Source organism: Nuphar pumila, chromosome 2 (genome assembly GCF_984573655.1).
Source record: "Nuphar pumila chromosome 2, dmNupPumi1.hap1.1, whole genome shotgun sequence".
NCBI lineage: Eukaryota > Viridiplantae > Streptophyta > Magnoliopsida > Nymphaeales > Nymphaeaceae > Nuphar > Nuphar pumila.
The window spans coordinates 135547715-135662489 of record NC_143250.1 but is presented as its reverse complement, the minus strand read 5'-3'; the positions used below and the strand labels follow the sequence as shown (position 1 = coordinate 135662489).

Sequence of the window (114775 nt, the reverse complement as noted above, 5' to 3'; positions counted from 1 at the left end):
GCTAATTCTGTCGCTAATTAGCATTTTTTGTAGTGTTTTGGCGACGAAAAAATATTGTCGCTAATCCATCGCTAATTAGCGACGGATTTAGCGAAGGAGATATTTCCATCGCTAATTTTGCAAATATTTAGAATGTTAGCGACAAATAGTTATCTCTCGCTAATATGTCACTAATTTGCGACAGAAAAAATCTGTCGTAAATTTTCGTCGCTAAGTAGTATTTTTCTTGTAGTGGGAGTTCACACACTTTTAAGACCTTTGCAGCTCATGGTTGTGAATGTTGTATTGTATTTGTGAATGTCAAGACATATCAGGAAAAGAGTTTCATGCCTCATATTTATAAAAGTGTCGCTAAAGGTAAAAAAGCTTTTAGCAATACTTATAAAGTATCCCTAATGCTTTTAGCTAAAGCCTTTAGGAGAAAATTCACATATTTAGGAAGAAACTCATATATTTAAGAGGAAATTTGCATATTTGGGAGAAAATTAACATTTTCTCATATTTGAGAAAAAAATCACATATGTGGAAGGAAATTCACATATTTGAATATTTGAGAGGAAGTTCACATATAAAGGGTAAAATAGTTATTTTACTGCAAAAAAAATGTGAATTTGGATATAGACAAATTTCGAAGATTGTAAGGCATTTTAAAAAATATGTCATTTTTTGGATATCAGATTGATTTAAAAAATTATGACAAATTTTGGAAATTTTATCATTTTTGGTGTATAGTATAGTCATTTTTCGATGACCGAAGCCCTTGTGGGTTCTTGCCTTAACAAAAAATAATAAAAGAATGCCTTAAAGACTTGACCAACTGAATCCATTACTTTTTTGTCTCTTTCCATTGGATGGCAAGCATTGAGACAAGAGAACCATGCCCCGGAGACAAGGATCCAAAGATGTACAAGCAGTTGTATATAAAAAAAAAGGCTCTAACATTTACCAATTTGACTTTTTCCCTTCTTTTTCTCATGGAGAATAATGATGTTTCACCGGCTATTAGAATATATATATATATATATATATAGGTACTAATGAAGGCAAAGAACTAATGAGTAGAAATCATTTTTTTAAAATTTTTTGTAGATCAAATATTAAAGATGTGAACTACATAGTTTTTTTAGTAGGAAACTTGTTTTGAATCATGTGATTATGACAAACAATTAGGTTTTTGAATGGGTTCAAAAATCTACAGCCCACAATGTAAAGGCCACATTTTTACATGTGAAAGGCACGATCCAAGGCTTGATCCTTGGCGAACAAACCATGTTGAACACATTTATGTGGTTAGATTGAGTCGGTATAACTTGCACTTATGATTTTTAGTTCATTAGTTCTTTACCTTCATTAGTAGCAAATATTTTCCTATATATATAGTGCATACCAAAGTTAAAAGCCTATGGTGAGTAAATGGGTTTTTTTGTAAATCTAACCTCACAAATGAGTTCAACATGGTCGATTTACTAGAAAATGACACTTGGATCATGTTTGTTTATTAAAAAAATGTGAATTTCTTAGCTTAAATATTTATGAAAATTGTAAACCAACAATTTTCAAACTTTTTAAAACTCAGTTACATGTTCGGATGATCCAAGAGTCCATTCATATAAAATCAAATATGTAGAACACATCCATATGGTCGGATTTGATATAAACATGAGAAAATCTTTTAGAATCCTAATAAGCTGGTTGTAGGCATGTGTGCTTATATATAATCACTAGAATATGAGAGCCAAAATATGAGCATTTTAAACTTTTTTTTTTTTGCAAAATCCAACTGTGTGGATATGCTTGGCATGATGGATTTATTAGGAATCAACCATTGGATCATGTTTTGATGAAAAAATATGATTTTTGAATGCTTGAATATTTACAAAGAATACAACTCATTGATTTTAAAACCTTAAAAATAATTATTTATGCATCAAAATCGGATGACTCAAGAGCATACGCTTATAAAACCAAGCATGGAGATTACATCCGTACCGATAAATTCAAGAAAAAAAATTAAAAATTTCATGAAAATTGTGCTCACTCATTAGTTCTCATATTCTAGTGACTTATATATATATATATATATATATATAGAGAGAGAGAGAGAGATGGGGGTTTGGGAGAAACCAGGATCAGGTGCACACTCAAAGTGTGCCTCTACACCTGGCTGCCTTCCATCTTTGGCTTGTACGGGCGGGTGGGGTTGGTATATATCCTTTTTGTTAGCCGGTCAAGTAGTAGATAGGGACAAAGAATTGTAGCAGTTCATTAAAGAAAGTGAAATGAATAGTCTAAGGTTTTTAGGTACAGGGATGCCTCAATAAAGTCCCATATGTTGGAGGGATTTATTGCTAATCCATCTCAAAATCCGTCGCTAACGTATTTAGCGATGGATTAGTGACGGTTTAGCGACAGATAACATCTGTCGTATAACCCTAATCGCTAAACTGCGGCAGAATTTATCTATCGTCAATCTGTCGCTACTTAGCCATGGATCATGTTTGTCGCTAAATAGAGACTAATTTGGTTATGTGACGAAATTTAATCCGTCGTTAAGTTGTAACGAGGGATACGTATCCGTCGCAAGCCATCGACTAATTTAAATTGGTGACGAAGTAGCGACGGATAATATCCGTCGCTAATTTTTTTAAAAAAAATTTAATTTTGAAATATGAAACACAAGAAAAAAAATTTGTTATACAATTCATATAACCTACTTATAAAAAACAATGTACACATAAAAAATACATATACAGGTAAAACAAATTTAACACAAGTTCTAAGTTAAACAACTTTAACAACCAAATACAATCTTTGCCAAGTTATAATTAGCTACAAATACGTCAAACAAATTAAACACATGAATCTAATCCTCGCCAAGATTCTAGGCATCATCCTCTTCATTTTCTCAATCTGCTCCTCCCTCAATGCCTCCATCAGCTCCTCTACGGTGATCATCTCCAACATCCTACAAGAGAACCAAAATGTTAGTATTTATAAACAAAATATAATGAAATAAATTATATGCAATGCACCTAATCTAATGCAACAAAGTAAATGGCTGAATGACACATAGACTAGCAATAAACTGAAGGCCATTAACATAATTCAGATATGTGTTCTAAGACTGGAAAAAAAAATTATAGTGATTCAATCATGCAGATATGTGTTCTAAGGTTGTCAAAGAATGTCATAGTGATTCACGCATGCATATATGGTTTATAAGGTTGTCAAATAAATGTGTTATGTATCACAATCATGCATATATGTGTTACAAGGCAGTCAAAAAACTTCGATAGTGATAAAATCATGCTGACATGTGTTCTAAGGTTGTCAAAAAACTTTCATAGTGATTCAATCATGCTCATATGTGTTCTAAGATAGTCAAAAAACTTTTATATTGATTCAATCATGCACATATGTGTTCTAAGGAAAATTTTATAGTAATTCAATCATGCATATGTGTGTTCTAAGGCAGTAAAATAATTTCATAGTGATGAAAGCATGCTTGTATGTGTTCTAAGATTGTAAAAAAACTTTCATAGTTATTCAATCATGCATTTATGTGTTCTAAGGTTGTCAAAAAACCTTCATATTGATTCAATCATGCATATATGTGTTCTAAGCATGGGTGGAGCTGGGGGGGCAGCCCAGTCCTGCCTCCCAAAACAGTTATTTTTTTTAAAGCCCAGTCCTAGCCCAGCCCTGATTCCATATGAAATAGATTTTTAGCCATTTTTGTAGCCCAGTTCTAGCCCAACCCAGTCCTAGCCCAGCCCTGACTGCAACAAATAGTTTGATTTGTCTATATGAAATAGATTTTTATTAATAATTGTAGTCATTTTTTTATCTCAAATTTTTTTTTTTGGGGCACTGCCCCAAACCCCCGACTATCAAACCAGGTTTTTTTTCCTACACCCCTGTTTGCCCCCCCCCCCCCCCCTCTTCACATGAATCCTAGCTATGCCACTGGTTCTAAAATTGTCAAAAAACTTTTATATTGATTTAATCATGCATATATGTGTTATAAGGCAGGCAAAAAACTTTCATAGTGATTCAATCATGCATATATGTGTTATAAGGCACTAAAAAAATTTATAGTGATGAAATCATGCATATATGTGTTGTAAGGTTGTAAAAAAACTTTCATAGTGATTCAATCATGCGTATATGTGTTATAAGGGTATCATAAAAATTGTATAGTAAATTAATCATGCATATATGTGTTCTAAAGGTGTCAAAAAAATTCATTGTGAGGCAATCATGCATATATGTATTCAATCATGCATATACTAGCTTGAAATCTAACGACATGAAACAAATGACATGAATCTTTATACATGACGGGCACTAGAGCTCATGTTGAATGCAGGTGAAGTTTCTCTGTCCCCAAAAAAGTTGCACAACTCATTATGGACAATGTTGGGAATGACTTTATTTAAAAAGTACCATATTTTGTCCTCAAGACGATGACAGACATCATCCCAAGACATAGCAGGGTCAATCGAACGTTGGGAGTTGATGCTGGCCGGAGAACTCTGTGAGCCATGGCTGCAGGAGGTAACGACTGTTGTGGTGTTCATGTTACTCCCAAACCCGAACACACGACCCTTTTTGGGTTCACCAGTTGCAGTCACTCATGCTGTAGGATCAAAAGACAGATGCTGAGTGGAGTCATCGCCATATCGCTCTACCATTTGTTGCTCGTATGACTCCTACAAAGTAATGATTATAATATGAATTAATAATTAAGAATTATAATATTTATGATAATGTAATTCATAGCAACTTGTATATTATAATGTTTATTAATACAATAAATACATATCAATGTCGTTCTCGCCTTCTCTGATACAAAATCTCCCATGCTTTTACGTTTATGTGTTTCAACAAACACATCATTTTAAGGCACAATGTCTCCTTTTTCTACTTCCTGCAATGTTAAATGATAAAAAAATTAATTAATAAGTATGCAGAAATACTTACAAATTTGATAATATATATATACACACCTGTGTGTAGATGAGCATCAGGCATCTTTGCTCGGTTTTGTGCAGTCTTTGCTGAGCGGTTTTGAAATTCATTGTTCGCCCACTTGTCGCACATGCCCTCCCAATAATCTCTCCTGATAGTAGAAAGCTCATGGCCCTTTCACTGCGGTGGATCATTTATCTCACCAACTGCTTTTTTTGTTGCAGTCTTCATATTGTGCAACATGTCGGCAAATTGATTGATAGCCACCTTCTGCCATACTACCCTCGCGTCTTTCTCCTCGTTCACAGTCGCGAAGCGATGAAAAGCCTACAAATACTTTAGAAAGTTAGCACACATGAGTACAAAAAAAATATATAAAACACATTAGTTATGATAAACGATTGTGTACCATAAATGAGGACATTAATTTGTCCAACACTTCCATCGGATACTCTTTCCATTGCGCGATCGATCCTGGAAGATGCTGTAGTAGTGACTTCCTAATTTCTTGTATTACTTTTTGCTGCTCGAACCTCGCACTGCACATGAATTGATACACATTAACAATGGGCTGTCGATATACATTATTTATAGGATAAGTATTAAATAAGTAGAGAAATACTTACGATCAACTATCGATATATACTATTTCAATGAGTCATCGTGTGTTACACTGAGAAGACCCTACATCTGGCGTTGTCTCGTGATGTGTATGAGTAGCTGGTGTAGGTGGGTCATGTGTAGGCAAAACATCACCTACAAAATAATGAGTTAGAAATTCACACAATGCGCATTTAAACTAATCAAGTATACAATTATTTAAATGATATACCTATCAAAGCATTGCGTGAAGACGAAGGCTGAGTCTGCCTATCACTGAGCTGAGATCTTATAAAGACGATTAACAAGTAACAATGTTTATATCAACATATAAGCAAAAACATAATGAATGTCTATATTTAAATATAACACAAAGACATTTACCTAATGATGTCACACGGCCTCCACTTGGTCCTCGATCACTGTAACCCTCACGAACCATATTCTAAAAAATACAAATGTTATTTGGATCAGTTACATGATATACACTTTCATGGATATATATTCAAATTGAAAATAACTTCATGCAAGCATGGATACAGTCACATTAAACGTGGTAATACATTTAAATCATTCATAGCATATCAATGTCAAACATGTACCTGCAGCAAACACACTCCAATATTCTACTAACTACTATCTAATAACTACTACCTCATCAAACATGACAATACATTCAAATCATTTATAGCACTCAAACATGTATTTCACTAGATCGAGTATGCTTCCTCATCACTTGTTTCACTTTCATATTCTTCTTCTTCCTCCTCCTCTTCCTCCTCTTTGTCTTATTCTACATTAGGCGTCCATCCACTTGGTATATCATTTATATCACATTCTTCCATACATGTGTCATCGGACAATGGAGATGTGACATGCAGATCGTGTGTGACATCGTGACCATAAAAGAAGTCATACATATCATATGATTGATAGTAATCACTCTCTTTAGTTAACTTGTCTTCCTGTAACTAATCATACTCGGGGTATAGTTTAGACTTCACCTTGCAAACTGCCCACCATTCAGTTCTATCTGACTTCCTCGTACTCGGATATGAAGTATAGTAGACTTGTTGGGCTTGTGTGGCTAATATGAATGGTTCATATGTTCCAAACCTTGATTTATGATTTACCTCCACAATGCCTGAGGCTTTGTCGACTCTTGTTGCTGTGAGATCAAACCAAGGACACTTGAATAAAGTTAGCCTGTTATTTATGCCTAAGTAAGTGAACTCCATTATTTCTTTGTATAACACCGTAGTAGTCAAGTGCATTTTTACAGTAACTGCTACCCTAGACACACACACCACTATTCATCGTTGACTTGTTTGCACCATAGTCTTTTGTATGGACACACGTCATTATTCATCGTTAAAAGATAATCATAATAATGCTATGATGAAAAGATATCTAATTAATCTATTAATTCTTGTTTGGTGATTGTTTGTGAGCAATTTTTTTATTTTAGTTAATGCATAAATTTTCTTCCCCTTTATACTGCAAACATGCTTAACATAAAATGTAATTTCATGAACTATTATGCATGCATTGATAATTCAATATTTTCGTGTATAACACCATCAAATCATATTTATACACATCACGAGTATATTTAGAAATATGAAATCACATTCCATAAAATGATACATTCATTTGAAGCATGTTTTCATGATACAATTTCACATGAAAGGCATAATCAAATGGAAAATAACTTCATACAAGCATGGATACAGACACATCAAACATTGTAATACATTTAAATCAAAATAATGTCAAACATGTACCTGCAGCAAACATACTCCAATATCTCACTAACTACCATGCCTAGCATGAAATCCAAACTTCAAAAAGAAGAACACTTCTATTTTCATACATTAAAACCATGCTCAACATGATCTCCAAACTCCATCAAAGCAGTCATAGATATTCACAACAAATTGAGTGTGTGAATAGAAAAGTATTGCATGCAAGAAATTAATTAACATGTGATGTGTTTGCATCACTTACTCACCACGGGTATTTACCCGATTTGCATTGCTTTTGCCTTTGCATTTTTTTCTTATTTCTTTTTGCATTGCATTTTTAGCCGCATGCGATGCTTAGCACTAAGCATCGCGCAATTAACTCAGCAACGTACCTGCGAAGCACAAATATATAAAACAATACAAGGAGGAGGCTCGACCCCTCCTTCACGAAAAAAATAGGGAGGGAGCTCGACCCCTCTTTGACGAAAAAAAATAGGGGAGGGAGCCGAGCCCCTCCCGCGTAAGACAGGGAGGGGGCTTGGCCCCTCCCTGTTGAAAAAAAAAATGTAGGGGAGGGGATCGATCCCCTCCAGCGCATCCTGTAAGACAGGGAGACAGGGAGGGGGCTCGGCCCCTCTCCGGTGAAAAAAACACAGGGAGGGGGGTTGAGCCCCTCCCTCGCATCTCGTAAGGCAGGGAGGCTCGGCCCCTCCCTGGCAAAAAAGAAAACGGTCGGCGAAAAAGGAAAGAGAGGGGAGTTGGGGGTTACCTGAGCCGAAGGGGAAGGTCGGTGGGCGTCGGGCGACAAGCGGCGAAGATGAAACAGAAAGGGAAAGAAAGAGATTCGAATTAGGGATTTACGAGAAAATTAGCGATGAAAAAATTCTGTCGTTACGTCGTCGCTACTTGGCGACGGGGTAGTCACATGAAATTTTTGCCGCTGATCCATTGCTAAGTTGTGACGGATCATGAAAGAGAATAAATTATATTGCTAATCAGTCGTTAATTAATGATGAATTATTGACAAAATATTTTTCGTCTCTAATTTTATAAATAAGTGAAATTTTAGCAACAAATAGCGTTCTCTTGCTATGAAAAAAATTCATCACAAATTTTTATAACTAATTAATATTTTTGCTCAATAGATAGGGACAAAAAACCGTAGCAGTTTTATTAAAGAGAGTGAGATGAACAGATGCCTCAATAAAGTCCCGTATGTGCGAGGGAGGAGTCAACTTTAACAGTACCGCTGGTTAAAGCAAAATGAGCAACAAGATCACGATCAAGTTGGTGAGAGCGCTCCCATCAACATCAACCACTCCTTAAAATAATATATTTTTAAACGTCAACAAAATTTAAAATGTTGATGTGAATACTTTGCCCATTGGAAGTATGAGGAACAGTTAAGCCCCGACTTTCTCTGACACACAAGCCGTAGGTCATTACTCATGGCAAAAAAAAAATGCTGCAGGGCAATTAGAACATGAACAAAACGTGAAAAATGAATACGTGGTGGGACGTTGGAGGGATATTTTTCACATTCTAGGTTCTGACAATAAGTACCAACGGGAGCTCAGCGTGGTTGGTAGTGCACGTCTCCTCGTAGTGGGACGTTGCATGTTCAAATCCCAGTGGTATGTTGAATAATGACTAGTGGGGTCTGCCTAACCCCCACTTCCCTTTCAACAAAAAAAAATACCAACTACCACTTTGTCTACCAACTCAGACCATTCCCGTAAACGAGTAGAGGTGGGCAATGGGTCGGCTTGAAGTCAGCCTATATATATATATATATATATATATATATATATATATATATATATATATATATATATATATATATATATATATAGGGATAGGGATAGGGATAATGTTAGCTACCCTCGAATAAGGACCCCTCTAGTAAAAATATATAATATTTTTATTTATTTCAGTTTTTTACACATCTAACCTGCAAGATGCGATCTACATATTAACTTTAGCATAAACTGATAATATAGACCTTTTGGTTTTAAATTTGGAGTACGAAAATGTAGATATAACTTCATTTGTGTGTAGAGAGAGAGAGAGAGAGTGAGAGAGAGATTCTATTAGCTGGTACTCAAGCTTGGAAGAAAAGAAATGCTTTTTGCCATAACTAACCTATGCCATAAGATTCATGGATTAGAGGACACTTGCAAGTTTGATTTTTTTTTCAGAAAATAGGACATGAGGACACATTTTTTTAATTTTGTAATCAATAAAAATATTTTCTTGTAATTATCAGAATATATTTTTTATAAAAAACATTTACAATATTATTAAAAATATTAAAATAATAACTGTACATGCTGGAGTCCATGTCACTATGTTCGCGCTCGTATTACAAGAGCCACTCACCCAAAAATGGTGTGTCTTTATGACATAGGGATTGCCTAATGTTTTATCGACCCGTTGGTGACTAACAATTACTTTTTTTTTTCTATGAAGGATGAGGAAACCACCCTCAAGATCAGAGACCTAGTCGCATTGGCTAAGTCTGCCATACTTATGGTTGCTCTCCTGATGGTGTGAACCCGTGTGGTGCATCTCTTGATCTAGTTAATGCAAGGAGTTTGACACTTATGAGAATGAAACCATGGTCAATTATTTATCTTTAAATTATTCAAGTTAGAGAAACGTCCTTTCATGGCCTTTGAGAAATGGGGTTGTAAATCACTTATAGGGGTGGACCTCAATCAGACGTGGCTTTATTGACAATTAGACATCGTATTTATGTGGGATTAAATTTGGTGATTACATCATGGCCCCTTTGAAACCTATGGTTATATTTGCAGTTGCAGGTTTGGGTAGACTCAATCGTATCCACATATAAATATGTTGAGCATGGACAAAATGTTAATAGGCTTTTTTACATTATATTTTTTCAATAAAAAATATGATTTTGTAAGTTGCAAAAATACGATACCATGTCGGGAGTGTTGAATTTTGAAGCCTTTAAAAAACTTGCATACTTATCGTAATTGGATAATTCAAGAGTCCCTTGCGCTAAACAAACCATGTAGATTATATTTGCAAGGTTAAATTGTTTTTTTTTAAAGGCAAGCTAGGGTTAGTCAGACACCTACCAGTTATACAATTATACCATTGGGTTTTGAACCTGCAACGTCCCAACACAAGGTGACATGCACTAGCTGCTCCTACCAGAAGAGCGGAGCCCCCCGGTGGTTAGATTTAAGTGTGAAAGCAATGCTTATCTGTCCAAGCGACAAGCAAAGTCATGCACCTAAATTGCTCAATTTGATCTTATCACGTGTTTAAAGTGAAGGGTCTCATAATGAATTCTAAAATGGTCAATGTATTCCCACGAAAGCTGTCCGGTTAGCTTGGAAGCTCTGCTTGTCTGGTAGGAGCAGTTAGTGTGTTGGGACGTTGCAACTTCGAATCCCAATGGTATGGTTGTATAACTACGGTAAGGGTTCTTCGTCATACAAAGGGAAAAAAAAAGCACAGACAAGGGCTGTGAATGGATTGGATTTGTACCTGGTATCTAAACCCACCGGTAAGTGAAAAGATCAGGTGCAATATGATTGCACAAATATTTGTGCATTAAGCACCTGATCACCCTCCATCTTAGGCCCAAGGCCTGATTGAGGGCCATCAGGTGCTTAATGCATAAAATTTGTGTCATGTGATTGCACCCGATCCGGACTTCACCGGTACTTGAATACCCAGGTATGGTCACGAAAAAAGCCAACTTGAATATTATCCAGATCAACTAAACCCGACCTGAGTAATATGCAGAGGGAGTTTGGGATATGATTTTTATTATATATCTTATCCGACCAGGCTTGACCCAAATAATTTGTGAATATAAGCTCTTTAAATTCTATGAATCTAGGCTTGAGATTTTCTTAAATTATGTGATAAAACTCGAACCCATACCCAAATAAGGCAACTAGTTACTTGGCTAGGTTCAAGTATACCTTGATGGGTAAGATATCCGATCCACTGACCTCAAAAGATTCTGTTTTGACAACTCCATAAGATATCTCTACATACCAGATATTGATCTCAAAGCAAGATGACCATCTAGAAAGGTATATAGGGAATAAGAGGAAAATTAATTTGTCAAATTGCTAGTTGAACTCATTAGCTCCATTAATGTACTCTCAAAAAGCCTAGAAACATTCCCAAAACACACATTTTCACCAATGGTCAACATGAACAAAAATCTGTCTAGGTCAACCTAGTTAGTTAAGGTCATTATGTTTTCTATTATTAAAAGGGAAAAAGCTCAAATTCAGAGACAGAGTCCCAACCATAGTTACTGAAAGAGCCTCCCTAGAAAACCCTAAACCCTTTTTCTCAAAGAGAGAAAAGCATGGGGAAACTCGCCACCCACTTGAGGGAAGCGTGCTTTCCACCACTACTGAAAACATTTCCTTCTTGCTTCCCTTTGGCTTCTCACTTGATTTCTATCATTTTTTACTCATATTTTCTTATTTTTTTCCCTTCTTTTTTATATTTTTTATCAGTATTTTATTATTTTTCGCTTCTCACTCGCTTTTCCCCTTGTTTCTCACTCGCTTCCCATACGTTCTTGACAGGTCAAGACTTTCGCATCACACTAGCCAGGGGGACAGAGCCCTCATGGCTTTAAATTCATTGTGGTTGGCAAAAAAAGATTTGTGGGTGCTTCAGTGTGCCTCACATATAGGCATACACACCAAGTGCAACGCATTCCAAGAGGGATGAATGCAACCAACCGAACCTAAATTTGCCAAGGTCATGCTCAAAATGATGATAGTTGTGTAAAAAACTAGGCATCTACACATTATAATAACCGGCATAAGAAACTCGTAAAGAAATAAAATTCTATTTAGGCCTCATTTGGATGACACCCAAAACCAGGTTTAGGTTTAAGACATGGTTTTGGGTGTAAACCTGGTTTTCAGATGAAAACCCGGTTTGGTGTCTGTTTGGATGATACCAAACCTGGTTTTCGTTAAAACTAGGTTTGGCAAAACCTGGTTTAAACCAGGCTTTGGAAAAACTGGGTGTCCCCAGTTTTTTCCTTGAAAAACCTGGTTTATCAGGTATTCTTTATGCCCCCTTTCCACTCCACCATCCGTTTCTCATACTCGTCTTCTTGACAAAACTCAGTCTGACGATTTTCCGGTCGGTGAACAGCCAGAAAATGGCTAGACATTTGATGTTTTTTTTAAAAGTTTTTCATATATATGCGCCCATTTTCGGTCCAATCCGACTGAAAAATAACCCGGTGATTTTTTCTTTTTTTCTCAATATTTTCAGCATTTTTAACCTTTTTTTTAATTTTGAGATATACAATTATTTTCTTGCTATCCATTGGCACCAACCCGACCAGTTCCCGACTAATGACTAGTAGGAAAAATGTCCCAGCTATTTTTTTTAATCATTTTTAACTTTTTTTTAAATTTTAGAATACCTAGCCATTTTCGAGCCAACCATTGCCCGAAAAATGGTTGTGCTGTTGCATGCAGGTGCTGGTAGAGTCCTTATCAGACTTACCTCTCAATTAAGACTTTTATATTAGCATCTGCGGTTTATGTGAGATATTATCAAGATATTATCCTTATCTCGTATGATGGATTCCCTCTCCATCTGGGTTAGTTTGTTTTTCCCTATATATAGGGTGGCTTTTGTAACCATATGAGCATAGAATAATATTCAGGCTTTAAGCCTCTCTTCACCCGTGGATGTAGGCACACATTGTCGAACCATGTTAAAACGTTGTTTCTCTTCATGTGTGTGGTTTGCATTTTATAACATGGTATCAAAGCGGGTTCGTCGATTGTTGGCGTCCATGGCAAAAGATGGAAGAACTATTGTTGATAACACCATGGGAAGCTCGGCGGCTGATAATGGCGGAGCATCATCTATCAATGGTGCAGATGCTAAGGTTGGTTACCATGATCAAAATCATTTACTTAAAATCACCAATACTCTATTCTCAGGAACAAATTACCTAAGTTGGGCAAAGGCTGTTAAACTATTTCTAAGTGGTAAATCCAAAGTTGGATACATCACTAGAAAAAACGTAAACCAAATCTCTCAGATCCCACCTATGAAAAATGGGAATCTGAAAATGATATGGTCATGAGTTGAATATTAAAACTGTATGAAACCGGCAATTGCTAGAAGTTTTTTGTTTATGATTTTTGCAAAAGAAATCTGAGATGTTGTTAAAGAAATCTATGGAGAACAGTTCAATCTTGCAAGAGTATACAAACTGCAGTTGGAAATTGCTAAATACACCAGTGAAGACAAGCTCTTTAGTGTTTACATTAGTACTCTTAGGGGGGCGTGGGATGAATTACTCCAAAATCATCATCCAATTGGAGATATTCTTGAAAATAAGAAATGTCTTGAGGAAGATAAGGTTTTTTAAGTGCTTGCTGGTCTCAGCCCCGATTATGAGAATTTGCGAAGCCAAATTTTAATGTATATGCCTTGCCATCTTACAACACCGTTTGTGTCATGATCCAACAGAAAGAAACTCGCAGAAAAGTTATGAATCCAGGTCCTAAAATTAAGGAAGAGCAATCAAAACAGATAGCATTTCAGGTAGGTTTCAAAAAATATCAATCATTGGTTGAGCCGTCTAACAATACCGCCCAAGACCGATCTAAGATGAAGCCTAAAATCAAATGCACATACTGTACAAAAATGGGTCACTCTAAAGATCGGTGCTGGGACCTCATTGGTCAACCTAACTGAGACAAGGAAACATGTATAAAAAAGGATTCGACCAACTTTGTCACCAAAGAAGATCTGACCCGATTTTTTGAGCAGATGGCTAAGACTAACATAGCCACCACATCGTCGGTTAGTGACATCCCTGCAAATTCGCAAGGTAAGATTCATGCCTTTTTTTCATGTCTTTCAAACAATGAATGGATTGTAGATTCTGGGGCCTCAGGCCACATGACAAATTGCTACAATAGTTTGACGAGTACAAAAAAACCTGTATACACTGTTGATGGATCCATCATGATGGTCATCGGGAAAAAAGATATTAGGTTTATCAATCAAAATCATGATTATAAAGTGCTTATTGTTCCTAAACTTGTTGCTAATCTTATATTTGTGAGTAAGATTACAAAAACTCATGATTGTTTGGTTGTTTTCTCTTTAAAGGATGTGGTTTTTCAGGACAGGAAAACGAAGAAGGTGATTGGTAGAGGCATAGAATGTGATGGACTATACGTTTTCAGTCAACCAACAAAACTTTTTTAAGTTGTGATCAATCGAGTAATCTTTATAGTATTTGGCACTCCCGTCTTGGACATGCTTCTGCTAGAGTCTTAAAATTTTACTTCCCAAACTTCATCATGATAATTTAGTGTGTGATGCTTGCGAGTTTGCCAAAGCAACTCGGCTTCCATTTCAGAACTCCTCTATTAAAAGCAATGTATTGTTTGAAGTCATTCATTCTGATGTGTGGGGCCCAGCCCCAGTTGACTTTGTGCTTGGTTTTAAATATTATGTTACATTCATTGAAGATAAATCTCGTGTTACTTGAGTGTATTTTCTGAAGCATAAACATGAGGTAGCCAAAGTTTTTAAAAGTTTTTATAATCTTGTGCTTACTCAATATGAGCGCAAGATAAAACATCTGAGATCTGATAATGGAGGAGAATACATTAATGAAATCCTTAGTGATTTTTTGACCCAGCAAGGTATATTGCCTCAAACCACATGAGTTGGGACTCCGCAACAAAATGGAGTTGCCGAAAGAAAAAACTGACATTTACTCAATGTTGCCCGGTCTCTCATGTTTCATATGAACATGCCTCAATAATATTGGGCGGACACTATAGCTATAGCGTGTTACATTATAAATAGTGTCTTAAGTTTCAGTTTGAGAAATGAAATTCCTATGTAAAGTTTGAGAAATCATAAAATTTCTATCTAACATTTGAAAGTTTTTGGGTGCAAGTGATTTGTTTATCTTCAAGACAAATTTTGGAACAAGCTTGAAAAAAGAGTCGTTAAATGTGTCTTTGTTGGCTATTTATCCTTAAAAAAGGGTTTTAAGTGTTTTGATCCCATCACAAGAAAACTGTATATTTCAAGAGATGTAAATTTTTTTGAAAACGAAGGTTACTATACCCGTGTCCTAATAAGGAGGAGAATAAGAGATATGACAAGTCCCATACCTAGACCTTTTTTGCCTATCCCTGAGCCATTTACTAAACCTATTCCTAATGGCCCAGTTGACTCTTTAATTCAAGAAACCGACAGTCATTCTATGTCGAATCCCAATGCCGATTTTTCTAATCCTAATCTTGTTTTTTAGTCCAACCCAAGTCAGGCTATACCCAACTCTAATCAAGAGCCCAGTAATGATCTTCTCGACCCACACACCCCCTTGTTAGACTCAGAGATTATTACTCTTATTGTGCCTCTAAAACATCTAAATCTCATTCTACAGAGCTTCAATTTGATCTTTCAAAACTATCCAAGTCATATCAAGCCTACCTATCAAAGATTTATGCTCATAATGAACCATCAAGTTATAAAGAAGCATTTAAAGATTCTCGATGGAAAACAGCAATGGATGATGAGTTGGGAGCCTTGTTAAAAAAAATACTTGAACGTTGGTCAAGTTACCTCAAGAAAAAAGAACTGTGGGATGTCGATGGATATATAAAATCAAGTACAATAGTGACAGCTCTATAGAAAAGTACAAAGCAAGGCTTGTAGCAAAGGGGTATACACATAAAGAAGGTATATATTGACTTTTCTGAAACCTTCGCTCCCGTTGCAAAAATGAGTCCTATTCGTATTCTTCTTTCAGTTGCTATAATTAAACAATGGGGTGTTTATCAATTGGATGTAAAAAATTGCATTTCTTCATGGTGATTTAGAAGAAGAAGTGTATATGGACCCTCCACCTGGATTTAAGTGTGAGGTTGGGAAAGTTTGCAAGCTTCAAAAATTTATTTATGGCCTCAAACAATCTCCTTAAGCCTGGTTTTGCCAAACTTAGCCAAGTTCTTGTTAAAATTGGATACAAACGAAGTACTCTGAATTATACCATGTTTGTGCATATTTCATAGCAGGGCACTGTGATTTTGCTGGTCTATGTTGATGACATAATTATAACCAGAGACAATCCAGCCATGATGCAGAAAACCAAAGAGGTCATGCATGACAAATTCGAGATCAAAGACCTTGGCAAACTAAGGTACTTTCTTGGCATCAAAATGGCATACTCAAGAAAAGGGATTTTCTTTGGGGCAAAAGTTGTATAAACTCCCCTTGAAACTAACTGCAAATTAAAGAAAAGTGATGGAGAGGTTGTTTCAAACATTGAGAGTTTTCAAACGCTCATGGGAAAATTAATTTATCTGACGATTACACGCCCTGATATTACATATGTGGTCAGCGTAATTAGTTAGTTCATGCATCAACCACGATCCACTCATATCAAAGCTGCTCACAGAATTCTCTGATATCTCAAGGGAAGCCCAGGTAAGGGGATTCTTATAAAGAAAAATGAAAACTTTGATATTGTTGAATTTACTGACGTCGACTGGGCAAGTGACCCTAATGATAGAAGATCGACTACAAGCTTCTATTCATTTGTTGGTGGTAATCTTGTTACTTGAAAGAGCAAGAAACAGTCAGTTGTTGCTAGATCCAATGTTGAAGCCGAGTATCTTGCCATGGTTGCGTGTACGTGTGAACTCATTTGGATTAAAGCCCTCATTCTTGACATGGGCATAAAAATTATCCAACCAATGGAACTCAAGTGTGACAACATGACCGCTATATACATCGGAGTCAATCCCATTTTTCATGAGAGAACCAAACATATTGAAGTTGACTATCATTTTGTGAGAGAAAAGATTCAAACTAAAGAAGTTCACACTTTCTTTGTTGGAAGTCATGACAAATTGGTTGATATCTTCACCAAGTCCCAAAGTCGTGAGAAGCATCACAAATTGAGCTGCAAGTTGGGTCAGATATACATATGCACACCAACTTGAGGGGGAGATTGTTGCATGCAGGTGTTAGTAGAGTCCTTATCGGACTTACCTCTCAATTAAGACTTTTAGATTAGCATATATGGCTTCTGTGAGATATTATCAAGATATTATCCTTATCTCATATGAGGGATTCCCTCTCCATCTAGGTTAGTTCGTTTTTCCCTATATATAGGGTCGCTTTTGTAACTGTATCGGCATTGAATAATATCCAGGCTTTAAGCCTCTCTTCACCCATGGATGTAGGCACACATTGTCGAACCATGTTAAAATGTTGTTTCTCTTCGTGTGTGTGGTTTGCATTCTATAACATGTGCTGGTGCCACCCTTACCGGAAGGCAACAACTTGACCATTTTCGGACCAGTAGCTAGCCAAAAAATGCTTGGTTAAATTTTTTTTGTTAATTTTCTCTTTTTTATTACAATCGATCTGGAAATGAGCAGGCTAGTGCCACCCTTGCTGGGAGGCACCAGCCTAGCCATTCTCCGACTAGTGGCTGGTTTTTTGTTTTTTATTTCACTTTTTTGGCCATTTTTCAGCTAGCTGCAGACTGAAATAATGGTTAGGCTAGTGCCACCCTTGCTGAGAGGCACCAGCCAGGCCATTTTCTAGTCAGCTGTAAGCTGGAAAATGGTTGGCTATTTTTATTATTATTGTTTTCTTGTATTTTAAAATTCCAAAACCTAGTTTTTCACATTTGGGTCATTCAAACACCAATAACACTTGGTTTTTAGTAAACCAAGTTTTAAAGAGCACCAGATTTCCATGAAACCTAGTTTTCTTTCTTGTTATCTGGGGCCTTAAGTTGCTAAAAGTTTGTCTCATCTCATAATGTAGAAGAAATGGGTTTTCTTTTGAGTTCTTGAAGGGAAACTACCAAAAATATACTATCCAAGATTCTAACGTAGTCAATCCATCCATCACACTCATGTAACAAACCCAAATCCAAAGACTTTATTTTGATATCAAATTTCACACAATTTGTATAAGAATTTGAAGAAAGAAAACAATATCGTTTTCTACCAATCTAGGAATGCAAGAAAGGATTCCAATCAATCAAAATTGAGTTAGATATCTTCAAAGATTTGAGCTAGAAGGATGTGGTTTGTGGTTTCCACAAGCTATATACTATAAGACGTGAAATTTTGCAAAATAATTAACAAATAAATAGTCCAAGGCTGGTCTTATATTATAAGACGTGAAATTGGATTTTGCTTAGAAACAATGCATTATGAGATCAGAGTGTCTACAACTGATGTCATCGGTCAGGGCTGACGCCAAATGGAGCAATACGACCCTATGAAGCGGTACCACCACAGGGTTCCCTGCATGGCCAGCAGGATGATTGTGAAGGTGTTGAGTTGAAGACATCAGATCAACCCTTCTGGCCACAGGTGTGTAAGGCAGGGTCATCACGAGGCCCTACCTAGGGTTTTCCTGGCTTCGGCAAGGGTTCCTCATCATAAAAAAAAGACTGAGGCAGTTGCCCCAAAGATATTAGAGGTTCTCTTTCATGTAAAAGGGATCTTTTACATGAAAGTAGCACGCTTTCCCGCCTGGGATGAAACAAATGCTAAGCTGGAAAGAGCGAGTGAGGCTCACACCTTTTCCTCCCAAATAAAAGGTTTCTTGGGAAACCTGCCCCCCCCCCACCACACACACAGGGCTGGAGCAAAGCCATGTTATGGGTAAGGTGGGCACGTCCCAAAAAATTGTTCAGGCAGTGCCCACTCTGACCCGAAGTGCAGGTGGGCACCACTCATGCCTGACTCAAAGGATTCCCAATAGCCCCATGGCCCACCCTGACACAAAGTAATCATGAGTCCCACCTCTCTCTCTCTCTCTCTCTCTCTCCCTCCTTTCTCTGACCTCGTTGGGCACAGGCCCATCGGCCACCAACCACCTCACTCAAAGGGCTTCGGCCATCGATGTCTGAAGGTGTAGGCACCTCAATTTTGACCAAATAGTTTTCTGAAAAAATTTCTCTTTGAAAACAAGGTGTTTTAGGTAATTTTCAAGTTAAAATTAGGTTTAAGTGAAATTTTGACCTTCAAAATGACATCTTCAAGGGTTTTAACCAAAAGATAAATTGAGTTAGAGAATCTTGGATTTTAAATGAGGCAAAAATCAGGTGGATCCAACATTTGAGTAAAGAGTTTTAACAAAACCAAGGTAACTTGTTTGACCAAAATTCTATTTTTAGGTAAACCTCAATTTGAGTACATTTTTTACCATAAAACTATGGAATTTGGTTTTAAACTTGGAATATGAATGAAAGAAGATGATGTTAGCTTTCCAATGCATGAAACCGTGTCGTAAAATATGCTCAGATATAAAGTTATGGTAAAAAAATTAACTTAGCATAATGGATATGAAGTATGACCCAATTTGAAATGTGAAGATCCAAAATTCCTATGTCCAATCCACAAAAATCCCTTATGGCCTCTAGAAGCCTCATCCATACTCCTAGATTATTATCTTCTTATAAAACCTTAAAATCCACCTAGAAGCTCTCATTTTCTCTTAGAGATAAGCCTTCTTAATCTTTTAAGAATTGTTCTCACCTTAGATTCATTGAACTTTATTAGTTTGAGGTTTCTTAGCCCTTAAGTTAGGTAACTTCAACCTAGTAACAAGAGCTAATAAGAAAGATACTTCAAAACTTCAAACCAATAGGATTGTGTCACATCTTCAAAAGCCAAATTTGAATCTTTGGACTAAAAATCTATAGGATCGAGACTCAAATCCATTTTCAAATCTATAAATAGGGATCCACTCCTCTAGTCCAACCATCTAGAACTAAAGTAAGGAAGTCTTGTCACAGTGAGAACCTAACCCAACCTAAGCACCCCCACTCTGTCGAACCTACTTGCCAATTTTTGGTCTAGATCACCTATCATAGAATCTATTCCGCTGGATCAGAACCTCCTTGATCTCATGCCCGTGGAAGGTGGTGTCGAATTCGTCGCTCGTTGGTGTTAATGTCTTAGGAGGGCTATATAAGCTAGTGGTGAGTTCTTTTTATTCTTATTTTTATTTTATTTTATTTAGAATGTTTTGCCTTTAATTTTGTATATTTATCTTTGTTTCATGCGCTTTTGAGCATTGGTGGTCTCTTGCACCATCAACCTCACATTTTTTATAGGACCCATGTATGAGATATTAGTCACCTTTCAAGCCACAACCTAATTATCAAGGATTTTGAGTCTTTGGTACAATTGTTCCCTACTCAGCGGAGGAGGACATGCATGAAACTTGAAGAGAGAACTCCATATCTCATATTTCTAATATTCTGATTTGGTTTTTTTAATTCAGTTTTTTTTTTATAAAACTCCCTTTTTGGTTTTTAAAATATGAGATTTATAGAATGGCAATCATAATGAGACTGCTCGTCTAGACGTCTAAATGAGAGATCTCTGGGATTTTGGCACTACAAGGTTAGTTTTGGTATTTCTTTTAGTGTTTTTGGATATTGGATCTAGCTCGAATTCAAGATCCATATCTGCATTGTTTTATGTTTTGACATTTCCCTCTTGGCAAGGTCCTTTCTCTTTGTTTTTAAGTCTTATTACCATGTTCTAGGAGTCATTGAAAAATAGACGACTAGTTCTACATTTTTTATCTTCAATGCAGATTCAAAATGCACAAAAAATAAGAAAATAGTCATTTTTTTATTATTTTCTACTGACCTGTTTTTGTTCCTTAGATCATATCTCAGTGCTTTAACTTCAAAAATCAATGTTGTTATAGCTGTTGTTATAGCTGTTGCAAAGCTAGTATCTAGGTTTGAAACTCCAAAGTTTTGAGTTGGAGCCGAAAACCCCTCTAAAGTTGTCATTTCTGGGTTCCAAAATTGAAGCAAAATTATGGTCTGTAGTAGGTAGTTGTTGGATATTGTGTCTTTTAGAAACCATATCTCATCAATCATGCTTCGGATTAGGGTGATTTTGGTGGCACTAGAAAGTTGACTTCCTGCTTACTATTTTTCTTGATTTTTGATGATGATGGCCAAAAAATAGTCTAGATTAGTCATAATAGGTGTCCTTGTGCCTATTTCTCTTATGCTTTAGATGTGTTTGGGGGGTTGTATCTCACCACCTGCTTATTGTTTTTCAGTGTATAAGATGTCATTGGAAAGGTCTATGAGTCCTTTTTTTCTGTTCTTTTGGGAGTTTTTCTGAATTCTATTGTTTTCTATGTCCAAAATCAGTGTCAAAATATGGTATTGATCTTGGATTTCAAAACTCCCTGACTTTGGATCGAACTTTGTCTTTGGGTACCGAAATCATGTGATTTCACCACCTCGAGTCTTTTATCATTATAATATTTTTATTTAGGTGTTATTGTACTACATTTGGACCCAGGAAATCCTTAGGTAAATGTTTCTTTCAAATCTTGTTTTCAATCCCACGATTCAGATTCTGTGAAAAAAATTGTTTCGTATAAAAATATTTTTATTTTTATTTTTAAACTCTTTATTTTGAAAAAAAATATTTTTGAGTGTCCCTTTACCTGCTTTTTTAGGTAGAAATCCTATCTAGATTGTTTACTTTCATACTTTTAGCTAGAAATTTTAACTAGAAACCCTTGTTAAAGCTTATCTTGTCATGTAGAATTCCTAGAAAAATATCAAAATCTCTAACAAGCTAATCATTCAACCTACTTGAGACATTGTTTGCATTATCTTTGCTTCTCTCTTTGATTTATCCTTCTTCTCAAGATTTTTATTGAAAGCCCTTTGTTTTGTTATTTGAATTTTAAAAACCTTTATTTTTTCTCATATTTTGGATATTCGGATCTCCCCACCCGCACCAGAAGCCATCAAATTTGGTATATTGGTGGTGATTTAAGGAAGCCAAGAACCCACTCGCATGTACCAAGAACCATAACTTGGGTATATAGTGAAAGATCTGGCAAGGAATAAGTTCTACCTAGTAGAACCCTATGAAGTAGCCTCACGTATTCGTGGAGCTTTCAAGAGGATCTAAGAAACCCAATTTTTTCAAAAATTGGATTTGTGTGCAAGGTGCTTTCATGTGGACTCTTGTGTGAATGGAAACCTATGTCTATGAGTAAGAGAGATTCAAAAGAGAATCCATGTACCGACTCTCATGAGCACTCAGTGCCCCCAAACCAAGAGCAAGATCCAAAGGGATATTATCTAAGATCTAAAGTAGTACCTAGTACCATTGATAAGGGCAAGAGGAACACTAGATCCTTTAAGTCTAACTAGGATCTCAAGAATCAAGACATGGGGAAGACTTGAATGACCAAGAGATGTTAGAAATACTAAAGACTACAAGTCAAAAAGAACACAAATATAATCATGAGATTGAGTGGGAAGGAACTAATAATAAAGAAGAAGTGGTCCAGTCAATCAGGAAAGGAAAATGAACAAGCTTTAGCCAATTTATGCCATTACAAAATAGAAGAAGCAGACCAAGCAAATTGTACATGAATATGTGGACAAATAGTCTCATCTTAACTTAGAGAATGAAAATATTGCCTAGATCCAACAAAAATTTGCAAATATTGAGCTTCAACTCAAAGCTCTTCAGTATCAATAACAAAGAGAATCTAGGGATGCAATTTCTACTCGATCTGTTCGGATCGGTGAACCCTGAATGGAGACACTTCCTTAGGCTCATAACTGAGATGTTAAAAGTGATGAATATGAAGATCATGTACGGATTTTGAAAAATGAGCTTTGTGATGTGCATCATTAGATCTTACAAGTCAAAGGAGAAAGGAGGCCTTGTATAGTCCAAGATTTTGCACTCGATGGAGATGGCATTCTAAAAGAATCTCTCTGAAATTTTATCAAGTATAATGGATTTGGGGAACCTGAAACCCATCTTACCTTGTTCCCCAATTACTGTCAATTACCAAAACAATTATCAAGCTCTCATCAATTAGTTTCTCAGGAGCTTATAAGGAGAAGCACTAGCCTAAATTTCCACCTTAAACATTCAACCCATTAAGATATCGTGATTGATTTATTTGTAAAAATATTCAAATACAATATGGATGCACTACCAATAATTAGTCAGTTGTATCATCTTACATGAAAAAAGGATGAAAATGCTTAAGTATTCATCAATAGATGAGAGTTGTGTATCATTGAATGAATGAGCAAAGCAATTTCAACCAGCCGTTAAAGGGTCTTCTTGCCACCTAGAAGTGTGAGACTTTTGTGGAGTTGATAAGTACAACCACATGTATGGAATCCAATTTGAAAGAGGGTTGTATAAAGGGATGGTTCTTAAAACTGTGGGAAGCAAGGACTCAAGCTTCAAAAAATTTGACCCCAAGAACCAAGTCAACACTATGAGTTCAATAGGGTCAAACCGAGGTCAAAGGTTGTAAGACACATCTCAAAATTAAGAACAACAAAGGCCAGTTATGCAAAGGCCTCATAATCAATAGAGGCTAGAATCCCAAAAGCAAGGGCATCCCAATTCTAACTAGAAGTAAAATTGGACTCAAGATCAAAATTTTGCCAAGTTCAGGCAGTCTTTAATAGAAGTCCTTGAGTTCTTGTTGTAAGCCAAAATGATTAATCTCCTTGAAGTCCCCTAACCCTCCTTTAATCAAGGGTAAGAATACCACAAAGTCTTGCAAATTTCATCAATTTATGGTCCATGATATTGAGCAATATGTTATTATCCATGAAGATTACCTTGAAAAAGGAGAGCTCAAGCTCGTGGGAGAAGAAAGTCTGAAAATTAAGACATGGGTATTTATAACAACTTGTCCCTTCTCATCAATCAAAAAATGTTGAGATAGTGGAAGAAAGAGGTAGTCATTGTCAGTGATTTTTCCTTAAGGTAGAAAGTCAAATGTGATGGTCTTAGCAACAATCTATGTAGAACCTCAAGACAAACAATAATGTATAGTCATTCCAAGCTGAGCTAAGGTAGCCATTGTCAAGATCAGACCCAGGGCTGATCAAGGTATGTCTAGCCAACCACAACATGTCAACATCATTTGCTTTGATTAGTCAATCAAGAGTATCTCACACACTCCCAAAATGGGCAGTCAAGAGTCTTCCAGTTAAAAAGTGCTCCCAACTCTCTCTTTGTATTCTAATTGCACATTATCTCTCGGTGTTGAACACCTCACATTGTATTGACGAATATACTTGCCAAAATACCTAAGAAAGGGCATTCCCTTCTTGCCACACCAAATGGTGCCATACACTCAACAAAATCCAAAAAAAAGAAGTGTGAGTCACTCCAACTGGGGCAGATCAAAGAAAGAAGGGTTAATATGACATTAAGGATCATTTAGCCAAGCTCATGGCTCTCATCTATCTTGAAATTGGTCAAAGTGTCAACAGAATATAGGCGGACTGGCGAGAAAATTCTCAATAAAGTCAAAGTCCCCCATCTACATAACCGAATGGTGTTAATTGTATTAGTGTCTCAAGCTATGACCCAAATGCCTATTACCTTCTTAGTAGATGATCCTCCTAGACCTCTTTTTCCTCACACCAAAGATCTCCATATTACTGTCTAAATCAATAGGTTTCCTGTCCCAAATGGCCTAGGTGATGGTGAAGGAGGCCTGAATATTTATCCTTATATTGTCTCAAAAAATATAGACATAACCTGGTCTAAATTAGGAAATCATAGAGTCCAAAATATTGGGTGTAATGGAAATTTGGCTATAGTCTTGGTAACCATTATTCTAGACATAGGAGTTAGACCCATAGCCCATAAAACTTTGTTCCTTGTTGTTGATATCCCAGCCTCCTATAACCTGCTATTAGGGAGACCCTGAATCCATGATATGAAAGTTGTCCTATCAACATATCATAATGTGTCAAAATCTTATGAGAAGACTAGATTATTGTTAACTTTAATGATGACCCAACTATTAGGTTGGCCCAACTCATGATCCTTAGATATGATGAGTTACCTGACATATCCTTAGTCTAGGAAAGGAGAGAAACCTCATTTTCAACCTCTCTATCAACCTTTGGAAATCAATCTAGAGTGGCACTTGTAGACTACTCCAAGAGGCCTAAATTTAGCAAGTTGGTAGGTTGCATTGATGACTCATACCTTAGAAGTTTATAAAAATATCTCCTCTTTGCAAAGTTTATCGAATGGTGACCCATGATCTTAAGGATGGGGTATAAGTCATTCAAGGGTTTAGGTAAGCATGACCAAGGTCTGCAAGATCCCATGAAAGTTACAAGGCCCAACCTAGATGAAGGCTTGAGATATAGGGGGAAAGAAAAAAAAAACAATTATTCAAAGTTGCTTCCCAATTTCATTCAAGGAGAAACCATCCATTTTGAGGCAATCAGTCTAGATTATGAGTTGAAATGTGAATCCAGTTTAGAAGATGAAAATGCCAAAACCTTATCAAATTTATCAAAAAACTCTTAATGGTTGACTTCTGTCTCTGATGAAATCATTCTTGGAGGTGAAGTTGCTATAACCTAGTTTGAAGAAGATGTCTATGATGACTATGAGGGGTACAATAATCCTAGATATGATCTTCATTCTATTGGCTCTTATGATGACCTTGATCCACTGCCACTTTGTAAACACCCCAAATTTTTCAGGTTCATCCCTGGACACCCCCCTCTCCTCACAGATGTCGACTCTTTGTAGTATAGTGTAGGACTCTAACCCTTAGGTCTATCCCAGTTTAGGTGTCATTTCACCCCCCCCCCCTTTTTACTAATAAAATTACCATTTTACCCCTAAGTCACCTTAGATCCATGTCAGTTATGCTCAACCTAACTCATTTTAAGTTATGAAGAGTTAGAATATCAATCATCTCTATCTCCTTTGAGCTCACAATGAGTAGATCCTATTCATTTCAACTAAAATTGATTCATTTCCCGTGAAATAAGCTCATTTCTATCTCGAATTCTACCCAATTGTCTCTGAGTCAGTTAATTCTAGTCGACCCTATTTCTCTGAATCTAACTTGAGCTCATCAAAAGTTCAAGTGATCCAGTTTCAGTTCAAATTCATTTCCCACATTGTTGGAGCCCATTTCAGCTAGAATTGAGCTAACCCCAATCAGCTTAGCTAGTGTTTAAGCTCCAGATTTAGTTCACCTTAGTATAATTGATCTTCTTTTCAGCTCAAACCTAGCACATTTCCATTACTCACTTCACTCCAGTGTATATTTCTCACCATTTTAATGAGAATTGTATCATTTCTCGATCATCCGGTCTAGGAAGCTAGTTGAGTCAGTATAATTTTAGTTCATCTAAGTTTAGAAACCCTAGAACCCAGTTTTAACCAGTTCAGTCTAGTGTCACTCTTCACCCTGTAGAGCGAAAGTCATTTCTCAGGTCATTTTTATTCATAACATCAATTCTACCAATTTCCAAGCCAGGATTATTCCCAATCTGGACTCAGATCAATTTCTTTATCTGATATTTTATTTATATTCGAGATCCAATTCATATTTCAATTTGGACATTGGATCTTATATCAAATCTAATATCCAATATCCATTCTTTATTCTTGACATGGATCCTGTAATTTAATTCATTATTCATATCTAGGGTTCAATTTATCTTCTGAACCTGGATTATCTCATCAGATATCCAGAATCTAATCATTTGCTATCTTGGATCCATTCTTCAATTCAAGAACCATTTTTTATCCAGAATCCACTTTTTAAGTCCATCTCTGATCCGAGAGCCATTTCATCTGTTTTATCGAGATCCATGAATCATTTTCCAATTCTGTCCAGATTCTTTCATCATTTTCAAACATGGGTCCAGATTCATTGTTTGAAATCCAGATCCATTTATCATCTTAAAACTTTGGATCCAGATTTGAATTCAAATCTTTTGCTAATTTAAAACATGGGATTCAAAATTGATCTTTTAAATCTAAAACTCGGTGCTTTACATTTGATGTTTTGAAATGCTTTTAAGAAAAATATCTTTTTCAAAGTCAGATCTGGATCTAGTTCGAATTTCAATTCGAATTTTTATCAAACTCAAAATGGATCTTAGAACAATCCAAATCCAAAAGACCCACCTAGGTGTCATCATTTTCATCCCTTTCATTTTGTTTTTCCAATTTATTTCAGAATTCCAGTTGATTTAGGACTCCATTTTTGTTTTTAACTTTGTTTTAAACCCTTTTAAAAAACTTTATTTTAATCTCTTTAAAAACCAAATGTGTGACCCACCTAGGTGGTGCCACATTTGGAGTTTTCCAAATCCATTTAGGTGTTTTCATTAGAGTTTTAGTTAGGTTGAAGTTAGAAAAGTCAAAACCAAAAACTTAATTAGGACTCAATTAGGGAAAATCCCCCCCCCCTTTTTAGAAAACCCTAATTAAAATTAAGCTAATTAGGATCATTATCTTCTCCCAAATTTTATTATAAATAGGGTTATAGGGTGGACGTCCGGCCCATGCTCTCAACTCCCTCTCTCTCCTCTCTCAAACTCAAGCCTCCTCCATCAGCCTCAAGGTATAGTTTTCTTCCCTTTTTTTTTATTGCTTTCCTCCATTACTGCCCCTCCTCTTTTCTTCTTTTCTTCTCTATTTCATTAATTTTTTGTATAATAGCTCAAAGAACAAGATTAGATGATGGTAAGATTTGTCTTTTTAGCTCTCTCATTCATAAATTTTAATTATCATTGTTGTGTTTTATTACAGCCATAAGAAAGAATAAGATCTGATCTCTCATAGATCGAATCCTTCTTTCCCACGGCTATATCAAAGCAAAATCTCATGCAGTTTCATTTTCTGTATTTTTATTTATTTTTATATGCATATTAGAATTAGTTTTACATTATTTCATCTGTAAAAAAAATCAAAAAAATATTGCATCCATGCTCTCTTTTAAGTTTTATGCATGTTAGATCAAGTTTTTTAATGCTCTTTAACAGCCCTGCGCAAATCTTGATTCTGGCCATGCATTAACAATGTTATTTTATGTATATTTTTTTATTATTTTGATCTAAATTTTTTATAAAGGTTAGATACATATATTGGCATGAATCTAGCAAAATTTTATAATTTTTAGGGATCTGATGACCCGTTTATAAATTCAAGAACCAAATCCAATTTTTTGCACTGTCAAAATACTATGCAGAATCAGAAGCAACTTGCCGGAGTCATATTTCTCTAACCAGAGATTGTATTTCAAATTTGTAAAAAATGACATCTTTATTTGCATATATGGTTTATTTTGTGTGATTTTTGTGATTTTTTACTATCGTTTACTATTTTATTTTAACCTAGAAATAGAACCTATTCTTCTTGAATCGACAAGCACGATTTAGATCTTGTATCATCTTGCCGGAACAATATCTCTCTAATCGAAGATTGTATTTTTGATCTGTAAAAAATGACCGATCCTTCTGCATGTCTAGTTTCTGTGGTGTGATTTTTATGATTGTTGATTATCATTTATTATATTTTTGAAACCCAAATCCACAATTATCTTTTCTTGAACCACAAAGTGTTGCACAGATCCAACACCATCTTGCCGAAGTGATTTCTTCCTAACCAAAGATGATCTCTTTAATCCATACAAAATTATCTCTTCATTTATATGTGTAGTTTCTTATGTGAAATTTTAGTGAGTTTTGCAGGTCATTTGTTTTTTTATTTTAACCCAAAATCAGGGTCTGTCTTTCTTGAATCGTTAGGTGATGGTCAGAATCAAGTTCATCTTACAGGAATCGTATCTCCCAAACCAGAGATGATTTTTTCGATCCGTAAAAAAGAGTCTCTTTGTTGTTATGTCTAGTTTATCTATGTTAATTTCATAAATTTTTATCATTTTTTTATATTTTGTTTTGATCTGCCACCATGACAGGTACAAGATAGCATGTTTAATAGCCTGTTTTCTTTTTTATTTTATATTTGTTTCTTGAAAAATCATAAAAATTAATTTTTGTTACTGTATGTTATTTTAGGGTTGTTAGTAGTGTCCTTGTCGGTTTTCATGATTTTTAGAAGTTATTTGATATGTTATTTAGTTGTTTGTTAAAAACTGGATGTCCGTAGAGTCCTGTTTTGCTAAAACACGGGCAAATTTAATCTTTTTTATTTAATTCATTATTTTCATGAATTATTTTCATGATTTTTTATTTTGATCATGTTCTTAATCATGTCATGGTACTCTTCACCCAATTTGGCATCAATTCTAATTCGTTTGGACTTCAGATTAAGCATATTTCAAAGATCTTTTCTGAAAAACCCTGATTTTTAACACAGTTTTGCAAATAATATCAAGTTTCAAGGGTATTTTGATCTTTTTGCCCTTAATTCAGAATTTCTAATTTTATAATTAGTTTAGTTTCCTATTTTATTAACTCATGTATGTTTATTTAGTTTATTTAAAAAATTTATTTTATTAATGCATGGGAAAAAGCTTATTACAGATAAATATCCCTCAATTTTTAGATATTGTTGAATAAATTCCAAAAAGCCTATATTTTTTTACTAACATATTTGCTAATTTTGTAGAAAAGTCTAAGATTGTATTTTGTTTATTTTCTTTCTTTATTTATTATTCAATGTAAATTATAATCAAAAGACAAAAAATATTAGATTTTTTTTTCTACACAGATTAGGGTTGCATTTGCATATAGTTTATTTTTAATAATTAATTGCTATGGTTGATGATTCATATGTATTTTCAAATTCTACAAAGGTCAACACGAATGACACATGCACCTTTTTCTAAGAAGTTAATAAACTTAGTGGAGTTCGTATTTGTAGCCATAGTCAGAATATGAATGAAATTCAGATTTATCTTCTTTTAAGTTACAAACAACCTACACTCTTAGGCTATCTTAAAAAATCATTGCATATTTTCGATACTTTTATTTTAAAATTATCCTTTTAGGATTTAATTGAATATATTCAAAGCATATTTGTGGCCATAGTTAGGAATACAACAACAACAACAACAACTACGCCTTCATCCCAAAACAATTGGGGTCAGCGATATGAACCAACAAAGAAAATCATTCTGGGTCTTCCACATGAATCCTTCTCCCCCATTCATTTCTATTCAATGCCATGTCCTTGGTGAGGTTCAAAGCATTCATATCCTTTCCTATCACCTCCATCCATGTCTTCCTAGGCCTACCCCGACCTCTTTAACTAATATATTTTCCCATTTCTCCATCCTTCTAACTGGAGCATCATTAGGCCTTCGTCGAATATGTCCAAACCACCGTAAACGATTCTCTCTCATCTTATTTTCAATGGGTGCAACGCCTACCTTCTTACGTATCTCCTCGTTCCGAATCTTATCTTTCTCAGCATACGCATCTCAGCTACACTCATTTTTTGAATATGATGTCTCTTGGCAGCCCAACATTCCGTACCATATAGTAAAGCGAGCCTAATAGTCGTCCTATAAAACTTTCCCTTCAACCGCAATGGCATTCTACGATCGCACAACACTCCAGTTTCACTATTCCATTTCATCCACCCAACCTTTATCCTATGATTTACATCTCCATCAATTTCTCCGTACTTTTGAATGATAGATCCCAAATATTTGAAAGAATCATCCACCGGTATTTCTTGCTCACCAAGCTTCACTACACTCCCATCTCTATTTCGTTGCTTACTAAATCGACATTCCATGTATTCTGTCTTACTCTTACTCAACTTAAAACCTCTTGCTTCCAATGTCTGTCTCCATAATTCTAACTTAGCATTAACCCCAACTCTAGACTCATCAATCAAAACAATATCATCAGCAAACAACATACACCACGACACATTTTCTTGAATTGATCTTGTAAGTTCATCCATCACTATAACAAATAGGAAAGGGCTTAAAGCAGATCCTTAATGTAACTCAACCGTTATAGGAAAATTAGTTGTCACCCCTCCACAAGTGCGGACATTGGTTACTACTCCTTCATACATATCTTTAATTATACTAATGTACTTGAGAGAAACACCTTTCTTCATCATTGTCCACCAGAGAACGTCCCTAGGTACTCTATCGTAAGCCTTCTCCAAATCAATAAAAACCATATGCAAATCTTTGTTCCTCTCTCTATTTCTCTCAAAAAGTTGTCTAAGAAGATGTATAGCTTCCATAGTAGATCTTCCAGCCATAAAACCAAATTGATTCTCCGATATCATGACAACCTTCCTCAACCTAGACTCAATCACCTTCTTCCAAAGTTTCATAGTATGACTCATGAGTTTTATACCACGATAGTTTGTGCAATCTTGTATATCACCCTTATTCTTATATAGAGGCACCAAAGTACTCTTCCTCCACTCATTAGGCATCTTATTTGTCCGCCAAATCTTGTTAAAAAGATTTGTCAACCATTCTAAACCTTTCTCTCTCAAGCATTTCCAAGCCTCGATAGGTATACCATCTGGGCCAACTGCCCTTCTTGATTTCATTTTCTTCAAAGCCTCTGCAATTTCTTTCTTTTGAATCTTGCGCATGAAGTCACGGTTCATCTCATGAAAAGGAATGAAAAAGTCTCCAAGATCCTGAGCATGACTTTCATTAAATAGCTTATCAAAATAATCTTTCCATCTCTCCTTAATCTCCTCATCTTTGACTAGAACCCTTTGCGTTTCATCTTTGATACATCTAACCATACCCAGATCCCTCGATTTCCTATCTCTCATTTTTGCAATCCTATAAATATCATTCTCACCCTCTTTGGTATCCAACTTATCATAAACCTCCTTATATACCTTATCTCTCGCGTTCCGAACTACTTTTTTAGCTTCCTTCTTTGCTATCATATACTTCTCCAAATTCTCATTATCATGACTTTTACTTAGATTTCTATAACACTCTCTTTTAACCTTAATAGCTAATTTTACATCCTCGTTTCACCACGATGTATCCTTACCTAGCGGTGCACCGCCTTTAGACTCACCCAATACCTCCTTAGCCACCTTTCTCATGCCACCTGCTATCTTATTCCACATAGATTCTGAATCCTCCTCGAGACACCAATCAACTTCCTTAACTACCCGCTCTACAAACATTTCTTCTTTAGCTCCTTTCAGTGACCACCACTTAATTCTAGGATCTATCCTATATCTATCCCTTTTGTGGCATTGTCTAATTCTAAGATCTAAAATTAAGACTCTATGTTGTGTAGCTACACTTTCTCCCGGTATAACCTTACAATCAATGCAACAACCCCTATCTCTCTTTCTAAGTAGGAAAAAATCTATCTGACTCGTATTAACCCCACTTTTAAATGTTACTAGGTGAGACTCCCTCTTCCTAAACAAAGTGTTTGCTAAGATCATATCATAGGACAAACCAAAATCTAAAATTCTTTCTCCACTATCGTTTCTTTCTCCTATACCATAGCCTCCATGGATACTCTCAAATCCATCCCTACTAATGCCTACATGCCCATTAAGGTCACCGCCGATGAAAAGCCTTTCTCCATAAGATATCCCTTGTACTACTCCATCTAAATCTTCCCAAAATTGATGCTTAGTGGAATAATCTAAACCTACTTGAGGTGCATAAACACTAATAATATTAATAATATTTGTACCTAATACTAATTTAATAAGTAAAATCCTATCACCCTTCCTACGGACCTCAACTACATTATCTATAAACTCACGACTCATAACAATCCCTACTTCATTCCTATTCCTATTTATTCCTGTATACCAAATCTTATATCCCCAAGGTTCTATCACTTTTGCTTTCTCACCTACCCATTTGGTCTCTTGTAGACATAAAATATCAATCTTTCTCCTACACATAACATCTACTAACTCTACCAACTTACCAGTTAAAGACCCTATGTTCCAAGTGGCTAACCTAATTTTTTGGTCTTGGACTAACTTCTTTACCCCCACCCGTCCAACAAAGTGAGGGAACCCTTGCTTATTTGACACCACACCCGGGCACCGGTGCGACGCGTCGCTTTCGGGCGACGACCTAGCAACCCTTGCCCATTTATCACTGCCTCCGGGCCTATAGAGTACAACGCGTCGCTCAGTAGGGAACGCCCCAACGAAATTCTCATATTGGTTCATATTCATAGGGTATGACTAAGTTTTTATGCTGGCTGTCATAGGCCTACCGCAACCCTTCTCCTTTATCCAGGCTTGGGACCGGCAGTGTATAACTAAACAGTTATACACAGGCGGAGTTATAGTTAGGAATATGTAGCGAATTTATTTTGTTCAAATTCTATAAGGTACAAAAAACCCTTTTATACAAAATAAATTTTTGAAACAAAGAGGGATTTCTCAATGATTTTTTTTTCAAATCTTTTTTCCAAAAAGAGTTTTGATAAAATAGCATTCATGCACCACTTAGAATAAAGTTGCATCATTTAGACCAAGGCCACACGCCCAATCCTTCTTCAGAAAAATTAATTTTCTCAAAATATACCCTTTTTAAAAGCATTTTTCAACAATTTTGAGCATGCATCATGTTTTAAATCAATATTTTTCAAAAATTATAGCACATTTATGATTTTTTGTGCATTCTAGGACTTAGAATATTTTTTTCAGACAGTTAAGCAAGCAAGGCACAATATTCAATCCTTGGTTCGATTACCTCTGGTTATGGCGTCAGGAAAGGTTGAACCTCGTACCGACAGGTGAGTCCCATTCTCTCTTAATTTCCCCTTATTTTCAAAATGGATGTGAGTTCTTCTTAAATATTTTCAAAAGGTCAGTTTGAAAGCAAAAGTAAAATTTTGCATGATAACACACTCTTACCTCCAAACATTCAGACTTTTGAGAAGACCCGAATATGAGAATTTGTTTGTACCCTATCATCTTGAAAGAAAAGACCAAAAAGCATTTGAGGTTTGGCTAAAAGGTATACAAGCTGATCCTATGCAAAAGCACTTCAAGCATTATCTCTAAAGGCATCTCCAACAAGTCAATCACGCAGAGATAGAGTTCTCGTCATTACCAGAAGAGGTGAAAACTTACCTTCAAGTTGCTATTAGAATGTATGTTGAATGGTGAAGGTACACAAAATTGATTGATGATCTGGGTCATTGGCACTTGGTGGAAGATGAATATTATTATTTGGAAGCAAAATTATGGGAGCAGTATGCCTACAACCTCATGACTTCAACATGGGAATGCCATAACTAATATACTTTCTACCATCTGAAAAACAATCAGATCCACAAAGCCAACCCACTCAAAAGGATTCAGAAGATAAGGACTCAAGTCTAAATCGGCTCTTTCAAGAACCTTTATGGAAGTTTGTGAGAATACCTTCCTACCTAGATTTGGAGATCTTGGCATTTGAGAATGACTATGATAGTCCTTGTTCTGTTCATTCTGGTATTCTCCCCATGCTTGATGAGCTTGGGGACACAATGAGTCTTTCTACTTTGGAATTAGATTTTGAAACCTTAGGCATGAATAATTTGTTCTTTGTTATGTTATTTGATGTATATACTTCTTCTATGGTTGAAGAACTACCATCGTCAAAAAGGTCAACCAAGAAGTAGAATTTGGTAATCATACCCAAAACCCCAAGTAAGTAACTTTCACTTGGACCTTGTATATTATCATTGAAAAAATGAAATAAAATAAAAAATTAAACAACCTAAATTTTAAAAACTTAAATAACCTAAAAATATATCAACTTTTTTGTCTAGGGATGCCATAACTTCCCCTCCTGTTCTGGAACTTTCGTGTGTCTGAGGATAAGAATTCAAAAATTTGTTTCAATCCCCCTCTTTTTTTAGTGTCCTTCAGCTTTGTCTAAAAAACTAAAAAACTAAATAAAAATCTCAAAAAAAAGTCCAAAAAACCTAACACATTTTATTTTCAAGAGTCTTTCTAAAATGAGTCTGAGGGTAATATGGGGCATGAGCTATAGAAGAGTCAGAGGAGTACATCATCAAGCTTTGTAATAGCATTCATGCACCCTCATATGTATTGCATTATGACATTTTTCATGTGGACATTCAATGTCATAGGTCTTATCTATCCTCACGTATCTACAAGTCATTGCTACATCTTATGAGCTATTGAGTATGTCACCAAGTAGGTTGAAGCAATCTTCTTAGCTGGAGTCAAGGGTCGACATGTAGCTTCATTGAGTAATATTATGTTTGGCATATGATCGAGTGATTTTTTCCATTCGATGCTTTGGTCTTGTGATTCATTTACCACGTGGTCTTGTATAATTTGGGAAAGTAGCAACCTAATTAGGAATGACCATATGTTGTCAAACAAGTCTTACCTGGAAATTTATATCATCTAATCAGTTTTGATAGAATTGAATCACCCAATACAATCAATGTCATGCATTTAAAAGAAAAAAATATTGTTTAGTTGAATCTTTTTGAAAATTTTGCAAAAAAAACCCATATTTTGAAAATATGTCTTTTAGGAAGATTGGTTAGAAATGAAGTTGTAGGGATCATAATCCCAATGGGGAGGTTATCCTAAAGAAGAAAGATTGATGATGAAGCAGAGTTGCCAAAATCATTGTATCCTAATTAGAGATTTCTAGAAGTGAATCATGGGGAGTCATAGCTAGATATTCTGAGTCAATGATATAAGACCATACAAGACTTCCTTGGATAACCGACTCTATGAGCTTAAGATCATACATAAGTTGTCTTCTGTCTGGTTTTGCTTCTCAATTTCTTGTGGCCGATCAAAGAATTCCTAATCACTACCTTAAGTAGACTCCACCAATAACCAAACCAAAAAGAGAGGTGAAAAAGGCCAAATGTGAAAAAAAAGTATGAAATAGTATGGAAAAACATCGTCATACCCTAGACTTCATAGTTTCTATGGAGGATATCTCTCAACCATAGTTTTAGGTGACAACGGTCGAGAGGTAAAAAGAGTCAAAGCAACCATACAAGTAAAAAAAGCTAGAAAGATTAGAAAAGGGCCACGAGTGAAAAGAAAAAAATGTTTATGAAAGTGATGAAAGGAGAAGGCTATTAGTTGAAAAAAATAACAAGGTGAACAGACTTGGGTGAACTTGAACTTATCTCCAATAAATTTTTTTCTTAAGGGCATGAAAAATCTCCAAGGTACTTTCTCTGTTTGGCAGCTTATAGACTTATAATCTCTGTAAGATCCAATATGATAATCTATCACTATGGATATTCAACTTTGAGTTCCTACAACTAGTTGCTTTTTTATCACTCTTGGAATCCAATAAGGAGAATGATAGTCAATGTCAAGCCAATTTTTTCATTTTTGGATAATTTTTAAAGAAGGTGGAAGGTTGAAATGATCAAGTTTCAAAGTCAATTTGGATAGAGGTATATTGAATCATGATAATTGGGGCATACTTGAGCACACATGATCTCATATTTTCATAAAAAAAAATCCAAAAAAATCTCAAGGTCTGTTGAGTTCTTGAAAGATTACTTATCCAAGTTTGTGTGTCTCTCATTCATTTCCTAATATCTCATTCACATGTCACAAAGTCACATAGCCTTTATTCTCTCATTCATGTATTCATGAGTAAAGTAAAAGAGTCAGAAGCATAGCATGTCATACCAAAATCATGAATTCACACTAGTGTTATAATCATGTCATATTGATTTTTTATGTCATCATGAAAACTCAAAATCCTGGTCTATGAGGATTTTTAATCGCTAAGATATCCCTAGCCCTCGCCTATGTCTCCAACCTCAATGGCATCAACTTGGATTCTGATAGGTTTTAAGAAAAAGTTATGTATGCCCAAGTTATAATAGATAAAATGTTGCAAATCTAGGGTGCAGTTTAAGACACGTGGAAGTAAGTTTTGTTAAAATATCAGGTAAAACTCTACTTAGTTAAGGATTTATGAGCTTGAAAATAGGTTGTAGGGAACTAGGTTCAGACTGGATCATGAGTGTGTTTTGGGTGTAGTATGGTTCAATAGAAAGTTTCATTATCACTACTAGGTCAGGTTCTAAGTTTGCTTTTTGAAAGGTTAGTTTGAGACACGTAGGATAACCTATGGTTAAAATCTCGTGTTTAGATCAGGTCGTGTTAGGGAGATATGACTCAAAGAAGTCATGCCAGATTTTGCAGTTCACAACAAGGAGAACATGTTGGGTTTCTTGGAATGAGTTTGGGTTCAATGGGTGCACACATGAGTTTGGGATAAGGTGAGGACCAGTTTGACTTACAGGGACCTAATAAACACTTTTGAGGAGTTCTACAACAGTGCTTCAGGTCAGAGAGGTCATTTGGATGCAGGTTTGTGCATCAAGGATTCAACCACAGTCCACCACACTTGGCTTGGGCCAAGTTTCTATGTTCCTGACCTATGAGAGGTTTGAGTTGGTGTAGCAAGAGAGAACATGAGAGAGAGAGAGAGAGAATTTTGAGAGGGATAAATTCGAACTTCAATTCATTTCATAATATGATTTCCTAAAGCTCATTACAAGGGTTTTTATAGACTTGAGAAAGAACATTTACACCTCTACAAAATTTACCAAACCTTAGTAAAGAGAATCTAAAACTAGGTAAAAGACTTCTTGATTACAACCAAAATTAAGTACACCCAGTTGACCTAGTCTATTCCAAGTAAACCCCTCCCTTGACTTAAAGGATAGACAGATAATTGCCCGTCCATCCAGGTTCTTGATGGATTTTGTCCCTAACGGGTGGCTTCAGAGGATTTGGCAGAAAGGACCAAACGACCAAAATTAGCCAAGCTAATTCTAGTTTTTTCTTCTCCTTTTAAAACTCCCCTACACATCCATCAAAGTGTCTTCAAGAAGGGAGGTAGACCTTTAGGTGGGCCTCACAACGGCCAGATAGTCCTTGGTGTCTTCTTTGGACGTGATTCCTTTAATATTGATCTAATTGCACCTTGTCCTGATTCGTCCAATACCAAACTAGATTCATTTTCCAAATGCAGAATGAAGTGATGCCCCATACCAAATGTCGTACTTGAATAAGGATGCTGCAAATGCTGATGTGGCACCTTAGGGTTGGGTCTAGCCTTGGATCTGGATCTGTAGGAAATGAGTCCTTACAGATTGTCTGGACCAGGAACTTGGATTTGGGTTTTCAACAACTTGAATCGAGTCCTCGTCTTTTGGCTATATACTATTACTTGGATATGCTCAAATCTATTGGTATAATAGATTTGGATCTGAGTATGCCATACTTAGATCCATTTCGTCCAATGAGTGTGGGTAAGAGTTTTTAACATCGAGCTTTGTTTTGCTTGACTAGAGCAATGGATCTGGAGTAAGGTCATTTAGAATTTGGACTACATCATCCCCTCCCCCTTGAGAATCGCTTAGTTCACTTGGCAAGGGTTAACTACGAAGGTTGCCATCCATCTTCAACGTTGGTGGGATCCTTCAATGCTTGGCAGCCTGTCCTCTAGCCTTGAGCACCACTCGACACTTATGCGTCCTTCGACAAGTCATCAACACTTGTGAGCCTTGAGTGGTCCAAACACTATGAATTATACTATCAAAATGACCTTCTCATTGAGGGTACTTTCATTGGGATTCAAACTCAAGCCTTGATGCTTTCATTACGCCACAATGATCCCAATAACCACCTTGCCAAGGTACCATGGCGTGGCAGGGGCAACCTTGGGCAATTTAAGGCCGACAACATATCAACAAATAGTACACAAGTCCCTAGTGGCCATGGGAAATGTTGCACACAAGGAAGTTGGTTTGCCATGCATGAGTGTTGCACACAATGAATAAGGACCAACTCGATTTGTGCAATTGGGTATGCACAACTTCCAATTAGTTGAGAACTCCGATGTCCAGCTACTCGAATCAAAATGTCCCATTTTAACTGGAGTCGGGTTGAGGCACACTGATCTATGAGACCTTGGAAGCTCAAGTAGTGCCTTCCACGAGAATTCGGTCTTCTTCCTCCATTTGCTAACTCAAAGACGATTAATTCTTTTGCGTTCATTGGAAGATCTTTGAAATAGTTGGCGAAATTTTTAAAAGCCATTGGTGGCCTTCAAGCATTACTTGACATCTTCTCCCGATGTCACAACCATCAGACTACGTGACAAGCACCTTGAAAACTTTGGGCATGGTGAGAGAGTGAGTCATGCATATGGCTTGCTTGAGTCTTTTAAAAGTGAGCTTGGCTCCTTCTGTCCAAGCAAAGGCATTTTTGTCCAATCTTGCTTCTCAAAAAGCTTCTACTATGGGTCCAAGGAATCTTCTCATGACCTTAGAGGGTGCGGACTTAGGCCAAGAGGTCATGGCCTCCATTTTCTTGGATTTTGTACCTTTACTTCGTTGGTCCTTCACATTGCCATGGCAAGACACTATAAGGTGCCCTAATTTGCAAGGGGTCCATAGGGCCACGAATACACGCTCCTTAAGGAAATATAAGGGTCTTGAGAACTATAGAAATAGAAGAAGGTAAGTTTGGCGATCTACTTTTCAAACTCGACGAGAACCTCCTTTTATGATTTTCGGACCTTCGACCAATGAGGGGATCAACTAGGCCTCTTTATTTACGAAGGTTGAAATTTCTACACTTTTTTCTTTTACCCCAACCTTGGTGACACGTCCTTCTAGGGTTAGAGAATTTTGAGCTATGATCTCATTATCTATTCCAACCCTAGACCTTTTGGGGAGACCTAGTAGACACTCTTGGGAAGTTCTACTACAAAGTTGCAAGTCAAGGAGGAGGTTGTTTGAATGCAGGTTGGTGCAACAAGGATCCAACTACTATCGAGCTTGAGTCCACCACACTTGATTTAGGCCAAATTTTCAAGTTCTTGACCTACTAGAGGTCTGAACTTGGTGCATCAAGAGAATTTAAGAGAGGATGTAGGGCCCAAGGAGAGAGAGAGGGAAGCCTAAGGGCTTAGAGAGATAGAGAGTTAGAGACAATTTTAAGAGAGGGAGAGATTCAAACTTTAATTTATTTCATAATTTCAAAGCTCATTACAAGGGTTAATATAGACTTGAGAGGAGACATTTATACATCTACACAATTTAACAAACCTTAGTAAAGAGATTCCAAAACTAGGTAAAAGACTTCTTGGCTACAACCAAAATTAGGTATGCCTATTTGACCTAGTCTATTCCAAGTAAACACCTCTCTTGAGGCTAATTCTAGCTTCTTCTTCTCCTTTCTTAGACTCCCCTATACGTCCATCAAGGTGTCTTCAAGAGAGAAGGTCGACCTCTAGGTGGGCTCTATGAGGACCAACTAGTGTCTCTTTTGATTCTGGTTCTTTCAATGTTGATTCAATCACTTTTTACCTTGACCCATCCAACCCCGAATTGGATTCAGGTCCTAAATGAGGAATGAGTTGACTCCCTGTACCAAATGCCATACTTGATTGAGGATGCTGCAAATGCTAATGTGACATCTTAGAGTTGGGTCTTGCCTTGGATCCGGATATGTATAAAATGGGTTCTTACCGGTTGGCTGGACCTGAAACCTGGATTTAGGTCCTCCACAACTCTAACCGTGTCTTCATCATTTGGCTTTGTAGTACTCTTTGGATTCACCCAAATCCCATGGTATAATAGATTTGGATATGAGTATGCAATATTTAGATTCATTTGAGTCAATGAGTGCGGATAGAGGTTATTAATACTAGGATTCATTTTGCTTGACTGAGGCAATGGATTTGGAGCAGGGTTCTCTAGAATTTAGATGGTATCAAGTTCCTCCATTTTCTTTGCACTTGCTAGTATAGTTTATTATCATACAAATTATTTTCTTTTTACTATGCATTTTTGCTCACCTTAGTTTAAATTCTTGTCTCTGCCCTTGCGTTGAGGGATTCTAGTTTTCGTTGATTCCCCTTTTCACTGCATGGGACAACGTTCTACGTAAGCTTGTAAAAGCTAATACAAACCCAAAATTAAAATCATTTTATGTACGTTAAGTACAATTTTAGTTCGTATGCATGCAAAACGGAATCAAGCTAGATTTCATAAAAGCATATGCAAAATACTTTTCCCTACATTAAAAAAAATGCAATTGACTGGATACTGATCCAAATCCAAAATAGATCAAACCTAAAATACCAATCTGAATCCAATCCAAATCCAAAACTGATTTGATCAAGTGGATCAGAATATGACCAAATGCACACTCAAATCTTAAAGGATCAAAATCCAGAAATAATATGATAGATTCGGATATGATACCGACCTTATCAAGTGACCGAACCCTAGGTGACTCGTGACTGACTCACAGTTCAAATCAAAGTGCTATCCTTTTAAGGTCATTGGTTTTCTTTTCCCATTCGCGGTAACCATAGAAAACTAGCCATTAGGGCAAAGCAGTAGTTACAAAGAAATAGCGAGGATAGAGAAGAGACAAAAGATCCATATCCGAGTGGAGTCTGTGGTATATCAGTTCCCACGTCGTCAGATAAACACCACCATGCTCCAACAAAGGCCACCGATGTGGCACGTGTCTGATCACCCAAATGACCAAAATACCCTCATTAATTCAAAATCTAGCAACAACATCCCCCGTCCCCAAGGAAACCAAAGCTAGAGACCAAGTTACCCCAACTTGGCAATGGTTAGGGACCAATTCAAAGATTATTGTGGATCCAACAGAAGAAAGATTGAGATCCAGATTGTAAAATCATATAATTGGGATTTGAACTTGAAACGTCCACTCATTGCTGCTACCAGACAAATGGAGGCAATAAGGGACATTAATCGAATCCGAACACAGACCAAGAATGACGAAGATTGAGAAGGGGTGCAGTTTGAGTCCCAAGAATGACCAAGAGCAAGGGTGAAAGACCATGAACAGGACCTGAAAGGCTCACTTTGGTCCGGTAAGATTTGGTGGCCCAAGGTTCTTTGTGCCCCTCCTTCAAAAAAAGAGCATCCTAGAAATGTCTTTAATAGAAGAGGGGTGAATAAGTAATTTCCTGTTCAACAAAAAACCCCGCCCTCTAACTTCCGCCATACGCATTTCTCATTTCCATTGCCGAGGTAAAACTTCCCTACCTCTCTCTCTCTCTCTCTGAGAAAGTCGACCAATTGATCGAAGCAAGAAGGATAAGAAGAAGAAAAAGAATAAGGGACGGTGTATTTCAATGGCTTTGAAGTTGCACTATGGAATCAGGTGCGCGTTTGATAAACGCTCCCTCTCTATCTCTCACGTTTTTGCAATGGTTTGGTTCAATCTCTTGCATTGTTCCTTTTCGATCTTGTGGTAGAATATGAGTTCTAATGGGAGTCATTGTTTTCTTCCTTTCTTGATTCTGCATTTTGTTTTCTTTCTCGATGACCCACCTGAGTAACTCTGGTGTTTTTCGGAGTTGATTTTGTTCAAAATGTTAGTGAAATTTGATATGTTGAAATTGGGGTTGGAATGGAAATTTTTCGATGCTAGGAATGCTAGATATTGTTTTTTCTTGAAGTCGTTGTGATTGTTGAATTGACGTGATTGTGGGAGTTTGTGGAGTTACGAGTATGGCATATGTTCGATGTGAACATGAAAAGGGAATTCGCGTAAATTAAGCCGTGTGGGTCAGAGATAAAGGCACTGTAAACTGTTCAATTGATGCTTTTTTTGGTCGAAAATGGAAGGGGAAAGGTGTAATGGAGGTTACCAATGTTGTAGTCAGATGGAGCTGGCACATGCCGCCCCATTACAGTTTCAGGATGACATGTTTTTCATAGGAAGAAGGGTCAAGGGTGTAATTGACCCACTTCAGCCCTAACTTATGGCCTTCAGGATATGATGGGGTCGCTTGATCGCTCTTGCCATTAGCGTAAATCTCTCATCCTTTGGATTATCTTCAAAACAACCTTTCTGATAAGCATGGTAGAAGGGATAATGTTAACCGATAAACCTACTAATATGTGTAGAAAAGTAATTCTCAATGCGGGCCTTAAAGTTTTTGAATATGGAAAACACAGATTTATATTTGAGAGGTAAATCTGTCTAACAACAACAATTATCCATAAAAAGAATAATGTTGAGAGTTGGATAAAGATTCACGCGAGGCAACCCCCACAAGTTTTGAGTGTATAATCTGAAAAGGAATGGAAGTTCTTTCATTTTATTGCATTAAAAGTTAACAAGCGACTATTAAGGACTTGGCAACTTTCACATGTGTTCCCGTAAGAGCTGTCTTTAAGACCGATTGACACGTGACAGCTTGAAGACAAAACATTAAGAGACTCACCCTGAAAATGTCTAAGATGACATTGTCATGACTTCCATAGACCTTTACTCCACCAACGAACCTCAGAAACTAGGATTGGTAATGAGGAACCATGCCCATAGGAAGAATGAGCTTCCTTGAACACACTTGCCTCTTTCCTCTAGCAAATATCATCCTCATGCAAGGATCTTTAATAACGATATACGAGGGAGAAATTATCATATCGCTGACCCCAATTGTTTTGGGATGAAGGCGTAGTTGTTGTTGTTTGTTGTTTGAGGGAGAAATTAGACTCATCAATGAGCTGTGACACAGAAACGACTTTTTTCTTAACCTGAGGGACCAAGAAGGTACTAGGTAGACTAAAGGAACTAGAAGGAGTGCGAACATGAGCAACACTTACATGAGCTATAGACATATAATTTTGTCACTAGTAATTTCTTTTCCTTTCCTTAGTTGTGGAGTTAAATATAAAAACTTTTGTGCATCTTGTATGACGCAATTAGGGGCTCAAGAATCCACATATTATGATCCATTGCTCATGGAAAATTTCCCAAATTCTCCTTTCAAGTGATAAATCTTGGGTGTTGATATTTGCTCAAACCAACTATGAAGAATTTCCCAAAATTCATGAGCCTGCACACCAGTAGGGATATGCAACAAAACTTTGCAAGAAAGAGTAGCCATAATATAGGCAACCACAACTTGATTATTTATAGACCATGCACCATAATCAGGATTAGGAACGATAGTATCCTGAGTATGCTTACCATCATTCTTTTCAGAGCGTAACATGTACTCCACAGGCATAGGTAGAGATCCGTTGAGATGCTCCATCAAACCATGACTGCTGATAAACGGAATAATCTGTTTCTTTCACATAACAAAGTTAGTGGAACCCAACTTATCGGTAACAAGTTGGTTCAAGAAGGAGAAATTGATAGGAGTTTTTGAAATCAAAGAAGCCATGAGAAAAAAGCAAAACAGATAAGATCAAGAACTCGAGGAAAAAGCAGAAAAAGAATAATTATGATAGGTAAGGAGAAGAAAAAGGTACGACCAGGTAACCCCTTTCTTTTCTGAGTTACTGCACCATGCTAAAGTCAGCCTTGGAACTCTCTCTCTCTCTCTCTATATATATATATATTGTGTGTGTGTGTGTTAGATTAGTAGAGGCCCAATATGAAGGGACAACGACAGTATTGGTCTGGTCGTTGTGGTCAAAAGAGGAACCAGATATATATAACAATGAAACCCAACGAAAGGAACAATTAAGATACAATAACAAGATCACACGATAAGCAAAGAAAATAAGAAGAAACAACCAGAAATAGACGATAGAGAAAGAAGATAAAATGATAAGAAAGGCAAGATTATGGAAGAAATAAAGAAAGAAGAAATGAGAAAGATAAGAGAAAACTATAAAGGACTAGAGGCAACAAGAATAAGGATAGGGAGAAAGAAATAGATATAGAAGAAAGATGCCAGAAACAAGAAATAGAAAAAGAATACTTATCAGCAGTTGGGTTTGATGAGGAACTTATTCTCACCCTGCTTTGATACCATCTGAGATTTGTGGGAGTTGCTGTCTTGGGATGCGTTCCCTGCTATGGCATGAAAATAAAAGAGAGGAGATGCAGCAATGGGTTGTTCCTCTTGACTTCTATGAGGAGACACCCTAGGGAACTTTATATTAATATATATTGACAGCACAAAGATGTCCTTACAACATATAACAATCTCAACAATGACCCACAAAAGGTAATTGACCAAACTGCCCCTGATAATACACTTATTATATAAACATAAGATATCCTTAACAAGAAGTGGCTTCTATGTGTCAAAGGATGGAAGGTGCTTGTGTGACATAAGGGAAGACACAATGATGTAAAATTTTGTGCTCCAAGACCATTACGACAACCAAATCTACAATAGGTATTGTGTGTCCAATGGCTGAAAGCTAATTCTGCATCTAGAGGGCTACTGTGACCTGCATGAGAAGTCTTTCACAAAGGACCATCATGTTTTAGATTTTGAACCCTTTGATCAATCAAGATGCAGACCTGAGAATACAACTGTCCCATTACGGTGACCCATGAGATTGTGCCCTTACATGGAAAGCATAATATGTTTCTTTTAGACTGGAAAATGAAAGAATCAAGTTCATGTGGGAGAAGTTAAGATAAGGAAGGAGAATTAAAAGAAGAAGCAAAAGAAACCATGGCAAAAGAAGGCAGATTAAGAAAAATATAACAAAAGAAGGTGATTAAACAAATTTGGTTTGACGTTGGAGGGACAAATCAGGCTTCGTGTTATGAGGATAAATGGTATCAACAGAGGGTCTATTGTCATCTGCAATCTATAATGATTTGGGCTAAGAAAATTGATGGAATGATCAGATATGGCTCAGAGACAGGTTCTGCATCAGATCTAAGGAGGTCAACACCATTAAATGAAGCTGACATCCACTTAGGGAAGAAGAGAAAGTCAGATGGAAATAAGAAACAGAGGAAGAGAGAGGAGAAGGGAGAACAATAAAAGGGAGAGAAGGATAAAAGGAGAAACTTACATTTTAAAGCTTGAATAGGAGGTCCCAAGATCTTTTTCTGCTTCCACACGCTGTAAATGTTGTGTCTATTATGTTGGAGAGAGAGAGAGAGGTGCAGCGAAGGGCGATTTTCAGCACCCTAAGCTCATTAGAATCCCCAATATATATGCAAGTCCTGGGGCTTATAAAGTAGATGAACAAAATACCTCTAACATCATGTAACGTTACAAGAGTGCTTTAAATAACACAACACAATACATAATTAGCAGTGTTGTATCTAACATAAAACAATATGTGACGTGCACTTCCTAGATATGCTGAATCATTAGATGCCTTTCATGTCAGGTTATTCTTTTAAATGTCATTAATATATATTGTTGGCAATAATACATGAATGTCTCTAATTATAGGGCTTCCTACTGCATTTTTATACTGCTTTCCTTTTCCTGTTGGGATCTCATTTCTTGAATATGTGATTGCAGTAGTCCAACCCCCCAGTTAGCACATAGAGCATTTGGAATTCATTTTATCTGCAAGGAAGTATTTGACCTAAATGGTCCTTTTCACTATAAGGACAGTAGAAGATGGCGATGCTGTTTCAAGCATGGGCATTTTGTGTTTGATAAGGAAAGCTTTTTTCATAATATGTTAGAGAACCGTGGTTGGCATGCACCCTTTCCTAAATCTAGAAGGCAACCTTTTTCATTAAAGTCCACTGCTTCAGATGATGGGTTAGCAGTTAATGGAACGTCTGCTGCAAGCTCCAGAGATGATGTGGAAGAAATGAGGATGAAACTAAATCAGTCATTGTGTGGTGAAGATTATAGCGACAGCCTGATTCAGTCTATACATGATGCTGCAAGGGTTTTTGAGTTGGCTATCAAGGAAAATAGCCCCGTGTCAACCATTCCTTGGTTTTCAAAGGCATGGCTTGGTGTAGACAAAAATGCATGGGTCAGGACTCTTTCATATCAGGTCAGACCAAAAAACTAGTTTACAGTTTGAAGCTTTTGTATTTAATATACTATAGACATTGTGAAACTAACGAACTGATGTTTATTCTTTTTCTCCATTAATTCCGTATGTTGCTTACATGCTTGCAGACATGTCAAAACTGCTTGCATGTGATTAACTTGCTAATTGATGCGATCATTTTTCACTCTTTTGGGCTTGTCTGCCTTAAGAAGGCACTTCTTCATCCTAAATGGCTTCCTTGGTGGATCCTTGAAGTGAGAGCTGGTGTTTTTGGGGGATTATGAGTCTGTGTTAATCCAGTAGCATTTAACTTCATTTTGACATGAACAGGCACCATAGTCCTTGTGCTAATGTTTGCCATGCCATATAGTAATTCTACAGGCACTTTGTGCCAATAAAGTCAATAAGGTCCATCACCTATGTCCATTATATGTATGCTTGCAACATTAGCAAAATGCATTGTCTTCACTTCTTCTAGTTATTTGTATTAGGCTAAAAATAAACATTAATAAACCTGATGTTTTATGTGTGTTTGTTTAATTCTTTTTTCGGGCAAAATGTGTGTATATTAGGTTGAAAGCATGCACCTTGGACACAGAAAAAAATATCCTAATGTATCGCACCTGGCCTTCTATGTCCCCGAAGCTCATATTTTCAAGTTGATGCCAGTGTGTTATACCAAATGTCCTACACCAGACAGTTTAGTAAATTACAGAGCAACCTTATAATGTTAAACATCTAGTCTAAATTGTTAGAAAGTATGCGGAAATGAATTACCAGAATGCATAATGCATTCATAAGGTCCAATATTGGACAAACACAACCCCATAATGGGGAATAACAAAATGATCCACTAAGGGACACCACAAGAAGCCTACGAAGAGTCATAAGTTGCACATACTTCATTGAATGAGGGTCTAAAATGCCATAAAATACATGAGGGATAACCCCTCTATTTATACACAGAGGAGTGTGAGAGAGAGAGAGTGAGAGAGTGAGAGAGAGGACCTTGGGAGGCCCAAAAGGAACTCGTTGGGCCCCCAACGGTCACATTTGTGACGGTTGGGGGTCCAACGACTCCTTTGGTTGCCCCCCCAAGGCAATGCATTAAATGCATTTTACATTTAATAAAATAGAAAAATGAATAAGAAAAAGAAAATGAAAAATAAAATATTGTAAAAAGACTAAAATGCCCCTACTGGGCAGAATTACAAAAATACCCTTTATCGGTTATGATATATATATATATATATATATATATATTAACACCCTCCCTCAAACTTTACGTGGGGATAACGAAAAGTTTGAAGATACAAAAGGAGGGTTCCAAGTCTTCAAAAATTCTTCAATGGAAGTCATCATCTATATAGCACATGAAAGAACTTTGCAAAGTTCAGCCTTTAACTGTCTTCAATGATCATCCCCAAGCTCCATCCACGATGTATCATAGATACTCCTTTCCTCTCATCTTGGCGATCCTGTAGAACAATGCAAAATAACTCTAAGTAAAAGGTATCTTTGTATCTTAATCAAATAAAAGATATCAAATGAAATAGACCATAACATTGATTAAGAAGGATATATAATTTAATCAAAAACAACAATTCATAAGATATTTCATGCATTTCAATTGAGTATTATGCAAAAATGATTTAAACTTAAATACTCTATTGATAAAACACTATATGTTCTTGAAGAAGGATATGTGCACAAGGGCTACACTAAGTAGAGAACACTAATAAATGTGAAAATGTCTTCAAAGATGTGCACTACAAGTTCCAACACCCCAAAAGAAAACGTGTACAAAGGCACATCAAGAATACTTGAATAAAAGTACACAAAAGTACATGTGAAAATCTCTATAAAAAGAGATTCTGTGTAATACCACAATACAAGAAAAACAAAGAGTGCACAGAGGCACAAAGGAGAACACTCACAAGTGCACAAAGACACGGATACACGCACAAAAGCATGAAAAATCTGAACTTCAATATATGAGATCCCAAAAAGGGCTTTACAAAAGCACATAAATCAACACTAAGGAGACTTTTTATCAATAAAAGATGAGTTAATGATTCTTCTCACATCTGTTGGCACCTCCGATCCAGGTAAACCCCTATGGCTTCTTGACTCTGGTGCTTCTTTTTACATGACACCAAATTTAAAATTACTGTCGCATTGTTATGACTCAAGTTGATCAAGTGTTTTTACTGCGGATAGAACATCCCTTGAGATAAAAGGAATAGGAAATTTCGAAAATAACTCTCAAAACTCAAAAGGATTTTGTGTTCCAAAGATTAAATATATCCCCAAACTTAATCTAAATCTCTTATCTGTTTCTCAATTAACTGATCATGGGTGTAATGTTTCCTTCTCTTATGATTGTCAAGTACAGGATCACCAGTCAGGGAAGCTGATTGGGGAAGGCCATAGAGAAGGAGGCTTATATTACATGGATTTTTTGGAATTACCCAAGAAAACATTATGCTGCAATGTTCAAAAAGTAGGCTTGGATCTTTTACACCAAAGATTTGGTCACCCTTGTATATCCAAGCTTCAGTACTTTCCAAACATGGAAAAAATTTGTAATTTTGAAACTTTCACTTGTGAAAAATGTATTCTTGGAAAAATGAAACGACTAGCATTTCAGCAAAGAACTTTTGTCTCCACTCGACCACTTGAATTAATTCACTCTGATGTTTGGGGTCCTGCACCAGTTACGTCAAAATGTGGGTTTTTATACTATGTAATTTTCGTGGATGACTTTACACGATATACCTGGATTTACTTTCTCAAACACAAATTTGAAGTGTTCTCTTTTTTTCAAATATTTCATAATATGGTAAAAAATCAATTTAAGAATGATATTTCAATATTTCGCACTGATTCAGGGGGAGAATTTTTATCAACTGAATTTAAAGAATATTTGAACTCACATGGAATTTCACACCAAAAATCTTGTCCCTATACCCCTCAACAAAATGGGTTAGCTGAGAGAAAACACAGACACATTATAGAAACAACTAGAACACTACTTATCACACATAAAGTTCCTAAAGTTTTTTGGGCCGAAGCTATTTTAACTGCTGTGTATCTTATTAATAGGATGCCCTCGTCCTCAATAAAGAATATTTCTCCTACGGAAAAGCTTTATAAACAAAAACCTGATTATTCTAGACTGAGGGTGTTTGGGTGCAAGCGCTTTGTTTTTACAGATAAGAATGATAAATTCTCTCACCGTGCTATACCCTGTACTTTTTTAGGATATGCAAATAATAAAAAAGGATACAAATGTTTTGACCCTAAAAACAACAAGTTATACGTTTCAAGGAATGTATCCTTTCTAGAAAATGAAAGTTTTTTTGAAAACAAAAATTCTACTGAAATAGATGAGTATTCCTTCTTGTTGGATCTAGTTCCAAAGGATAGTGAAAGAGAAATTGATCTAGATGATCAGATGGATGTGATTGATTCTGATCCTCATAGAAATAGTCAAGATTGTATTCAATACTCTAGACGAGGAAATTTAGAAAGACAGTGTGCCCTGGATAAATACACAAGGGAACATGAATCTGCCTCTTCATCTAGAAAATCCACTAGGATCTCGAGGGTTCCTGCAAAGTTTGTGTCATATCAGTCTTTTTCACCAAAATATCAAGCCTTTATTGCTCTAATTCATTCCTATGAAGAACCTCCCAGTTATGATATAGCCAAGGATCAACCAGAATGGGTCAAGGCTATGAAAGTCGAATTAGAAGTCTTAGAAAAAGCAAATACTTGAACCATTCAAGACCATCCTTCAAACAACAAGAAACCTATTGGTTGTCGCTGGGTGTACAAGGTGAAAAACCAAGAGTGATGGCACTCTTGAAAGATTCAAGGCCCGGTTGGTGGCAAAAGGCTATTCTCAAGAATATGGAATAGACTATGAAGAGACCTTTGCCCCAGTAGCTAGAATGACCACTGTTAGAATCCTAATAGCTCTTGCATCAATAAAGGGATGACATATCTTTCAAATGGATGTTAAAAATGCTTTTCTAAATGGAACTTTAGTTGAAGAAGTATACATGGACCCACCACCAGGAATGAATATACCTAAAGGGAAAACACCTCGCCTAAACAAGGCTTTATATGGTCTCAAGCAAGCTCCAAAAGCTTGGTATGATAAGTTTAGTAAGGTTATGTTTGATTTTGGTTTTCGATTTTGTCTTACTGACACAACTTTCTTTGTTAAGAATTCTGATGCAGGTATTATCATCCTTCTACTCTATGCTGACGACATGATCATCACTGGAAGTGATAAACAGAAAGTTTATGATATTACAAAAATTCTAAAAACACATTTTGAAATGAGTGATTTGGGTTTTTTGAAATATTTTCTTGGTATAGAAGTTGCCTACTCACCTAGAGGTTACTTGCTAACTCAATCTAAGTTTGCATTAGATATTGTTGCCAGGTCAGGTATTTCAGATGAAAGACATGTTGATACTCCTGATATTGTGAATGTCAAAATGAAGATTGATGATGGAGAGCCACTCGAGAATCCGACTCCGTATAGGCAACTTGTTGGGGCTCTATCGTATCTATCTATCACAAGACCTGACATTACACATGCAGTCCATACAACCAGTCAATTTCAACATGCTCCAACTTCTGTTCATATGGGAGCAATTTTGCGTATTATTAGATATATCAAAAATTCTATTTCTCGAGGATTATTTTTATCCGCTTCCTCTAACTTAGAATTGCTTGCTTATACTGATGCAGATTGGGGTGGTGATCCAAATGACCGCCACTCAACTACAGTTTTTTGTGTCTTTTTAAGAGAATCCTTGGTGTCTTGGCGATGTAAGAAGCAACAAGAGGTCTCTCTCTCATCAACTGAAGCTGAATATAGGGCAATGACTACAACTACTATGGAATTAGTCTGGCTTCGACGTCTACTTTCCGATATGGGAGTTGAAAGTCCAAAAGCATCAAATCTGTGTTGTGACAACAAGAGCTCTATCTATATTGCAAGCAATTGGACATTTCATGAATACACAAAGCATATAAAAATGGATTGCCATTATGTTCGAGAGGAATTTTTGCGTGGCACCATCAATCTTTCCTATGTTGCTTCAGAATATCAGCTGGCCGATTTCTTCACCAAGCCTCTCGCTGCTCTTAGGTTTCACTTTCTCTTAGGCAAACTTTCGGTTATCCAACCGTAAGTTTGAGGGAGAGTGTTAAAATATTAATCTCATAGACATGCAATGTTTTATCTCCTTTCTAGTTAGGATTTTTCATTTAATTAATTCTAGTTAAAATACAACTAGAATTAGTCAAACCAGTCCATCATTGGACTGATTTGGCCTTTACCTTTTTGACTAGTCAAAAAGGTAAATCCAAAAAGAGCTGTTGGACTCCCCAACAACTCTGTTAGAGCCGTTGGAGAGTCCAACAACTCTCTTAAGGCTTCTCTCTATCTCTCTATAAATACGGGGCTATTCCCCTTGTAAATACTTACTCTTGTTTTGGGTTTTTATCTCAAATCAATAAAATTGTTTATTTTTCATTTTTATACCCGTTTCGGGTTGTGTGTATTCTTAAGTTCTCTTTGTGAACCTTTGTGGTTCTTATGATGTATTTGTGAGAACTTGTTGAAAGACATTTGTTGTAGCGTATTTTTCACTTTCTTACATGCACAAGTCTAATGATGAGGTCCTTGCCATGGCAAGGCTCGAAAATTTTGTGAAAACATATAAACCACCTCACTTTGAGAAGAAGTTCAATGGAGAAGGACACAATGGAGGATGATACAAGGGAGGATACAAAGGAAAAATTATTTGTATCATTGTAAGGAACCCGGACATATAAGACCGGAATGTCCCAAATTTAAAAATGTGGCCGCCTTAAGTGAAGAACCTCAAGAATCAAGAAAAGGGGGCAGCTTCAATGAATTAAATCTTGCTCAAATAGCAGAAGCCGTCTCACAACTTCTTAAGGCTGCACCTTCTACATCCGGAGCTGCCATCTCTTCCTCGTCTCCTCCAGGTAAGACCTCTTGGATTCTAGATTCAGGTGCTTCTTTCCACATGACTCATAATGAGTCTCTATTATCTGATTGCACTAAATCATATTTTTCATGTGTGTCAACTGCCGATGGTACCTCTTTAAAAGTCAAAAGCTTAAGAAACCTTGATGATATTTCAAAAAAAATCTTTGTTCCAAAAGTGAGAGTCATTCCCAAACTGGATTTAAATCTTTTTTCGGTCTCTCAAATTGTTGACTATGGTTGTAAAGTATTCTTCTCATCTAAGGCGTGTTGGGTGCAGGATGTCCAGTCAGGGAAGCTGATTGGGCAAAGACATAGACGAGGAGACCTTTACTACATGGATTTCCTGTGTTTACCAAAATACTTGTTTTGTAATCATGTCAAAGACATTAATATAGATCTTTGACATAAAAGATTAGGACACCCAAGTATATCCAAATTATCTCTTTTTCCATTTTTGGAAAAATTTTGTAAAGATAAAAATTTTGTATGTGAAGATTGTATACTTGGAAAAATGCAAATGATACCTTTTGAGTCTAGAACCTCTGTGACACATAAAAATTTTGAATTAGTGCATTCGGATGTGTGGGGTCCCGCCCCTATTATGTCAAAAGGTGGTTATTCGTACTATGTTACATTTATAAATGATTTTAGTAGACATACTTGGATTTACTTTCTAAAACTCAAATCCGAAGTTTTTTCATGTTTTAAAAACTTTCATAATCTAGTTAAAAATCAATTTAAAACAAATATTAAAGTCTTCCGCTCCGACTTTGGGAGAGAGTTTCTTTCAAATGAATTTCAATTATATCTAAAAAATCATGGAATTGTACATAAAAAATCATGCCCTAGGACAACTCAACCACCTCACTTTGAGAAGAAGTTCAATGGAGAAGGACACAATGGAGGATGATACAAGGGAGGATACAAAGGAAAAATTATTTGTATCATTGTAAGGAACCCGGACATATAAGACCGGAATGTCCCAAATTTAAAAATGTGGCCGCCTTAAGTGAAGAACCTCAAGAATCAAGAAAAGGGGGCAGCTTCAATGAATTAAATCTTGCTCAAATAGCAGAAGCCGTCTCACAACTTCTTAAGGCTGCACCTTCTACATCCGGAGCTGCCATCTCTTCCTCGTCTCCTCCAGGTAAGACCTCTTGGATTCTAGATTCAGGTGCTTCTTTCCACATGACTCATAATGAGTCTCTATTATCTGATTGCACTAAATCATATTTTTCATGTGTGTCAACTGCCGATGGTACCTCTTTAAAAGTCAAAAGCTTAAGAAACCTTGATGATATTTCAAAAAAAATCTTTGTTCCAAAAGTGAGAGTCATTCCCAAACTGGATTTAAATCTTTTTTCGGTCTCTCAAATTGTTGACTATGGTTGTAAAGTATTCTTCTCATCTAAGGCGTGTTGGGTGCAGGATGTCCAGTCAGGGAAGCTGATTGGGCAAAGACATAGACGAGGAGACCTTTACTACATGGATTTCCTGTGTTTACCAAAATACTTGTTTTGTAATCATGTCAAAGACATTAATATAGATCTTTGACATAAAAGATTAGGACACCCAAGTATATCCAAATTATCTCTTTTTCCATTTTTGGAAAAATTTTGTAAAGATAAAAATTTTGTATGTGAAGATTGTATACTTGGAAAAATGCAAATGATACCTTTTGAGTCTAGAACCTCTGTGACACATAAAAATTTTGAATTAGTGCATTCGGATGTGTGGGGTCCCGCCCCTATTATGTCAAAAGGTGGTTATTCGTACTATGTTACATTTATAAATGATTTTAGTAGACATACTTGGATTTACTTTCTAAAACTCAAATCCGAAGTTTTTTCATGTTTTAAAAACTTTCATAATCTAGTTAAAAATCAATTTAAAACAAATATTAAAGTCTTCCGCTCCGACTTTGGGAGAGAGTTTCTTTCAAATGAATTTCAATTATATCTAAAAAATCATGGAATTGTACATAAAAAATCATGCCCTAGGACAACTCAACCACCTCACTTTGAGAAGAAGTTCAATGGAGAAGGACACAATGGAGGATGATACAAGGGAGGATACAAAGGAAAAATTATTTGTATCATTGTAAGGAACCCGGACATATAAGACCGGAATGTCCCAAATTTAAAAATGTGGCCGCCTTAAGTGAAGAACCTCAAGAATCAAGAAAAGGGGGCAGCTTCAATGAATTAAATCTTGCTCAAATAGCAGAAGCCGTCTCACAACTTCTTAAGGCTGCACCTTCTACATCCGGAGCTGCCATCTCTTCCTCGTCTCCTCCAGGTAAGACCTCTTGGATTCTAGATTCAGGTGCTTCTTTCCACATGACTCATAATGAGTCTCTATTATCTGATTGCACTAAATCATATTTTTCATGTGTGTCAACTGCCGATGGTACCTCTTTAAAAGTCAAAAGCTTAAGAAACCTTGATGATATTTCAAAAAAAATCTTTGTTCCAAAAGTGAGAGTCATTCCCAAACTGGATTTAAATCTTTTTTCGGTCTCTCAAATTGTTGACTATGGTTGTAAAGTATTCTTCTCATCTAAGGCGTGTTGGGTGCAGGATGTCCAGTCAGGGAAGCTGATTGGGCAAAGACATAGACGAGGAGACCTTTACTACATGGATTTCCTGTGTTTACCAAAATACTTGTTTTGTAATCATGTCAAAGACATTAATATAGATCTTTGACATAAAAGATTAGGACACCCAAGTATATCCAAATTATCTCTTTTTCCATTTTTGGAAAAATTTTGTAAAGATAAAAATTTTGTATGTGAAGATTGTATACTTGGAAAAATGCAAATGATACCTTTTGAGTCTAGAACCTCTGTGACACATAAAAATTTTGAATTAGTGCATTCGGATGTGTGGGGTCCCGCCCCTATTATGTCAAAAGGTGGTTATTCGTACTATGTTACATTTATAAATGATTTTAGTAGACATACTTGGATTTACTTTCTAAAACTCAAATCCGAAGTTTTTTCATGTTTTAAAAACTTTCATAATCTAGTTAAAAATCAATTTAAAACAAATATTAAAGTCTTCCGCTCCGACTTTGGGAGAGAGTTTCTTTCAAATGAATTTCAATTATATCTAAAAAATCATGGAATTGTACATAAAAAATCATGCCCTAGGACAACTCAACAAAATGAGATTTTTGAAAGAAAACATCGTCATATCATTGAAACTACTAGAACCCTACTTATTTCAAAAGAAATTCCAAAGCAATTTTGGGCTGAAGCTGCCCTAACCGCAGTCTATCTGATAAATAGAATGCCTTATCAAACTTTGGAAAACAAGTTTCCTATTGAAAAACTCTTTAAAATTTCTCCTGATTTAAAAAGGCTAAGGGTATTTGGATGTAAATGCTTCGTGCTTCTTGAAAAATATAGCAAACTCTCTCCTAAAGCCATAAAATGTGTCTTTCTTGGTTATGCTGATAATAAAAAAGGATATCGATGTTATGATAAAACAAATGATAAACTCTATGTTTCTAGAAATGTTACCTTTCTAGAAAATGACAGTGGATTTAATTTTGAAGTTCCTAAGAAAGAATCCGAGTATGCTTTCTTATTTAATTTGTTACCCAATAAAGGTATTAGTAATGATATTGAAACCTTCGAGTCTATTAATGACTCAAGTAGTGAACCATCTCAAGATCTTCAATACTCTAGACGAAATACTGGGGAAAATCCATGTGCCCTTGACAGATATAATCAATTAACAAATACTCAAGAAGCTAGTGTTAGAAGGTCAGAACGAACACATAGGCCTCCAAGTAGGTTTGTCTCATATGAATCCTTCTTACCAAACTACAAGGCATGTCTTCTAGCCATTCATTCCTATCATGAACCATCCAACTATAACGAGGCCAAAAATATAAACGAATGGGTTGAAGCCATGAAAATTGAATTAGATGCATTGCACAAGGCTCACACTTGGGCAATTCAACCTCTTCCTATCTGAAAGAAGACAATAGGGTGTAGATGGGTGTTTAAAATTAAAACAAAAAGTGACGGGTCTCTTGAGAGATATAAAGCAAGACTTGTTGCAAAAGGATATTCTCAAGAATATGATATAGATTATGAAGAAACCTTTGCCCCAGTAGCTCGTATGACTACAGTTAGAACTCTAGTTGCTATAACATACATTCGAAAATAGCCGATATATCAGTTAGATGTTAAAAATGCTTTTTTGAACGGAAACTTAAATAAAGAAGTATATATGGATCCTCCCCCTGGTCTGTCTATTGAAAAAGGCATGGTTCTTCGTCTTCAAAAAGCCCTATACTGGCTTAAACAAACCCCTAAAGCATGGTATGATCGGTTCAGTGGTACGATATTAAAACTTGGATTTAAATCTTGTTACACTGACACTGCTCTTTTTGTGAGATCTACAGGTACCTCATTGATCATTCTTCTTTTGTATGTTGATGATATGATCATCACAGAGAATGATCAAAAGAAAATTGAAGATATTAAAATTTTGCTTAAAAAATCTTTTGATATGACTGATCTTGGTTTTTTGAGATACTTTTTAGGAATTGAAGTAGCCTACTCACCAAGAGGATATATTTTATCTCAAATCAAGTTTGCAGCTGATATTGTTGAGCGTTCATGAATCACAGACACAAAATATGCTGATACTTCTGAAGTAATAAATGCGAAAATGCGAACTGAAGATGGAGTATTATTAGATGATCCAACCCCTTATCGACAACTTATTGGATCGTTGATGTACCTGTCCATTACAAGGCTAGATATTGCGCATGCCGTACATTCTGCAAGTCAATTTCAACATGCGCCCACAACCGTCCACATGAGTGCAATATTAAGAATAGTTCGATATATCAAGAAAACTATATCTAAAGGACTATTCTTATCCTCTTCCTCATCTTTAAGTCTTATTTCTTACACTGATTTTGACTGGGGAGGAGATCCCAATAACCGCCACTCAACTACTGGCTTTTGTGTGTTTTTAGGTGATTCTCTCATTTCTTGGCGACGCAAAAAACAACAGAAAATGTCTTTATCCTCTACGGAAGCTGAGTACAGGGCAATGACTACCACAACCACTGAAGTTGTGTGGATGAGAGCACTACTTTCCGATATGGGTGTTGATGTCTCAGAACCTTCAAAGCTATGCTGTGATAATAAAAGTGCCATCTATATAGCCAGCAATCACACATTTCACGAGCGAACAAAACACATTGAGATGGATTGTCACTATGTTCGCGAAAAATATTTGAAGGGGACCATTACATTGCCATATGTCCAGTCCGAATTTCAGATTGTAGACTTCTTCACCAAAGCTCTTCCACTACCTCAATTTTTGTATCTTCTTAGCAAACTTTCGGTGATTTCCCCATAAGTTTGAGGAGGAGTGTTAAAAATAAAATTGTATCCAAATACCCAATAAGGGTATTTTTGTCTTATCATATAGTACAGTCCACTAGGGACTGAAATGTAATTTAACATTATAATAAATAAATAAACTGCCATACAACTTAGGCACAACAGTCATATTTATGACTGTTGTGCACAATAGTCAAAAATATGACTGTTGTGCACAACAGTCAAAATATGACTGTTGGGCAGCAGTCCAACTAGACGTTGGACTGCCACCCAACAGTCATAATAATGACTGTTGGAAGGCAGTCCAAAGAGCTGGACTGCCTCCCATGTGTTGGAGTGAGGCTCTATATCCCTTGTTATTCCTCAATGCTTTTAGAAGCATTTGAAGGTTTTCTCTAGAGTTTTTTCCCATCTTATAGGCTTGTATGCCTCTTGTGCTGTTTGGTATTTTTATCTCTTTTGAGATTGTATTTGGTCCATTAGTGACCAACTTTAAGTGAGTTTATTAAAGCCCTTTGTTGGCATTGTGTTTGTTTCCCTATTGTTCTATTGTACCTTGTTTCATTACACTCATTCCGTCATATATGCTGATAAGAACATCTTACTACTAGTATCTTGTCCTGTCTAAGCCATTGGCGATATGCTGGATTGCGTGTGAGACCACTTCCAATATTTCCTTCTCCATCCTGTTCTCTGTCAGGTATTCAGCAGGCTTTGGATTTGGACCAGAGTCATCTAGGTGTTCCATTAGATCCGGGCTTTCTATAAAGGGGTAATATGACGTTTCCATATGAGATAGTTGGCGGAAGTTAATTTCCCATGGACAAGCTGAGAAAGAAGAGGGGGATTCATAGGAATAGGAAATTGAGCCATGGAAACAGATTGGGTGCAGAAAAATAGCACGGCAGTTAATAAACACGGTGAGCAGTTTTTGTTTTGCTCGACTGAAACATGCTAGGTTATGCCGTGATTATCATAAACCGAGAACACCCAGATCTGAAAGATCGTAATAGCCTCAAATGTGTGTGTATGTATATATATATATATATATATATATATATATATATATATATATATATATATATATTTTGAAATGAGATCAAATTTTGGGCGATTTCTGATGGTAAGGAAAAGGTAGATAAACAGGGAATAGAAATCGCAAAAAAGAAAGAAAAAGTAAGCGCTTTTAGGAACAAAAAGAGGGATCACGTTTTTTTTAAAGGTTGATAAAACGTGAACAATAAATCTGAAATATGTGGGCAGCATTAACATGACAGATGATCAGCAATAAAGTGAAAGATGATAAGCAAGAGAAAATAAGAAAAGCATGAATCAAGAAAGAAAAGGAGCAAGAGGGAATACCAAAGGACGTGAATCAAGAATAGAAAGGAATAGAGAAAAGGGAGGGAATACCAATGTAGATCAGATCTGATTAGGGTTACCTGGATGAAGAGCCTAGCTCTGATACCATGTAAGAAAGTGACGCCCCTGATGACCTGCATCAAGAAGGTGAGAAAGAGGAAGAAGGAGAAGACGTGAGGAATAGAGGAGCAGTCCACAATTTCTGTTATTGTGACTGCCTCCTTTTTCATTGCTACTTGATATGTTTACATTAGGGTTCAGCAATTTACCTGAATACCCTTAATACAGAAACATTTTACATGGTTTACAAGAATACACTAGTGAACTGGATCATGGATCTATCCTGTCCCGATCCAGATATCATAAGATGTCATTTTCTAACACATGCATGCATATGTGTGTGTTGATTTGTGTCTGTGTTCGTGTGCATGTGTCCATTTGTGTATGTGTGCAGTTGTATGTGCATGTGCATGTGTTTGTGGGTCTTTGTGTGTGTTTGTGTCATTTTCAGGGTTGTTAACTTGTTATGGTTTGGTGACAGAAATTTAGAGGTGTTAATAATACATAGGTGTCAACATAAATGTTGTTTGGTGTCAAAAATTTAAAGGTGTTAATGCATAGAAAGGTGTCAATGAATTCTTTTTTCCCTTTGTTTTTCCTGTTGTATTTCTTGGTTCCATCATTTGTTTTCTAGTTTTATTTTTATCTTTTTTGCTACTAAGAGACAAAAATGAGGATATTGGATAAGCAGTTGCCTGGGACTTAATAATATGACATTCTACCAAGTTAAAAGAAATAGATGATTATAGGAAAAAAGGAATAAGGAAAGCGAAGACTTACAAAAGATGAAGACGACTTACCAAAAGCCAACAAATACCACCTTGATAATTTAACTACTTTTATAAAGCTAAGGAAAACCATAGAGTTAGAAGCAATGTTGAATAGTGCAGATTTATCTTTTGGCAGTTCTGTAAATACTAGCTACTACCTGCTGTTTAGCTACTTTTTTCTCTCAGAAAACATAATTTAGCTACCTTTATACCATGTTTTTTAGTCTACATCTCTCTTAGACAACAAAATAAATCTCAAATTGAAAAAACTTCTTAGATGACCAGTAGCAAAAATGGAACTCATATGTCCCTCATGATAGCTGAATCTCTTCAAATACTTTTAATAATCTTCAGTTGATGTTGCCAGGGTAACACAGAAGCCTCAAGGGTTGATTTGAATGCTTGCACAGTCAAGTCAGCTTGTTAGGTCAAATAGACAAACTGGATTGATCCCTTGGCTCTGGTATCATGATATTAAGAGGTTAGGGTTTTGAAAGGTTTGAGCTTGGCAAAGAAAGACAGAAATCCATTCTATTCAGTTGAGAACTGATTTTCTACATAGAAACATACGTATGTGCACAAACTTCACTTTAACAAAAAGTTGCTCACTAATGACATTTTAGATGTTGTATGGACACTGCCCAGCCAGATGTATCAAGAAAGCTAATGGCCATTTCTAAAAGCCCTTAGGTCATAGCAAGAGCAGATTTGAGTGGATAGTTCAGCTGTAACTGCCAAAGATTCAAAGAACTCTAACCATCCAAGGAATAGGATAGAAGAACAAAGAACAATGGCTAACGAGAAGTTTGCCCTAGTTTATTTTTTGAAATCGCTTTCTGAAACTGTATCACAATATAATGGATCTCAATGCTTCTTCTGGATGTCTTCCTGAGAAAAGCTGGAAGATGGTGGTCACGTGCATTTTGTATTCAGCCTTGCCTTGATCTAAGTCGGTTTTCTTCTGGAAAGTTGTAAACTAGGAACTGTGGAAAATGTTTTAATTCTTGAAAACTTCTCTGTGAGAGATTGTTATTCAAGCTATTCAAGATTTTGTTAGCTTTGTGATGGTTTGTTTCCCAGGCTGCTGTTCATTCTTTGCTGCAAGCAGCATACGAAATTGCATCTCGAGGAGATGGAAGGGATAGAGATGTTAACTTGTTTGTGCAAAGGAGGTAGGTACAGTTCATATCTTATGCGACCCTTGAATTCCGTGTTATTTATCATATTGGTATGTTTTGCACTGTGTTTTCGTATGTTTCTAATTGGTTTCATTAGTCATATGTTTTTCACAGTTGGCACTAGATGTGACCGTGATCTTATGCGACCCTTTGCTCGCTATCTGTTAGCTTACACGTTATTTTTGAATATCCTGCAAATATTATTGCTAGTGTTGTGCACCTCTTATAACTCATTTTCATTTCCATTCTTTATAATTGATGAGTTGTTCAAATGCCATTGAGTGTCATAAACTGTGGCATACGAGGACATGTAAAATGCATTTGTATTCTGTTCTATTTGATCTAAAGTCAACTTCTGTAACCCTAGATACTTCTAATGTATAACTATGGGAGTCATATTTTTTCATAGAACATAGAGAGAACAATAATAGTGACAACCTTTAGGGCTTCTTATTTTTTTGCATTCTTTGTGACTTCATTTTTATCCTTGAAAAGCATCTTGGTTAATTTATACTAGATTCTGAAAAACATGCATCATGGTTTGTGATAGTTCTTCGCCTGCATGCATGCCATCTCTTGGATGCATCTTTTTTTTTATCTTTAGTGTGTAATAATCTCTTGTCAACTTGTTGCATTGCCCTGGAATATCCAGGTCAATTTTTTATCAAACAGATTTTAAGTGCTATATTCTGTTGCTTAAATAATTTCATGTGAACTTTTTTGCATTACTGTGAAATGTCCAGGTCACTGTCTTTGTTAAATGTAGACTCTAGGCGCTAGATTCTGTAGCTTAATATCTCAGCTGAGATGAATTAGGCATTCTTCCTGGTCGAGTTTAACTTCTGACTTTTGTTTGCTTAACTGGATGGCTTGAGCTTGAATTGTAAAATCTGCCATTTTGCCATGATTAACCTTGTCTGATTTCTGAGACGCATACTTATCATTTTGGTTTATTAGTAATTATATGTTTTCCACAATTCAACCATCTCCAGATTAGCTAAATTATTGGTTCATTGATTAGACTTGGAATTTATATGCAGCTTATTAAGACAATCTGCTCCTTTAGAGAATGTAGTTACGAAGGAACTTTCTGGCAAGGATCATATGGCAAATGAATGGTTTTGGTCACAGCAAAATCCAGTGGTTATGGCAAGTTTTGTTAAATTTTTTGAAGCAAATACTCGCTTTACAGCTGCAACAACAGTGTATGTTTTGTTCTTCACACTGATATTATGTGTTTAGATACCTTTACCTATGTATGGTGTTTCCTTAAAGTATTTTGTTGTGGATGAGTATCACCTTTTTCTTTTGCTTTTTAATGACACAGAAGCCCAAAAGATGTATCATCCTGCTCTATTAATGCTGATATATCTCTATTAATGCTTGCACTGAGTTGTATTGCTGCGATTACAAAGCTTGGAACAGCAAAGACATCCTGCCCACATTTTTTCTCCCTTATACCAGATGTTACTGGCAGACTTATGGACAAGCTTGTTGATTTTATTCCTATAAATCAAGCTTATGACTCTATGAGAAAAATAGGCCTGCACAGAGAATTTCTTGCCCACTTTGGTCCTAGAGCTGGAGCTTGTCGGGATAAAAAAGAAAAGAACACTGAAGAGTTAGCTTTCTGGGTGGATCTTATGCAGACACAACTGCAGCAAGCTATTGACAGGGAAAGAATATGGTCAAGACTCACAACATGTGAAAGTATTGAGGTTAGAGATTTTGATTTTCCTGAGGAAATCTTGTTCTTGTTTCTTCATTTTATTGTTGAATTCAGGTTGTCCTTATTGGGACATCTGTAGTCAGCAATTCCTGTATGTTTTTACCACTACTTGGTGTTTTCTTATTAGGGCAATTTTATCGAATGGACTTAACTCATTCTTGCATGTGGAAGTGTCCATGCATGTTTCTGGTCCATTCACGTGTAAAGAGATAAGTTCTTGTGAACATAAAATAAATTCATCTTTTCAAAATTTAAATGACAAATTTGAAATAAAACCTTGAAAATAGTGAACAGGCATTATTCCAAAATTAAATAACATTCCGAGCATAAGGGAAATGACGAATATTCAAATGCAATCTACTAGACATATCTAACAGATAAACAAAATATGTATTTAGAAAATCAAGTGACAAATTTTATAAGGAAACAAGTACCTTCTTGCTCTACAAGCTGGTTGAGTTGGTATGCTTGCCCGTGATTAGGTTGTTAGATACTGAATTATTGTTATCATTTTATGCTTTTTGATCTTCACATGGGTTTTTTTTGGTAGAGTTTGTGCTTATTTCTCAATTAGGTTTTTTTCTTCGTCATAACTTGAAAACTGTATATGTGCAACTGCAGGTTTTGGAAAAGGACTTAGCAATATTTGGATTCTTCATTGCACTAGGAAGGAGTACCCAATCATATTTGTCAACTAATGGTGTTGATATGAAGGATGATTCTATTGAAAATCTCATAAGGTTTTGTTTCAGTTTTGACAGACTTTAGTATGTGATTCTGCCTTTGAATTGCACTGGTGTTGCTTCTTTCTTGGTGAATAATTCAATATTGTTTTCATGGCTGTTCTAGGTATCTAATAGGTGGAAGTGTGTTACATTACCGTCAACTCTCCTCCATAAGTTCCTATCAGCTTTATGTGGAGGTTAGCTATATTTTGGAACCAATGCTTTTGTTTTTCCTTGCAACTTCATGTACAGTTTGCTTGCTAGTATTACTTCAATGGTGGCATTAGCATTTATACCATTTTTCTAATAATAAAAATTATGATATTATTTTTCCCATTAGGTGGTTTGTGAAGAATTAGAGTGGCTTCACTTCTATTCAAATAGTTCAGGCACTTTAAACCATGACATTGAAAATAATGGCCGAGATTCCCAAGGACATTCCAAGGAGCAGGCTATCACCAATGCAATGGAGACATGCTCTCATTGGATCAGAAGCTTTATTAAATACAGCATATGGCTTGAGAATCCTTCTAATATTAAAGCAGCAAAATTTCTTTCTAGGGGGTAATTCAACTTGGGACCTGCTTAGCCTAAAAGAGTGTAAATGTTTCCAATGGCAGGCTTTATGTGAACGACGTACTTTCTCCTTTTTTATTGTCTGATTGTTTAGCTTCTACTTATTATACCTATTTGTTATTCTGAGACAGACACCGAAAGCTAAAAGAATGCAAAGAAAGGCTGGGAGTTTTAAAGTAAGTTACAACGGGTCAATTTTTTATATTGTCTTTGTGATTTTGGCTTATACTAGTATTATATTTGTGGGAATTTTGCAAACTTTTCTTTTGAAAGAATGTTCTATAGGGATCCTTTCTTTCATTGTCTGTAGGAACCAAGCAACTGCAGTTACAACTCAGTACTCGGATGCGGCTGTTGGAAGTCATTCACCAGTTGAGCCAGTTGGTGAATCATTTGAACAGGCAAGGGCAATATTTTGACATTTTACTATTCTGAAAAATATCAATGTGGCTGACTTTTTCATGAAATAAGTCAGGGTAATTATAGAATTGGATGATGCATGGTGTGGATATGTCATTGCGTTCAGGGTACACAACACAAGAAAGTATTCACTATATTTTGCACATGGAGTACCTTGACTCTTATGATTTGTTTCTTGGAGAACAAGAAACTCAACGGGTAGAGCGAAAAATGTGTTCATGAACATGTTGATTTCATGCTGTTTACTGTTTTACCAATGTATGCTGATATATGTGGTAAGAAAGGAGCAGAATACTTAGCAAACTGCAATTGATGTATATCACTTTGCAATCAGATCATCATGAAACATTGCAATGCAAGAAGCACGTTTTTCCAGTAAATCAAATATTAAAAGCTAAAGGAGGAGATCATCATCAAATATTAGTGCATTGTGGACTGTTGTTTGTGAAGCCCTTTAATAACCTTCTTACATGTCAAGGTCACATGATTCAACACATTTTCTGCTAAACAAATCTTGTAGTTCACATTCATGAGGTCCAATCTACAAAAAAAATCAAAAAAATATGAAAAGATGATTTATACCCAATAGTTTCATGCCTTCAATAGCACCAAATATTAACCCATATATATGTGTGTGTGTTCATGCGTGTGTGTCCTCGTACTGGACATGTGTGTCGTGATTCATTCATGATCCTCGTACTGGACATGTGGAGGTAATATAATACATTTTCTGCTATATCAAAGGAATTATAAATGGTGGACAAAAATCGTAAAGAAATGAAACATCCTTTGATTGTAGGTCTCTTTGATGGGGATTGGTTTCAACATCCAGACTTGAGAAAACTATATCAGGTTATTGCATATTAGTGGGATTGAATATCATATCATTGAGTAGAAAGTAGAGTTTTGACCTGCATTTAGTAGAGAAGCAGAGTAAAGATTTATTTCATCTTTAATAGCTGATATTACATGGATAAGACAGTTATTCAGATCCATGAACAAGAGTATATGATGCTTTATTACCTATTTGCAACAATTAAGGTGCAATCAAGACCTCGCTTGATCCCATACACCACAAGCAAACAAAGAATGTTCAAATAGATCAACGTTTCAGAAAGGAAAAGGTAGAGGACGAGGCTGTAGAAGTGAGATTAATTGGTTCTAAAAACTGACAGTCATGAAAGGACTTACCCAGGTGAGGTACTGGTTCCTCAAGAGTAAGTTATCCATGGGAAGAATCCATTTACAGCTGTAACAAGGCCAATAGAAAGTGATGTTCAAGAGCAATTCTAGGAAGGGTATATTTGCAATAAAGTTAGAAGATGTCCATGGGTGGATTTGTCCTTCAAGCTATAAGCTACTTATTAAGGGCTTTGTAGGATTTGTTACCCTGATTATATATAGACACGAATAGAGGATGCCTTATCATGTGGTGAGTATGGGTAGTCTTCTCCCATCAGACATGTCTTTAATAACTTCAATACTCTTATAGTAAAACAGGCAAGACCAAACAAGAAAATACTTTCCTGTTTTATGTTAAATGTTTCAGACTTTTCTTGTTTCATTAGCTGTGTTACATTACTTGGTTACTTTTCCTATTTTATGCAGTCGTCTTTCATTATTTATAAATCTAATGTGCTGTTTTCAAGTATTTCATGGAACGTATAGAAATACATCAACGATTGTACCATTTTATCTTGTGATGATTCAGAGAGTACGACTCTGAGTCAAAAATTGGCTAAAGGAAGTGAACAATTTCAGGGCAGAAATGTAGAGGAAACACCAATTCTTAGTGAAGATGGGTTGTTTTCATTATTTGCTGGAAGTGTACAAATTTTTTTTTGGATGAAGGTTTTGAACATAGCAGCATCTTTTGTTTGTTTCCAAAATATCTTGAGCTCATCTCATATAAATTAGTGGCAAAGGATATAGTCATTATTAATGTAATGAAATCAAGCGGAAAGCAAACCATAATGTGCATATGCACAATAACAAGTCCTACAAGGGACAATACAAATGCCAAAGGCAATACAAAAGCACCTAAGTGCATACAATGGCTATAAGGAGCCTAAATGTGCACAAACACAAGTCCCCAAAGGGACAATACAGAAGGCAATCAATGGAAAATATATGAGATCATAATAGTACCAAAGAGCATTTTCAAACGAATACAAAAAATATAAAAAATAATAATCTTTATTGAGATAGAATGCTTAGAAAAGCATTGCATCTAATGAGACAAGTCCCTATTTATATACAAACAAGAGGGCCAAGAGGACTCATATGGCTGTTTGGAAAGGCTCCGACAACTAGAAATATAGTTGTTGGAGATTTCCAACAGCTATATTCACTAAAAGACAAAACTGAATATCGTTATTGGAGATTCCCAACAGCTATATTCACTAAAAGACAAAACTGCCTTTTACAAAAAGTTTTAAGGACAGAATAAAAAGAGGTCAGTTCTGCCCCTAAAGGGAAGAGCCTATTACATGTACAGAATTACCATTCTGCACCTAATGGGTAGAGCATATTACATGTACAAAATTACCACAATAACCCTAAAGAGTATTATCTATTACATAGGGAAGAAAAACAGTTTAAAATTATATAATATATACATACACTCACATATATATATATATATATATATATATATATATGCATTTTAACAATTTATAAGTGTAATTTTTTAAATATGTAATCTTCTCCAAAATAAATAATCTTGAAAGTTTTTTTTTTCTGAACATTACAATATCTTAATAGTCCACCTCTAACCCTAGTCTTTCTAGTAATTGATTGGCTTTTCATTATTGGTGGGAATTGTACTTTGGAATTATAGCTCTTTTCCCTGTTAAACTAGTGCTTTATGTGACAATTGACAAATATCCTAGCTGTGATATTTCATTGACATTACCTTGTAAAGTTGTAATTCTACTACTGTACTTGTTACAAAGGTGTTTATTTGATCAATGCGAACATTTTCCATGCAATGAACCAAAAGCTTGAGTAATTAATAAAGATTTTGGTTTTCTTTTGAGACACTTTTAACCAATGGAACAAATATTGCACGCTGGATCATTATATAATTCTTTAATATACACAATATTGCAGGCACTGCAAAGTGTTGAGGAAGCTCTAAAGCGGTTAGAAGAGTTGCTTCAAGAGATTCATGTTTCTAGCACCAAGACAGGGAAGGAACATCTTGAAGCTGCTTGCTCTGACCTGGAAAGGATAAGAAAACTTAAAAAAGAGTCTGAATTTCTTGAAGCATCATTTAGAGCTAAGGCAGCATCACTTCAGCAGGTTCCTTCTAAATTTAAAATTCATAAGCTTTTCATAATGGCATCAAGTTAATTCATTGTAATGTGAAAAATTATGAACCATCCTCTAAATTTGACTGTTGGATTGTTTTCTTACATGTCATGCTTATTCCTGTTAAACAACTTAATGCTGATCATATTCTAAGACATGATTATTTTGACAGTATGTGTTTGTGTGTGTGTATGTTCCTACCATAGTCACCTATATTGTTCAAGGTAAATTTTCGGCAAGGGTTTTTTCGGAGATATTTTCAAAAAGTGATTTTCTCCGAAAAATATTGGAAGCTTTAAAAAATAAAAATATTTAAAATATTTTAAATATAAAAAATACTTAAAATATATAAAAAATATGTTTTTGAATATCTCAAGAATATATCGGGAAAATATCACAATAATATCTTGATTTTTTTTATTCTAGTGATATTTTGAAATTATTGGCTGGCATTGAAATACCGATAATGTGATATTTTCAAAATATTGGCGATATCGGTGACACTGTTTCCTACACACTTTGTGATGCATGCATATGCATGATCGCATGCACATGCATGAGTGTGCTTCATTCATTTTACAAAAATCAATCATCCATCTGCTTATATAATTCAGATTAGTGGGTTTAAGTTATATAGTAGTACCATATTGAAGTGAATTGTCAGAAAGATTCATTTAGTTGTGTGTTACATAATTAGATTACTTCTAGATGCTGCAGGAATTCTATGATGAAGAATTTTTGAGTGAAAAAAATCAAGAATCATAACATTTTTTTTTCTCGGTGTCCTAGATATTGGTGTACTGCTGATGATCCTTCTGTTAAAATGAAAAGTGTAATGTAACATATATATATATATATTATGTTTTTATTTTTCTCCTTTTTATATCTAGTTCACATTGAACTAGATATGGAACTTAGTCAAGTTCTACTTAGAACTTGACTAAGAGTGTAGCCGTTGGACCGTTGGACTAGAGTCTAACGACTCTTTTGGGAGAGCTCAAAGTGAGCTCTCCCAAAAGAGGGGTGAACCCCTCAATTGTAAAGACACTTTTTGAATGCTTCTTAAGCATTTTTTATTATCAATAAAGATTTATTTATTTATTGTTGTGTTCTTCCTTTTATACCCTTTTATGGGTTTGCTTGAAGTGTCTTTATAGACATTCTTTTGGTGGATTCAAGTGCATTTGTGGAAGACCAACATTTCATTACATGGTATCAAAGCCGTGGGGATAGTAGATCTTGAAGAGCTTTCACCTCGTTTTCCATGCCTCACTTGCAAAAGATGTTTCATCACGTTGTTCTTGGCTCAAGAATATTCGTTCAAGAAAGGAGGCTATTGAAGAACCTCTTTTACTACACAAATTTGTATTTTATCCTCCCTCTTATTCTCTTTTCTCTTTCTCTTCTCACATCTAATTCTTTTTCACCCTTGTAAAAGATGGATGACAATGATAAGATCACCATTATACCCATGAAGCTAAATGATACTAATTATGTAACGTGGGGCTTCGATTATGAAACACCACATTTGGGGAAAAGGGCTATGACCTATGTCACATGGGTGCGGGTGCGGTGCAATTTCAAAAATTTTGGACAAGGGGACTCGGCTATATATATATATATATATATATATATATAAGACTCGGTCAAAGTTGTGCCCATTAGGGGACAGGTGATGAGTTGTGAAGCCTGATTCAGGTTTTTTTTCCTTACAGGAGGGGGGGGGGGGGGGGGTTCCCCCGGCGTGGGTCCTGCTGCGCGGTAAGCGGACGGGGGGTCCAGGGGGGCTGCCCCTGGCGGGGAGTTATAGGAACTAACTATGGAGGAAAGGTTCCCTCTATCGTTGATACTATAGAGGAACTAACTATGGAGGAAAATAGAATTAAAAAAAATACTCGAAAACTAGAAGATGATTCCGTTCTAGCTGTGTCTAGAGCGGGTAATCATGTACGCTCTTATAGGCCACCTCATTTCAATAAACAAAATAGTGACTTCGACAATAGAAAAGTCATTTGTCACCACTGAACTAGGACACTATAGGCCTCAGTGTCCTAAACTTAAAGAGATAAGATAAAAGAGAGCCGCAACTGTTGGATCGGAATCCAAAGATCAAAATGCACCAGTTTCTATAACTCAATTAATGGAGATTCTCCAACCTCTTATCAAATGAGCTTCCTCCTCATCTGAAGCCTCAACTGGAGGAACTGACTTTCCTTGGCTTCTTGACTTTAGTGCTTCTTTTCATATGACCCCAAATGACAATAGCTTATTCGGATGTTTAAAAAACGAGTCAAGTGTGTCAAAAGTTTTTACAGCTGATGAAACCTCCCTTGAAATAGAAGGAATAGGAAATTTTGAAAAAATCCATAAATCTAAGAATTTTTTTATTCCAGAAGTTAGATATATTCGTAAGCTGAATTTAAATCGTTTATCTGTTTCTCAAATAACTGATTATGAATGTAATCACCCTCTATCTCCTTGTTTATCTTTAGCGTCTCACTATTTATTAGCAAATGTTATTTTTATCTTGATGTTGGTTATGAGATATTCACAATGGAAGTAATCTTTACAACCAAAAATTCTAGTCCCTAAATAAGCTATATAAGATGGGTACTTCAAAATGCCCTGCATGGCAGTGTCAACTGGTGGTTCTTGGTGCTGCTACATATTGACTTATTATATAATCTGTACGATACACTGAATGTCTTTATGAATATTTTATACTTTCTATAATATTTTATTAGATTTCTCCATTTGCTACTATATGTATATTTATATATTTGTATACTTGTATATAAAACCAACTGCACTTTGGTACTCTTTTTTTGGTGTACAATTGCATTGTACCATTCATTCTTGTTCCTATAAAATAAACTCATACAGGGTATATTTGTTCTGTTCTTGTAGAAGTCCTTTCTCGATTTCTTGTCAGTAAATCATGTTTTGACACTTCTTTAGTAACACATGCATGTATGGCTTTTGTGTTCATTGCATATTTCCAGTTGTTTTCAGACTATCAGGTTATCTTGGTATTCACTGGCTAGGTACATTAGGAGCATTGATCTGATTGTGCTTTAATGATGGTTAACTAGGGAGAAGGGGATGCTATACAAACTCCTGCTGGACAAGAAGGCTGCGATGCTAATAGAAAAACTGGAAGAGATAATGTGATACTTGGTAATGAAAGAGATAAAATTACAAAGAGGTACAACTGTTGCTGTACAAGCATTTTATATAATTGTTATTATATTTTGCTATGGAAAAGCTTCATGAGAAAGCAGACCTCTTTTTTTTATAATTTTTTCCCTTTCGCTATCACCATGAAATGAAAGTGCAAGAGAAATCACTGATGCTAATAATAAGTTTTCTGATATTTTGTTCATTTCTACCATCTTTGGTGGATCATTTAAATTTCAGGGATTTTCATGCTTCTCATCGTTTGTGGAGTTTTTTGGCGCCACACTCAAAGAAAATGGAGTCCAAATTATCGACAAAAAATCAGACTGTAAGCCTTGTCCTCAATGTGTTAAATTACAATCTCTTTGAATGATTTTAGAATTGGTTGCATTAGTGGCTTATCATCTCGTATGATCCTTTAAGTATGATTGTTACAATGAAGATATATCAGTGCTGTAAGCCTGTAACATAAGAATATCATAGCCATTTTAACTGACCTTCATTCTTTCAAAACAAAAAAACTGACCTTCATGGCTTCAGCATCTCTAGTTAATGGAATAGTATCAAGTCTTGATTTGCATATCGTATTTACAAGTCAAAATTTCACATTGCTCTAAACCCATGTACTTTTCTGGAGGTATTATGTCGTATATATGTCATCATCATCAAGCTTTATTGGATGTGGTTAGTTTTATGAGTCTTGCTTAACCATTCCTTCCTAATTAGATCTATTGCCTTTGTTACCCCAAAATCTTTCATTTCCCTCTTTATGTTCGCCGTCCAAATTATTAGTGCCCCTTTTTTTTCTAATTTCTTCCACTTCAACATTTCTCCATGGTATTATGATGGGTCTTTATGTGATGCCAAAGGATATGTGATTTTGAAAGGATTCCATGGAATGCTAGCTGCTTCACATTAAAAGAAAGAGTTCTTTTCAATTTAGTTTTGGTATTGACTTCATTTTCAGTCCAAAAGCATGCGATCTGCTTTTTTGTTATCCCTTGATCATGCCTTCACCTTGCATATCGATGTTTGGGCATGGAACTGTTAAATTGTAATCCATAAGACAATGTATTTTCTAATATATATTTTGTATGTATAAAAGAAGATACATATATATATATATATATATTTCATATATATGTACATGTATCCATCTATATATATATTTCTTTCTTGTATTAGCTATAGGGGTATTTTAGTTATTTTACACATATTCATGTCGTTGAATATGATTGTAATTCTTCTTTTTAATTTTTCTTATTTTTGTAACTTTTCTTTTTTTATTTTATCTTTTTTTATGTACTATTTCTGTACACAGTCAGTAGCTGATTGTGTAAAACAGTCAGCCAGTGACTGTTGTACACAGTTACGAATAAGCAACGTTGGGCTGACTCCTAATGGCTCTAATTAGAGCTGTTGGGAATCAGCCCAACAACTCTTATGAGTTGCTAAGCTTATAAATAAGGGCTGTAAACCCATTGTAAAGTAGTAATATAGAGCGGAGTTTTGTCTCCTTACATTTATAAAAACAATGTATTTATTGCACTTCTTTTCTTTTGTAGTGTAAAGCATTTGAATGCTATTTTATACTATCATTTGAAAGTATCAAGTTACTTGAAAACTTGATTCTTTGCAAGGATTTTTCACATGGTATCAGAGTTGTTGGGAATTATTGAAGAAGGGTGATTGTTGAAGAAGATCATGTCCCTTAAAAGGCGTGCACCTACCTTTCTCTTGATCCTTGACTTTGAGACTCCTTGCAATATATATCGAAAGAATCATACCACATCAAGTAAGCTCTAAAGACTCACTTGTGGTAAGATCCTCTTCACTTTATATTTTTTCTTCTCAAAATGGTGGAAAAAGACTAACTTCTCTCTTGGGTTCAAACTCAATGGCTCAAATTATCATGTTTGGGCCGGTAATATGGAAGCCTATATCAAGAGTAAAGGGCTTTGGGGATATGTCAAAGGCTCAATGATGTAATCAAAACCAATGATTACCTTGGTAGAAAGAGAAGAATTAAAGATTCTTGAAGGTGAAGAGAGAATCAAAGCACTTAAACACTATCGTAAGAAACATGAGGAATGAGAGATGAGAAATTTTAAAATCCTATCATGGATCTTCTCATCCGTTGAAACAAGAATCAATGCCTACATTATCAAATTCAAAAAGGCCTCTCAAGCATGACAATATCTTGAAAAAAGTACACTTCAAGGGCCTTGATCATATCATAGGATAAGCAAAAATCTAAAATTCTTTCTCCACTTTCGTTTCTTTCTCCTATACCATAGCCTCCATGGATACTCTCAAATCCATCCCTACTAATGCCTACATGCCCATTAAGGTCACCGCCGATGAAAAACCTTTCTCCATAAGATATCCCTTGTACTACATCTAAATCTTCCCAAAATTGACGCTTAATGGAATCATCTAAACCTACTTGTGGTGCATAAACACTAATAATATTAATAATATCCGTACCTAATACTAATTTAATAAGTAAAATCCTATCACCCTTCCTACGGACCTCAACTACATTATCTATAAACTCACGACTCATAACAATCCCTACTCCATTCCTATTCCTATTTATTCCCGGATACCAAATCTTATATCCCCAAGGTTTTATTACTTTTGCTTTCTCACCTACCCATTTGGTCTCTTGTAGCCATAAAATATCAATCTTTCTCCTATACATAACATCTACTAACTCTACCAACTTACCAGTTAAAGACCCTGTTTGTTATTTATATTTGTCCAACCATATGAGTGTTAGAATCTCCACTGGTACCTGTATTGAGAAGAGAGAGAGAGAGAACATAAGAAGAAAGGTAAGAGGGGCTGCGACTGTCACGATTTCAACCACTGAAATCGTGACCTAAACTTGTATTAATAAGTTTACATTACAATAATATGGATCCGGGTCTGTGTGTCCAGACCCGAATAAAATAAAACATTACAAACTTTACATGACTCGGGTCCTATCTAGACTGTACATACAATGGACTTGGGTCGGGTCCTAATGACCTAATGACCCAGAATACCACTTTATCACCCCCCCTCAAGTTGATCATGGTTTTTGACCATGAACAACTTGCCTTTAAGCATCAAAAAACGATCCTTTGTTACGCCCTTTGTAAATATGTCTGCAACTTGTTTTTTAGTATTGACAAAGTCAGACTCCATATCTTTTTCTTCAACTTTTTGTCTCACAAAGTGTTGGTCGATCTCAATGTGCTTAACACGACTGTGATGTACTGGATTGAATGACATGTTGAGAGCACTTTGGTTGTTACATAGCAAGATTGAGTGTGAGATCTTTTCTCCTACTTCAGTTAGTAGATGCCTGATTCATGTGGCTTCGGCAGTAGCGACAACCATAGATCTATATTCAACTTCAGTGCTTGATCTAGCGATAGCCTTTTGTTTTCTACTGCTCCAAGAGACTAAATTTCTTCCAATGAAGACACAATATCCTGATGTAGATCTTTGTTTATCAGGATTTTCTGCTCAGTCTACATCACAATATACAATAAGTTCATGCTCATCCTTGCCATGTGACTGTGGTGAATATATCAATCCATCCCCAATAGTCCCTTTTAGATATCTAAGAATCCTCTTAACCACTTCTATATGTCCAGTACGTGGTGCATGCATAAACTGAGACACTTGATTGACTGAATAAACAATATCAGGACGAGTGAATGTGAGATACTGTAACATTCCTATTAGACTGCGATACCTAGTGGGGTCCTCACACAGATCTCCATCATGAGCGCTACGTTTTTGGTGAAGCACACTTGGAGTTCCTAGAGGTTTGCAGTCTTTCATGCCTGCCTTGCTGAGAACATCTATGGTGTACTTGTGCTGAGTGAGCGTCAAGCCATGAGCTTGGTTATCAACTTCTACACCAAGAAGATAGCGCAGGACACCAAGATCTTTCATTTTAAACCTATGACCTAGTAAGTTTTTTACTTCTTTGATATGAGCTTCAGAGTTTCCTGTGATGACAATATCATCAACATAAATTAATAGTAGAGTGATCACATTCTGGCTTCTAAAAATAAATAATGAGTAATCCAGTACGGAACGGGAAAATCCATGTTTTTGAATCTCAAGCGAGAAGCTATCAAACAAAGAACGAGATGCTTGTTTTAGACCATAGATAGTTCTCTTTAGCTTGCACACATGTGTTTTGCAATTTTGTTCTTGATCTCCAGGGGGTTGTTCCATGTAAACTTCCTCCTTCAAATCCTCATGCAAGAATGCATTTTTCACATCAAGCTGACTCAACTTCCATCCATGTTCAACAGCCAGGGAAAGAATAATTCAAAATTTTCCCATTCTCACCACCGGACTGAAGGTCTCATCATAGTCTTGCCCTGCTTCTTGGGTGAACCCTTTTGCCACAAGTCTTGCCTTGTATCGTTCAATGGTTCCATCTGACTTATACTTTATTTTTTAGACCCATTTGCATCCGACAACATTTTTGTCAGGTGGTCTGGGAACAACTTCCCAGGTTCCACATTCATGTAAGGCCTGCATTTCATCATTCATGGCTTCTACCCATTTGGTAGAAGTGACTGCCTGATAGTACATAATGAGCTCATCTTCCTTATTGAGTGCAGTTAAAAGGAGCTAAAGATCCAAGGAGAAGTTATAGCTGACCCACCTATTAATAGGATGTCGTATGCGATTTGATTTTTTGACCTCAAGAGTATGAGAGGAAGTAGGATCGGCAATTGAGGCATGATCTGAATGGCTTGATGCTTTCAGTCTCTGTTTAGAATAGAAAATGCCTTTGTATCTGCCCGGTACGAATGATGGTACTTCCTCCTCATTCTGTGATCCCGATGTCCCAGTGTTCTTAAACATTTCTTCTTCTTGCTGCACACAATCTGGGGAACCGACTTCATTGGAACTAGCAAAAAGTTCTGAACTCAGCCAAGGATAGTAAACTTCAGTTGTGTTAGAGGACATATCTGTTGTGTCGGCTCTGTGATTAAAATTTTGCTCATCAAAGACAATATTCCTTGAGATTCTGATGCGCCTGTTGGTTGGATCATAACACCTATGTCCTTTGTAGTCATCTGCGTATCCCACAAATCTACACTTCTGAGCCTTGTCCTGAAACATGTTTTTCAGGGACTGATCAATATGCACATAACAAACACATCCGAAGACACGCAGATCATAATAACTAAGGTGAGCTCCAAAAAGACAGTAATAAGGAGACTTATTTTCCAGAACAACCATAGCCAACCTATTTATCACATGTACGGCAAAATGAAAAGCTTCTGTCCCTAGGTTGATGGGAAGATTACTGTCGTGAAGCATACTCATGGCACTTTCAACGATATGCCTATGTTTTCGCTCAACAATCCCATTTTGTTGAGGTGTGTGTGGACATGACACCCTTGTTCCTATTCCGTTATTTTGAAGAGAAGAAATAAAATCACGAGATGAGAACTCCCCACCTCCGTCATATTGAAAAAATTGGATGGACTCAGAAAATTAATTTTTAACTAAGGAAAGAAAATTTTAAAACAAATGAAAGACTTCCGACTTATTTTTTATGAAATATATCCAAGTGTATCGAGAATAGTTATCAACAAAGATTAGGTAGTATCTGCTCCCAGATCCAGAGACAATTGGAGCGGGTCCTCATACATCAGAACAAATTATTTCAAAAGGTTTTGAAGCTCTCTTATTAATGGAATGAAAAGACAATACATGACTTTTGCATGAAAGACAACTGTGACACTTCTGACTTTTCTCATCCCCATTGAGACTTTCCTTTGGAATGAGATTATTAGAGACAAGTTTCTCAATAAAATGACTCCCACAATATTCTAATCGACTATGCCATAAGAAAGGCTTATTACATTCAGAAATACTAAAAACATTTGCAGAAGAGGAGGAATACGACTCTAATGAAGACTTCGTGTAATAACAAAAAAAAAAGAAAAAAAAAGTTTTGGTTTGGGCCGGATCCGGATCCGACCCGGGCCACCGCCCCTCGCTGTCATTAAAAGACAGCGAGGCAGGCGGGAGGAGGGTTACAAAACCCCCCTCACCGCCTCTCGCTCTCTGTTCTCTCTTTTTCACCCTCTCGTCTCCGACTCTCTCCCTCACCGACCCTCTCGTCTCCCTCTGTCTCTCCTTTTCTCTCTCTCGCTCGTCCACCCATCGACATCGGCGACCCCCGACAGTCGCCATCGACATCGGCGACCACCCCTTTCCTTCCGGCGAGCTTCCTCCGAAAACCCCCTGGTACACCACCGCTTCCTCTTTCCCTCTTTCTCTTCTCTCTCTCTCCCTCACTTCTCTGTGTGGCCACGGGAGGGGTCAAACCCCCTCCCTGTGCCCCCTTTTAGCAGGGGAGGGGCACGACACCCCTCCCTGCTCTCCGTTATGGTAGGGGAGGGGGGCTGAGCCTCCTCCCTTCTCTCGTTACGACAGGGGAGGGGCTGAGCCCCCTCCTTGCTTCCGTTACGGTAGGGGAGGGGCCGAGCCCCTCCTCCCTGTCCTTTTTTGATGTGCCAGCAGGGGCCGATGGCCACTGCCTTTTTGTTGTGCCAGCAGGGGCCGATGGCCCCTGCCTTTTTGTTTGCCAAATCAGTGATTTTTTTTCCAAGGTTGACTGATAAAAAAACATCGAATCAGTTCATATATCAAACATTTTTGGAAATTAAAAATAAAAATAAGAGGAATTAGGGGAAAATAACTTATAAAAACCTCTGATTATGAGAAAACACCTCAATGATGAAGTAGAAGATGACCTTCCTCATTATTTTGATTTAAAAAAAATTGTAAACAAGTGAAGGATCAGGTTTGAAGGTACTGGGTTTTTCGAGGGTCTTACTAGTGATTTTGCATGGGGCTCTGTCAAAATCGAATGACATTGATAAGATAGTAATCAAATCACATCTGCATTCCAACATAAAAAAAGATCGAGCGAGGCAAGGAGAGTCAGGATTGATGTGATGCTATAGCGCCAATAGGCTCGGGGCTGATAAGAGTGAGAGTGAGTGAGAAGAGAAGGAGCGACAAAGAGAGCGAGACAAGGAGAGCCATTGAGAGAAACAAAGAGAGCGAGAGAAGGAGAATGAGAGAGAAACAAAGAGATGGAACAAGAGAGGATGCAAAAGGGGTGTATGTTCTTGAAGAAACAAAGAGATGGAACAAAAGTGCGATCTACATTGCCAGTAACAGAACATTCCACGAACGCACCAAACACATCGAAATGGATTGTCACTACGTCAGAGAGGAATATCTACACGGGATAATTGATCTGCCATATGTCACTTCAGAATATCAGTTAGCAGACTTCTTTACAAAGCCTCTCGCTGCTCCCCGATTTCACTTTCTCTTAGACAAACTTTCGCTCATTGTACCGTAAGTTTGAGGGAGAGTGTTAAAATGTAAAACTGTATATTTATATATATATAATAATATAATATTATTATATATACATATATGTACAGTTTTACATTTTAACACTCCCCCTCAAACTTACGGTACAATGAGCGAAAGTTTGTCTAAGAGAAAGTGAAATCGGGGAGCAGCGAGAGGCTTTGTAAAGAAGTCTGCTAACTGATATTCTGAAGTGACATATGGCAGATCAATTATCCCGTGTAGATATTCCTCTCTGACGTAGTGACAATCCATTTCGATGTGTTTGGTGCGTTCGTGGAATGTTCTGTTACTGGCAATGTAGATCGCACTTTTGTTGTCACAACACATTTGTGAAGCCTTTGTTGCTTCAACTCCCATGTCAGCAAGCAGTCGTCGGAGCCAAACTACTTCCATGGTCGTGGTTGCCATGGCTCTGTATTCAGCTTCGGTGGATGAGAGAGATACCTTCTGCTGCTTTTTACACCTCCACGAGATTAATGATTCCCCTAAAAAGACACAAAAGCCAGTGATTAAGTGTCTGTTATTGGGATCACCTCCCCAATCAGCATCAGTATATGCAATTAAATCAAGAGAAGAGGAGGAAAATAAGAAAAGTCCTCGTGAAAGAGAGGACTTGATGTATCTGATAATACGCATGACTGCTCCCATATGAACAGAAGTAGGAGCATGTTGAAATTGACTTGCTGTATAAACAACATGTGCTATATCTGGTCTGGTAATGGATAGATAGGAAAGTGCCCCGACAAGCTGTCTGTAAGGAGTAGGGTCTGCAAGAAGTTCTCCATCATCAATCTTCATTTTAACATTAACAACTTCTGGAGTGTCAACTTTCTTATCATCAGTAATACCAGACCTGAAAACAATATCAAAAGCAAATTTAGTCTGAGATAATAAATATCCTCTAGGAGAATAAGCAACTTCAATGCCTAAAAAATATCTCAACAAGCCCAAATCAGTCATTTCAAAATGAGATTTAAGAAGTGTTTTGATTGTTTTAACTCCCTGTTTATCGCTTCCGGTGATGATCATATCATCCACATAGAGAAGAAGCACAATGATCCCTGCATCAGAATTCTTAATAAACAAAGCAGTGTCAGTTAAACAGAATTGAAAACCAATATCAATCATAACACGACTAAACCTATCATACCAAGCTTTTGGTGTTTGTTTAAGTCCATAAAGAGCTTTTTCTAAGCGAAGGACTTTACCCTTAGGAATACTTAGACCAGGAGGGGGTTCCATATATACTTCTTCAACTAGCTTTCCATTTAAAAAAACATTTTTGACATCCATTTGAAAAATAGACCATTTTTTGATAGAAGCTAAGGCAATTAAGGTTCGGACAGTAGTCATACGAGCCACCGGAGCAAAGGTTTCTTCATAATCAATCCCATATTCTTGGGCATAACCTTTGGCTACTAAACGGGCTTTATATCTTTCAAGAGTACCATCACTCTTGGTTTTAATTTTATAAACCCATCGACATCCTATAGTTTTCTTCCCTGGAGGAAGATCTTGAATATTCCATGTAGAAGCCTTTTCAAGTGCATCTAATTCAGCTTTCATGGCTTCTATCCATTTGATATCATTTTTTGCTTGAAAATATGTGGATGGTTCTTCATATGAGTGAATTAATGCAATAACTGCCCTATATGTGGGTGAGAAAGACTCGTATGATACAAACTTTTCTGGAGGCCTCGAGATTCGGGATGATTGTCTAGTTGGAATGTTAGAATATTTCTCAAGTGCACATGGAGTATTAGACTCTTGTCGCCTGGAATATTGAATACTAGTATCTCTATGAACTTCTTCATTTTCAACATTAAGATCAATAATTCTTTGATCATCATCAAAGTTACAATCAAGGTCATATTCATCAGATGTTGATGTTAGATCTAGCAAAAAGGAGTACTCAGTGACGTCTTTTAATTTTCTAAAATCAAAGCTCTCCTTTTCAAGAAAGGAAACATTTCTAGACACATATAGTTTATTATTTTTGAAGTCAAAACATCTATAACCTTTCTGGTTTTCAGCATATCCTAAAAAGGCACAGGGAATCGCACGAGGGGAAAGTTTATCATTTTTGTCAGTAAATATGAAACATTTGCACCCAAATATTCTTAATCTAGAGTAGTCTGGAGAAATGTTCATTAGTTTTTCAATGGGAGTGATATTTTGTAACGAAGAAGATGGCATCCTATTAATGAGATAGGTGGCAGTTAAGGCAGCTTCTGCCCAAAAGTCTTTAGGGACTTGATTTGCTATTAATAAAGTTCTAGTGGTTTCTATAATATGGCGATGTTTTCGTTCTGCCAGTCCATTTTGTTGAGGTGTATAAGGACAAGATCTTTGATGTGTGATGCCATGCAATTTAAGATAATTTTGAAAATCTGTGGATAAAAACTCTCCCCCTGAATCTGTGCGAAAAATAGTAATATCATTTTGAAATTTGTTTTTAACCATATTATGAAAAGTTTGAAAGTATGAAAATACTTCAGACTTATGTTTGAGAAAGTACATCCACGTATGTCGGGAGAAATCATCGACAAAAATAACATAGTAAACAAATCCTCCTTTAGAAATTACTGGTGCAGGACCCCAAACATCCGAGTGTATTAATTCAAGTGGTCTTGAAAGAAAAAGGTTCTGTTCTGAAATGGTAATCTTTTCATTTTGCCGAGAATACAATCTTTACAATCAAATGATTCAGAGTTACAAAATTTTCCTAGATTTGGAAAATGTTGGATTTTGGCTATATGTGGGTGACCAAGTCTCTTATGCCACAGTTCCAACTCTATTTTTTGAATATTATAACAAAAAGCTTTCTTCGGCATTTCCAAAAAATCCATGTAATAGAGTCCTCCTTCTCTATGGCCTTCCCCAATCAGCTTGCCTGACTGACGATCCTGTACCCAACAACCATGAGAAGAAAAAGAAATATTACACCCATAATCAGAAATTTGAGATACAGATAAAAGATTTAAATTTAATTTGGGAACATGTCTAATTTCTGGAATAAAAAAATTTTTTGTTTTATAAATTTTTTCAAAATTTCCTATTCCTTCTATTTCAAGAGAAGTCCCATCAGCAGTAAAGACCTTTGACACACTTGTTTTATTTTTAACACATTTGGATAGACTTTGATTATTTGGGGTCATATGAAAAGATGCACCAGAGTCAAGAAGCCAAGAAATTTTACCTAAATCAGAAAAAGATGAGGCTGCTGCGCCGGTTGAAGCTTCAGATGAGGAAGAGGCACCTTTGACGAGAGGCTGAAGAATCTCCATTAGTTGGGCCAGGGAAACTGGTGCATCCTGATCTTTAGGCTCCGATCCAGCAATTGCAGCTCTTTTTTCTCTCAGCTCCTTAAGTTTGGGACATTGTGGCCTGTAGTGTCCCGGTTCATGACAGTGATGACAAATAACTTTCTTCTTATCATAGTCACCATTTTGTCGGTTAAAGTGAGGAGGCCTATATGATCGAACATGATTCCCTGGTCTAGACACGGCTAAAACGGAATCATCTTCAATTTTTAAAGAACCTTTCCGGAGATGATTTTCTTTCATTGTTAACTCTTCAATAGTTTCAACAATAGAATGAATTTTTCCCCGGTGAAGTAGGGCCGATTTAGTGGTTTCAAATTCCGGCCTTAATCCAGTGATAAACTGGTAAAAATGTTCAGCATCGAGTTGTTTCTGACGAAGCTCGATGTCTTCGGCACAATGCCACTTTGGTTCTAAAAGGGAAAGTTCTTCCCAAAGTTCGGACAACCCATTGTAATATTCACGAATAGTTTTGTCTCCTTGTGTCATCATTCGAACTTTTTCTTGGAGGTTGCACACGTGTGCAATATCTTTAAGGGAATACATATTCTTAAGGTATTCCCATGCCTTATCGGCATGATCAAATTTGGCAAGACTTGAGCATTTTTTAATGTCAACGCTATTGATAAGCCATGACATTATCTTCGCATGAGATATTCTCCATTCTTTCCATTTCTTCTCGTATGAGGCAATAGCCTTGATTTTCTCTTCTTCCGATAGAGGGACCTCTTTATCTCCCTCCTTTTTAGTAAGAGATAGCTTAGGTTCCGAATCGGAACCATCCACAATCCCCCATAAGCCTTTTCCCCATATATGGTGCTTCATGATTGAAGCCCATGTTACATAGTTCGTATCGCTTAGTTTCATAGGCATGATGGTGACTTTATCATTGTCATCCATCGATTACAAGGAGAGAAAGAATAGGGATAGAAGAGAAACAAGAAGGAAAATGAGAAAGAAAGAAAAAAAAAACAATACAACAAGATGTGAAATCTTCTCCAATGAAGTGATAAAACACTTCTCTTCAAGTGGCGAACACTTTTGCAAACGGGCACGGAAACCGAGGCAGCTTTTCCTCAAGATTTAGTACTTCCGCGGCTCTGATACCATGAAATGAAATGGGGATCTTCGAAACACGTGCTTTGATTAACAAGAGCAAGTGTCAAGAATGACACTAAAGCATAACCCTTAAAAAGGGTATAACTGGAAACAAAATAAAAATAAAAATGTATTCTTTATTGATATGAAAAACCAATTGCTTAAGAAGCATTGGGGTAAAATACAAGAGGGGCTGCACCCCTTTATATACACAGCTGAAAGAGGACTCAATAGAGCTGTTGGGCACAGTCCAACAGCTCTAACAGCTCTATTAAGAGCTGTTGGACTCTGTCAGTCCAACAGCTCTATTGCTAGTCAAGTCTGGACAAGACTTGACTAGCAACAGTCATTCTAGTTCAAACTGAACTAGATGACATAAAGACAAAAAAATAAAAATAAAGGAAAAAAAATACAGAAAAGAAAGAAATTAAAAATGTATTTATATATATATATAATATAATATTATTATATATACATATATGTACAGTTTTATATTTTAACAGGTGGAGGATACCAGAAGTCGGTGAAGAATGCCAGAGATCAATGGAGCACTGGCGGTGGCTGAGAACTTGAGAGAGAGGAGAGAGTTGTGAAAATGTGAAACAAGAATCCCCAATGATTTGGGTTTTTGTTTCTTTACGATTTTTTCAAAAATGCCCATTTTGCCATCATTAAGAAAATATTTTATTTTATTTTTTAGGGGAAAAAAGTTTAAGAAAAGGGTAAAGCTGTCCACCCACTTCAAAACAGTTTTTAACTAGGTAACTCACTCCTTTAATGGAAAGCGCGTTTCCCATTAAAGGGAAACACTCTTCTCATTAAAGGGAAACACACTTCCATAATCAAAGTAGGCGCTTCCCCAAGCCTATTGGTGCTTCTGGTAACTCTGAGTCAGATCAACATTAGGTGTCAAATCAGTAGTAGGAGGCTGAACCATATCTTCCTTGGGAGCATTATGATGACGCCTGTGATACGTGTGTAGATAAAAGGTTAAAGGAGCACTCTACTGCGAGGAATTTGATGCTGCGCTCAAGTTCGTTGCAGTACTATGATCAATACATGGGGCTGATAATGAAAGCTTTGGCTGCCCATCTGCTGTTGGCTGATCTGGGCACGATGTGATTGTTGTTGGACAAAAAATCGATGACTGTTTGTGTGAGCTGGGCTAATGCGGTTGCTGTCATTGTGGGGGAGTATCAAACTCATTATCATGAAATATAACATGCCGTGAAATAATCAATTTACCAATAATGGGATTATATCACCGGTATTCTTTATAAGTATCATCGTATCCAACAAACTTGCACACTTGGGCCTTAGGTGAAAATTTATCTCTCAACGAATCGTGAATATTGCACGAAACACTTACTCCCAAAGGTCCTTAAGAGAGAGTGATCAGGTTGCTTCCCATGAATCATAAAGAAAAGCGAGTATCCTCCAAGAGGAGCAAGTAGCATATGGTTGATAAAAAAGATATCTGCCGATGCTTTCTCTCCGCCACCCCATTCTGCTAAGAGGTTTGTGGACAAGACAACTCACGTTTGATCTCATGATCATCAAGATAATTGGAAAAGGCCACAAACACAAACTCATCACCACCATTACTACGAAAATGCAATATTTTATGAGAAACCTGATTTTCAACATGGGTTTTAAACTTTTGAAAGACGGAGAATGTAACCACCCCAACTCATACCTAAGAAAAAGTGCAAATTTTTTTAAACCATTGTGGAAATCTTCTCAGAGACCCGAGGCCTTTATAGTTCCAACACAACTAGGAAACTCGAAGAATCACAAGGGATCTTATACCCATCTTCCAAATTATAGCAAACCAACTTTATTAATTAAAAAATAATAGTCATAAGACAATTGTAAAATATCATAGTGCATAAAAAAATTAAATAAAAGAAAATAAAAGAAAATAAAAGAAAAGAGCCATGCTATTCAAGAGAGCCTGTCAAGCAGTCATGTAGTTCCCTCGTAGCTCCTCTCATAAGTAAGTCACCTCACTGATCTCTTGAAGCTATGAAAAACACAAAAGTAAGGGTGTCAGAAATCTAAAGAATTCTGTGTACGAATCCCTCTAATGAAACACATAAGCATAAGGAATACATATAAGATTCATGCAATAATCTAGAGTGATGCAATTATGATAATTTCATAATTTAAGCAATCATTTAAGCAATAAAGAACAAGTGCTAAATAAGAGGGAACAATTACTATCAATAAAGAACATTAATTATGTATTAAAGACATGTTATCATGCAATAAAAAATATATATTATGCAATCACTCATATATCACAAGGGAACAAATGCATAACAGAAATATGCATGATTTTTGTGCACATGCATGAATAAAATTATTATCTTTAATCAAGTTCTCTTATTATATGGATGCCCCTATTAAGATGCACATAATTTAAGTTTATCTTTTTATTATTGTTGCTTGCGGATACACCAAATGTGTAAGAATTTCTGAGGTTAAGTAGGGTTCTTAGGGTAACTTAGCACACATATTGTATTTTATTACTGAGTTCCAAACTTAGCCCTCGACCGAATCAACCTTCAGAACATTTGTCCTCACATCTAATGTCGAGACACTAGGGACTTTCGCATTTACAAGTGTCACTTTATTGGTATACGAAAATAACAGTTGTGTCTACTAAGGTTGCTAAACTAGGAAGCAAAAGCGTAAAACGATACGGGAAGCGAAAGCGAGAAGCGAGATATTTTAAATTTTATAGGAAGCAGAAAGCGAAGTATCAATTTGAAAGAGAAATATGAATAAAAAATGAAGCATTATGGTAACTTAATAGGAATCGAACAAAAAACAAATAAAAACTAAAATAAAATTGATCATTCTTATATTTCATGATTTTTCACTAAAAGAGTTAAATTTTTGTTAAAATCTAACAATGAAGGTTACCAATTTAGAGAAAGTACATGGGAAGTGAGAAAATACATGAAAAAAAATATAAGAAAAGCATATAGGAAACATAGACCATGCGTGTGGGAAATATAGAAGCAACGTAGGAGAATCGAGATTCTCATGAAGTTTCGGAAGCGAGGAGTATCACGCTTTCAAAGCAAGTTTCTGGAAACTGAGCTTCCCACCTACCTAAGAAGCTTTCGGTAACTCTAGTGTCTACACACTACTCCCAGATAAAATGACTGACTCTATTTAAAACCGTGGTCAGGAGAAAGAACCTCAATATCGGATTCAAGGCTAACAATAATGCATACGGAGTTTTTGTATTCTCGTGGTTTTTCAAAATTGAAACTCTAAGAGTCTCATTCTAACGACGGGATATCTCAGAACGTATATTACACTGTTTTTTTATCTTTTATATTAATAGTCATTCAATTAATTTGCCATTCATCATGCAAAATTTGTAACACAAATTCGCATATCCAAACGCGAGGCTTGTCACAAAACCACAACCTGTGGAAAAACATAAAACACTACAGTATAGTGAAACAATATCAATGTGACTTTTGCGATGTATAAAAACTAGTAAAGAAGGAACAACCCAAGCTCCAGGCTCACCAGGCCTATGATGATTCATTTTGATCATCGATGCATCATATGCAAAAATCATAATATGCCATATATGCAATAATGTCCACATGCTTTCCGATGCTCGTTCACATATGCCAATTTGACAATGTGCACGAAACAATAACATTCATATGCATGTGCATGAGTTCACACATTCATGTTAAGTGTATGCTTCCATTCAATACCCAAATTCATGTCACATGCATTCTTTCATTCATAAATCATCTCCATTTGAACATATGAATATTCATGCAATAACACACATGTGAAGCACACACTAATTTCTAGTAAACACACACAACATTTTTGGAATAACACCTTAAATAGGCATATCTTAACAAATAGGTATGTGAGATACACAAAACAAATAAATGTATGCACATGTTTCAAAATCTGTAGAAAGCTGCACCTAGATTTTTGACACTCGGGCTGGTTCGGTTGAACCCATCCTGCTGCACCTAAACAGGTGCTGCAGCTGCTGCCCACCCTGCTCAACAGACCGGCAACATCGACTGTGTTCAACAGGGTGCAACGCGCAGCTGTTCAGCCACAAATTAGTAGCCGGCTGGGGGTTGACAGACCCCAGCCAGACTACATAAGTCTCTTTTTTTTCTGAAACATTCCAGCACATACATGCTGAGCCTGGCAGCTTCCTGCACCTACCGAGCTGGCTACTCGGCTGGGCCTGGCAGGAGATGGTTACGCCCAGCCCAGCCGAGCTGGGCTGCCAGCCAACCCAGTAACGTCACACAAAAATAACACGAACAACTTCGAATGTGCAGGGACAAACTATGGTTTGTTTTATTTCGGGTATGCATGCATACAAATGTATATGGTCAATATCCATACACGTTCAACTGTCATGTTCATAAATATACATATGAACACCCAGATACAAGCACACAGATTCTTGGCATCTAAAGTTTCCTATGAATCTATAAGAACAAATCAACATGAAGTATTCAACAGGACATGCTATTCTCGCATGAGCAATAAAGAAAAATTAAAATAAAATTTCTGGTTTAAGATGTCAGCAAGTATGCCTGAAAAAAAGACCTTTTGTAGAGTGTCTGCCCAGCCGAGCCCACTCGGCTGGGCCTTGCAGTGCCCTGCACGGGGTCGGATAGACCCCAGCTATGACGAGGCAGTCCAACCTGTCAGGTCTGGACTGACAGATAGTAATTACTATAGAAAACCAATGTACTATGCATATTTATAATCTGATTTACATCAATATAAAGATTTATATTCAAGAGTACATGTTTATGTAGATTCCTTTTCAAATGTACATGGATATGCAGATTCATAATCAGGTTCACATGAATATGCAGATTCATGTTTAAAAATACATGCACATGCAGAATTATCATCAGATTAGCATGAACATGCAGATTCATGTTTAAGAGCACACATATATTTTTGTTCCAAAATGAATCGAAAACACATGCATGCCATGAACATTTAGCTTACATGTATATACTTATTCAAGAACACATGCATATTCAGATTTCTCAACTACAACACCATTATAAAGACTTACTGAAAAATTCATGAATACACTATTGTTTCATCAGATATTTACATGCCTCTAACAGTCCATAACATGGGTCATCCATGGAAATCGATTTTTCATCGAAAGTAAGTTTTAAATAACACTTATACAATAAATAAAAATTCTGTTTTAGCATATACAGAAATTTATTCCTTAAAAAGATGAATAAAACCACAAACAAGTCCATGAAAGAGGATCTATAAATCTTCCTCCATGTGTTTTAAAGTAGACATAAAGATCTACTCTTTTCCTATGGATTACCATCCAAACCAAGGATGGAAAACCCATCTACATTCAATTTCTCACTTGATTCAAGAGAGGAAACCCGTACCTTTGCCATGAATCGAAAAGAAGAATGGTGTTGATGGTGAAAACGTCGGATGGCTGGAGATCAAGTGATCTCCCTCTTCTTCTTCCTCCTTCCTCTCTTTTCTTTTTTTTTCCTTTTCTCTTTTCTTTCTTTCCCTTTCATTTTTTTTTATCTTAAATAGGGTAAGAGGAAGGTGCCCCCCCCTTCTCGAGCCCTTTCTAGATGGGCTGAAGATGGGGAGTTTCCTCTTTTGAGGAAACCCATACCCCCTCTTTCCAAAATTTTTCATCTCTCTTAAATTTGACTTTTTTTCAAAGTTTCTAATTTTTTAAAAGGTCTTTCTAAACTTTCTTTAGCCTACTTAGACATGTACAATGACTCCTTTAAGAAGTCCTAAACAACCCTAAAAATAAAATTCGAAATTAAATAAAATTAATTAATTATTTAGTATTAAATAATTAATAATTATTTAGAAGTTTCCAAAAATAACCAAATTAACTTAGGAGACTTCTTAACCTTAATTAACTCCAATTGAAAGCTTTTTAATGAATTTAAAGCTAAAAAATTGTTGGGCATGAATTTGGATATGGACCTGGATCCAAGATCCAAATCCATCTCCAAAAATCCAAATGGGTTTTGGACTGGACCAAATCCAGATTAATATGGGTCTTGGATAGAGTCAAGATGCATATTAATTTGGATTAAATCCATTGGATCCAGTCCGATGTAAATCCGAATCCGAACCGATAAACTGTTTTTTTTTCTTCTTCGAAAAAATATGATTTTCGAGCCAACTGGAACTCGAATTGAGAAAAATAACATATCGTTGCGCTCAACATTCTGAGACACATCCAACGATATATCACATGATTATCAATTTTGAATTTTGCCCGAAAATAACCCGAATCTCGCTTGAATTTAAAGGTAGAAAATAAAACTCTTTCTTACATTTTAAATGGCTCGTTTAGACCTAGTTGATGAGACCTGGGCCAAGCTCAGACTCAAATGCATCGGTCTAATATCGAGGTTCAAACGATTTTTCTTCTATACTTAGCTAAATTTTCAAAAATCTCAAATTTAACTAAGTGTGAAAATATGCGATATTACTGAGAATACTTGATCTTTAGATTTCAAAAAATAGATCCAGTATAGCGAGAAAAACCATCCACGAAAATTACATAGAAACGAGATTTAGACAATTTAGCTATTGTTGGTAAGTTTGTGAAAGTTACTTGTTCATTTATGATATTGTGACTTAAAGTGCAAACATGAAATTATGATTCAACAATGACTCGTGTTGTGAATTCATTGAACTGATTCCAAATCTAATATCATATAAACACATTTATTTGAGTAGAGTTATTTTGTGTACTGTTATTTACTTGCATTGTTTCTTAGGAATGTATGGATGCCTATGTACATTTTCTCTGTTTTTCCAGGATGATGAACCACAAGTAGCTGGTACTGCTATTACTCGAGATGTTGAAGTAGAATCAAATGAGATTTATCGTTTTAAACTTTTGAGGAATGAACTCGTTCAACTTGAGAAGCGTGTGCAAAGAAGTACTATTGATGCCCAAAATGAGGAGGTACATGGTCTTCTTTTGTAGTATTCTCATTAATGGTTTTTTTTCTTCTGTTTGCATGTAACTATGATTTTAGTTTAGTGATATAGGACATTTAAATTTATGTCTTGTTCCTCTAATGCCTGTTAGGAAGTGCTTTTTTTTTTGAGTTAACTAGGAGAAACTATCATTATGGTTCAGGCGTCCCTTTACGGGCCCAGAGTATTCTCCTGCCCATCGGGGATAGTTTCCCATTAGCTTCGACCTTGCAGCAAGAGATGCACACCGTGGGTATTGAACTAGCAGCATCCTTCAACTCGAATGCCTTAACCTGATCCACCTTGCTTAATGTGCAAATCCCTTATGTCCAGTGAAACACATTGAAGTGGGGATTGCATTATTGATATGTTTCACAAACTGATATATACTTCTGGTTTCTCTTTCTTAGTTTCATTCTGGATCCACCTTTTAGGTTTATTTTTTAAATTACCTTTTATTGATATATTTTCATAAAAAAATCTTTATGTTTAAAGATAATATTGGTTCAAATGGCAATATTTCATCATTATTATGGTAAGATCCAAATGACGTCATAGTCAAGAAATGTTAAAAATGTTGTTCCGGCTCTATGATACTGGTGGTGATTCTATTAGGTAATGAAAAGTTGAAACCTTTTTCTTGATGCTGGTGGTGATTCTACAAGGTAATGAAAAGTTGAAACCTATTGACATTTTCATTGCCACCTTTTAGTCTTAAAACTTCAGATTCCCTTATGTAACTTGCTTGAACTCTACTCAATCGGTGGGTTATGAATGCACTTTTTTGCTTGGTAATTCTTGTTGACTTTAGATTGTACTTTTTTTACTTCTTTTGTTTGCATATATCATTAGCTAATTTGATAGCTGTTGTATGCCATCATTGCCCAATTGGTGTTTTGATTTTGTTTCCATTGCCTTCCATCTCTTGTTTTGAAACTATCATTCAGTTCCACAATAAATCTTAAATTTTTCCCCTGAAGGTTTATGCTTCACACCACCTCAGGGTTTTCACATTAATTTGGTTTGTTTCATGGCAGAGGGTCTGAGTGAGGAAACTTTTTAGCACCTTGTAATGGCATTCATATATTTTTCTTTCAGGATGAAATTTTTATCACTGAAAACTCCAGTGGCAATCTCGTGACAGAAACTCCAAGCATAACATCAATACAATTACAAAAGAAGGAAAGTATAATTGGGAAATCGATTGACAAGATAAAAGAAGCTGGAACGGTATTATCATACTCAAATGCCTGTTCTTGTCTATGTACCTTTTATTTTTTTTATCATATTACATTTTATAGTATATGTGTAAAGGGCTGACAGCAGGCCAAACTACAACTAGGTTTCAGCTAGGGGGGGGGGGGGGGGGCGCCCCTGGCGGGGGGTTATAGGGGGGAAGCCCCCCCAAGACTTTTTTTTTAATTCTGTAGCCCAGAAAATTTTAATTTTTTTCCAAAAAATGGACCAAAATGACCCTGGGAGCGTTGACCACACCCAGGGTCGGGTTGATCGAGTCCGAGACGCACCCGTGTCGGTGCGTGTCGATGCGGGTGCGTCGACCTTGGAGCCGAGTCCGTGTGACATAGACCAATACCAATAATTCGTCCCATCAAGTTTCACGGAGACAAGCTGAATGGATTCTCCTTTCTCCATTTTTACACCAACCCCCAACTACAATGATTAAATTCCTGCACAATACACACAAAAGCAGCTATCTGGGCACAAAAAGATGCTGATTCCAGGTGCACACCCAACAAAATAACAAGGCCACCAACAATACTTCACAATATGTATCAATGATGTGAAACCGATGACAAAGACCACACAAAAACTATCATCAACCACACCAAATGCACCACGAACTCTACTAAATGGAACAAATTTAGAGACCCAAGCTAGTTCAGCCTCAAAACAGTAGCAGCCAACACAATATAGCTGTCGGGTACTACGAAACCAAAAACTTGCATAAAATTCAACCAAGCATACCCAATCACCAGATAATAGCAGTATCAGTCAACAACTAGGGCAAAAACAACCCTAATATATGTAATATTAAAAATAAGGAGGCAAGTTTAGTCCCATATCACTCAATATGGCAAGCTGGTGGAACCCTCTCATCTATATAAAGTGAGAATCAGAAGGTTTTTAAACCAGCAAGTGGTGTGATGGGCTTACGTGACAACAATCTTTGAAAAAATGTTTTTTTTTCAGGAAAAGGACATAACTATCCAAATTTTTGTTTTGTTATTTTTGGAAAAAATGGCTTGGATATGGTCAAACGGATTCTGACACATTTTGACTATGTTGCTAGCATGTAGTGTGCCCAAACATGCCGAAAGCCAAAAGGGTGTGTCACTGTGACATAGGATAATTCAAATCAAAGTAATTTGATGTCCAACTTGGCCCTATATGACATGACTGATCAATAGAAATACTACAGTACTCCATCTTTGTCTATATTCCATATATCATACTAGATAGATATCATATTTATAAAATATCTGCAACGATGATTTTTTGCCAGGTTTTATTTATATTATATAAAAGATGATTCCTGATTTATTATTATTTTTCTGTGAAAAGCAGGATGTGTGGCAGGGTACCCAACTCTTAGCGATAGATGTAGCAGCAGCAACTGTCCTACTCAAGAGGGTGCTTACCGGTGATGAAATTACTGAGAAGGAAAAGAAGGCCCTTCAGAGAACTGTATCAGACTTGGCATCTGTGATACCAATTGGCATCCTTATGCTTCTACCTGTGAGTATTATCAGAATCATACATTTCTTTCAGTTTTTCAGGCATTGGAACTACTTATTGCTAATACTACTGCTAATTTTGTGTGCTTCACAGTCTATTTATTTTTAATGAGAGGCTCACTTCTGAATATTGTTTACTGGCATTTTGTTTCTTGGTGTTTGTTTTCATCATCAAATTACATTGAGTTCACTTTTTCCGGACTATACACAACTATGTAACATAGACACAACACCTATGTCACAGGGATTCGGCTAGCAGGGTGCCACACTCGCGTCAACGCGACTCGACGCGGGTGCGGCACCGGGTGCGGTCAACCCGACCCTGGGTGCGTTGACCTTCCGGCAAGGAGCAGAGGAGGAGGGAAGAGCGCGACAGGGGGCCATCGGCTCCTTGCTGTCCTTCCGGCGCACCACGGGAGAGAGGGAGGGAACGACAGGGGACTGCCGACCCTCCGACGACACACACACAGAGAGAGAGAGAGAGAGAGAGAGAGAGAGAGAGAGAGAGAGAGAGAGAGAGAGAGAGAGAGAGAGAGAGAGAGAGAGAGAGGCCAGAGAGGCATGAGCCACCAACCTCCTGTCGAGACCCTGATTGGAAACAAAGGAGAGAGGAAGGGCACGACAGAGGTTGTCGGTCCTCTATCGGTTCTTCGGCTACCCAACCGAAAAGGAAAATCGCAAGGAGAGGCTTTTTACCTGCGAGGTCACGGCGACGACGGCGGCAACGACGATCGGGAGGAAGGAGAGGGGATGGCGTTGAGCTCGCAGACGCACGCAGGGGCTGGTGGTGTTCTGGAGTATACCGGTTCTCCGGCGAGTCGAGGGAGTCGAGGCAGAGGGAGAGCGATTGAGAGAGAGATGAGGCAGAGGAGGGAGGCGCAGGCGGTGAGGGTCCCCCCCCTCTGCGATTATTTGAAGGCTCGAGGGATGCCCGATTCAAGAAACCCCGAAGGGGTTTCCTTTCTCAGAAGAAGGGGAGGCTGCGAGGGTTTGAAATATGCGAGGGTTTTAACCCTCACATTCGCATGCTAATAACCCTAATGGGTTACGGGTCTGGATCAGATCCAGATCCGACCCGAGTCCGAAAGGATTTTTTTACGTGGGATTTTACAATAGAAGTTGAGGTTTCTCAATTTGTCCGATTGTTCGTGTTTCTCAACTCTCCCTTGAAATACAGACATGCTAGGTTGCTTGCCAAAGATCGACATGAGGGGGTTCTCAGCAACATGAGTCGGGCAGGGCTTTGGATGGGCCTGAGTCTAGTTCGGGCCAGACCGGGTGGGCTCAATGTCTACTCCTAGATCATGTTCAATCTTGAATATAAACACTACGTTTCATGGATACTTCAACTTACACTTGTGTCATGTCCTCATCTGTCTCATTTGCTTCCAAAAGATTCTTGTTGAATGAATTTCTCCAACTCTCCAATTGTTGATGCTTGAGTTTTTTTTATATAAATAATATCATATATATATATATATTATTTGTTTTTGCCGCACCCCACACCCCCGCACCCAAGGTTTTTGAAAGTGCCGCACCCTCGCACCTGCACCCGCACCCGCACCCATGTGACTTAGCACAACACTTTTGCTGCCGTACCCATGTCGACACGTGATGACATGGGTGCTTGTACTAGACACAGTGCGGCTATGTCGGTCCCGCACTGCTCCGGGTCGGGTCCAACCCAAACCTGACCCCAACCCAAACTAATTTTTTTTATACCCATTTTTTTTGCCTCTGGTGAAAGGCAGGGAGGAAGGAAAAGGAGGAAGAAGAAGCAATTTTTTGTTTTTTCCTGTCGAAACCCTCACTTTCCGACCCTCAGCTTCAGAAGGAATAGTGGAGAAGAAATAGGTAGGTAGAGAGAGAGAGAGTACCTCCTGGTATTCTTCTTCCTTTTCTTGTTGCAACATAAAACAAAAATATTGAGAATCTTTTAAAGTTCTAATGTTTTTAATTTTTAAACAAGTTCCATCCGCGCTAGAAACATAAGACAATTTAGAGTTAATGCATACGTCAGATAGAGCATTCTCATGAGGTGTTGTATGAAATAAGGCTTCCGAATCAAGAATCCAAGAATACATACCTGGAGGAGGGGAAGAAGAAGCTATAGCGACACTTGAAGTCAATGAAAGTCTTTAGAAATTGTTGAAGTGCCATTGTTAGTTGACCAATGGAGTCCTTGGGATTTCCTCCATCTTTGCTTGCTTCTCCTTTCTTGGATGTGGATTCTTCTACATAAGCCACCTTGTTTTTGAGTTTGGAGCATGCCGGTTTGATTTAACCTGGTTCATTATAATAATGACAAATGATTTTTCTTGAGCCTCTGTTGTATTGTCTTCCAAACTAAGGAGGCTTGTACGTCTTCACATAGTTGCCGGGTCAAGATGCGGCCAATACTTTATCTTCTACTTTAGACAAGCCAAATTGAGTTTCTTCTTGGCAAATTTGAGCAAAAACCTCTTCTATTGGCAAAGGAGTAGTCCTACGGAGAAGAGATGATCTTACTATTGCTTACGCATAAGTTCCATATCTTTGGGAGCAACCCATTTGGATTCTAAGTGTTGAGACGTGATTTGGTTTGGATCCATGATCTGGATCTAGAACTGAGATGCATTAGTACTGATTTATTTTATGTTATTCCCATGGTTGCCAGTCGATGAAGCGAGAGTAGGAAGAGATACAAGAAGCAAAAGCAGGAAGCAAAGTACTTTCAAAATTCTAGGAAGCGGGAAGCATAAAATGACTTAGGACCAAATTAGGAATCGTCTCAGAAGCGACCTAGGAAGCGAACGGTAAGCGACCTAGGAAGCGAGGGGGAAGTGAGAGGGAAGCAAAAAAAGAAAAAAACAATAAAAATAAAAATACAAAAATAAAAAAATAAAAAAAATGAGGGAAGCGAGGGGGAAGAACACTTTTCATAAATGGGAAGCGCGCTTCCCAAAAAATTTTGATGCTTCCCAGAGCGTTTCAGAAGTGTGACGTTTCGCGCTTTCAAAACACACTTCGGGTAAGTGCGCTTCTCCACTTAACTAGGCATTTCCGGTAACTATGGTTTATCCCATGTGTTGGTGTATTTTATGTTTCCTATATCTATCCTTTATCTTGCATAGTAGGATTTTAGAAATATGGGGTATTGCTGTAAATGGACAAGTACTCTTAAAAGGTAAGTTGTTAATATAATAGAAGAGAAGCCATACATCTGAGGCTTTGGTGTTTTGGGGGTTTTGTAGCATCCTCTTCTTCCTCTTATATTCTTTCTTCCTCAACATGAACCCGGTTCACATGGTATCAGACCAGGTCTGATATTAAACCTGATCATCAAAGTAAGATCGAAACTTTGGCTGTGAATATTTCTTCTCAACCCCTTTCTCCTTCTTTTCACTGTGTATATCTTGATTCCATTCTTTCCTATCTCCTTTCTTCGATTCCTACTGCTATTGTTCTTTGGGTTTATTTTTTAACCCTAAATCAATCTTGTTTTCTTGTTTCTAGCTTGAAAATATTTTTCTAGATCTAAATCCATTTTTAGATCTATGAAAGTTATATTCATGTGAAGAAAAACATTCTGACTTACTCTTTCAGATTTGGGTTATAATTTCAAATCTGGGTTATGCATCTCTTCTAAATAGTAAATAAAAAAAGACAGGAAGAAGTACTTGGATCATTTTATTTACTCAGATTGAGTTGGGTGCTCCAGTTAATCTGTTTTTTCGTTCTTTCTGATGTGCAGCAAAAAAAAAATTGTTACAGAAAACTGACAGTCTGTATATTTCGAATTGTTTGAGTTTATAATTTTCTGTTATTAGATTGATAATCCTATATTCTTTTTTTCATTCTTGGCACCCGTTTCTTCTTATTCATACTTTTTCTCTCTTTGTACCTTGTATTCGGCATGGATTCTTCGGTATCCTCATCCCTTTCTGCTAGTTTTTTAAATCAACTTGTTTATGAAAAACTTAACAACACTAATCTCCTCACCTGTAAATGACAAATTATCCCATTCATTCGCAACCAAGATCTTTCGGGTCACCTCGATGGCTCGGTCGTGAGCCCTCCAAAATTCATTGTGCAGGAAAAGAAAGATGATAAAGGGGCTGCTGTAATCCATGCTCACAATCTTGAATGTCTCTTGGGTGAAGCACGATCAAGCACTTATGGCATACATTACGTCTACCTTGTATCAGGAAGTTTTGATCAGCTTACCCAATGACTGCACTCCTATGGAACTTTGGGGTAAGTGTGGTTCAACCATATTCTCAAGTTTCTGAAGCAAGGGTCATGTTTTTTAAGGAGTTCCAAAATCTCAAGAAAGGGTCCATGTCCATAATGGAGTATTCAAACAAAATGAAGCATATCACAAATCAGTTTACAACCATTGGATGTGTAGTCTCAGAGAAGGACAACGTGCAACAAGCACTAAATGGATTGGGGCCAGAATATGGCGTTGTCTGCACTACTTTATTATGTCTCCTGAGTTGGTAGAATTTGAATATTAAGGTCAAAGCTGCTTCTCTTTGAAATGAACATGTCAGGAGGTTCGAGAGGTAATTCATCTAATGCCGATGTATTGATATCTGATTCTCTGTATGGCATAGGATAGGATGGAATGAGAGGTGGCAGAAGAAGTGGACGATTTGGGAATCATGGAGGCCGAGGTCTCCTTCCACTTTCAAATATTCCATCGCTGACAAATCAAGGCAGAAGAATTCCTACATGTTATGTCTGCAAGAAACTAGGTTATGTGAAGAAATATTATTGGTTTAAGGATGATCCCAAATACAACTCAGAGGCTAAAATTCAAGAAAAATCAGTATGGGCAAGGACGAGTTTAGAGGCCTAGGCACCAGTAGATAGACAACTTTTGTCGACAACACTTGCAGGACTCAATTTAAAACAAAATAAACAGGGAGTTTGGTATGTTGATTCAAGGGCAGCCAATCATATCACTGGGGATGCCGGTAAATTTTGGGATTTGATCCCTTAGTTTGGAAATGATAGTCATTACTGGAGATGGTACTCGACATCCCATCACTTATAATGGAAAGGTTTCTATTCCTATGTCTCCTAGTCTTCAGTTGTCAAATATCTTTCTTTTTCCAAATATTAAAAAGAATCTAGTGTCTTTCCAAGTTAGTTGATGATACCAACTTGTGTGTTGTTTTTACTCTTTCTATTTATGTGAATGATCTTTGCATGAAGAGGACGTACTATGAAGGGCAAAGAGAAGGAAACATGTATATCTTCAAGGACGATCCGATGGCTGGAACCAATAAATGGTTGCAGCAGGCCAAGAGTCTGTCTTTGACCTCATGTTTTGTTCTTTTTCACCAATGGAATGAATTCCACATCTGCAGATTTCTGTTGCTGAACATATATTTGATTGCTAATTGGTACCTATTTTGTCTATCATTGTTTTAATGCAGTTAATTGGGTAAACTGATCTCAAAGTTATATAATAAATAAGAGGAATCTGGGCACGAATTTCTCATTAAAAAAATTAGCTTAGCAAAAATTTCACCACATACCAAGGTGCATCAGAAAAAAGGCATTTTTTACATGAGTTCAGTATGTTTACATTTCATGTACTAGTTCCAGAAGGCTGCTTTATATCACTCGGGATATTGAAGGAATTATATTTTGAAAATACTAGAAGTTTTTTGTCCAGAAATCATGATGTTTCACAAGTGTGGTTTCTGGTATTCAGATATTCTGCATGTTTACAAGTAACTCTCACATATCTTCCAGATATTTGTGGATTTGCAAAGAAGACATAATCCTGCATTCCCTTAGCTCCTGGGACAGTGCATGCAACATGCGTTTTCACTTGAAATTGCATGCAACATGTGTTTTATATTTCACCTTCTAAAATGCTCGATACATTTGTCAATTTTCAGGTTACAGCAGTTGGACATGCAGCAATCCTTGCTGCTATTCAAAGATATGTGCCTGCCCTGGTACTTATCTTCTTCCTCTGTTCATCAGCATGTACATAAATCCCTTGTATCAGATGCGGACTTTGTTTACCTGGGTTTTGTTCTCTCTTGGCAGATACCATCTACATATGCACCCGAGAGGTTGGATCTCTTGAGAAAACTTGAAATGGTGAAGGAAATGGAGAACGATGAGCTTAGTGTGGATAATGCTACTGAAACTGAACTTAGGAAGGAGCAAACCTGATGACTGAGGTTTCATTAAGGCACATGATGCTTCAAGATGGTTGTGGACCTTGTGGTATTTTTTATTTCTTCTGGTAAATGCTATCTTTTTATTTTTTCAATCTCATCTCTTTCATTTATCCATGCCTGTGCATCATTTCTTATATATATATTTTTTCTGTAGGTTGTCTGTCCATTTCAGTTGAGAATTTGGTATCCCATTGCAAACAGCATCTGCTTCAGGAGGGCAGTAGTTGCTCTGTTATTTTTATGAGCTGGAGTTAATCCTCGCGGTCAATTGAAATGTGACATCCTTTGTAAATTCTCTCGTCCCATATTTGTACACTTTTGTTGTCAAAATCTGCAAAATCTTATGTAGGGGTGGGTCTTTATGGTCCTCAGTATCAGATGCCATTGGCTAACAGTGACTTGTACAAACACGCTCAAACATAATCTGCTGCTCAAAAATCAGTTAGAATATGGATGATCCATGTCAGATAAAAAAATTCTGCAATTTCTTTTTTTTGTGTTAATCAGTAAATATCTCAAATATCTTTTTTGCTCTTGGAAATGTACCATTTTTTGGGCCAAACAGACCTGCTGCAAACTCAATAAGATCAATTTTTTTCTTCTTCCTTTTGACAGTGTGAAAAGGATGTGCAGAATGGGATGATCAGAAGTATTCCGATGATTTTTTATGGTGCTTGAAAAAAAATCTCCCAAGAATGTCTCTAGATTGATATTATAATGTTATGCCTGTTACTGATAGTGAGTCCAAACAATGAGTTGCTAGATTAAAATATTTTTTGGTACATTATTTCAGTGAATGAATGAGATGAGCAATTGCACAGTTAAAAATCATTTCTGGTAACATGGGAACTGTAATTCCGGCAAAGAAAATTCAGAATTGGTCAGGAATTGCAATTCTTGGTGATGCAAATCCCTAATCTTGTGACATGGATATGAGATTCTCGATTTCTATGATTGAAATTCTGATTCCTTAAGGAATCTTGGTTATCATGAGATAAACATTTGACATATATAAAATGTTCTTTTAACTTGCTAAATCTGTGCACTTATCCTGTGGAAATTTTGCATGGGTAAAAATCTGAATATCTAAACATGTAAAATAACATGAGAAAAATCTGGATACTTTACGTGTAAGGTTTTGGACATTAACGTATGTAACTTTTTAGATTGCATGTGGGATAAACACACACACACATGTATATATCTATATATCTATATATCTATATATATTTGTGAAACTGGCCAATTTTTTTTTTACAAATATCTTTTTTTTAATACCATGCCTAGAAATTTTAAATCTGCCCAGCCGACCATCCGCTGGGCTTTTAACAACATTTAACAATGCCCAGCTGACCTGCAGTTCGTTGGGATTTAATCAGAAATTTATTGCCCAAGTTCAGTTTTACATTTTTTTTTATAAGGACTCAGCATATAATAGTAGGTTATGTTTACATAACCGAAATAAAAGGAACCATAATATATATATATATATATATATATATATATATATATATATATATATATATATATATATATATTCTTATTTCCATCTATACATCAGCACATGAGAATGATAACCTAAATATAAACAATCCTTCATTCATCCACGTGTAACAAAATGTTTCGTTAGATCTGATAGCGCAGATGATTGAACATATCTGTCTATCGTTGCAAGGTTCATATCAATCCAAATCTGACCGAGTGCGTGCTTCATATATATAACATGTGTATCCACAATGAAAATCGCCTTTTGGAAAGAGTAGGTCTCTCTCTCTCTCTCTCTCTATATATATATATATATATATATATATATATATATATATATATATATATAAGAAATCAGATTTTCTCATTTTCCACTAAAAACATTGTTTAAACATGTTCTATGCTCTTTTTTCCATTTGAATCAAAAGAAGAAATCCATACCTTATTTTTAAAGTTCAAAAAATGATCAAGAAAGTGTCGGATGATCGAAAAATAAGGTAGATCCTTCTTCTTTTTCTCTTCTCTTTTTCTCTCTCTCTTTTCCTCTCTTTCTTTCTTTCTCCCCCTTTTCCTTTTGAGTTTAAATAAAGGTATCTAGGGGGTGACGCCTCCCCTTTTCCAGCTCTTCTAAAGAGGGTTGGAAATTGGACTTCCCATATGGGAGTCCATCTAACTCTTCTTTCCATTTTTTTTTAAAACTCCCCTTGAATTTTCAAACCTCTTTCCTATTTCTTTTATTCTCTTACCATATTTTTTTTCCTCCTAGCCATTGTGGACTCTTCTAGAGTCTCCACCATTAGGCAACTTCAAAATTTAGAATTAAATATTAATTAATATAATTTAATTATTTATTAATAATTAAATATTTAGAAGCTTCTAGAGGGTGCTTTATCCCTTTAGAAGTCTTTTTCACTTTAAAAATCCTTTAATTTAACCATGGATATTAATTTTAAAGTTTTAATTTCGTTGGATCTAAAATTTGGATTTAGATTCAGATCCAATATCCAAATCTATATCTAAAATTCATATGGATTCTAAGCTGGATAAGATTCTAATTAATATGGGTCTTGAACTGAGTCTAGATCCATGTTAACTTGGATCATATGGGTCAAATTCGGTTTGATTTAATTCATAGCCAGTCCCATCGAGATGAACCTTTTTTGAAAAATTATGATTTTCGGGCTAATCCTAGCCTGAATTTGAAAAAGTAATATACCATTGAAATCAGAATTTCGAGACACATCTATCAATATATAATTTGAATTTTGCCTCTGAAATTTGCCTAAATTTAACTCAATTTTAAATGTTAAAAATAAAACATTTTATCACCTTTTAATTGGCCCATTTCGGTCTTGTTAATGAGACCTCGGCCACGCCCAAACTCAATTATCACATCCCAACTTTGAGAGTTTATCGATTTTTCCTCAACACTAACCCAAATTTCAGAAATCTCAAAATTTAACTGAGTATGAAGATACATGATATTACAAGAACTCCTTTAAAACCCATCTCTTGAAGTCTTGTTTTTGTATTTATGTGGACTCCTTGCAAATCCCTCTAACATGGATTCTCAAACAGAGCCTAAATGAGTTACTCCGAATCTCTATTCATGTGTTAAGAAATTGTGATTCCATTAAGAATCTCAATTCGTTTAGAAATCTTGACTTTTATGTTCATACAATTTCACATGTTGCTTTTTAAACTTTTTCATATTGTTTCTCACTGGCTTCTCAAATCCTACAAAAATCTGAAACTGACTGTTTTCCTACTTTGATTCCTATACTGCTTCTATCAATTGCGGTGCAATTCACATCTCTAGTATATTGTCAAAAGAGTGCATCAAGTCAGAGTCGTTTCTGACTGTATACCGTGAGAGCTGCCTTGGATGCTGTTCATCCATTGGATGAACGGCAGCCAGAATACCTTGGATAGATACGTTGTTTATTAGATGGGTCTCACAAATTTTGAGAGCCATTCAAGTTTTAGATGAATGGCATCTACAGTACAAAAAATGAACGGCTGAAACAAAAAGCTTTCGAGGGTGTTCTGGTTGCTGTTCAACAAATGGATGAACAACTCTGACCTGATTCTCTCTATTTTCAAAAGGTTTCAGGTTAGTTAACTTAAATGCATCCCATGGGCAATCAAAATCTTGTAGGTTTTGTTAGCATACATAACATTCTCAGTTACATATATTACTATACCATTTTCCCAAAATAGAAGATTTATGCAATAATAAGCATTTTTTTATGTGTTCGCTATTTGTATGATGAAAGTGCAGTTCAGTGACGCAATAATTCAACCAATAATCGATGGTATAAAAGGTCATCAGAAAGTTTCACACTGAGATGCCATTTCATCCTGAGTGTTTCAATCTAGTTTAGGACTAGGAATAATGTTTAGATGATATGACAGTGGAAGGTGAGCTTGAAGGATAAGATGCTAAAATTATTTGTATACTTTCTAAAAAGGTGGTGCCTTCCATGCACGCCATCAAACATATGTAACATCAAAATGAGATCTCTAGAACCATATATCATATTTCCATAACGAATTTAGAATTTGTATTCTCTCCTATAATATAAATACTACATTCTAATTCTATTAAGAGGTTATATAAAGGATTATAAAATGACCAAAGTTGTAATGCCAGATGAAAAGGAAGAGAATCATGACTCATAAAGCGACACAATGTTCTACCTCGTTATGCCAGGAGACTAACTTAGAGAATCAGATGAATGTGACTTAAATTTGTGAACTCTGCGAATATTCTAATGCTACTTTGCACCAGTAGAAGATTCGGTTTACTTTTATGCATGAAAGACTATTTTTTTTCGTTAAGCAATTAGCTGGATCTCTCTACCAGTATATTTCATCAAAATTAATGTACATTAAAAATGTATTTACAATTACTAGGCTCAAGGCTGCCAATCTATTATTGGCTTCTCCTTCCAGTTACATTCAAGGGAAACAGATGCTAATTTTGCCAGGGAATTGACTAAAAGGAAAAAAGACATAATAATTACACTGACCAAGAGGACAACAATCACCCCCAAACATCATAAAAGTATGTATCTAGATATATCCATTTGAGTTCATTACATCTCCTTGCTCGCCAGGCAAACAATTTGACTAGTTCCATAAAGTTGAATGTTTAACATCTTTATTCTTACACCACCGCTGGGTGGTTGTGAGTAGGGGTGCACACGAGCGGAGCTTATGCTGGCTAGTCTCAAGCCGAGCATTTTTTATTTAAAAAAAAAAAATTGTGTAGTGAAGACAATGGGTTTTCAACTACCCACCTTCCTAGAAAAGGGTTAACACCTTACCAGAAAAGCCTTATGATATGTTTACTTTGCAAACATAAATTATTCATATACCATATTGGGTGCATTATATAACTACACAAACCGAGCTTAATCAAGCTTGCTTGCCTGATCAAGCTGGACTCGTTTATGTGTATCGAGCTTGATCCAATGCTCAAGCTCGGCTCTATCTACTCAAACGTTTGAGCTCGAGCTAGCTCAGCTTGTTGTGCACCCTTAGTTCTAAGGGTTCCGAGATGAAGACAACAAATCAAACTCCACTGGTGCACGGGTGTGCTGCAGGTTATATGTTCCCCCCCGAAACACAAAGGTGCGTGTTCTCAGGTCTGAATGAGAGCCATGTATGTAAGCACCTGAGGCTCGTTTCCCTATGTGTGTCTGCATCACTTAGCATCGAAGTCTGGTGCATTTGCAAAGACTTAAGTACCCTTTCACGCCATTAGCGCCATGAAACAATGTTTCGAGTAAAGGACAAAAATATCCTCCCGTCAGAGTTTGCAAATACTTAAGTACCCTTTTCCGCCATTGGCGCCATAAAACGATGTTTTGATTAAAGGACAAAAATGTCCTCCCACCAAAAAGGCTTAAAATCATCATCGTTTTTGCCTTAAGGAGTAAACTCCTCTGCTTTAACAGAAGCTCCTCGCAATATGTCACCCTAAACGTTCCGGATCACCCTTTGACAACGCACCATCTACTGTAACAGGAGCTCTCTTTGACGATGCAGCCTTTGCCGCCGTTTGTTGCCGCCAGAGCACCCTTTGTCGTTGTCTGCTGCCGCCGGAGCATAGTCGGAGCACTGTTGCCACCATCGGCTGCATCTACCTTCTAGGTGTTTCTCTTCCACTGTCGGATTAGCAAAACTTGTGTCCTAAAAGGTGATTTTTGTGTAAGTTTTCATTATATAAATAAATCGATTTGTAAATCTGAATGCTAAATCTTACAAGTGATTGTACTATACATGCTAAATAACACCTATTTTCATACTCAAACAAGAGTCGTGAAAGGCAATGATATGTACTTATGGAGGCTAAATTTCTACAGCGATTTGTAAGTTTGAAATTAACAAAGAGATACATTTAATACAATAGCGATTTGTTCGATGCAACGACGATTTATATGTTTGAATCAGTAGCGATTTATATGTTTAAATCATGATTTATACATTTAAAGCAGCAACAATTTATACATTTAATGCAGTAGCAATTTATGATTTACAACGATATGTACTTATGAAGGGTTCGATTTCTACAACGATTTGTATGTTTGAAGGACTACTTTGTACGTTCGATGCACCAATGATTTATACGTTTGAAGCAGTAGTCATGTATATTTATGATTTACGAAGTTACCATGATTTGTACTTAAGTTTGCTAAATCGTACTATGATGTTTACTTAGGAAGCAAAAACGTTACAACGATATGTACTTATGAAGGGTGCGATTTGTACAACAATTTATACGTTTGAAACAACAACAATTTATACATTTGATGCTGTAGCGATGTGTAAATATGAAGTTACCTCGATTTATACTTAATTTTGCTAAATCGTACTACAATGTTTATTTATGAAGCCAAATATTACCACGACTTGCAATGTTGGTGATTGTGTAACGAATGTAATAATTTGTAATAATATATACTTGGAAAAGCAGTTGTAACAAACAATGATGCAGTTAAATTTATGTGTTGTGCAGATTAACAATGACTACAATTTGTAAGACAAGAAAGCCTTCACCGTTTTAGGGGATGACTCTTGGAGAAATCATCCGCCAATCCGATATATATGAGGGTTATGTAAAGAACATCGAGAATGAAAAAGACAGGAACAAATTGTTGGATATTTATTATGCTGAGCCTAATCCATCAGATATTGAAGATGAAAAGCAAACAAAGAAAGATGAGAAAGAACTAAAGATGAAGAAGAAGAAGAAGAAGAAGAAGAAGAAGAAGAAGAAGAAGAAGAAGAAGAAGAAGAAGAAGAAGAAGAAAGATGACGAAGAGAAGAAAAAGCAAAGAAAGGAGGAGGAGAATGAAAACTACGCGCACTTATGAGGCAAAAGGATTTCTTCCTGCCGACCATGCAAAATTAAATTTATGTGCACATTATTCTTCATGTTATCTGTGATGATTGTCAGTTGCATCGCACTATACTATGCATCGAGTGGTTATTTACAGTGTCAATAAAAGAAATGACTTATCATATATGTGTGTTGACAATAGCTATTCAAGAGACAACAATTTAATGACATCTACGAGGTTGCAAAGCGATTTTAATTTTAATCGCTAAATGATCAACGATTTGAATACACACATCACCACCGTAATCGTGCAACAATGTAAATGTCGCACACACACATTTTAATATCATAATACAGATATCATACAAATCGACACTAGCAAACACATAATATGTTACAAATTGATATACATATCGCATAATATATTATAAATTGATACAAAAATTTAGCATAATAGTTTACAAATCGATATTAACAAACAAAACAATATCTCGCAAATCGATAGTATGTTACTACAACCGCGATTTATGGTACACTATTCCAATATTTTCTATACAAAGGCAAATCGTTGTTGCTTATATAGACGTCATTGCTTAAATCACAAACATCACAACCGGAATTCAGGTCTCACAAGGCATATCGATTTTTGACAACGAACGGGATGTGAAACGACATTTCTTTTACAAATGATGACACATATTTTCGTAACAAAGGAAAATCGTTGTGGCGATTTATGATTTATGATTTATGATTTATGATTTATGATTCATGATTTACATATTTAAAGCAACAACAGTTTATACATTTAATGCATTAGAGATTTATGATTTATAAAGTTACTAAGATTTGTAATCAAGTTTGCTAAATCATACGACGATGTTTAATGTTGAAGTTCAAACATTACAACTATATGTACTTATGAAGGGTGCAATTTCTACATTGATTTGTACGTTTGAAGCACCGATTTGTACGTTTAAAGTAGGAACTCTAAAACTCTTAATGCCTAAACCCTAACCCTAAAACCTAAAACCTGAACCTAAATCTTAAACCCTAAATCGTAACTCTAAACCCTTAATATCTTACTAAACCCTAACCCTAAACACTAAACCCTTAATATCTTACAAAACTGTAATGCTAAACCATAAACCCTTAATATATTACTAAACCTTAAACCCTAAACCCTAACCCTAAGCCCTTAACCTAAACCTTAAACCCTTAATATCTTACTAAACCTTAACCCTAAACCCTAAACCCTAACCCTAAACCCTTAATATCTTACTAAACCCTAACCCTAAACCCTAAAATCTAACCCTAAACCCTTAATATCTTACTAAACCCTAACCCTAAACCCTAAAACCTAACCCTAAAACCTATAAACTAAACCCTATACCTAAACCCTTGATTATGAAGATGATTCATTATATCGATTTATAAGCTATAAACAGGAATTTCCATATCGATTTGTATGATATTTGATCATTGATTTGCGTTATACTATGACAATATTTTCATAACAAAGGTAAATTGACTAAACATTACAATGATTTTTATGATATCAATAGGACTTGCCATATCGATTTAAGAAAATATTTTGATTCATAATATTGATTTAAGATATTGTTTTGATTCTAAATATCGATTTTTAAGATATCAAAACGAATTTCCAAATCGATTTAAGATATTGTTCTGAATCTTGATATCGATTTTTGTGTTGATTCTTGATATCGATTTAAGTTATTGTTTTGATTCTTAATATCAATTTATATGTTATTGTTATGATTCTAAATATCGAGTTATATGCTGATTCTGTATATCGCTTTATAAGCTATCAACAGGAATTTTTATATCGATTTGTATGATGCTATGACAATATTTTTGTAACAAAGGCAAATGGACTAAACCGTTGTCATTGAACAAATCATTATAATGGGAGTCTCTAAAAGATAGACATGCGTTTGACAAAAATGTCGAAGAAGGAGAAGAAGAAGAAGACAAAGGTGGAGGAGAAAAAAGAGGAAGAAGAAGAAGAAGCTGCGCTGTCGCAGAAAAGAGGAAGAGAGGTTAAATAGACTTGGGTTTTACACCTCGACAACGGGTTGGGTCATGTCGGGTACGGTTTTATATATATCTATACTAGTATTCCTAATCGATTTAAGATATTGTTCTGAATCTTAATATTGATTTCTATGCTGATTCTTGATATCGATTTAAGTTATTGTTTTGATTCTTAATATCGATTTATATGTTACGATTCTAAATATCGAGTTATATGCTGATTCTGTATATCGATTTATAAGCTATCAATAGGACTTTCCATATCGATTTGTATGATGATATCAATAGGACTTTCAAAATTGTAGCTCTGTAGGCTATATGAGACAACGATTTATATATGTGAATAATACCTATTATAACGATTTGTACATGTGAAAGATACATTATTAAATATAATTCACGTGCTTTTTGGATGAAGCCATTTTCATGAATGGTGATGCAAAAAAATATTAATAATTTTATTTTTGTGGCTCACGATTTATGAAAATGGATTCATCCCAAAACTCTTTCTTTGTGAACAAAATCGATACAAAAGTTCAGCCTAATAGCTTACAAATCGACACTACAAAACACATAAAATCTTGCAAATTGATGTACATATGGCAAAATATATTATAAATTGTGACATATCTTACTAAACCCTAACACTAAACCCTAAACCTAAATCCTAAACATTATACCTAAACCCTAAACCCTAAACGATGTGTAAATTTGAAGGCTAGATGAGACAACGATTTGTCCGTGCAATTGTATCGCGATTTGTACTCATGCCAATTGCGATTTTCATCTAGTTGTGGCCGACATAGACGTCATTATGTAGATCACGATAGGACAATACATGGTATAACATCTTACAAATTAATACAAGAAAATACCTAATATCTTACACATCGATATATATCGCATAATATATTAATCATCGATACGGCAATTTAGCATAATATTCTTAATATCGATTGAAGATATTGTTTTGATTCGTAATATCGTTTTCTATCATGATTCTGTATATCAATTTAAGATATTGTTTTGATTATTAATATCGATTTAAGATATTGTTTTGATTCTAAATATCAATTTTTAAGATATCAATACGAATTTTAAAATCGATTTAAGATATTGTTCTGAATCTTAATATCGATTTCTATGTTGATTCTTAATATGGATTTAAGATATTGTTTTGATTCTTAATATGGATTTAAGATATTGTTTTTGATTCTAAATATCGATTGTTAAGATATCAATAAAAATTTTCATATCGATTTAAGATGTTTTGATTCTTAATATCGATTTAAGATATTGTTCTGATTCTAAATATCAATTTTAAAGATATCAATACGAATTTCCAAATTGATTTAAGATATTGTTCTGAATCTTAATATCAATTTCTATGTTGTTTCTTAATATCGATTTAAGATATTGTTTTGATTCTAAATACTGATTTTTAAGATATCAGTAGGAATTTTTATATCAATTTAAGATGTTTTGATTCTTAATATCAATTTAAGATATTGTTTTGATTCTAAATATCGATTTTTAAGATATCAATACGAATTTCTAAATCGATTTAAAATATTGTTCTGAATCTTAATATCGATTTCTATGTTGATTCTTAATATCAATTTAAGATATTATTTTGATTCTTAATATCGATTTAAGATATTATTTTGATTCTAAATATCGATTTATAAGATATCGATAGAATTTTTTATATTGATTTAAGATGTTGTTTTTGAAAGTGCAGTAGGATCGAGGCAACGAGCACTAGAGGGGGGGGGGGGGTGAATAGTGCTTTTAAAAATTGTCTGCGGAATATAAACGTATTTTGCAATTTGAAAAGCAAACACACAAAGGAACACACAAATTTATCCTAGTTCGGTCTTTCCCGACCTACATCCAGTCCCCAAGCAAAACCCGCTTGAGATTTCCACTATCAACCTTGTGTAACTACAAGATCATACAAACCAAATCCGGTTCCACTTTCAGTAACACACCTACTGAAAGCAAACAACTTCTTTAAACCAAGGAGTCCTTTCTTTTACAGAAAATAAGTAACAACTTATAATACAACCTATGAGCTCTTCTTTTGAATGCAAATGAGATGCAATTGGCTTTTGAGGTTGTTGAAATACTCTACTCACGAATTCACTATCTCTCAAAGGAATTTGAGTGAAAATATCAAGTGAGTGAGAAAATGAATATGAGTGAAAAGCAAAGAGTAATTGATTCAAATTGATTGAATTGAAATTATTTTGAGTGTAAAATACACTCATATTTATAGTTGAAAGTTTCCATACATTGAGGGTATGAAAGGGTGTCAAAACAGTCCATTTTGAACAATCAAAATGTTTGAAAAATGAAAAGACACGCCTTTTTGAAGTTTCAGGAAAAACGACAAAATTAGTTGACTGGAACAGTAGTTAGTCGACTAATAGTTAGTTATTAGTAGACTGACAGTTATCGTCGGTCGATTGATCTGTTAATCGAGCCGTTTGAAAATCTGAACTTTTGAAACTTAGTCGACTAGAGATAAAATTAGTCGACTGATAATATCATCAGTAGACTGAAAAACCTTTCAGTCGACTGCTGCTAAAATTTTCTGAAAAACATACATTATGTCCGGTCGACTGATAAAAGCATTAGTCGACTGCTGCTAATTTTTTTTTCTTCAGAAAACACATGTTCTGTTCGGTCGACTGATAAAACCATTAGTCGAGTGCTGCTAAAATTTTCTAGAAAACAGACATTTTGTCCAGTCGACTGATAAAACCTTCGGTCGATTAATTTGACAAAAATGACTTTTTAGAAAATATGGCGCGAAAAGATTAGTCGACTGGTGAGTCTATTGGTCGACTAATAAACACAAAAACTTAAGAAAAGGATTTTCTAAAAAGATTTTCATGAAGGGTTCTTTTAGAAAAGTTTTTCTAAAGACTTTTTAGGTAAAATGCAATCTAAATATGCACTCTAAGTAAGACTCTTACAAGAACCTAAGACTTTTAATGAATTTAACATTTGCACACTAGTCTTCAAAGATTCTTCATCGAATTCTTCAATGTCTTTATTGCCTTAGCTGAAATGCAGTTAATTTCACTTGCTCATCATCAAAACCTTGTACTTGAAGTATCATGTACGGTTTCAGTGTCGTAACAATCTCCCCCTTTTTGATGATGACAAACTTAATAAAGATGAAGCATTTAAATGCATAGATGGAGATTTTACTCCCCCTATCAATATGCTGCAAAACATTAAAAGTTAGCACATTTAAAGCACATATATCACATATTGATTGGTTTGCATTTCCATTCATCATTACTTCATGCATTTAAAAACTTTTTCATAAATGCAATTTTCAATGCTTTCTTTTTCTCTTAATTTTGCATTTCTCATGCAAGATCTCTTGCAATTTCGATTTTTATCTTTTTCTCTCCCTTTGTCAAAATAAAAAAAAATAAGAGCAGAAATATCATAAGAAAAATGGAGATACAAGTTTAAAATATTACAACCCATAAAGTATCAAAGTTTAGTAAAGACAGAACATAAATATCAGAAAAGTGAGTTGAGCAAGTCCTTGATTGAAGTAATCTCTTTCTGAATCGAAGATAGTTGTTGGGTCACATCTTCACGAAAAGTGCGTTGATGCAGCTCCAAAGCTTCCAGTCGCCGCAAAACTTCATCATTGTCTTGACTTGTAGAAATTTTCTTTCTTTTTGCTTGAGATAAAGGTATCGCAGAAGATGGTGAGGGTTCAGAAATTGATGGTTCAGTAGGATCAGATGGTTCAGTTTGATCAACATTTAAAGGAGGCAGATATTTAATTTTCATTCTTTTAAAAATTGTTTGATCAAAGAACTCCTTTTGCTCAATATATTTTTCATTTGTTAAAGGAACTTTGAAATGTCTGAAAATACGAGTTAGAAGACAACCATAAGGAAGAAATGGTTTTTGTTTCCACAAATTTGTAAAATACACGTTGGCCCAATTTACAGAAATATTTCCAAATAAAACATAAAGAGTCGTAGAAAGATCTGTGGAATAGTAATCAAAATAACCAATTTTAGGTAGAACATTGTGAGCAAGGATTCGTCCAGCAATGCGTGCACGAGTTTGAAGATTAGTATTTTTGAAAGGAGGGCAGTGAGGTGTACCTGGAAGAAGAATTTGTTCAAAAATTCTCTCATCATTCAGTTGAACAATATTGAAAAAAGTGTCTGAAGATGGAATTTCTAGGATTTCTCCAAGTAGTTTAGAATCAAACTCGATTTCAACATCACGAACAAGAGAGGACAAAACTCCAGTTTCATGATCAAAATGTAAATTCGTATAAAATAAGTGAATCAGAAAAGAATAATGAAGGGTATCTGCACAGGCATTAAAAAAATGTGAAATTTTTGAAAATAATTCTCTTATTTTGTAACGAGAAAACAGGTGAAACAGTACATTTCGGCCTGGTAGAATAGGTAGTGCAGAAATCGATCCAAAAGTATCATATAAAAGAGGATTTCAGAGTAATCTGAAAGAAAATCCATGTCTTGAAGAAGGTGTAGGAGGAGAAGAACCTAAACCTTTTGCAGATGCAGACTTCGAACGAGGCATGGTTAAAAAAACAGATTTACCAAAAAGAATGTCAGCTTCCAAACGACGTCCGACAGAAGGAAGATGTTGTCTGGCGTTGTGAAACAAAAATAAAGGAGGATACCGTGGCTGACGGCGGGTGAGAAGGCGACCACAAGGGGATTCCGGCAATGGCTGAAGATACACCATCACGACAAGAGGGTTCTGGCATATTTTGAAGATGCGCTAGTTACTGCAAGAGGATTCCGGCGTTTCCCGGTCACGGCATGAAAATCCCGGCGAGGATAGGATCGAACGACACTCCGAGGGTTTTTCGGAAGAGAGAGAGGAAAGAGAGAGAGAGGGTTTTGTTTTAAGGGTTTCGTTTTTAAGAAAAATGAAAAGGTGTGAAAATGAAGTGAAACGATGCCTTTTTTTAAAAAAAAAATGGATGTTAAAAAAAGTCCAAGGGGTATCGGGTCCCTTCAGTTAAAATTTTAAAAAAAATTTAGTCGGCTAAAATTTTATCGATCGACCAAGAATGTGCGACTCATTCTAATATATTTTTTTTAAAAACATCAGTCGACTAGAAATTTATCAGTTGACTAATATGGTGCGATTCATTCTAAAAATTTTAAAGCATCAGTCGACTAAAATTTTATCGGTCGACTAATATAGTGCGATTTTGAGATTTTGTTCAAAAATCAGCATTTTTATAAATCCAAAAATGAGCAAATACCTAGTTCTCTCCTAATTTTCATAAAATCTTCATTTTTAAGAGGTTTAGTGAAAATATTGGCATGTTGTTCTTTAGTGGAAATAAAATTTAATGAAATATCTCCTTTTAACACATGATCTTTTAAGAAATGATGTCTAACTTCAATATGCTTAGTTCTTGAGTGCTGGACAGGATTTTTAGAAAGATTTATAGCACTAGTGTTATCACAATAAATAGTTGTTGTGGAGTAATTCAAACCAAAATCTTTTAAGGTCGGTTTCATTCATAGTACTTGTGAACACGCTAAACTAGCCGCTATATATTCTGCTTCAGTTGTTGAGAGTGACACTAAATTTTGCTTTTTACTAAACCAAGAGACTAAGAAATTTCTTAAGAAATGACAAGTTCCACTAGTACTCTTGCGATCAGATTTACTTCCTGCAAAATCTGCATCACTATATGAAACTAAATCAAAGGAAGATGATTTTGGGTAAAACAAACCGAAATCTGAAATATCTTTCAAATAACGAAGAATTTGTTTTACTGCAGTTAAATGAGATTCCTTTGGATTAGCTTGAAATCTTGCACACATACAAACACTAAACATAATATCAGGTCGACTAGCAGTTAAGGTTAAGTATAATAGAGATCCGATCATACCTCTGTAGAGCTTAGTATATACACTTTTACCATTTTTATCTTTATTAAGAGAAGTAGTTGTACTCATAGGATTCCTTCTTGATTTTGATGAGTCCATCCCAAATCTCTTGAGAAGTTCTTTTGTATACTTAGCCTGATTGATGAAGATTCCTTCTTCAGTTTGCTTTATTTGAAGTCCAAGGAAGTAGTTTAATTCGCTCATCAAACTCATTTCAAACTCTTTCTGCATAGCTTTAGCAAATTCTTTTCAAAGAGAATCATTAGTAGGACCAAATATTATGTCATCAACATAAATTTGCACAATAAGAATATCTAAATTAAGATTTTTAATAAATAAAGTGGAATCTACCCGACCAATGGAAAAACCAGATTGTTCTAGAAAATTTCGTAGTCTTTCATACCACTCTCTTGGTGCTTGTTTAAGTTCGTACAAAGCTCTTTTTAATTTGTAGACTTTTTCTGGATATTTCTCATTTTCAAAGCCTGGAGGTTGCTCTAGATAA

At 36.1% G+C, this 114775-nt stretch overlaps 1 protein-coding gene across 4 annotated transcripts; it reads left to right on the top strand.

Moving 5' to 3' along the window:
* The first annotated feature begins 42192 nt into the window (after positions 1-42192).
* LOC149847208 (uncharacterized) lies at positions 42193-99959 on the top strand. Of its 4 annotated transcripts, none has more exons than XM_089996867.1 (19): positions 42193-42349; positions 46428-46920; positions 61604-61695; positions 62742-62906; positions 63029-63419; positions 64052-64170; positions 64280-64352; positions 64496-64719; positions 64863-64907; positions 65042-65132; positions 68263-68454; positions 71556-71668; positions 71881-71968; positions 90349-90498; positions 91611-91742; positions 93099-93269; positions 99166-99225; positions 99320-99521; positions 99611-99959. In XM_089996867.1, the coding sequence occupies exons 1-18, from the start codon at positions 42321-42323 to the stop codon at positions 99446-99448; spliced, it is 2757 nt and encodes a 918-aa protein (XP_089852993.1). In that variant the 5' UTR covers positions 42193-42320; the 3' UTR covers positions 99449-99521; positions 99611-99959. The 4 variants fall into 4 exon arrangements, with proteins under 4 accessions (XP_089852993.1, XP_089852995.1, XP_089852994.1 ...); XM_089996870.1 differs by having other exon boundaries at positions 42208-42349; positions 61604-61699; XM_089996869.1 differs by lacking the exon at positions 68263-68454.
* Positions 99960-114775: the final 14816 nt, after the last annotated feature.

What these genes read in the sequence shown, in the direction of transcription:
- LOC149847208 (XM_089996867.1), top strand. Translation starts at nt 42,321, where the DNA reads ATGGCTTTGAAGTTGCACTATGGAATCAG. An exon ending in CAACATGTGAAAGTATTGAG is followed by an intron (nt 63,420 to 64,051) that starts GTTAGAGATTTT and finishes GTGCAACTGCAG; the next exon opens with GTTTTGGAAAAGGACTTAGC. An exon ending in AAAGATATGTGCCTGCCCTG is followed by an intron (nt 99,226 to 99,319) that starts GTACTTATCTTC and finishes CTCTCTTGGCAG; the next exon opens with ATACCATCTACATATGCACC.